This window comes from Melitaea cinxia, chromosome 7, assembly GCF_905220565.1.
Source record: "Melitaea cinxia chromosome 7, ilMelCinx1.1, whole genome shotgun sequence".
Lineage (NCBI taxonomy): Eukaryota > Metazoa > Arthropoda > Insecta > Lepidoptera > Nymphalidae > Melitaea > Melitaea cinxia.
In genome coordinates this window covers 1,962,097-2,106,275 of record NC_059400.1, presented here as the reverse complement: position 1 = coordinate 2,106,275, position 144,179 = coordinate 1,962,097, and the positions used below count along the sequence as shown (strand labels likewise).

The 144,179-nt window shown below is 33.6% G+C and overlaps 3 protein-coding genes and 1 long non-coding RNA gene across 4 annotated transcripts; 2 read left to right on the top strand and 2 right to left on the bottom strand.

Moving 5' to 3' along the window:
• The first annotated feature begins 50,170 nt into the window (after positions 1 to 50,170).
• On the top strand, positions 50,171 to 52,717 carry LOC123655201. The gene is made up of 3 exons (XR_006743327.1): positions 50,171 to 50,181; positions 52,171 to 52,173; positions 52,503 to 52,717. It is a non-coding gene; the product is annotated as an uncharacterized LOC123655201 (long non-coding RNA).
• Positions 52,718 to 54,412: 1,695 nt separating this feature from the next.
• Positions 54,413 to 136,408, top strand: LOC123655083 (angiotensin-converting enzyme-like). The gene is made up of 35 exons (XM_045590921.1): positions 54,413 to 54,445; positions 54,583 to 54,838; positions 55,165 to 55,308; positions 56,724 to 56,915; positions 57,250 to 57,517; positions 57,931 to 58,055; positions 58,804 to 58,931; positions 59,409 to 59,623; positions 60,310 to 60,450; positions 61,301 to 61,476; positions 62,027 to 62,078; positions 66,239 to 66,374; positions 70,401 to 70,622; positions 71,136 to 71,391; positions 71,473 to 71,616; positions 72,051 to 72,242; positions 72,437 to 72,534; positions 72,621 to 72,793; positions 72,869 to 72,993; positions 73,072 to 73,199; positions 73,282 to 73,496; positions 73,968 to 74,108; positions 74,527 to 74,702; positions 75,198 to 75,269; positions 85,546 to 85,680; positions 89,522 to 89,659; positions 90,527 to 91,185; positions 112,810 to 112,968; positions 113,268 to 113,508; positions 114,111 to 114,193; positions 115,217 to 115,423; positions 115,953 to 116,122; positions 116,530 to 116,654; positions 128,786 to 129,029; positions 136,306 to 136,408. Exons 1-35 carry the CDS (start codon positions 54,413 to 54,415, stop codon positions 136,406 to 136,408), a joined length of 6,072 nt encoding a protein of 2,023 aa, XP_045446877.1.
• On the bottom strand, positions 117,476 to 124,061 carry LOC123655200. The gene is made up of 3 exons (XM_045591036.1): positions 123,962 to 124,061; positions 119,259 to 119,420; positions 117,476 to 117,799 (listed from the first exon to the last, which is right to left on the bottom strand). Exons 1-3 carry the CDS (start codon positions 124,020 to 124,022, stop codon positions 117,588 to 117,590), a joined length of 435 nt encoding a protein of 144 aa, XP_045446992.1. The 5' UTR covers positions 124,023 to 124,061; the 3' UTR covers positions 117,476 to 117,587.
• A 959-nt stretch (positions 136,409 to 137,367) lies between the features above and the next one.
• LOC123655199 (skin secretory protein xP2-like) lies at positions 137,368 to 139,047 on the bottom strand. The gene is made up of 2 exons (XM_045591035.1): positions 138,994 to 139,047; positions 137,368 to 138,751 (listed from the first exon to the last, which is right to left on the bottom strand). Exons 1-2 carry the CDS (start codon positions 139,003 to 139,005, stop codon positions 137,510 to 137,512), a joined length of 1,254 nt encoding a protein of 417 aa, XP_045446991.1. The 5' UTR covers positions 139,006 to 139,047; the 3' UTR covers positions 137,368 to 137,509.
• Positions 139,048 to 144,179: the final 5,132 nt, after the last annotated feature.

Sequence of the window (144,179 nt, the reverse complement as noted above, 5' to 3'; positions counted from 1 at the left end):
TAAATACATTAAAATCGTACAATTCGATACAAAATCACTATGCTGTCTAGGTAATGCCTCTCAAACTGATATCGAAATAACAAACATCAAGTGTCTCTTTAACGACCAATTACATCTCCGTATGGCTTAATAAAGTAATGAAACTGCGTTTATTTCTTCATTCGGTACCAGAGATAAACGTTCATTCCTCTAGCCACGAAATTCGTTCCTATTAATCAATCTAAATGATCCAGCTTTCAAATGCAAAATGATACCGTGCTTGCTTCAGTTGTGTGTCGCTTGTCTTGCAGGGCGGACGCGGTGTGTTTCAAGTGTACAATTGACTGATGACGACTTGATACAATTTTAAATCGTCATGTCTAAGGTCAAGGTAATTGTTTTCGTTTTCTTTCGCTTTATTAATTAAATACTGTATATAATATAGTGTTTTATGTAAGGATGTAATGTTTGTTGTGTCAAGACCTTGGCTACGAAATATTTTGAGCAATTAGTTGAAATGAAACACTGATTTTTTTGTTTTAATAGTTTACTTTGTAGAGTATTATTTATTGTTTATATATTTTAGTAAAATAGTTTATTGACAATATGACGAATTTCTTAATATTTAATGGACGACGAAAATTAATTATTTATGTAGGCTTTAAAATCATTTTTATATTGTACTATGACAATTAATTAACAAAATAATGAGGTGCAAATAAGAGTAAGCGCGAATTTTCAGTATGATAACAATTCTTCTGTAATTCAAAATTAATTATACCTATTCTAATTTCTCTTAAAAAATGTACTTTAAAGATCTTTGTACTTTGATTTTCCCGGCATGTATCTTTTATAATATTTCGCGTATTATAAGTAATTTATCAATTATAATAGTTACAATATAATATTTAGCTAACTCTGCAAAAGTGCTCAGATGCTAATTGTTCCGTTTATGATAAGATGATAGTGTTCTTTATTCTTATCAATGATTACAGTTTAAACAATAGCTGTAACCTTTTAATTCAAAAATCAAATAGGTACTTTGGTTTATGTTATATGTTGTATGATAGAACTGGTTATTTATTTATAGATAAAGGAAAATAGAAAATAAATATATAGAACAGCGAACTAACACTATTATAACTTGTAAAGATAGGTATATAGAATTTAATTTGAATCTTAAATAAAATTTTCATTTCACTTTTAATTTAACGGTTCTGTAATTCGGTAAATTGACTAAAGTTAGCAGTCGGCGTTAGTTTTTACAAGTAATGAATATGTATATTATATAAAATGTAAAATATATAGGAATTACAATACTATTTTTGAAAGTTCTAGATTCAAATCCAAAGATTCATTAAATTTATTATAAATGTTATAATTATGGATGTTATAGATAGTTTTGTTTACGAATATTGTTTCAAGAGATTGTCGAGAAATAGAATTAATAAGTTAGATTGTATGTTGGAATGATCGAACAGTAATAAAAGCATGCCATTATTTCTTTTATTTCAATATTTTTACCTTTTATTACATTTTTTATATATTTATTAAAAAAAAAACAATAATATTAAAAAATATAAAAACAGTAGTCCTCCGGTGGCAGGTTGAGGCCAAATCCGCCGGGAGTTGAGGCTCCAGGCTGAGGAACCTCCTCACAATGCGGGCCGTCTCAAGCAACACTCCCTTTAGAATGTTTGTCATAATAATTACTATTTTTTTTTTTATAAATTCAATCCCTATTCAAACTATTTAAAACTTCTAAATCGGATTCGAAAACGGTTACGGATTTTTTCGGATACCTATCCGGTAGTTTTGGTTGAGGTTACAGTGCTCCGTCACATCCCAAGTCCTGTTAGCAAGTGCTTTCATCACGGTACATTTGAAAAAGCGAAGTTTTGTTTATATATTTTTTTTGTGAAAACATGAGAGATAGCTCGTGAGTTAATATTCTCTATAATTTATACGAAAAATTAATTATTAATTTATCAAAGACTAGCTGTACCCTGTGCGCGTTGCTACGCTTTTTTTATTTTTTTTTTATTTTTTGGTCGTATCAACTCAGAAAACTTTGTGGGCTCATGCACAACACTGCTGAAGATCATGACATGATCAAATGAATAGTTTACGATTCTATAAAGGACTACAGACAAATACCCTTTTTATATATAGATAGCAACAGCTTGTGTTATATAAGGGCAGACTTTTGGCTAATTAACTATTTTTTCAGATGAAAAGAAGGAAAATTTGCGTTTCTTATCAGATCAATCGTGTAGTTATAAATTTATAGACATAATTTTGTCTATATACTTATACATTTTCTAAATAAATACATTTTAAAGAAGTAGAAACTAAAAAGTACTTTAATAGCCTTGTATTCTAAACAAAAATTTAAAAAGCCGAATGAATATTTATGTTTGAATAGTTTCTAAAAGAAATTAAAAATATTTTAGCCACCGTTCTCTTCGTATGTGAATTTTTATGGTAATCAGAATTTTATACTAGATTTTAAATTTTTATATAAATAGCGCATTTGCTTAGTGATTATTGTGAATGCTTTGCAAATACACGTAGGAAATGAGGGAAAAACTTTAATTCGCGTTTCTAGGTCAAACGTTTAAACCACTTGAGTTGGTTTAGTTTAACAACAAATAAGCATAAGTATTTTTTTTTATAAATACCGATTATAAATACGGAATTATACTAAATATATGCCCTTGCGTTTAGATTTAATTAAAAAAAAAACAAATTACCAATTTAGTTTATCGTAAAGATTTTTAATATACCTGCATATTTAAATAACCGTGTTAAATGAAATGTATATACACATATACATACTCGTATACATATACATAGGTATATGGCTCCGTGGCACTGGCTGTTGTGCTGGCGGTCCATATTAATAAATAAATAATAAATTAATTAATATCTACACAGTTATTATTACAAATAAAGAACAGTGTACAAAGGCGGTCTTATCGCTATCGATCTCTTTCAGACAACCTTTAATGGCATTAAGGCTTTAAGGGCATTATATATGGTTAAAAAAAAAAATAAGATTTTTCTCCAGTAAGCTGCTCAAGACTTTAAACAATATATTTCCCGCTATCCACTATCCCCATAAATAGAGAGTCGTATATATGAGTTTTTCCCTTATGTTTTCAAACCCGCAACATAGGAATAAATCTTTACGGGGTCTACTGGTCTTTGAGTGTAAGGCATCTTCTATCGCTGTATCTAGAAATTGTCTCAGTAATCGAAAACTAATAAAGCATGATTTGCATAAAACCTTAAACTTCTTTCTTTTTCTTTCTTATTTTTGATACTTTTATTATTTGAAAATTCCAACGAATTGAAGAAGAATATGATTTAATACCATTTGCACAGATTTTTTTAAGCAAATATTACAAAATAAAAACATCTTCAGGTAGTTTTTACTAGTAAGTCATCTAGTCTATGTAAGTACCAAAAACTTCGACTGGAGGATAAAAGACTAAGAAATTCCGTTTCTTGAGAAAGTAAAAACTTACTTGAAGTAATTTCCATTTTCTACGGGAGAGGTTTTATAATAACTAATCGTTTCAATATTGTGGTAGACGTATGACAATTTTTTTTTTTTTAATTTATTGTAGGTTGGGTTAAATAATTGCATTCTACTCTGTCCGCACTCAAAAACTTCTGTAAACTTTTTAGGTACACCTAGCAGAAGAAGTACGAACTTTTTCGTAGGCTTTGTTTAGTTTTTTGTTCTGTTCGTATATTACTCGAATTTTTTTCTGAGATTTTTATAAGATTTTTTTTACGATAAAATGTAATAGCTATATTTATCATACAGCAATTGTAAATTGACGTATGCTTTTAAGTCTATCGATAAGTGTTGAGCGACACGAGGTATAGCTCTTATGCAGAACCTTTTTTTTCATATTTAGATATCTTTTGTTATTTACGTTTGTTTATAATTTTGCTTCTGACATTATTTCGTCTTTATATATAACACACGAAAATAAAGGACACCACATAAAAATTTACATAATAGAATGAACGATCAACACATTTAAAAAACCGAAACGCTATCTTCAACAAAATTCGATTTTCAAAATTATATTTAGATTTTTAAAAAATTCGACGTTCCCGTTCAAATTGACAGATGAGTTTCAAATTCAATTCGAACGGAATATCGTTCTGAAGTTTGACAATCTCAAGTAGCGGCAACGAGGTTAAATTGAGTAAATTGTTAACGACATCGAATTCGATGGAGCTCTCGATACTGATCGATGGACGTTCCGATTTTCGATATCCGATGTTTCGGAATTTCAATCTATTTTTTTTATTTCATTCCAGATTCAATTACAGTCTGCGTCAGACTGATAAGTGATTTAATTTATATTTGAATTTTGTTTTTCTAAACGAAGATATTATGTAGTTTAAGGGAGCAGTACAAAGTGCTTTTAGGAAAACTCACTTACTCCCTTTTGCAATTTCGGATGATATATGATAATGATATGATAAAACTCACTTACTCCCTTTTGCAATCACCTGTATCAAAAATTCTTGACAAATGTATAATTTTTGATTATTATTTTCTTTTTTTAATAAAAAATTTGTAACTAAAAAAGCTTAAAATATTTGTAGCTATTAAATTATTTGTAAATATTTTACCAGGTAGTTGTTATGTGTTACTCCATTATCATAGGCAGTAAAAGGAAATTTAATATCCTACACCTTTCACTTTCTAGACTTTCTAACAAAAAACTAATTAAAAAATAAAATTGTATCAACGCATTCTTCGCATTGAAGCAACCAAATTAATTGGCAGTTTGTAAAGCTTATTAATATTAAACAATTATAATAAATGATGCCTTCGCCATGTGAGTAGGCGATATATTCTTATATATAAAACTAGCTGTGCCCGCGGCTTCGCCCGCGTTGAAATCAGTTTGTCACAAAGTTTTCCCGGCAAACTTCCAGTGAAACTCTCATCAAAGTCGGCTTAACCGTTCCGTAAACCTTCCTCTTGAAGCCCCCTCTCCATTGGTGAAACCGCATGAAAATCCGTTCGGTAGATTTTGAGGGAATCGATCACATACGCTATTAGGAACTTTGTTTTATAATAAACTAACTGTTGCCCGCGACTACGTCCGCGTGGTTATGAAGATATGCATTACTATTAAGATGCTTAACGCAAATTATTTTTTTATTTCAGTCACTTGAAATGCTTATCACTCTGAGTAACTTTTTAAAAGGCACAATTTAGCATAATTTTTATTTTCAGGCTGCAGTATAAATACCCTATCAGGCGAACTTATAGCTACTGTATATGGTTCATACAAACTATCAATCCCAATTAAACCCTTAAGCGGTGAAATATCGCAAAATCCGTTTTTAGCGGACGTCTACTAACTATGTATAATCTACCTCCCTGCCAAATTTCATCTTTGTCCATCTAGGATGGATGGAGGACCATCCAGCGGTTTTTGAGTTCTCGTGATGAGTGAGTCGGTGACCTTTTTCTTTTATATATATAGATTACGATGTATTATTTGGACACTTCCTCACAATCTATAGAGCAAACATTTTAAATTTCAAGTCTCTTGCCTTAATAACATATGACTTTCATACAAACTTCCAACCCCGGTTTTATCCTCTTAAGGGTCGAGTTTCGTAAAATCCGTTCTCAGCGGATGTTTACGCCCTATAAGGAGCCTATCTGCAAAATTTCAAGTTTGTAACTGTTATAGTTTCGGAGATTTCGTGATGAGTGAGTGACCTTTCGCTTTTACATATATAGATTATCATGTCAAAATATTAGTTACCATACGAAGTCCATACTCTAAGTTACAAGGGGAGCGATTAAGGAATAATATATATGGCAAAACAACATTTGCTGGGTCATCTAGTCTAATATATAAAATTCTCGTGTCGCGGTGTTTGTTGCAAAACTCCTCCGAAACGGCTGGATCGATTTTTATAAAATTTTGTGTGCATATCGGGTACGTCTAAGAATCGGCCAACATCTATTTTTCATACCCCTAAAGTACAAAGGAGTGACGGAGTGGGAGGGATTTAGGGGGTTAATAAAATATGGCAAAAGAACGTTTGCGGGGTCAGCTAGTAGACTATAAAAAAAATCTCCTTAGTTTCTATACTAGTTAAAGTGAAAAACAATTACAAATACAATATTGGATCAATCTACCCCACTTTCTGTCACTAGTAATTACATAAATCATAAACACCTAGGTCTCAACTTCGGGGCCAAAATGTCGGATCGCTTGTCACTTTCTCTCAATTGTGGTAGCAATAATCTACTTAACCTCTGGGCGTCGACCTCTTGCAGGGTTTCCTCGTACTATATAAACAATGCATTCTAGTTAAATATTATTTTTATCTATCTACATAAGTAAAGATGACTATATACACTTAATGAACGTCAAAAAAAATACAAATACAAAAAAAAAATCAACAAAAAAAATTAAGGTGCAAAATATCGATCAAAAAATTTACAGTTAAACATTAGGTACATTACAAACTAAGGTAATATACGTAATTTAACTATCACAAAAATTAATTACCACAAAATCCTAATATGTAAACGACTACATCAATCTGGATAATTAAAAGAAAATAAAAAGAAATTGTGTGTACTTATGTACGCACGTAAGAAGCTATACCTCATTGGCTTGCTAACTTCACGTTGCTAACTTCTTAGCTAGCTAACTTCAGGGTGTCGGTTTTTAGTGACGGTGTGCGCGCGCATCGTAAAAATCTACTCTCATCATTTTTCAAAAAAATTCGATATGAAGTACTCTGGGTCCGTGGGTCAACTAGTTAGTTACAAAATATTTCGAAATAGACAGCTTATTTAAACGCGAGTATTGTGCATCTGACAGTGATCACTAATCGTGAAAGACTAAAAACTTAATTATATTAATTGGTTATAGACCTATTAAAATAATTGTGATATAAAATATTAACAGGCTTAAGTATTAATATTTTTGTATTATTTATGGAATTATAAAAAACTGACAGTGCGAATCGGATTTGTAAGCATGCCATACAGGCACATATGAATTGTATGATATTTTCATAAAATAAGGTCAATAACATATGAATCATATTTTTGATTTACTTGTGTTAGCTTGATTTTTTTTTTGTAATAGTTTTATAGAAGCTTTTTTTATTTTTTAACATGTTACAATTTATTAAAATTTGTAGCTTCAACCGCGATTACAATACATAGTCTAATTAACACATATACACATATTCTTGATAAATTCTGAAATGTAAGTAATTTTGTTTCTTTGTATACGCTTCATATCCCACTGTTGGATATAGGCCTCTGCCTATGTAGGAGAAGGATAAATTAACCAAATTAATCCACCACGTTGCTTCAATACAGGTAGGCGGATATATTTCCAATTATGAGTAATGATCGCTATCAGGTGTACATGATAATAACCGGACCGACAGCTTAACGTGCTCTTCGAAGCACGATGGGGAGACCCACAAGGGCTAACAACCAGACCATGTATGCATGCATGAGCAGAAATATCCACTCCGAGCGGGAATCGAATCCGCGATCGTCGATCTGTAGGCGCCGCCGATTCTACAAATGGCCGGATAATACATGCACCATTACACCAGAGCGGTCGTCAGAGTGATTCTTTACATGGACCCCTAAAAACATAATATTATGTAGTTATTGTGTTATGAAGTGTTGATAACCCTGTTTATACAGGGTCTGTCACAAGGGAATCGCAGCTATGCCGTGATTATTTAGGTCAAACACTCATTATTATGATTGAGTGTGCGAACTTGGATTATTTGAATTGCCTGTACTGATTTTGAAAAGGGTTTAAGAGGTTTTAATGTGTTAAATTTATGAAAATTTTATGCGTTGTTTGTTTTTTTTTAAATATATGTATATAAATACATAAGTACGAACGATAAAGTTTGTTTCATATTTTTGACGTATTAAAAGAATAGAAGAAACCTTGTGGGTAGTAGTTTGTTTTGAGTGATGAAGGATAAAGCAGAAAATATCCTGCTCAAAATCTGGAGCAGCCCGACTCTACTCAACCTTAAAGAAGATCACAGCTAAATAACCTGCTCTCAAGTACGTTGTGCGTCCATAAGCTACGGTTTGCGCGTAATATCATTCGGAACTTACGCTTGTTTGCCGCCTTTGTGATAAGAAAGCACCTGAAAGAGTTTCAAACCATAAATTGTGTATCTTTTTCAAGCTACCGTTGTCTTTAATCTATAAAGAGACCAAATTCACTATTAAAAATAACGTTAACATAGTTTGACAGTCCGTCATTACGCGCACATCGCACAAGTCCCCTACTAGGGGTTCAATGAAACTGCTCGTAAACTACAGGCCAACAATACTTAGATGTAATAATTTGTTATAGTTTTACTAAGGAATCATAGATCGCCTTGATAGCATATAGATATTAGGTATATAGTATACTACATATTATTGGGAATACTGAATACATAAAGGCTTTGAGGCAAATTAGTGCTATTATAAGATGCCTACCATTATCACCACTGTGTAATGACAATAATTGTTAGAAATTAATTATTAGAAAAGTGCATAAGTTTATGAGAATACATGTTTGTTACCATTCACGCAAATAATATTGAACTAATTGTAATAAATATTTGGTGCGTACATAGCTGGAGATATAACAACCCAAATGATAATTTTTTAACCGACTTCAAAAAAGGAGGAGATTACTCAATTCAACCGTATATATATGTTCGGGGATAACTTCCTCGTTTATGACCCGATTTTGATAATTCTTTTTTTTTTTTAAAAGGAGATATTCTAAGTGTAGTACCATGATAAGGACACCAGGATCTGATGAAGGGATCCCAGAGAAATCGAAGGAAACCCTCAAAACTCTGCATAACTTTTTACTGGGTGAACTGATTTTGGTGATTTTTAATTTAATAGAAAGCCGATGTTTATCATGTGGTCACATTTAAATTTCATTGAGATCTGATTACAACTTTTGGAGTAATCTTTTTTCTTTAATCTTTATTTGTATAATGTAAGAGGCTTTGGTCGCTTAGCGACTATATCAGCCCCATTGATCATAACAAAATCACTATACTCTTAAGCTAAACAATCTTAAAAACATCCAATACACCTTAATCGCCAGTGCCGACGTAGGACCAGAAAGGATAGCATTACAAATTCCCACACATCTAAAGTCAATACCAATTTCCTTTTCCAAGCCTCTGCGTTCGGCCCCGGCCCGAGCACACTCCACTAAAGCGTGGTATACATCTTCTCGCGTGTTACATACTGTACAGTCATCATTGCATTACAGCCTATACAGTCCACTGCTGGACATAGGTCTCCACAAGTTTACGCCAAAAATAACGTAAACTCATGTGTTTTGCCCATAGTCACCACGCTGGGCAGGCGGGTTGGTGACCGTAGTACTGGCTTTGTCGCACCAAAGACGCTGCTGCCCGTCTTCGGCCTGTGTATTTCAAAGCCAGCAGTTGGATGGTTATCCCGCCATCGGTCGGCTTCTTAAGTTCCAAGATGGTTGTGGAACCCCATTATCCCTTAGTCGCCTCTTGAGACACCCACGGGAAGAGAGGGGGTGGCTAAATTCTTTAGTGCCGTAGCCACACAGCAATATATACTGTACAGTAAGGAGACTGAACAATTTTCATCTTTTGGAGTAATCTTTGATAATGCGTATTTACTTGACAATTTTTTGTCTACCTACTTTGTATTACTTGTCGATATAATTGACGTCGGTTTTTCTTCGTTTGCCTGCAAACACAATTATATTCCAACATTTTCCCGGATAGAGAATTCGCGGTTGAAACCGAGGTATACAAATGTTTTTTTTTTTTATGTTAAAGAATAGATAAAAGATGAAGGTCTTCTGAGAAAAATTACCAATCAGTCCTTTGGAATGGATCGAATTAGGTTCAATCACGCTAGCACGCGATCTTAGTACACGTGACAGCGATAATATGCCGCTTTTATTGTATTTAATTTGAAGCATTTTTAGAAACAATTTTTGTTACAAAATAAAAAGTTCTTCTTCACATCTTACAGTTGCGAAAGTTTGGTTGACGACAGTTCGTTTGAATTCAACGCCTCTCGTTTAGTATTTTTTTACAGCTGAAAATATTGAGAAAAAAAAACTAGGTACCTAGCTATTGCTCTTATTTATTCATATCATAATATTTTGTGGCCTAAATTACATTTATTAGGCTATAAAACTTGTATAAAAATAGTATTTTGAAAGTAGTAGTAAGTATCTAGTCATCTCGTCTCAAGGCACCACTGCTTTAATTAAAAGATTAACATCATTTAAAAAAATAACAATCCATGCGTTATTTTATCGCTCATCTCTCTTAATCGTGGGAAATAATAAACGTCAACAAATCTTAAACGTGATCGTTCAATCATAATTACAATGAGAGTGATACGTATAACACTAATTATAGGTTATAAAATAGATATGTATTATTATTATAGTTGGCAGCATTGGAGCAGCGTGGTGGATTAAGCTCTGATCCTTCTCCTACATGGGGAAAGAGGCATAAGCTTATTTATTATAGTGGAATTTACTACAATAATTATTAAATACATTGTAGGCTCCTTATAATTATTTATATAGCTTAAGGTAACATTAGTGAAAGAGTGATTACGGTACAGCATCAGTTTTATAAAATTTACCGTACCAAAGTCACCGACTTTTATGAACAAAAGTGACAGGAAAATAAACATCATATTCAATATAAAAAGTTAAACAAGCGATTTACACTCTTAAACAGGTTATGGAAATAGGCAGTAATAAATGGGCATGTGAAAAAAATTAAAATCAAAACTATGTACCCATTTCATTTAGACTCAGACTCAGGGAAACTAAGACTCGATTACATTCTTCTGAGTTCAAAAGAATATAATCGAAATACTTACAATCGGATCACAGCATATTTGTAATTATAATGTTTTCAAAAATACATATTTTTATGACAAAAATATTAACAAATGGTAAATAAATACGAGAAGAAACGATAAAATGGTAACTGCCAGTTTCCGTCTTCGTAAAGTGAACGTTTCCTTTGTGGGTCAAGGTATAGGCATCATAATAAAATCCCAAACACCATTTTACAATTGCCTATAAACAAATTTGAAGTTTGTTTCAAAAGTCTTTAATAACTAAAGCATAATATGCGGCTAAAGATTTTATATAGTTATTTGAGTTTAGAGGCTTTATTTCACGTAAGACGTGGCTGAGATTTTTTTTTATACAACTAAGTTGGCAAATAAGCGTATGGCTCACCTGATGGTAAGCGATTACCCCAGCTTGAAGACATAAGCATTACAAACGCTGCCGATTCTACACCCAATCCTATCCAGGAGCTCTGATCACCTAACTCACTACAGGAACATAACATTGCTTGAAAGCAGTATTATATAGCTGTGATCTTCTGTAAGATCGAGGTACTTCCCCAGTCGGGCTGCTCCAGATTTTGAGCTGGATATTTCCTACTGTGTGTACAGTTATATAGCTCAGTTATTTAGGGTACACATAAAACATCGTATTAAAATCATTACATAGTATAAAACAAAGGCGTTTCCCGCTGTCTGTATGCTTAGATTTTTAAAACTCCGCAACGGATTTTGATGCGGTTTTCTTTAGTAAATATAGTGATTCCGGAGGAAGATATATATGTATAATAAATGCATAATATACTAGAGGAACACTGATGGTTTTTGCAACCGTGCGAAGCTGGGGCGGTATTTAGATATAATTTTTTTGTCTTTATTGCTTAAATTAAAAAAAAAAATGAAAGTATAGCCGTATTATAAAAACGTGTAAATAAGCACAAAACAGTGGTCCTTGAACAGCGGTCAAAGCATATCTTATTAAAGTTACCCAATAATACGAGTCAACGTAAACCTAATCATAACTTATTTGTTGTTTGTTATGAAACTCGTTTGCTTTTTCACTGTCGCTTTCATTCTATTATGTCGCTCGTGCAGTTAAAACTATATTTCAACACGTTTTTATTGACAATTTATGACTTTTCGAAATGTTTTGTAGGAATTATAACGTTTTGTGGGTTTTAAATGACTTAAAAATAAGGTGGAAGTTCTTAATTCGACTGTACATTTTTATGTGTGGTAATCTCATAACTTTTTACTGTTGAGTTGTTAATGCGTATTGAATTGTCATCGACTACGTTGGTGACGTATTTGACGTTGACGTGACGATGTCTGCTGAAAATCAGACATATCTTAAAATGGAGTCCACGTATTGGCATACGGATCGTACGACGTCCTTCGGCCCGTTGCGTTGAATCGACGATCTACGAAATATTGCTGGCGGTGGCCGGTTAAGGATTGCGGGAAGCCGGGTTGTTTGGCGCGAGCTTGAAGAGGCCTCCAGAAGTGTACTGCAGTGGACTGCCTGTGGGACACCTAAGCCCCTTATTTAAATGGACAGTAAAAAACACAAAAAACATATGTATTTGTAATCAAATCGATAGATGGTAGATTAAAAATCTAACACAAATCTTAATTGCTGAAATTATCCAAAAACGGGATAATTACCACGTTTTTTATTTTCGTTTTGCAGAAGCTCGATATTTCGACATTAGCTACGAATGTCGTGTTCACGAGACTTAAGTTTGCTAGTGGATCTTGACGGTATTAACAGTGTTTATACCGGACTACCTCCTTTCTGGTACGTTTGCTGCGCAAACACTGGTCGCCACTACCATTGTCACTTTTACCCCTACCATTGCTTTACGTGCATACCATGTTAATTTAAAATCTTATATACAAATCTTAATATCTTAAATTATTAAGAAAATGTGTTTGTTATTTTACACTAGTTTTTCGATATAAATGATCAAATTGCTATGTGTGTAAAAGAAAGTGGTTTGCGTGTTTGTGCACTCCTTGTGGAGCTTTCCACCGTGCCTCAGAGAGCACGTTAAGCCGTTGGTCCCGGTTGTTATCATGTACACCTGATAGCGATCGGTACTAATAGTAGGGAATATATCTGCCAACCCGCATTGGAGCAGCGTGGTGGATTAAGCTGTGATCCTTCTGTTACATGGAGAAAGAGCCTTATATCCAGCCGTGGAATATTACAGGCTGAAGTGTAGCGTAGCCAGTAATATTTCGTATAAAAAATTCACCGGCGCGTTAATAGGTGACATAAAAATTTGTCATATCTTTACAAAAAATGTAATGTTTATTTGAAAATCGTGACCACGCTTAAATGAATTGACGAACAATTGTTTTTTATACGCTCCGACGCTGGGTGTTCGGAGATTTTCATGAATTTACCGACGTGTATCTTTTATCGAGTGCACCCAGCTGGTATATGGAAATTAAATAGAAAATATTCATGAAATCCGGTCCCCATTTTTTATTTTCCTTTGCCCCTTTTAATATTTAAAGACGTACGTGATTACCGCTACTCTTTCTTCCTTTGTGCGCTTCGTGGACTAAACTTTTCTTTTATATTTTGTTTTACATCGCAATATGCATCTCATCGTGTTCCAACTCTATTCAGCCTTGTGTGATGAGGTTTTATATGTTAGACATTTTCTTTGTATTGTTAGTTTTTAGAAAGAACACTAGTAATTTTAATGTGAATTTATACATTTCTGTCTTATAATTCATGTTAAAGCAGTTTTTTTTTTGATAAATAATTTTGTCATTAGTAAGTTTATCCCGAGGTTTTAAATTATAAGCTTTTTATACAAATCAAATAGCTTGCAAAATTTATATATTTTTCAAATTTAATTTTGCGTTTTATTAGTTTTATAATTTATTTAATTTTTTTTTTATGTCACTAGGTCGGCTAACAAGCGTACGGCTCACCTGATGGTAAGCGATTACCGTAGCTTATAGACGCCTGCAACACCAGAAGCATTGCAAGCGCGTTGCCGACCCAATCAACAATCCCCCCAGGAGCTCTGGTCACCTTACTCACCAACAGGAACACAATACTGCTTGAAAACAGTATTATTTTGCTGTGATCTTCTGTAAGGTCGAGGTACTACCCCACTCGGGCTGCTCCATATTTTGAGCAGGAAATTCCTGCTGTGCCCTACCTCAGTTGACGTATATCGCCTTTATTTACCACGTTCTAACAAGTATACTTTTGGAGTTATGGTTAATTCCATACTGCTATTGCAGTTCGTTGTACCTTCGACAATTTGTAAGACTCTGATATTAGTATATGTGGATTGCCAGATTATTCCTGTTAAAATCGAAGCTGTCCCGTCCTGTATTAATTTTCACTACAATGGTGCTCCGTGCGACCTTACAGCGGCTTAATTGCTGCCTTATCGACACGACGCCATAAATCGATGGCTGCTTTTTGATAATGATTCAGGTCATTCGAGTAGAATAGAGTCTGCATAAGTAGAAATTATATGCTTTTCGTTCCATTATATCAAATTTTCATTGTGAGTCAAGCAATTTGCTAGTAGGTACTAGGTATATGAAGAAATAGTTAATAGAAAATTAGGGTGTGAGTGAAAAAGTTAATAGTAAATCTTAGCTTCAAACTTAATTATCAGCTTTGTTTAAAAGTCAAAATTAGTCATAAACGACAGGACTTGTATTTGTCTATTTCTATTAAATGGTCACCAACCCGCCTGCCCAGCGTGGTGACGATGAGCAACACACATGAATTGACCCCATTTTTGGCGCGAACTTGTGGAGGCCCTATGTCCAACAGTGGACTGCGATAGGCTGAAAGGATGATGATGATGATTAAATGTTTTTTGTAGTCGGTGTTAGGGTTTTTAGGAAAAGGTAAGTATGAAAAATTAAGTTAGGTAAGCTACAACCTTCTGATCTCTAGGAAACCTGTTCAATGTTCAAAATCTGTCATATAAACCATAGCTTTGTAAGTGATACTTATAATACGTTTCGATTTTACAAGGATTATCTAATTTCTTTACATATACTTTGTGTTTAGGCTTGTGACTTGCCCACATTAACATCTTTTAGAATGTCATACGCAAGAGTTTGGCATTACTGGTACGAAGGTAGAAGAAGATTGAGCAAGCACTAAGACCAATTTCATGGTTCCTGCCTCAGATCGCGGTTTCCCTTCTATTAATGACTGAATACATACCAAAAAAAAAATGAAAACAATTTTTTAATTTTATTTCTAATTAAATTATTATTAGTAAAAATTATTAGATTTTTGTTTTTTGTTTTATTAGAAAGTAATATTGTTATAAGATGCTCTTTTAAGGTCAATTTATTACTCCAGTCTGCTTCTATAACGGCGGTCACTTTATTAACTGCAATTGCTATCTGACCTATGCAGTTCTGTGTTTAATGATATTAACCCTTTGATTTTATTCTTAGCGACCAAATCTAATAAACAATAGCATATTGATAACAATGACTGAAACTTTTTATGTACTCCGAGGAACGACATATAAAACCAGGATCAAAAAATAATAAGGACCTACTATTTTCAGTTCCAGGGCGGTTGGGTCAATTCCTGCCTCAAGTCTGTGCTTAACATATATTTAGTTTTATATGTAGTATTTATTTATTTTATTTTGTGCTGTGTGGTTACGGGTGCTGTGTGGTTACGGCACTAAAGAATTTAGCCACCCCATCTCTTCCTGTGGGTGTCGTAAGAGGCGACTAAGGGATAGCACAGTTCCACTACCACCTTGGAACTTAAAAGGCCGACCGATGGCGGGATAGCCATCCAACTGCTGGCTTTTTAAATGCACAGACCGAGGACGGGCAGCAGCGTCTTCGGTGCGACAAAGTCAGCCCTGCGGTCACCAACCCGCCTGCCCAGCGTGGTGACTATGGGCAAAAACCCCCATGAGTTCGAACCTAAAAATAAGGCCCTCAGTTCCCGGCAGCCCCACTATTCCCGGCTACGGCAGCGGCCGTGGTAACGGTGGGGTAGAGGGTGCTAAGAATCACCGGGGTACGGGAGGCTGCCATAGAAAAATATTCCTGGCTACGTATAATGGACGCACGCTACGGTTGGACCATCACCTCACCGAACTTGAGGTAGAACTTAGTCACATTAAGTGGAGCATACTGGGGTTGTCTGAAGTCCGAAGAGAGGGAGAGGACACGATGATCCTGGACTCCGGGCACTTGTTCTACTTCCGTGAAGGTGATGGGCTTTCCCAAGGTGGCGTCGGTTTTCTGGTTCACAAGACTCTCACTAACAACGTTGTGGAAGTCAGTAGTGTGTCGACCCGGGTAGCGTACCTTGTACTTAAGCTCACCGACAGGTACTCCCTGAAAGTGATACAGGTATATGCGCCGACCTCGGCACACTCTGACGATGAAGTCGAAGCCTTGTATGAAGATATTACAAGGGCCATACATGGCACTACTTCGACCTTCTACAGCGTTGTTATGGGAGACTTCAACGCTAAAGTGGGAGTACAAAGCCGCGACGGATCGAGCATCGGACCACACGGATTGGGGCACAGGAATTACAGGGGGCAGACGCTTGTCAACTTCCTCGAATCGGAGGGGCTCTTCTTGATGAACTCATTTTTTGAGAAGAAGCCCCAAAGGAGGTGGACATGGCAAAGCCCCGATACTGTGACGAGGAACGAGATAGATTTCATCATAGCGGATAAAAGGCATATATTCAGAGATGTCTCAGTGGTTAACAGGTTTAACACCGGCAGCGACCACCGGCTAGTACGGGGCACTCTGAATATATGTCTCCGAAAGGAGCGGACCCGCTTGATGAAATCTACTCTCCGACCTACGCTGCCCCAAATACTATGTGGCTCCGAGCAGTTTCAGTTGGAACTCCAAAACCGATTCGATTCGCTGGAAACTACTAGCGACGTGGACGAGATAACCGACAACGTGGTGAAGACGGTGTGTACACTGGGTCGCAGGCACTTTCCACCAACAAAGCCAACGAAGCAGTCCAAACTTTCTCCCGAAGCCTTGGATCTGATGCGGCAGAGGCGCGAGTTGCCGGCTGCTTCGCCAGAACAGAGGGCTCTTTCCAAGAGGGTACGGAAAATTATTCGCCGAGACCTCCGCTGCTCAAATACGAGAGAGGTTGCTACTCTGATTGAGCAGAATAGGGGGTCCAAAGTTTTCCAAAGACCATTGGGGAGAAGCCTTCTTGCGAAGCTTAAAACAGCAGATGGCAGAACCGTCTGCTCTCGCCCTCAGGTCCGAGAAGAGGTTGAGAATTTTTATGGACAGCTGTACTCGTCGAGCGCACGCAAACCTGCGACTTGGGACACCGAAGATCCACGGGCACCATTGTTGCGCCATTATTCGGAGTGTATCCCGGACTTCGAAGAGGATGAGATTGGTGCAGCGCTCGGGCAGCTTAAAAACGGAAGGGCCCCGGGGGATGACGGAGTTACCACTGAACTCCTTAAAGCCGCAGGGCGACCTGTCCTGAAAGCCTTGGCAAGACTATTTAACGCCGTCATCCACCGAGGTACCACGCCGGAGGCGTGGTCCAGGAGTGTGGTGGTGCTGTTCTTTAAGAGAGGCGATAAGTCTCTGTTAAAGAATTACAGACCGATCTCACTTCTGAGCCACGTCTATAAGCTGTTTTCGAGGGTTGTTACGAATCGTCTCGCCAGAAGACTCGACGAATTCCAACCACCGGAGCAGGCTGGGTTTCGAAATGGCTACAGCACCGTGGACCACATCCATACTGTTCGGCAGATTATCCAAAAGACGGAAGAATATAATCAACCGCTGTGTATGGCATTTGTGGACTACGAGAAAGCCTTCGACTCCGTCGAGACCTGGGCTGTCCTGGACTCTCTGCAGAGATGTCATATTGACTGGCGATATATCGAAGTACTAAAATCTATGTACGACGCGGCGACGATGACCGTTCATGTCAATGACCAAAGAACAAGACCTATTTCCCTCCGGCGCGGGGTAAGACAGGGGGATGTAATATCACCGAAACTGTTTACCACTGCGCTAGAGGATGTTTTTAAGACCTTGGATTGGGGGGAACGGGGCATCAACGTCAACGGTGAATTCATCTCTCACCTTCGTTTCACCGACGATATTGTCATCTTTGCGGAGACGCTGGATGAGTTAGGCCAAATGCTGGCCGGCCTAAACGAGTCCTCCCGACGTGTCGGTCTCTGTATGAACTTGGATAAGACGAAAGTTATGTTTAACAACCAAGTCATACCGATACCGGTATCGGTCGATGGTACCCTTCTCGAAGTTGTTCAGGATTATATTTACCTAGGCCATACTATCCAACTAGGCCGCAACAACTTCGAGAAGGAGGCCGATAGGAGGATTCGGTTGGGCTGGGCGGCGTTTGGCAGACTCCGTCGAGTCTTCACTTCGAAGATTCCGCAATGCTTGAAGACAAAAGTTTTCGAGCAATGCGTCCTGCCCGTGTTAACATACGGAGCCGAGACGTGGACACTGACCAAGGGACTGGTCCACAAGTTTAAAGTCGCACAACGTGCAATGGAACGGGCTATGCTTGGGGTCTCTCTCAAAGACAGGATTAGAAATGAGACTATCCGCGAGAGAACGAAAGTAACCGACATAGCCCACAGAATTAGCAAGTTGAAGTGGCAGTGGGCTGGTCATCTGTGTCGCAGGACCGATGGCCGTTGGAGTAGACGGGTCCTAGAGTGGAGACCGCGTCTTGGCAAACGCAGTGTGGGACGTCCTCCGGCCCGTTGGACCGACGATCTACGTAAAATTGCCGGTGTAGGCTGGATGAGGATTGCGGAAGACCGGGATGTGTGGCGCGAACTTGGGGAGGCCTATGTCCAGCAGTGGACTGCGATAGGCTGAAGTGTGTAGTATTTATTTACACTTCGATCGATTCAGCCTGTAACATTTCACTGTTGGGCATAGCGTATTTTCTCCGCGTAGGAGGATCGCAGCTTAGTACACTACACTGCTTCACTGCAGGTTGGCGAATGTATTTCCTACTATGAGTAACGATCACTATCGGGTGACTATGACAACAACGTGACCGACAGCTCTTAGCTTATCGTGCTCTCCGAAGTTCGGTGGGGAGACACATAAAGACAGACATCCAAACTGGAAACGAAAATTTGCACAAATACAAATTATCCATCCCGAGTGGGAATCAAACCGCCGCCGGTGCTTAAGCGCCCACAGGACACACGCACCACTAAACCAGAACAAGGACTGCACAAACACCCAGACCACGGCAAACATCTGTATGGCCAGTATAAATGTTGGACATGTGCGGGGATCGAACCCTCAACCTCCAGCGCAACAGCCACAAACCATTGCTGTGACCGTAGCGCCAATGCGGCGTCTGGTTATGTGTGTAGTGTGTACGCTTATAAAAAAATTAGTATACCAATTAGCGGTTACCTAAAACACACTTTTTTGACTTTGGTAAATGCTTTACCTAAAATATACATTAAGATACCTTAGTAAGAGACTACAGTGCGTGTGTAATATTTTTAACTCATTTTATAATGACATCATATCTACGTACAGATGGAATGTATGTCTAATAGCTTTGTAAAACATTTTTCAAAATAGCTTCACCATGTAACGTTGAATGGTGCATTGTTTATATACATTATGGGATCGTTTCTAGAATTCAATGTGCATTTGATTACAGATTATTACGCTGGGGAGATAATGCGGTTAGTTGTATGCATTTTCATTTACGTTGTTTAAGTTTCAGTACTACTCAATATTGTATTGTGTACAATTTTATGGTAAAAAAAATCATCAAAATCAATATATCCTGTGAAATTAGGAGGTAACACATATTAAAAAAAAAACAATCAAATAGAGAACCTCCACTTTTTTGAAGTCTATTAAAATCGACAAACTTAATCACAACTGTCGACCATAAGGTCCATTAGGTATGGGAATAATGAGTGAAAACCGGACTAACTCTCGTTTGTAAGTCTAGTTAGATCTATTTGTGTTTGTATCTACATTTACTCATGTTATGACGAAAAAGTATTTATATAACATTTATGAAATATACATATGATTGAATATTTTCTTCGACAGAGCGACAAAAAAATTCTTACATCTGAACATAAAATCTCATTTTGATAACTTCGTTGATTATCATATCTATCCGATAACATCGTATATTCCTGCATCTGCGTACTACGTCCCCTAAAACTCCCCCCTACCTCTATATAAAGATTGTTACCGGTAATAGCTTTGTTATGTAGAGAAGATTTGATTCGAATTTTCTACGTTCTGTGTTTATTTTCCAAATTGCGTTTGAGAATATTGAAATGAAATGAAAACATTTATTTCACAACTTAAGGTTATCAAAAATATTAAGCAACAAAATCAAAAATTACATCTTAACATTAGGTATTTCTTACATTACAAACTTATGTAATTTACATAGTATAGTAGTTATAAGCAACCTTAACTTAGTCACAATATTTAAGTTACTCAAAATCCTAATACCATCCTGTGAAACAATATAAAAAGTAATTTTCAATTCATCAAAATTTGCCGTTGCTTTTACATTTTTACATCCACACAAATCTCATTTTTATTTAACTAAAATTGTAAAACGATTTAAGTACAGTTTGTTTTACGAATAATAACTACTCTCCTAGACGGTATATCTTGGGTTTTATTTGATGCCGAAACAAACACGTAGTTTCTCAATAATTCACCAGTTAGTAGTTAGTTGGATAACGCTATTTGACGGATGACAGTATCTGAGAGTAAAAAGTTTTTGATTAATTATTATTTGTCTCCCGCTGTCAAAGTCTATTTATGTCGTCATCCGTCAAATTGTATTATCCAAAATTGGTGAAACAAGCCATAAAAATAGCTTATTTTAGGCTCTCAAAAAGATCCATACACATAATTAATTTCCCTGAATATCTCTCATCAAACATCAACCATTTCCAAATTTATTATTGCCTAATAGATCGTCATAGCGTTACCAACTACATTAAAATCTCTACAATCTACACATCAAAGTGCCGTGCTTCCTTTACACGAACAAATACGTTTTGATCTCATCTCTACTATGTCTATACATATATATTTTATAATATATAACAGCTCCCTGTAGCGTGACGAAACGATTCCAGCACGTACTCGTAGATTCACATAATTACTGAATTAGTTATTTGTTACACATGTTTGAATTAGGAATCGTTAACATTTAATTAAAAATCATATAAAGAGAATGACCTTAGAAAATGTTTAATAGTATTGTTACATGATTGTCCAAAATGTACGTCTTATTACAATCTGTTTCTTGCATGTGTGTGTTTATGTATGTGTTTAGGTGTGTTAGTAAATTTTTTATACGACTTGACCGGCAAACAAGTGTAGGGTACATATGATAGTAAGCGATTAACTACAGTACCAGAAGCATTGCTATCGCGTTGCCAACCCTACCCTCGAACCTGAGACCACTAAGTATTACCCAGTTAGTCCAACACGCTGATACTTTGCGGGTTAACGAATATATCCCTGCTTCAAGTAACGATATGATATATTTCTTACGACGCGTTGAAGCAGCGGTCATAGCACTGGCTGTTGCGTTGGCGGTCGCCGGTTCGATTCCCGCTCACGACAGACACTTATATCGGCCATATAGATGTTTGTCGTGGCCTGGGCGTTGTGCTTGTGTATTGTGTGTGTTTCCGGACCCCCACACAGGAGAAGATTCTACTGGGGATCGTTGAGTGTGAAGCGTTAATTTATTATTTCTAATAACAACCGGGTCAACAAGGTCTGACATCCAAACCGGAAATATTTGCACAAATACACATATACACACCGGGGAATCTAACCCGCAAACCGTCGATGTTTAGGCTCCTTCACGCATCACTACACCAGAGCGGTTGTTATTGTAATTTCACACTAACGAGCTTAATAATTAATTTAAATGTACGTTTGCTTAGGAACGACAATTTCTAATTATCCAAGTAGCGTAATTGCTAACAATGAGACGAAAAAGTAACACAATATGATATTACATTAAATGTAACTCCTTTGCAAGTGATCTCCTGTATGACAAAAAAAAAAAATACGAAAAATATACTTAAGACCAATCTAGAAATTATTATTTTTAAAACAGCTTCTTACTATAATACTATAATACTTCTTATAAATATTTTACGTAAATGAACTCATCATTACTTCTAAACGGTTCATTTTAAAATGTTTTTGCCGCTATTATGTTGATATATTATATGTAACTACCTAATAATAACTCCCTATTTATCTTAAGTGTACCTATTTATAAAAATATAAATAATTTCGTGTACAATTTTTGTAACATATTCAACCGACGACGCAAAAAGTCAAAGTATTATTGAATTTGGAGTCAATCTGTGCGACGGATGGAAAAATGAACCGATTTTCCGACGATTATTCCTTGTTCTTAGCTATGTTTGGTAAAATAAGAAAAGGGATGAAATGAATGAATGATGTAGATTATTCAAATGAATGTAAAGTGATAATCGTAAAAATGATTGAATGATTGAATGATTTTTTTTTCTTTTTCTTGGCGATAAAGTAAATGCTGGACTAATAGTTTAGTTTAGCGGGAATTAATAATGCTCAACTAGCGCCTTCTATCTACAAAACGTCGCAATAATGTTCACGTATTATGTTACAATTTTTGATAGGTGGCGCTATGTGGATGTCTATTGTTTAATAAAATTATATACTTTGTAAATGAAAACGTTTAAATATATAAATAATATAAACAGTCAACAACTTGTGCCTTTAATTATTTTATAAGTAATTATAATAACTCATATTGTATAAAAAAACATCAACAGTTGTTAATGAGTTAAGAATTTTTGTGTTTAGTTTCACAAACTTATAACAGATGGCGCTACTTTTATACGTAATGAAGTTTATTTACCTGCGTGTTTGTATGATTATGTGTTGTACAAACCTATGAAACCTAATTTACTAAAAGCTAAACAATTATGAATTAAATTATCATTCATATATATCATATAATTATTAGTTATTAGGTTATGTGAATATTATCACTAACAACTCATTTATTATTATTGTTATTTATTAGGGATGGACATAGCACAGAAAAAGTTATAACAGCAACAAAAATTAAATTAACAAACGTGTAGAGAAGAAAAGGAAACACACCAAAACAAATTATACGATAAGTCCGTATTGTATCTTGATTATACAGCCACGTTTTTATGTTTTTAATATCACAATACATTGTAATATGTATTTATCATAGTTATTAATTGTTTAATTTTGCATTAACATCTCAATGTTGAACCAGTGATGTAGCGAGCTTAACTCCCGCCCGGGGCACAATACCCCCCCCCCCCATTCGAAAACATATAATATGTCCAGCAACTTCTGGTTTTGCGGACCATTTGGCGCCTTTGTGAGTAGCGCCCGGGGCACGACGCCCTCCCCTCTCTACGCCACTATGTTGAACGAGTACTGCTTCAAACATTGTATCGTGATATATACGTTGATTTTTAAATATTTATGAGTATTGCATGCAACATATCATTCCTGTTTTGTAATATATACTATACATCAGATATTTTGACTGGGTGAACCGATTTCGATGAATTTTGTTTTAATTGAAAGGTATTGCGTGTCATTTGGTACCCATTTAAATTTAATTGAGATCTGACAAGTAATTTTAGAGTTATATCTAATAATGCGTATTTACTTGAAGATTTTTTCGTCGACCATAAAAAACATTAAACCGCATAACTTTTTACTGGGTTTATCGATTTTGATGATTCTTACTTTAATCAAAAGCGAATGCTTGTCTTGTGGTCACATTCGATCGAGATCTGATGACTACTTCTCGAGTAATCTTTGATAGCGCGTATTTACTGGAGTATTTTTTCGTCTACATACGTTGTATTACTTGTCGATGTAATTGAAGTCGGTTTTTATTATATTATTATATTCACGATTGTGGTTAATGTTTTTCCCCTGAGATTCGTAGCGGGATGTTTTATAGCCTATTACCTTCTCAGTTCTTTCTTTATATGGGTTTTAAAGTCGGATTGAAAGTTCTACAGAAAAAATAGTTGTTCTAAACTAACTTTTTAACTTTAGAAGTGTAATAAATAAATAAATATCTACACAATACACACACGGTCGTCTGTTCCTAAATTATGCAAACTTAATGTTTGTGTTATAGGTAACAGCCGACTATTACCTATATAGCTAGATATTTTTTTTCCCGATAAACATACTTTTAAATAATACATATATAAATAAATATTTATATTACACCCAGACTCGGGGTGTAATAATATTATAAATATACAAGAAAATGTTCTACTAAATATAAAAGTTTATCAGATTTATAAATCTTGACTATAACACACAATATAATTATAGTTTACTGATCTAGGTATCATCATTAGCAGAGTGAAAAATATAAGAGAGCACGCGTGACTAATAAATTGTTAATAATATTAAACACCTATTTTTTTTAATATATAACTAGGTCGGCAAACAAGCGTACGGCTCACCGGATGGTAAGCGATTACCGTAGCTTATAGACGCCTGCAACACTAGAAGCATCGCAAACGCGTTGCCGACCCTATCTCCAATCCCTCCCCCCCAGGAGCTCTGGTCACCTTACTTATCAAAAGGAACACAATACTGGTTATTATTTCGCAAACTCGTATAAAAACTTATGTTTGGTAAATATTTACTATATTTTTTAATGAAATTGCAGATGTAATCGTAGTTAGAAATAATAATTGGTTTCCGCTGTAGTTACGTTACGTGGGAATATTGTCCTACTTATCTCCGATGGAAGAACGCTTAAATTATTCGAGTACTTTGTATATAAACACTTAGATCTATATGGATGAATTTATGTTTAAAAAAACATATATGTATCTATACCGTATATATAAGTGTAGTAGTTGGAGTTGTTGGGTATATATTAGTGAGGTAGGGCACACCAGGAAAGGTGGCGAATGCTAGCGCGACCCCATCTCGCCCCACTCAGGCGCAGGTCTGCTCACACGTGGTGGTTTTTGGTCAGTAAGAGTCTGATATCATGAGTATCCATGATGGATTTTCCCCAAGTAAAAAAAGGGCGCAGCAGGAAAGTGCAAGACCTTCCTCAAAATCTTTAGCAGCCCGTTTGGGAAGTACCTCAACCTTACTGAAGATCACAGCTAAATAATGCTGCTGTGATACTGTGGTGAATGAATAAGCTCCCGGGGCCCACCACCTGGGATAGAAACGGCAGGGCGCTTGCGATGCTTCTGGTGTTGCATGCGTCCATAGGCTACAACTATCAGCTAGGCCATGCGCTTGATTGCCGAGCTGATCGTAGAAAAAAAAGCTATCGGCTTTTGCGCTAAATATCGCTGATTTATTCTCTACATACGACAAGTTTCTTGAAATAAGTGCTTGTTCTGATTTGAACGTTTAAATTTTTTATGTGTTTTTTTAGATCTAACTAGGTGTTTCTCGCTGTTTTATACACGTAACTTCCAACTTCGTGGGAACATCAAGTTAAACAAGCCTTTTTTTAGTTTCTTGTCCAAACAGCTATGTTTATATCAGCTATGCTATGTGTGTCAAGATTAATTGTAATTAGTTACGTGTTTCGTTTAATTTTGACACGCGTTAGCGCAACGGCCACAGCACTAGTTTGTGGCTGTTGCGCTGGCGGTTGCGGGTTAGATCCCCACACATGACAAACATTTGTTTTGGCCATACAGATGTTTGCCGTGGTCTGGGCGTTTGTACAGTTTTTGTGGGTCTCCCCACCGTGCCTCGGAGAACACGTTAAGCAGTCGGTTCCGGTTGTTATCATGTACACCTGATAGCGATCTTTACTCATAGTAGGGAATATATCCGCCAACCCGCATTGGAGCAGCGTGGTGGATTAAGCTGCGATCTTTCTCCTACAAGGAGAAAGAGGCCTATCCTATACAGACGCCCAGCAGTGGGATATTACTATATATTTTATTTTGATATATTATGTTATTATTATATTTCAGAAAAAAATAAGGTGATACGAAGTTCGCCAGGTCAGCTAGTGAACGTATAAATAAAGATAATAATTGTCCGAGCAGAGAAATCTTTGTTAAGACTTTTGTTGTAAAGTATTCATTCAGTATTTATCAACAAAATATCCCAAGCATTAAAGTTTTCGTCTAATTAAAAAAAAAGGCGAGGAGTGTGCTGTTATACTATCTATATATTCTTTGATATATTTATCAATAATATATTTTTCCCGTATTTTTATGAAGTGCAACTTCTTTAAAGTTGTTGTGATATGAAACTCGATGAAACGAAAATGCGTCACGATAAAGAAAGAAACACATAAATGAATAGGAGAGAATGAGATATAATATATTATCTACTGCTCAAAACGCGTAAGCGACGTAATTATTTAATTATTTAAATGTAATTGTACTAACATTAGATTATAAGCATCAGTGTTACTTACACTATATGGGCTAGTCCCGAAATAAAGATTATTATTATTATTATTTGTATGGCACTCACGATCTTATCCACGAAACCGCGATCATTGTCGATAGAACAAATCGTAACAGGCTAACTTGCTACGAATTTTTAGAAGTTTCACTTCTGCCGTGTGTAAACTGCACACACACACTTATTTTTTGTTTAGAAGTCTAGATGTGCTACCAGGACAAGACATGACCTATATAAGTAGGTCATGTCTCGTCATTAAACAATAACAGCGGGATAATTTGTTTGTGCTGTTATTTTTATTAAAAAAAGTGGCTAAAAAGGGTACGGACCGCCTGATGGTAAGCGATTAACCTAGCTTACACATGTACCTAAAACGCGTTGCTGACCCTCTCCCCGATCATCCACGGGAGTTCTCACAATACAACACTATTTTATTGTAGTGCTATTTAGCTGTGATCTTCTGTAAGGCCGAGGTACTACCCTAGTCGGACTGCTCCAGATTGTGAGCAGGATATGTCCTGTTGTGCCCTACCTCAAATAATACATGTTTTTAAAAATAACAAGAATGTTGTAAAGTTGGGTTTTAAGTATACTACTATATCGCAATATGCCTTAAAAAATGTGAAGGAACTACCTACTAGTAGATGCACTTATGGTGTAGTTTATTGGTGCATCGTTGTAATGTATTGTCATCTGCTTACGAAAAAATCTGCATTTTTCAATAAATTATATATATATATATATATATATATATATATATATATATTCTGTTTTCACAGTATAGGTATTGTACACCTTTTTTGGCCCCTAGTCTTTCGTTGTCAATTTTGTATTGTATTAATATCTTAGTTAGGCAACGAATTAATTGTATTAACCTGACTGTGATGGTAAAATGAGTCGCTATTGTTATTATTCTGCAATGACATCCGTGATCGCCAGCGTCAAGGTTTGCACTAGGCACTACACCAGAACTTGCAAACTTGTCTGTACTAACTATACTAATATTAAAAGTATAAAAGTTTTTTTTTTGGAGTTTACTTTTAAGTGGTGCGGTGGGTGCCATTCGCAGGTTGTTGAATATTTGTGCATTGTATGCGCTGGAGCATGGACTGACATATAACTCTAAAAAAAGCAGAATACTTGTTTTCAAGGGTAAATCTAGTGTGTACGTGCCGGTCTGTGTCCCTCCGATTACATTATACGATGTAGAGCTGCAGCGGGTAAACAGTTTTAGGTATCTAGGGCACATTGTGACCGACGACGAGGATCTCGAACGTGAGCGTAGGACTCTGGCGGTCTGAGGGAATATGATAGCCCGTAGATTCGCTCGATGCTCCGTGCCAATAAAAATAACTTTGTTTAAGGCATATTGCCAATCTTTGTACGCGAGCAGTCTATGGGTGAGTTATACCCATCGGGCCGCCAGAGTCCTGCGTGTTCAATATAACAACATTGTAATATTGAACACGCAGGAATATATAAATAATAGGATGCTACTGCGGCTGCCTCCACATTGCTCCGCGTCGCTTATGTTTGCCGAAGCTCATACGGATGGATATGAAGCACTAATTCGTAAAAAGGTTGGGTCATTATTAAGACGGTTGAGAGACAGCAGCAATGGCATCCTCAAGATGATTGCTTCACGCACGGATTGTCCGATCCAACATAGGTTGATGTGCGTAGTAATAGGGAAAAGGTGACTTCTTGAAAATTATTATTATTATTATTATATATAAGAATCGATTTTCATATAAGGCCTCCGGTGTAAAAGAAATATGAGGAGTAAAATTTACTGAACGAATTACCGAGGTTACGTTTTTGTTAACGCCATCTATATATGATAGATGGCGTTACGACGTTTTCTAATAACGCCATTTATCGGAACCCTATAGGGTTGATTCGTTTATTTACCATTTGATATGGTATTAATCTTTTTCTTAGACTAGTAAGAGTTTTTGTTCCTATTAAGACAGTCGATCTGAAGGAGTAGCTATAATTTATTGGGAGTAAACGGCATCTTGTCTATAATAGAACTGAACAGGATTTTCAATAATTACGCCTTGATTTGGTCAGCAAACACGCCACATGGCAACATGCCAATACGCCAACACGCCAACACGCCAAAACGCCAACACGCCAACACGCCAACACGCCAACACGCCAACTCACCAACACGCCAATAGATCAGCCAACACGCCAACACGCCAACACGCCAACACGCCAACGCACCAACACACCAATACGCCAACACGCCAACAGGGCAGCCAACACGCCAACATGCCAATACGCCAACTCAACAACACGCCAACACGCCAACATACCAACACACTAATAAGCCAACGCGCCAACAGGTCAGCCAACACGCAAGTATGCCAATACGCCAACTACCAACATGCCAATACGCCAACTACCAACACGCCAACAACCAACACGCCAATAGGTCGGCCAACACGCCAACAGGTCGGCCAACACACCAACACGCCAACACGCCAACCTACCAACATGCCAACTCGCCAACACGCCAAAACGCCAACTCACCAACACGCCAATACGCCAACTCACCAACACGCCAACACGCCAAGAGATCAGTCAACACGCCAACACGCCAACACACCAACACGCCAACACACCAACACACCAGTACGCCAACACGCCAACACGCCAACACGCTAACACGCCAACATGCCAACACGCCAACATGTCAACAATCCAATACGCCAACACGCCAACACACCAATACGCCAACATGCCAACACACCAATACGCCAACACGCCAACACACCAATACGCCAACACGCCAACACGCCAATATGCCAACCCACCAACACGCTAACTCACCAACACGCCAACACGCCAACACGCCAATAGATCAGCCAACACGCCAACATGCCAATACGCCAACATGCCAACACGCCAACAGGTCAGCCAATACCCCAACACGCCAACACACCAATACGCCAACATGCCAATAGGTCAGCCAACACGCCAACATGCCAATGCACCAACTACCAACTACCAACACGCCAACACGCCAACACGCCAACACGCCAACACGTCAACACACCAACACGCCAACACGCCAACACGCCAACTTACCAACAGGCCAACACGTCAATACGCCAACTCAACAACACGCCAACACGCCAACTCACCAACATGCCAACACGCCAACACGCCAACACGCCAACACGCCAACACGCCAACACGCCAACTTACCAACAGGCCAACACGCCAATACGCCAACTCACCAACACGCCAACACGCCAACACGCCAACACGCCAACACGCCAACACGCCAACACGCCATATATGCATTATATTAGTATATATAATTCAATATATATTATTATAAGTATTTGAAAATTAGAGGATCCCTTCTTAGTAAGGTCGGGTCAACCTTCATCTGCTTACCGGATAAAAATTATAATTTATCAAATTAATAGTTTTTTTAAACATGTAACTTCCCACCAATAGAGTTTCACGAAGAATAAATCAAGTTTCCGTAAGAAATTTCAATAAAGTATTAGAAAGCTTTAAATATTGTAAACAAATAATGTTAATTGAATAATTGTTTGTTCGACTGTTCTGATGTAACGGTGCGAGTGCCGTGTCGGCGACGCCTAATCACCGACGGTCACGGGCTCGATTCTCGCTCGGAGTGGTTATTTTTGTTTATACAAATATTTATTTCCGGTCTGGTTGTTAGTCCTTGTGGGTCTCCCCACCGTGCCATGTACACCTGATAGCGATCGTTATATATCCGCCGCGTTGGAGCAGCACATCGTTGTAGATTAAGCTTTGATTCTTCTTCTACATGGTGAAAGAGGCAATATGCCCAGCAGTGGGATGTTACAGGCTGAAGCGTTTGCTCGCAAACGAAAACATTTTCAACTTCAATTACGTCGACCAGTAGTAGTACAACGTACACCTACAACGTAGGAAGACAAAAAAAAAATACTCAAGTAAATACTCATTATTAGAAATAACTCAAAAAGTACTCACCACATCTCGATCATATTTAAAAGTCATTTGACCAGCACCAGCTTCCGATTTTAAAAAATCTAAGAAATCGGTCCACCCAGGAAAAAGTTCATGCATAAAAAAAGAAAAGTACAGTCAAATTAAGAACCTCCTCCTTTTTTGGAGTCAGTTACAAACACTGTTCAGTCTGTATACTTTTCGGGTTTTTATATATTTCAAGTATGGTTTAAATGTAACATTGGTGGTCAAATAAACTTAAATACTACTATTTAATTGTCTTACAGCAAAATTTACTAATATATATGCATATATACATACATTGTATGTGTGTATATTGTATGTATGTGTCATGTCGTTGGCCGTGTCGTGGAGTACCGTTGCCTATCTCATACCTGCCGCTATGAGTCAGCGGCTACACCCACAGCAGTACATTCATACACAAAATAAAATCTGAATAATTTGTATTTTACGTATCGGTTTATGAATCGGTTATTGAGTTAGGTCAAAATTTAAAGCAGTCCCTTTGGAGAAGTATGTCAATTTTACATAATAAATAGTAAAGCCTTTTAGCCTTTTATTTTCGAGCATTACAGTATAGTCATCATCATCATTACAGCCTAAACAGTCCACTGCTGGACATAGGCCTCCACAAGTTTACGCCACAAATAACGTGAACTCATGTGTTTTGCCCATAGTCACCACGCTGGGCAGGCGGGTTGGTGACCGCAGGGCTGGCTTTGTCGCACCGAAGACGCTGCTGCCCGTCTTCGGCCTGTGTATTTCAAAGCTAGCAGTTGGATGGTTATCCAGCCATCGGTCGGCTTTTTAAGTTCCAAGGTGGTAGCGGAACTGTGTTATTTATGTATTAAGATGACAGCTAAATAGTGCTCTCAAATAGTATTGCATTATTCTGGAGCGAGTAAATTTGTCAGAGCTTCTGGGGAGAGTCGGGGGATAGGGTCGGCAATAAGCGATATTTATGATGTCTCAGGTATCCAAAGACTACGGTACCCAGTTATTAGGTATACCGTACTTGCCACTGTAGTGTTATAAAAACCCTAGGCGTATATACGTTTGTATCGACGTGTGTTAAACTGTTAACTGACTACGCTGGAGTTTCTTTTATTAGATCATATTTGTATCTTTGGAATGTGAGTATAATGCATTTAGTGAATTGTTTGGCTTAGGTCATTTGCTATAATAGTTTTGTATAGCTATTTTGAAATTAATGGTTATTACTGGTTATCAAAAATAAATGAAGTACAAATACACAGGAATTGTGAAGCTCCTCCTTTTTAGGAAGTCGGTTAAAAATACTAAAATATACTTTAGTACTGTAATTCGACGTTCCTAACTATTTATCATGTACATCCAGTGATTAATTTTTTTTTATGTTTAGTTTTTTTATTATAAACTGCAAACTGGTAACTGGTTTGGCTTGTTCTGTGCATCCGTAATTTAATTTAATCTTATCGTTTATTAAAAAGAATGTGTTCTAGTTTTTTTTTTATTGTTTGAAATTAAATACTAATTTATCAATTTTGAGACTAGTTTGTTAATCTAAATGTCTTTAATAAAGCTGATATGTTATTAGTTATATGTACTTGCCACTGTAGTGTTATAAAAACCCTAGGCGTATATAGGTACGTTTGTATCGACGTGTGTTAAACTGTTAACTGACTACGCTGGAGTTTCTTTTATTTGATCATATTTGTATCTTTGGCATGTAAGTATAATGCATTAGTGAATTGTTTGGCTTAGGTCATTTGCTATAATAGTTTTGTATAGCTATTTTGAAATTAATGGTTATTACTGTTTATCAAAAATAAACGAAGTAAAATACATAATTACATACACCATAATAATTATGTAAACATTTGAACCCTTTACAAAGTTTATTGCAATGTATGCGATTATAATACATAATAATAATAATAATAATAATAATAATAATAATATATATAATAAATAGTAAAAATAATAATAATAATAAAATAATAATAATAATAATAACCTATCGTAATATCTGCCAACGGTTTGATCCCGGTTAGCCTCGCTCACCATCTGAGGCAACTGGGGATCCGGGACGGTTCGCTAGCAGCCAGGATGCAGAAGGCGGTGTTACTTGACTCGGCTAGGATTGTCCGCCGGTTTCTCAGCCTACAGCCCTAACCCCCGGCCGTTTGATCTCCCTGCCGGGGCGTATTCCTCCACCCGCTTATATTTATATATGTAAGTATAAGTAAATTTACTATATTATTTATATAAGTAGTTATTATAATATATGTATCTATTATGTATTGGGCGGGCGGAGTGACATTCAGTACAATAATAATAATAATAACTTTATTTGCAAAACACACTGCTCCTAACATACACAATATATAATAATATAATATATAATATATAATAATTATAATTCTTACTATTGTATAAAATTTAAGATTATAAAGCGTCTCATACAATAACCTGATTGTCTTTGCCAACATTTTGAGATGAATTTTAAAGAAATTTTCGCTAATTTAAATTAATTAATAACTCAATAGAATAATTTTTATAATTAAGTAAGGCACTTTTTTATATAAAATTTATTTATGTATACTAAATATCATTATCTCAGAAACCAAGGTTCGGATAGAAAAATTCTTTTTGTGTTGGATAGCCCAAATTAACGTGGCCGAAACCGCGGGGTACAGCTAGTACAATATAGATGTGTATTTTGATATTGTAAGGCATTACAGAGTAGCAATACTCAATAAAGTCAGATTAACTATACACTTCGATGTCTTACTTCATACTTAAAACTTTTACAGATCGATTTCACGAGTTGTCGTTGATTGTACATACTCAATATGAACATTTTAAAATAACGAGCAAAATGTTTATTTGCGATAAAATTTATTTGCGAATTTTTTTTGCGATATTCCTTAATAATTGGATTTCTTTTAAATTATTTCTTATTTCACGCTTAATTAGTTTATATTTATAGTACACAATTAAGATATTATGTGCGTGAAATAAGAATTATGTAAAGTAAATAATTGACTTTCTTAATACATACATTTTTTTACTAGGCTGAATATTTTTGAACGAATAAAAAAATATATTCAAGATGTCAATTAAACTAAAATACGCCGACCCAAAGTTATTAAATGACTGAATAAATTTGAACAAAATAATTAATTTTAAGTTAAGTAATAACGTCGATTATTGCGTGTTTTTTGATAATTTTTTTTTTAGTTCTACTTGTGTGGGTAGGGTGACTATGTATACAGTAAATGCTAAAATTAAACCTAATGATTGGGTTTAAAAAACGCTATATTTTTATTTTTTAGTGTGAAATGGTGTATCTTAATTTTAAGTTCGTAGTGGAATAAAGTAGAAAATTTAATTTTTATTTCGAAATGCATACACGTTTTGAATTGTAATTATCGATTTGGTAAACTTGAAAAAAAAAATTCGAAAAAAAAACAACGTAAATATTAAAAATTGATTCCCAGGGAAAGAATCTACAAATTTAACCTCAACACCTACGATTTTCATTTTATTTGCCTTTATTACTTTTCATTTTACAAGGAACGCCATCAATTACCTTTCGAAGGTAGTTCTAAGACACAAAAATAGTACGTAGATTATTTTTTTTAACGCACATTCGCCTCTAAAATTTTTAACGCTGATTTATAGGATCATTTTTTTCCACTCTAATATACATTTAAGATTCACATCTTCCATACAGTTATTTGAAATATAATTTAATTTATTGACCTAAATTAAATTTTTTAAACTATAAAATATAATATTATTATGTACTCGTTTTAAAGTAAGTCTATGTATGTTCACAACACATGGCGACTCTGTGTGAGTAGAGACTGAGCGCGCTCAGTCATCGGCCGGCCGAACACGGCGGCGACCGGCCGTTCCATTTTCAAATCACGTACTTATTCCAATTTCAAACTACTTTTTTTAAAATATTATTACGTGCCAGTTACAAAACGGTAAGTATTTTTTGTTTTTTTTTTTTGTTTTGTTTTTGTGGTCATCCTATTTTAAAATTTGTTTGTGTTTGTTTGATGAACTTTCTCTTTTGTATATTTGTATTTAAGATAATATTTAATCTTAACAGTAATTGTTTTACTTCGTTTCTGTGAATCGTTGGTATCTGTGTCAATATGGACAATATGTTATTGAGTATAATGTTATTATCTGTCTTTTTATAGACTTTTCGCTATAAATAAATAAAAATGTCAGTATTGAGAAATATTAATAGTTTATAACTCATAAAAAGTAATATTTATATAATATTATAATAATATTTACATATTATTTAAAAATGGATAACGAAGTTGAACATCACCTTTAGGTATTTAACGAAGTTATCTTATTAATTATTAACTGACTTCAAAAAAGGAAGATGCTGTCAATTTGACTGTATTTTTTTAATGTGTGTAAAACTGGGTGGAGCGATTTCCATGATTCTTTTTTTAATCGAAAGGCAGTGTCTGTCATGTGGTCCCATTTAAATTTAATCGAGATCTGACGAGTAATTTTTAAGTTATCTCAAATATTGCGTGTTTACTTGACTATTTTTTCGTCAACCTACTACGTACTAATACGTATTACTACACTGGTCGACGTAATTGAAGTCGGTTTCCTTTCGTTTGCGAGCAAACACGATTATTAAAGTGGCGAGTAAAGTTTTTAATTGTAGGTAATATTTGTCTTGATCAAAGTAAGATATGTAAAATGATAATTCAGATAGTGTTTACCACACATGTGTATTTAATATACTTAAAATGAATGAAAAAATATAAAATAAAAACATGGTCTATAAATCTAAACGTTTGACATTTGTTCGTACTTTAAAGATTTCAAATCTACGAACCTTTATCAACAAACAGGTATAATTAAAATAAATATAAAAAAATATATTTAGTCTTTTAACCCGTATTTCAAAAAGCATGTACAAAATATGTCTCCAATGTAATTATAAAAATTCTAAAGGATTCATACAACATTTCGAGATTCTAATTTTTTTACAAAACGTACACACTTTTTTAGATATATCTACTATAGATTGTTTGAAATTAAAAAACAAATCAGCATATCGGATAAGTATATTTTGCATATTACCTTTATCACCTATTTTTTTTTTAAACGTTTTAGCGTTATTACTGGCTTGACTGTTTTTCTGACGACCCGAAGATATATAAGTAAGGATATTCGTGAATATTGATGTAGGGAATAACAGAATATATCCTGTTAAAAATTTGGAGCAGCTACTCTTTGGAAGTAATTCAACCTAACAGAAGATCAGAGCCAAATAACACTGCTCAGGAGCAGTGTATTTTTCCTGTGGTGAGTAAGGTGACCACAGCTTCTGGAATGGTTTGGGATAGGGTCAGCAACGCGCTGGCAATACTTATGGCCTTGCAGGCATCTATAAACTATGGTAACCGCTTACCATGAAGTGAGTCATATGGTTTTTACCCAACATCGAAAAAAAAATTAAATAAAAAAAAATCGTTTTAAGGACATATAATTGAGTTTATAATAGCTTAGTAATGACGTTATTAAACTGACGCTATTTAAAAGAGTAACTGATAAGTTCCTTGTTCATATTATTTTTAGCAAAACGTACGTTGTGAATTGGTGATAACCTCAAATAAATTATAACTAAAATAATTGTGTTTGCTTCGATCGACCAGTATTATAAGGTAGGTGGACGAAAAACAGTCAAGTAAATACACATTGTTAAGAAATAATTCAATAAGCACTTGTTAGAACTCAATTAAATTTATATTTCAAATAAATGGGATTACATGACAAGCATCAACTTTCAATAAAAAAATAAAAACCAATCGTCAAAATCGTTCTACCCATAAATAAATTATAGGGTTGATACCCTACAACTTATTTGTGGGTAGACACAAAAAAAATACAGTAGAATTGAAAATGTCCTCCTTTTTTTGAATTTTTTAAAACCTGCTTGACTAAATATTTAAATTAATAAAGAAATTTGACAAAAAACCGTTTAAATCTAAATATATAAAAACTAATAAAAAATATAAAAACTATTTGCATACTAAATAATGATATAAATTTTTAATGGCAAAATTTTGTCAGATATTTATTTGGTATGAAATCTTTTTTAACTTCTTTGCTTAAATCTTTTATAAAAAAAAATATCGATATATCAATTTTATATCAAAATGTAAAATAACACAATTTTATCTTCATATCGAAAAAAAGAAACTAGAACAAGAAACAGGCTTTCCTTAACCACATATCTGCCTAGTAGACCCAGTAAGAATGTCTAGGTCAAAGCACTTTATCTAGCTTTAAAGTCAAGGCTCTAGGATAGATCCTTAATAAAACCTTATATTAAAAATGATATCAATCATTATCAAAGCTACGACTACAAAACTGAATTCAATAATTATTTTTAGCCGCCTTCAAAAAAGGAGGAAGTTACTCAATTCGACCGAAAACGAAACAATACAAATATTTTTTTGTGTTCGGGGATGAATTTGTCATTTATGACCCGATTATGATAGTTTTTTTTTTGTTGGAAGGTAGATGTCCCAAGGGTGGTACCACGAAAAGGAAACCAGGATCTGATGATAGAATCCCAGAGAAATCGAGGGGAACCCTCGAAAGTAGTAGTGGTCACATTTAAATTTCATCGAAATCTGATTACAGCTTGTAAAGTAATCTTTGATAATGCGTATTTATTTGACAAGTTTTTCGTCTACCTACGTTGTACCTATTACTTGTCGATGTAATTGAAGTCGTCACGTCACAATGACATATAATAAAAGGATTGGATGGAATATAATAAATGGAATATAATTAATAATTAATACTGATCTGTAGCTTCGGTAATCTACTAATTAAGCTACATGAAAATGGAATTTTGATGGAATTTTCATTAAGTATAGAACATTAAAACTGTAAAAACTATCACGATAAAAATATTTTAAAGGTTTCATTACATGCTTCATATTATATATATTTAAATATAGTAATATGTATTGTATGATACTACTTGCAAATTTAACTTCATTTGAAATATACTAAACAATGAAATATTTAATATATGCTTCTCTAGAAATTAGCAATAATGGCAAAATAGCTTGGTCCAACTGCCAATATGTTGAAAATTAGTTTTACTAGAGAATCGGGCAAACTAATTTCATGCTTCACGTACCTCTTCTATTGTGTCTCTTGTTCAGAGGTCAGACCACTGTAACAAAACCGCTTGAGGTTACTTTTATTTATACATATCTTTACTAGATTGAGATAAAATATAAACATATGAAGAGCTTAGTAGATTAGATAAGATATAATTATGTTTGCTCGCAAACGAAAAAAAAAAATTGACTTCAATAACATAACGTATGTAGATGAAAAAATAGTTAACTTAATACGCGTTATCAAATATTACTCAAAAAGTAGTAATCTAATCTCGATCAAATTTAAATGATACTACAAAGCAAACATCAGCTTTCGATTAAAGTAAGAATCATCAAAATCGGTGCATCCAATGAAAGTTATGGTTGCTAGAATACAACGTAAGTCGACGAAAAAATAATCAAGTAAATACACATTATTAGATATAACTCAAAAATTGCTGATTTGATCGAAATTAAATTTGCCAGCCCAAACCGGCCCAGTCAAAAGTTCTGAGGTAGCATACATTTAAAAATACACACGAATTGAGAAGCTCCTTCTTTTTGGAAGTCGGTTAAATATACTAAAATATACTTTAGTACTGTAATTCGACGTTCCTAACTATTTATCATGTACATCCAGCGATAAATTTTTATTATATGTTTAGTTTTTTATTATAAACTGCAAACTGGAAACTGGTTGGTTTGTTCTGTGCATCCGTAATTTAATTTGATCTTATCGTTTATTTAAAAAAAATGTATACTAGTTTTTTTATTGTTTTAAATTAAATACTAATTTATCAATTTTGAGACTAGTATGTTAATCTAAATGTCTTAAATAAAGCTGATATGTTTTTTATATTTGATAAAACGTTTACGTGGAATGCAAATTAATTTATTAGAATTATTTTAATACTTTCGTTTCTCAGTAGTAGTGGTATGCACGCATCAAGGAAAAACTACTGGATCAATTTAACTTAAATCTTTTAAGTTTTATGTCTCATGATTTTTTTTAAATTGAAAATGAAACAGATAAAAAATAGGAATATAAATAATATTAAAGTCAATTTCTATTTAGGTTTGAATTCCTCTAACTAAAAACCAAAATAATCAAATTAATGATGTTAACTAATTATTATTTCAAATAACTCTAGTGACAAAGTGTTTATCCAATTAAAATATTAAAAAAATGTTTTTCAACTTAAATAAAAAAACACGACTCTTATTATCGAGTGAAAATTTGAATTATTGAAATGTGATATACATTTCTGTTTTTAAAGTCGAAGTCTTCATTAAAAATGAGGCAGATTTACATAGTTGTGCAAAGCGTGACTATTAAATTAATATTAAGCGTTAATTTTTTTTAAACTATCCAATTCCGGTAAAAACATTTTTTTTTAAATTGGTAAAGTAAAAATGATAATAAAGATAGAAAAGATAATTAATTAACTTTATTTTAATAGAATAAAAATTAATATACAATTGACGACGATGACGACGCGTTGGCGCAGCGGTGACAGTACTGTATGTTGCCCTAGCGGTCGCGGGTGCGATCCCCGCACATGACAGACATTTGTATTGGCCATACATAAATACATATCTGGGTGTTCGCGACATCGCGCACCGACACAGCGCACAGGGCGGTGGCTTGCTGCGTGTACGGCTGGTGTTGCGGCCCCCGCGCGCCCCTCCCCTTCTAGCGGTCACTTCTAGTCTTAGCCGCACCGGGCTCACATCAAATATTATCAGTCTTTATAAGCATATATATTTTCTACAATAAATACAGTCCACTTGCTTTACATCTTTTATTTACACAAACAAATGGTCCTTCGAATGAAGAAAGCGACCTATAATTATAAAAATTGAAGATAACACGCCACACGTGCCATATTGGATTTTTACTACATTGGACAAACGATCGCCGGCCACAACTCGTGCAGCCCATTATAAGACGTTTGGAGTTAAAGGAACAAGAAGGAAATAGTACAGAGTGAGTTCGTTCCAATTCCTTTCTTTATTTCATTATTTTCATATTCCTTCATTTAATCCATTTCCAATAATTAGGATTGCATCTAATCGATAATTAAGAAAATTTACTCATCTTTTCATCTAATCATTTAACAATTTATGAAGGCATATAATAATAAGCATTGCATATTTAAATCACATACATACATACGTAAACTTAACAGATTTTACTTGCAGTTTATCTACTTATATATATCTACCCTCAATTATTGATTTTTTTTAACGTTTTAAATACAATATTATACCTAAGTTTTTAAATAATATTCATATTATATAGGTACTGCTACATATTAAATAACATTTCATATTCATTTCTACAATCGGCAATTGATTACAATCGTCGATATTTCTACAATCGTCAATTGATTTATCGCTTAACCGCATCCTACCTACATAATTTACTTGTCTATTATACTCGTAAAGTTCCGCTAAGAACAATAATTATTATACTTACATAAACTATAGAATTGACATATGTGATTAAACAAATACCTACATATTTCAGTTCTAAAAACAAAAATTAAATAAATTTAAATAAAAAAATATATTAAATTTGATAATCATTAAACAAATACATATTATACTTGTATTTTTATATTATTCTCTGTTTTGTTTTAAAAATGAGTTCTATTAAAGATTTAATTAAAAAACGCGGAGGCCTAAAAGCTAAACTTACATCATTCGGAAATTTTTTAAATCTTGTTAAAGGTCACGAAATATTAGTAGATAGACAAAAATGTGAACTTGAATGTCGTCTTAGTAGAATTAACACTACATTTGACCAATTTGATGCATTACAGGCGGAGATTGAAACATTATCGGAACAAGTTGATGATGAATATAACGAGCGTATACAATACGAGGAGCAGTATTATAGTCTCGTGGGTGTGGCGCGCTGTATGTTAAATAGTGCAACGTCATCACCACCTTCTCGCGATGGATCGGTGTCGGGAGAACAAAATGTCAACTATACTCCTAAATTTAATTTACCGGTCATCAATGTACCACAGTTCGGAGGTGACTACCAGGATTGGTTGGAATTTCGAGATACGTATCTTTCAATTATTCATAACAATACTAATATTTCACAAGTACACAAATTTCATTATTTACGCGCTGCGTTAAAAGGTAGTGCATCTTTAATTATACAAAGTCTAGATATAACAGCAAACAATTACCCAATAGCATGGCAACTATTAACAGATAGGTACGACAACACACGTCTTTTAATTAATAACCACTTACAAGCTTTATTTAAAACTAATCACATTACTTCTGAATCGAGTTCGGAGATTCGGAATCTTATTGATGTTTTGAATAAAAATTTAAGAGCACTTGGAGCGCTTGGTGAACCAGTCGATCACTGGGACACAATTATTATCTACATGATGTCGAAAAAATTAGATTGTGTTACAAATCGAAGATGGGAGGAATACAAAAGCAGCTTAAATTGTAATTCACCAAGTCTTGAACAATTTATACATTTTTTAAATAATAGGTGTGATTTGTTAGACACATTATATACTGAACCACCACCACCACCTTTGAATTACATTAATAAAAATCAATCAAACTTATCGAATAATAACAAAAATTCATACTTTAAAAAAGAAACAGTAACAAGTAATGATAAATATAATAAGTATAATAAAAATATTTCATGCCCCATGTGTTCACAAAATCATTATTTATTTTCATGTCCATCATTCATTAAACTTGATATCGACGCACGAATAAAAAAGGCCACGGAAAGCAGAATATGCATCAACTGCTTACGTCCAGGTCATAATCGAAATCGGTGTAGATTATCAAATTGTAAATATTGTAATCTTAAACATAACACTCTTTTGCACAAAGATGGTTTCAAAAAAGAATTATCATCATCATCTTCTAATGTAGCCCTTACAACAAATGTATCATCATCTCCTTATAGCTCTTGTGTCATATTATCCACAGCTTTGGTGCGCGTGAAAGATAAAGACGGCTACTTTCATACAGCAAGAATGCTATTGGACAATGGGAGTACTTGCAACTTCATTACAGAGGAGCTGTGTCACAGGCTTGGTTTGGTAAGACGTAACACTAACTCCACTATTTCTACAATAAATAGTCATACAACAAGTGCCATAGAGATATGTGAACTAGCATTTGAGTCTTTTTGTGGTGATTACAGGGCAGATATCAATTGTTATATTTTGCCAAAAATCACTAATGCTCTTCCTAGTTCTTACATAAACATTACGCATCTACCTATTCCCCCAGAAATTAAATTAGCTGACCCTACATTCAACACACCTTCTTCAATTGACATTTTAGTAGGCGCAGAAATATTTTGGGCAGTATTAAATTCAGAAACCTGTAATATCGGTTCATCATATCCAAAGTTGCATTCTTCTAAGCTGGGATGGCTTCTGTCCGGTTGCATTTATAATAACTATAGGCAAAATAATAATGTCTGTTATCATACTTCTAATCACGAATTAGATCACACTTTAACAAAATTTTGGGAGTTAGATTCAATTTCTTCTCAATATTCATTTTCTCATGAAGAAAAAGCTTGTGAGGATATATTTCAAAATTCAACTTACCGCACTTCAACTGGTCAATTCGTAGTTACTATACCATTGAAGAGCTCACCAGACAGCTTAGGAGATTCATACGCTTTAGCTAAACGGCGATTTCTTGCACTTGAAAATAGATTTAAACGAAATAGTAAATTTAAACATGACTATGATGAATTCATTAGAGAATACATTAATCTCGGCCACATGTCGTTAAATTTACACAATTCACACATCGCTAATAAACATAATTATTACTTGCCACATCATGGAATAATTAGGGAGTCAAGTACAACATCGAAATTGCGCGTTGTTTTTGACGCATCTGCCGTTACGACATCTGGTGAGAGCTTTAATGATATACAAATGATAGGCCCTAAAACTCAAGATGACCTTTTTTCTATATTGTTGAGATTCCGTGACCATAAATACGCCGTAACTGGGGACGTCGAAAAGATGTATAGAGCTGTATTAGTCCATGAATCACAGCGCTCTTTACAACAAATTATATACAGATTTAATTCAAATGAACCATTTAAAACGTACACACTTAATACTGTTACATATGGAACCTCATCAGCTCCATATTTAGCCACAAATTGTCTGGTATCTCTTGCTAATGAAACATCAAATTTAAATGCCCAGCGTTCTATTAAACACGATTTTTACATCGATGATTTTTTGGGGGGTGCGAACTCAATAGAATCGGCTATTGAACTAGCTAAGGATATAAAATCTACTCTAGAATCCGCAAAGTTTAACTTACGAAAGTGGCAATCGAACAGTCAAGAAATTTTAGATAGTTTAAATTTTAGTAACGATTGTACAAATAAAAAACTAAATTTAGACTCTTCACCTTCTAAAACATTAGGTTTATACTGGGATACTTCAGTTGATACTTTTTATTTTTCAATAAACAATTCTTTTGAATATCAATACACAAAACGTAACATTCTTTCATTTATTAGTCAAGTCTTTGACCCTTTAGGCTTAGTGGGCCCTTGTATATTGCAGGCAAAAATTTTACTACAACACTTATGGTCGCAAAGGTGTGGATGGGATGATGAAGTACCACCTAAAATCAAACACGAATTCATTAACATAATCAGTTGTCTCAGTCATCTAAATTCAATACGCATACCACGTTGGACTTTACAAGATAATCCCCAAGAAGTGCAACTACACGTATTCACAGACGCCTCAGAACGTGGTTATGGTGCGTGTGTTTATGTAAGAACTATTTCTACCAGTGGCTTAATTCATGTTTGCCTTTTGACATCAAAAAATAAAGTGTCGCCTCTAAAACCTACAACTATACCTCGATTAGAGCTATGCGGCGCTTTATTAGGTACAAGACTCTATAAAAAAGTTGTAAAATCCTTAACGATAGAGTTTAATGATTGCTATTTTTGGTGCGACTCTACAATAGTTTTGGGCTGGCTCTCAACAGAGTCAAGTTCCCTTAAGCAATTTGTAAGAAACAGAGTAAATGAGATAAAAGAGACCACAAGTTGTATGAAATGGAGTTATGTGCAGTCTAAACTGAACCCTGCTGACTTAGCTTCTCGGGGGGTGAATGCTGACTTCCTCAGCGCTTCCGCACTTTGGTGGAAAGGCCCTGACTTTCTACACACACCAGAATTTCATATTCCTTCTACTCCAAATTTTAATAACATTTCACTTCCAGAGCTTACACATCACGTACATAATAATAATTCATTAATAAATAATAAAAATTTATTACATCAATTAGTTCATCAAACATCAAATTTTAAAAAATTAATAAGAGTATTAGCATACATTCATAGATTCATTTTTAATTGCCGAAATAAATTGAATAAACTTAATAATTTTTTATCTTCTTATGAATTACAAATGTCACAAAAACGTCTTCTCAGTTATTCACAGCAGGAAATGTTCCCTGAAGAATATGCATTACTCATGTCTTCCAAACCGATACCAAAGGGTAGTAGGTTACGAGCACTTACACCTTTTTTTAGACTCAGATAATTTAATACGAGTTGGTGGAAGATTAAAAAATTCATTTTACACATACGACATTAAGCATCCCATAGTATTGTGCTCAAAACATCATTTAACTAGAATAATTTTTGAATGTAAGCATAAGGAATTATTTCATGGTGGCGCTCAATTAATTTTATCCAATATAAGAAATAATTTTTGGCCATTGGGTGGCAGAAATTTAGCGAAATCAATTGTTCATGCTTGCATTCGATGTACAAGACATAACGCAAAATCACCACAACCCATTATGGGTAACTTACCAGCTGAAAGAACGTATCTTGAATTTCCTTTCCTGAATACAGGAGTCGATTATGCTGGTCCGATTTTAATAGCTGACCGAAAGGGACGCGGTTGTAAATTGCATAAGTCTTATATTTGTGTTTTCATCTGTTTTGCAGTCAAGGCCGTGCATTTAGAGCTTGTGACAGATCTTAGCAAGGACGCATTCTTGGCTGCGTTCAATCGTTTCATATCAAGGAGGGGTAAACCTCAAAACATGTATTCCGATAATGGTACAACCTTCGTAGCAGCATGTAATGATCTTAAACGTTTTTTAAAAGTTAATAATCCTTATATACAAAGTAATTTAGCTGACCTTAATATTAATTTTAATTTTATACCGCCATATTCGCCTCACTTTGGGGGTATTTGGGAGGCTGCAGTAAAATCTGTTGAAACTCTTTTGTATCGTATTTTAAATTTAACACATTTAGTTTATGAAGAACTTTCAACATGTTTATATCAAATAGAAGCAATCCTTAATTCAAGACCTCTTACGCCTTTGTCCACAGACCCTCTAGACCTTACCTTTTTAACACCAGCCCACTTCCTTATTGGACGACCGCTCATGTCTGTTCCTTATCCCCCACTTCAAGACGTGAACATTAATAGACTTCAACACTTTCAGAGAATAGAGAAGCTGAGACAGCATTTTTGGAGCCGCTATACACATGAATATATACATCAACTTCAACAGAAACAGAAATGGCACGCATCTTCTGGGAAACTGGAAATAGGAGACATAGTCCTGATCAGGGATGCCAGTGCACCACCATTACTTTGGTTTATGGGGAAAGTAATAAAGCTGATGAAGGGCAGTGACGGAGTTTGCAGAGTTGCTGAAGTACAAACAAAGAGAGGCCCTATAATTCGAAGTTTTAACAATCTCTGTCCTCTTCCAGTTAAACAAATTTGAAGATCATAATCTTCAAGGCCCGGGAGTATGTTCGCGACATCGCGCACCGACACAGCGCACAGGGCGGTGGCTTGCTGCGTGTACGGCTGGTGTTGCGGCCCCCGCGCGCCCCTCCCCTTCTAGCGGTCACTTCTACTCTTAGCCGCACCGGGCTCACATCAAATATTATCAGTCTTTATAAGCATATATATTTTCTACAATAAATACAGTCCACTTGCTTTACATCTTTTATTTACACAAACACTGGGCATTTGTGCTTATGTATTGTGTGTTTTCGGACACAAGAGAAAATGCTACTGGGGGCCGTTGAGTATAAAGCGTTTATTAAAATTTTTAAAAAAAATTTATTTGAATAATTTGACGAGTAACGTAAAGTTAAGAACACATACATAAAGTGACAGATACATATCTAACAGTTTAATGATAAGTATTTGTATATTTGATTGTATGTTTAATGAACTATTGCGAAGACACTCAGCATAATCTTACGTCTGATCTCGACTAGCGCAAAAACTGGTTTCACAGATAAAAGTGGCGCCTTGCAGCTAAAGATTATGTACACTGTTCTCTGAGATATTAGTATATATATATATATATATTTTTTTTTTTTTTTTGAGAAATAATCTATACTAGTGGCTGCCCAGTGGTTGAAATTCGACCATAATTAATTTAAATTATAAGTTTGAACGTTATTAAGGTTTTAATGTTTTTATTAATTGTTTGATATCCATTGTAGACAAACAATATCAATCTATAATCAATTTGACGTCAGACTTTAACTATAAACAAAAGAGTAATATATATGCGTGTGTGTGTCAAATATATATGTTAGTGTGTGTAATGTTTTTTTTTTTAAATTAATTTAATGTATATTTTATGTATAATTTAAAAAAGCGAAAGAAACGAAATTTCACACGCAAAATATTTGAGTAATAGATTATACTTATACATTACATTGTGCGTAATTCTAATAAAAAATTTAAGTTAAGTTTTCATTAATTACTAAACAATAATGACTAATAGCTTTTTATATTCATTCGTAATATTTTTTTAAAGTTTCGTTCATTAGTTCTGTTCATTTGACAAAATTGGTATCGCTAATGTCATGTGAGATTAAGAAGACACAGCGGAGATTTATCGATCTAAAATCCTATTACAATTAGTATTCTGAACACATTTAAAATAATGTTACGTCGCTACTAATGTTATAAATGTAAATGTAAGTTTGTTTATTACGCTTTTACGCGAAAACTACTTAACCAATCATCGTGAAACTTTGTACACATATTTTTGGAGGTATTAGACATACATAGGATACTTTTTATTTTAAAAAAAGCTATGCGAGCGAAGCCGCGGGTAAAAGCTAGTTATATATGCTATAATATGTGCTATTTAATAATATTTTGTAATTTAAGCGTAACATTACTTTTTACTAGTTCATTCAAATATTGGACATTCTTTTCATCAAAATTTGTAATCTCGTAATAAATCGGAACAAATCTCTCAACTTTATATATTATTTATTACATCAGTTTCCTTAGCTTGGCATACGGTTTAATGTTATTACTCAAATAGTAACACGAGTTACGTGTTAAGGATTTAAAAAAATTACAAAAAAAGAAAAAAAAGTGTGTGTGTGTCAGTTGCGACGCACGAATGGAGTTTACTCCTTCCGACCAACTGTCTAAATAGGCACAAAAAAGGCTTACTAGTCTAAGAAAAAGATTAATACCATATCAATTGGTAAACAAACGAATCAAATAACGTTACGAGAAACGTAATGAGGTCATACGTTCAGTAGAGTTTACTCCTCAATTATTTTCATACCGGGGGCCTTATATGAAAATTGATTCTTAAGGAGTCACATACGAAGTATAAGGTTGAAGAATAAGCATAAAAACACGAATTATTAGGATAAAGAATTAAAAAAAGGTACGGCATATAAAATTAAGTGTCACAGCTCCAGTGTAGCAACTCCTTTAAATACACTTTTGCATGTCAGCCGAACGTAGCAGTAAAAACAAAAACCGTTGAATCGAAGCTGTCTACAGTACAACGACACTATCCTGAACCGGTCTGCAATAGCCAATTATAAGTTTTTTTTTATTTTGCTTAGCTGCTTATAAATTCCTATGATAAAGTCTTTGAACTATCGTAAATTTTATATATTTAGAACGTGTTTTCTCTCTTTCTGTCACACAACAAATATACTAAGGTTGACTGAGAAAAAAAACGTAGTGTATATTGCTATATACAATGAATTTTTTATTTGAAGTAATTTTGTTTTATTTGGAATGTTTAGATTTTAAAATAAAATCATTAAAAACTAGTTGAACTACGTGGCATTTCCTTGATTTAAAGTTAGTGATAATACTGATAAAATGAATTAATAGTATAATATAAACTATATTCTATGTTTGTGTAGTTTTATGTATAACAAATAAAATATATGGAAGTGTGAGATTTATAATCAAATACAATTAACACAATAAATAATACGTATGATAATAATTCTTGGAATTGCCGTTAACCATTCTTGTCACAATTAGATTTTTTCTCATATAATATTTTTATTAATAAATGTAATCAATTATAATTATTCATTTACTTATCTAATTTAATAACTCTGAATAAATATATATTTTTAATAATTTGTACAATGGCTGAAATAAAAATTAATTAAACATTTGAGTCATTAAGGTGATTCTACAAAAAGAGAAAGTTTGTATAGATACTGGTATCGCTTGAATGTAAAAAGTAATTAACCAATTGCTATGAAACTTGGTATGCAGATAGCTAGATATTTAGAACAATGCTTCAGTTACTTTTTACTTTGTAAGCTTACTTTTAATTAGTTAAGACATTATTGGAGTTTAACTCGACTAAATTATTAATAAAATATTACAAATTTAAACATGACATGCACCGGCTTAAGAATAAAAAAAGGATCAACAAAATTAGTACCTCCAACAAAAAGTTATGAGGTAACACACATAAAAACATTGTTAATTAATTGCTCTCGTTCTACTGAAGTCGGCTAAAAATCATTTGCGCCAAATTGACATTGCCATAATCCGATTCTTTGTGTGTTTTTCATTCTACGTATCATGCTTGCTTGGTACACGGGCACGTCAAAAATCAATTATCTTATCAATAAATCAATCCAAGAAAAATTCAAATTCAATTTCAATTGAAGCAGAAATATCATTTCAATTCTTTGATACAATAACCAACGCGATTAACGACTTCGTCTAACAACTACTTATAATTTTTTAATGGCAATGTTTAGAAGTTATCCATTAGTTATAATTCATTTCATGCATATAAAATACTGTTAAAGTAAATTTTAATAACATTTTGTATTAACATTTTGATTGATCAGCTGTTAAAATGTCTGGTTGTAAAGTAATTATCAAGAACTTCGCGCTTTAAACGTTAATTAAGGTTGTAATTATTTTTTTTCAAGTTTTATTTTAATTGTTAATTTTATTGAAATTGTTAATTATTTATTTTAATAATGACGTTTATGTCTGGACGTTAAAATTGAAGATTAATGTAATTTTAATTTATCAAATGATGAATCAAAAGTATTGGAACTACTTGGTTGGAGAAATTTTTAATTATGATTTTTATAGAAAATAAATAAATTAGTAGATTTTACTTAATATTTAATTCTAACGATTAGAGTTAAAAAACAATCTTAAAATAAAACATATGAAAAAAAATAATTGATCTCGCTACCGGAAAAACGCTCGGTTTTGCGACTGTGTAGCAATCGTGAAGCAATATTGTTGCTTATGTTAGAGTCTTATGGTATATACTTGTATATAAATGTATTTATTACTAAAAAGATGACATAGACCTTGCGATGTTGTTTCGGCTCGTCGCGCATCGTCGACTTCGCATGGATTATATATAGAAAAATAACCGCGTCTCACAATTTTACCCACCATCGCAGGATCACCCAGTGGCTATTTTGAGATAAAAAGGAGCATATTAGGGATTTCTAGCTATTTATTAATTATTTTCATTTTAACCCGTTCAGTTGTACCAATTAGTAGTAAAGAGATAATATTGTGGTAGAATGAAGTAAATGTTCCATATTCTGGAATAAGTTCCACATTCGATACATAATTTTATCTGCATTCTATTTCTATACTCTTCATATTGGTTGACATTCACAAGTAATTATAACTTTAAATATATTGGTTGTAATGTCATATTTATCATGTAATGCATAATTGACAAAATGTTTTAATAACAAAGAAAAATTGTAAGTAGATTTAGTAACAATTGTAAGAAGCAAGGCAAACTTTATATGACAACTAGTGACCCACCCCGGCTTCGCACGGTTGCAAAAACTACCAATGTTCCTTTACTATATGCATGTATTATACATTTAAACCTTCCTCTGGAATCTCTCTATGTACTAAAGAAAACCACATCAAAGTCCGTTGCTTAGTTTTAAAGATCTAAGCATACAGACAGCGGGAAGTGACTTTGTTATATACTATGTAATGATATTAAAATGTCATAATTTTTTTTACCCAAGATAACTCAAGACGACATCAGAACGTAAATAATTACAGTTTATTATATTTTGCTAAATGAGTTTTTCTAAATTCAAACAGCAGAAGACAGTCTTTGTTCACAAATGACATTATGCATGGCTAATTGTAATGACACCGCGTGAAATAAATTCAAATTGAAGTATCGTCATAGTCTTTACAATACTACTTATGTCGTTAGAATTTACACTTTTGTATATTGTTTCATATTCAAAATATGCAACGGAGTGTTCAGACAATTATACACGGCCAGTTCTTATGACATCTTGAATCGAATTTGATTTGTATTGAAGTTGTCATATGACGTCACACTAGATTTGATTACTAGGTATCTGTAACAAATTGTTTCATTAATTACTTATTAAGGTAAAGCCGTATCAAGTTTTGTGTTAGGTCAATTTTATTCAAGTTTAAAATTTTGGAATTCGTTATGTATTTCTTGAAAAGACTAAAATTTTATAAAACGTTAAAGCATAAATAAATAGTTAATAAACAATAATAACGCAAACGTGCTTCGTCAAAAAAATTATTTATACATTTTTATTTGCAAACGTTAACACATATTTTTGCTTAAAAGTAAACAAATTTAAAAAGTGATGGAAAAAACTGCAAAGTAATTATTTTTAAAAACAAGTAATTACAAGAATAATCACGTCAAATAAAACATACAGTGTAGTATAAAACGCATATAAAACCTCTTATATTTGTGTTAATATAGTCTTTAGAACTTATTGACATCAAAGAGAAATTAGAATTAGTTGACATTAAAACTAATTATTACTTGTCAATCGGCTTATCTTTTCTTTAAAAGTGTTATTTCGATAAGTTTATTTATATCATTTTCAATTAACAGTATATGTAAGTACGGCCTAATTATTTTTATTATATTTAAACGAATAAATCATTCGAATTTTACGTGGATTTAGTGTTCACTTTGTTACGTTTTAAGCCGAGTATGGATTGCGTACAATTTTGCACGTAATGTCGTATTGATCCGGGAGCCAGGTACAAATTTGGTCAATTATTTTCTTCGAGGACTAGCAGGAAGTATTATAGACTAAACTTAGCAGAAATAATTTTCATGACCAATTGGTCATGAAAATCTGGCACTGGATCCCGGACTATATCTTAGAACGGCCGTACAACGTTGTAAAAGCATTGAAACGTCTAATGATTAAAAGTTAAAACGTCTATTGCCAAAGAAGGATTGTAACTAAATCCGCTACACAGTTCTGTCTGTCTGTCTTATCTTTACGGTATCTTCTTTCATTTTCCTCCAGTTATGAGGACGAAATCAAATTTTTAACCGACTTCAAAAAAAGATGAGGTTCTCAATTCGACTGAATTTTTTCATGTAGGTTTGTCACCTCAGAAGATTTTACTGGGTGGACCGATTTCGATGATTCCTTTTTTAATAAAAAGGTGGTGCGTGTTATATTGTTCCATTTAAGTTTAATTGAGATCTGATAGGTATATTTTGAGTCGTATCTAGTAATGGTTATTTACTTGACTATTTTTTCGTCGACCTACGTTGTATTATATCGCATAACTTATAACTGAGTGTACCGAATTTGAAGATTCTAGTTTTGATCGAAAGCCGGTACTTGTCTTGTGGTTTTATTTAAACTTGATCGAGTTTTGTTAACCGACTTCCAAAAAAGGAGGAGGTTCTCAATTCGACTGATTTTTTTTTTATGTATGTTACATCAGAACTTTTGACTGGGTAGAGCGATTTCGACAAATTTTCTTTTAATCGAAAGGTGGTGTGTGCCAATTGGTCCCATTTAAATTTATTTGAGACCTAACAACTACTTTTCGAGTTATATCTAATAATGCGTTTTTACTTGACGCTTTTTTCGTCGACCTACGAGTACGTTGTATTATACCGCATAACTTTCTACTGGATGTACCGATTTTGATAATTCTTTTTTTGTTAAAAGGAGATATCCCAAGTTTAGTACCTTGATAAGGAAACCAGGATCTGATGATGGGATCCCAGAGAAATCGAGGGAAACTCTTGAAAATCCGTAATAACTTTTTACTGGGTGTACCGATTTTAATAATTTTTAGTTTAATCGAAAGCTGGTGTTTGTCATGTGGTCACATATAAATTTTGTTGAGATCTGATAACTAATTTTTGAGTAATCTTTTATAATGCGTAGTTACTTGACTATTTTTTCGTCGATCTACGTTGTATTACTCGTCGATGTAATTGAAGTCGGTTTTTTTTCGTTTGCGAGCAAACACAGTTATTAAAAAGTTATTTGACTAAAATAAATATTTTATAACTAAAGATACCCACTACCATATTCACATCACCTTGACATATCTCATCCAGATTTTTTTTTCATTATAATACTGGCGTTAAAACACAAACAAAAAAAGGTACGTCTAGAATTTGTGAGAAACATTTGCGTTATGTTTTGCATTTGCGTGATGACATATTAAAGTTTAACAACAAATAAAAACTACTAACTTCAGTATAAAACTATTTTAGAACATTGGCTAGTAAAGCAACTGTTAATAACACCTCTAATTCCAAAATTTCAGACAATGTTAAAGATCGGCGGAGGCGCGGTGCTGCTCGCAGCAATCGTGGCCGTGTTCGTGGTCGCCACACAGGGCCGGGATCCGGACCTGGAGGCGTCAGAACAGGAGGGGAGAGAGTACATTATGCACTTGGACAAAATGGCCGGCGCCAGGAAGAACCGAGCCAGCCTCGCGGAATGGGCGTACACATCTAATATTACAGAAGAGAATGAGGAGAAAAGGGTATGTTATAAAATACAAATTATGACTAGTCTAAATCCTGTCCCAGCGTCTAGATGTAACCTATAAGTAGTGTGTAACGAAAAAATTACCTGAAACACAATTATTAATCTATAGGCAACTTAATGTTTAGAAATATACGACTGTGTAGAAAATAAAAAAAAATATATTATTACGTTTTATAGATTTATTCACGGTCATTTTGGGTACCTATCTTTTGAGATGACTTGAGGTACCGACAAAGTAGTGCTTTTGATCGTGACTGACTAACTTATGATAGTTTAATTATTTATTAATATTATAACTATGGTAATTTGAATATTTGGTCGAACTATGATGCCACTGCTGCTGTAGAACTTATTTTTTTATAACTTTAATCTTTAGAGGACTGATCATATCACCGAGGTGATGCGCTATGGTGACGTGGCCTAGGTATAAAACCTATGTGGCCTTAACATATAGTTTACATTCAGTTGTTTAGTAAAACCTAACAGAACACAATAAGAACTAGAAAATATTTAATTCGAAAGTTGATTTTATGAAATAAAAGTTGAGAATAGTATGACTCTATATAAAATAAAACTGAGGTAGGCCTCGGCAGGAAATTTCCTGCTCAAAATATGGAGCGGCTCGACTGGGGTAGTATCTCGACCGTACAGAAGATCACAACTAAATAATACTGCTTTCAGGCAGCGTTGTGTTTCTGTTGGTGAGTAAAGTGACCACAGCTCCTGGGGGATTGGAGATAGGGTCGGCAACGCGCTTGCGATGCTTCTAGTGTTGCAGACGTCTATAAGCTACGGTGATCGCTTACCATCAGGTGAGCCGTACGCTTGTTGCCATAGGTACATATAACATATAAAAAAAAAAATTTGACTGGACAAAAACAATAATACAACAATTTTTTTTATATAATCAATGGCAGTTTTTATAAACATACATATGCTATAGAGATAAATTCAATCAGACACATGGCCTTAACATGTACTTAACAACTTCAATTACGATTCATTAATTATAATTGGATTAAACACAATACGTGTAATCAGTGGAACTTGAGATTATGAGCAATTTGGTTATGATGGATGGGTTGTTATTTGATTATTAAAAAAGATCAGAATACTATTTCCCTATTTAATTTTACTCACTGTAGGAATTTTCAAAAATAAATGCGATTTCACCAATATCTACATATTTTCAAAAGATACAATACATTTTGAGACATATGCTAATCTTAAACTGCCAGTGATATAGTTTGCTATTAAATCTCTTAATTGCACAAAAGGTCTCTATATAACAAAGTTATACCCACTGCTCATGATATTTAAGGCAGTAAAATGTTCAAAAATTAACTTAAATATTTAGCACAAATAATAAATATCTTGCACTGAAAGGTATCAGTTAAAATTTGACTGAAAGGATTAAAACCTTTTTTTAACGTGGGGAAAATCCATCATACCCTCTGGCGCGGAGTGCCAGAGGGTTATGTCAGACTCCTAATGACTAAAAAAACCACTACGTATGAGCAGTCGTCCGCCTGGGTGGGGCGAGATGGGGTCGCGTTAGCATTCGCCATCTCAAAGGATTAAATCCTAAGTAAGGGGTCTTGAAACACTTGCAACACAAACCTGATTGCACAAATCGTCAGAAAGCAGTAATATATTTAAGCATATGCGACAAAGGCCATTGGGATGAAAAACAACTGTCCAAAAACTAATGCTAAGGTAATATTTTTCAAATTTCTGTAGGCATACTGACGTTTTTCACATGTAATCTTAAACCAGTGTACTAACGCAACGCCGGTTTCGTTTCAAATTAATAATTCAAAACGATAAATTAAAATCAAACAATTATTTTTCAGATACAAGTTCAGTTAGAACTCTCAAAGCAAGAGAAGCAAGCATGGGAAGAGACGAAGATGTACAGGTGGCAAGATTTCCAAGACTTTTCTCTTCGGAGAATGTTCAAGAAATACAGTCAGCTGGGCGTTTCAGCATTACCTGATGATAAATACAAACTCCTGATGCAGTGTGTATCAGGGATGGAGTCAAACTATGCCACTTCGAAGATTTGCGATTATAAGAATGCCACTAAATGTGACTTGGCGTTAGAACCAGGTACGATTTTAAGTATTTTTAAGGAGGCTATAAATTGTAAAATATAATCTTGTATATTAATTATTAATGGGTCCGATAAGTTTCGCGTTTTAGTTAATAATTTTTTTATTTTATTTTTTTAATGATCGCATTATATAATAGTTAAAAACGAAAGAATTAAAATTAAAATATGCTATTCGCTAGCTTCGTTGAAGATCTTATATCATCCAAAGTTCTCAATTTGAATTTTTCGTTTTCATGTTATGGGATATTTTTTCAACACGGGTGTTGAAATATTTCGCGATTCACCGATTAAAGGTTTTTTCATTAATTTTTTTTTCATACAGATATAACTGAGATCTTCGCAAAGAGTCAAGATCCCGAAGAATTGAAGCACACCTGGCTGCAGTGGCACGACGCGGCCGGAGCTCGGGCGCGGAACAACTTCACTCAGTACGTGCAACTGGATAACGAAGCTGCGAAGCTTAATGGTAACGATACAGCTACTGATAAAACTTAATTACTAATAGATAGTTTCATTAATCCTTCGAAATGAGAGTCTATTGATTTAACATCGGTAGGTAAGCCAACAACGTTCAGAATTGAAGCAAAAACATTAAATTTAATTTAATCGAATTGAAATAGTCTTGTAATTCTTACTCCTAGGAACTACTCTTCTTGATATAGGATAAGAGTCAAAGCTTAATGACCAACGATACTGTAAAGTAGATCAGCAGATATTTTCCACTAAAAGTAACGGCTATTACGGTATACTTGCATCAAATGTCCAATGTTTGTTTAAATATAAACATTTCAACTCGCGATTACCAGCTTTTGAACTTTCTTGCATAACAACGCTCATTGGTAAAATGCTCTGCCGCCATGTTACTCGGTTGTTATCTGTCACATAAAACGTCTGTTATTTTAAAATATATCTGTTCTAAATAGACTTTTTATCAGTCTCTCTTTATTGCTTTAGTAATGCTTTTTTTACACTTTTTGCCATTCATATTACGTTTTGATCCAGTACAATGTAATCAGATACTATTTATGTACATTCGTACTAACGACTGATTCATATATTTGAATGTATGTGATAATTATAGTTTTAAAATTACAAGTGATGACACTATATTATCGGAGGAATCGAAAACCTTTATTCTTAAACTATCTATACAAATAAATAAAATTAGAGTGTCTGTTATATTCTGCCGTGTGGTGTCGGCTCGTGGGGGTCGTAAAAGGCGACCGAGGGATAAACCTGGCTTAAAATCATCACGGTCCTGGAGAAGGAAAACTTGATTTGAAACCCGGAATGTGGTTTCCGTCAAGAATTCGTGGCATAGCTCTAAAATGCGAAAGACTCCATTTAGACAGTGTCTGTCTGACACTGTCTAAATCGTCTGCAATAGACGGACTAAGGCCAATGAGTTGTAATATTAAAATAACCGCTTTATACTAAATGCATATGGATGTATACACGGAATATTTACCAAAATAACATTTTTTACAATTTTTGTGTCTGGCTGTCTGTTTTTCTGTTTGTTCCGGCTAATCTCTGAAACGGCTGGACCGATTTTGACGGGACCTTCATTGGTAGATATAGCTGATGTAATAAGGAGTAACTTAAGCTACTTTTGTTTTAAAAATTTATTTATTTTGTAACTATGTGAACTGATCATTTTTTATTCTGAATAATAAAATGAACTCACTTTTTAAAATCGTGACTAATAAATTATTTGATGTAAAATAATAATAATAATAATAATAAGCTCTTTATAACATTATCGGCATATAGCGTTAATTAAGGTTAATGTTGAATTAGTTGGTAGTGTAACTGATGACCCTGATTCAACCTTATTGTTGACAAAACTTGTTTAGATCGAATCACAAATTTATTTCCCAGGTTACAAAGATGTAGCTGAAATGTGGCAGTCGGAGTATGAAGTGTCAGATTTCGAAGAACAATTAGCTAAATTATGGGAAGACGTCAAACCTCTGTACCAACAACTACATGCTTATGTGAGGAAACGGCTTCGAGATAAATATGGAGAGAATATTGTTTCGGCAAAAGGACCCATACCTGCGCATCTGTTAGGTAACTTTTGCTAATATAATTTTTAGACAAAACACACAACTGGACTTATTTATATAAGTATATAATTAAAATATAACTAAAATTTTGAGGTAAATACAATAAATAATGACAATGGGTATTGAATGTTCGATTTCTTAAAATTATATGTTTTATACATATATGCAAATAATAAAGCACGGAGAAGTTCTTCGATTCATAAGCTGTAGGACTAATAAGTCAGAATTAGTAATTTTTGACACAACTTTAAATAGCTGTAATTTAACATATATAAATCTGACTATTTTGGGGAAAATATATACATTATTACTGCATCTTATTAAAATTCGTTTTACAGGTAACATGTGGGCGCAAACTTGGAACAACATCGAATCTTTCACTCGTCCATATCCCGACAAAAAGGAGATCGACATTACAAAGGCTATGAAGGAGCAAAACTACACGCCACTAAAAATGTTTCAAATGTCAGACGAATTCTTCAGATCACTTAACTTAACCGCTATGCCTGAAAAGTTCTGGAAAAATTCGATCATTGAGAAACCGACCGATAGGGAGATTGTATGTCACGCGTCAGCGTGGGACTTTTATGACGGAGAAGACTTTAGGTAACTAAATATTTACTGTGTATATTAAGTTATATCTTATCGTTACAAATATTTTAGAGATATCGTTATCAATATGTATTGAATTGTTAAGAAAAAAATGTAAAAAATTAGAATTCTGTAATAAATGAACAATGATACTGACTACTATAGACTGCAAATTATAGGAATAAATTTTGTAGAAGACGCCGTAGACCGTCGATTATGTAATCTTCAGATATAGCTCGACTTCGCTTGTTCAAAACTTGCTCATAATAGTAGACTAGGCTTATTTTATAATTTCAATGTCACACTCAAAACTTATGATATAAATAATACTGCTATAGTTATAATGGCTTTGCAGCAATTGGGTAATATAAAGGTGGTGGTATAATTTTTTCCAAATTCTTTCTTAACATGTCTGGCTTAATTTGAAGGATCAAACAGTGCACAACAGTCGATTACGAATATTTCCAAACGACACACCACGAAATGGGTCACGTACAATACTTCCTACAGTACAAACATCAGCCGGTTGTGTTCAGAGACGGGGCTAATCCAGGTAATTATAGACAATTTGTTTTTGTTTTTATTCAGGATCAAAATGTGTACGTCAGTGAATATGGAGCATTTGAGGGTAGTTCACCATGAAATGGGTCACGTTCAATATTACTTGCAGTACAGAGATCAGCCCGTAGTATTCAGAGCTGGAGCGAATCCAGGTGACTTGGTTGTAACTAACACAAGTTCAGAGTGTCCACTAACAACAAATCATGTCATCTGTAAACTAAAGTTTTTTGTTTTAGCTGTCATTGGATATTTTTATAAAAGTATAAAGGGTCTTAGAATAATATAAAAGGTAATCTTTAAATTTTGAGATGTCCTTTGGCTATCAGTATTATTATTTTGTGGGTGAAAACTGTCTAATGTTGTTTTTTTTATCAAATTAAAACTACTTACAAAAACTGAAACTACTACTTACTAATTACTTAACTGTCCCAAATGTGCTTAACAATCTTCCGTCATTTATTTCATACATTTTGTGTTTTCGTAATAACAAAATCAACTATGAATTTAAAATTTAGTTGTGGTTCACTTTGAAATAGCAGTTACGGGTTTGTCTTATTACATTTTTATATAAGAACTTTCAAAAATCATTTTGCTATTAAGAATCTCGTCTTGTAAACATTTTTGTACCATAAAGTTGACAATATTTTACAAGGTCGAGATATGTCCAAAAACGAGCCGTTATCGCTATAATTACACAACTAATAGTTGTACAGTGTCATTAAGTTGTGTTTTGATTCCAGGTTTCCATGAAGCTGTTGGCGATACGATAGCTTTGTCCGTATCATCTCCGAAACATTTGAGACGAGTCGGTTTGATCAGCGGTGACGCTGAAGATGAACAAACTGAAATCAATCAACTATATAAAATGGTTGGCAAAATTTTCTATATATCGATTTTTTATCTTAATTGTTTTGTCTTGTTTAACGCTGTTATTTTGTTTAGATCTGTGGTCACAACTTTTGGGAGGAATTATTACAAAAATCAGTAACGCTGTATTTAGATCCATGCGAAGCAAAAACTAAATTATAAATATATATATTTTTTATATTGTTTTGTTCTTTTGACCAAACAAATTTAAGAATTCCAATGTGCAATTTAGTTTTTAGTAAAGTAATTGCGTTGTCGTCGTGTCATCTTCTAAATCATCTTCACCTTGTACTAACGCATTAATAACCTACGTATTTATCGTGTTCAAAAAATAGCTTAACCACATTTCAGTCATATAACATCTAACTGCATGTTTATAGCCACTTCAAGTAGTATATTATTATATTTCATAAGCTGACCATACTTTGAAGCATCCGCTAAGCCATGTCATTACCAAAGAACCCCGGTTCAACTACAGGGTATAGACAAGATAGTGTTCCTGCCGTTCGCGTACACGCTGGACCTGTTCCGCTACGGCGTGTTCCGCGGCGCCACGCGGCCGGAGGACTACAACTGCCACTACTGGCGGCTGCGCGACTCGCTGCAGGGCGTGGAGCCGCCCGCGCCGCGCTCCGAGCGCGACTTCGACGCCGCGGCCAAGTACCACGTCGCCGCTGACGTCGAGTACGCCAGGTCTGTCTTCCTTAACCATTATCATCATTGCAGCCTATAGAGTCCACTGCTGGACATAGGCCTCCACGAGGTTACGCCAAAAATAACGTGAACTCGTGTGTTTTTTTGTGTGTCTATCTTATGAACTTGAATTTATGCTACAGTGAAATATGATAGGACTTTGTTGAATACGCCAGGTAGGTGTATCGTTATTGTGGTCTGACTTTTGTATGGAATTAATTATAAACTAGCTGACCTTTTTTGTGACGGTGCTGCATGCTTCAGCCTGTAATATCCCACTACTGGGCATAGGCCTCTTTCCCAATGTAGGAGAAGGATCAGAGCTGAATCCACCACGCTGCTCCAATGCGGGTTGGCGGATATTTTCCCTACTATGAGTAACGATCGCTATCAGGCGTACATGATAACAACCGGGACCGACGGCTTAACGTGCTCTCCGAGGCACGGTGGGGAGACCCACAAGGACACACACAGGTGTTGCTTAGGACTAAATTCGATTAACTATCTAATACTTTGGTTGGTGGACCGAAGATTCTCATGCAATATAAACATAAAGAAAATATTCGAAAAAAGTCCGATTACTCCAACACGCGTTCAACAGTTCGCAAGACAGGACAACATCTGTTCTTGTCAGCTAGTTAGTAATACACTGATATAGACTAGAAACCTTCATGAATTGTTCCCAGATACTACGTGTCCTTCATAATCCAGTTCCAGTTTCACCGCGCGCTGTGCCAGCTGGCGGGCGAGTATGTGCCCGAAGACCCCAATAAGAAGCTCGTGGACTGCGACATCTACCAGAGCGTTAACGCTGGAAATGCTCTCGCGTAAGATATTATTATTATTTACAGAAAGCTTCTCTGGATCTGCTCTGATTCTGAATTATTTGTATGTATTAGATTTCTGGGATGAAGAAATAATAAGTTTTTTAGTTGCGTATGTATGTGATACGATATAAATAACTTCAGAGTAGTAGTTAAAGTATGCTGTGTGGTTACGGCATCAAAGAATATAGCCACCCCCTCTCTTCCCGTGGGTGTAGTAAGAGGCGATTAAGGGATAACACAGTTCCACTACTACCTTGGAACTTAAAAAGCCGACCGATGGTGGGATAACCATCCAACTGCTGGCTTTGAAATGCACAGGCCGAAGACGGGCAGCAGCGTTTTCGGTGCGACAAAGCCAGCCCTGCGGTCACCAACCCGCCTGCCCAGCGTAGTGACTATGGGCAAAAAACATGAGTTCACGCCATTTTTGGCGTGAACTTGTGGAGGCCTATGTACAGTAGTGGACTGCGTAAGGCTGCTGTGTGCTGTGTGTGTAATAGTTAAAGAATAATTAGGTACTTGAAGATATTTACTGAAGTTTGATATATTTTTTGTATTTTAAAGATTTCATGTTGTAAGAAAGAACGTACAACTGATTTCAAAAATCTCTAATTTACTACCTCTTCTATCTCTTTCTCTCTCCTTTTTTCCTTTTCTCCTTTAAATTTTACAAACTTATGTAATGTTGCTCCAAGAAATTTTAAAATAATGCTTTTTCATATAATTTCTATTTTGAATTAGTTTATTCAAATGTATTTTAAATGTTGACTTAAAAAAGAATAAGATTTTAAAATTAGATTCGTATAGTTTACTTATCAAAACTATTCTATGCACTTAATATAATTTTCAGAAATATGCTTAAAATGGGTTCCTCGAAACCTTGGCCTGATGCGATGGAGGCTCTGACTGGTCAACGTGAGATGAGGGCGGATGGCCTCTTGGAGTACTTCAGACCCTTGTACGATTGGCTGCAAGCAGAGAATCAAAGGACTGGAGAATATATAGGATGGGAACCTAGCAAAATACGTATGTATTTAACCTTAGTTACAATCTTGATATCATTATAAAAGCAGCTAATATAAACAAAAAGATGAGGAATTGAAAAACTGCTGCTTTATAAAAAGTGGTACTGTCATATTTTTTTCTTAGTATATTTTTTGTCTTTTCTCTGCATAATAATATGCCCGTAAGCGTACTCAAATGTATTTTATTACAATAAGAAAGATTTATCAACATTTTTTAACTGTACGTCTCTTTTGATTTCTGTATGTAACAGTTCATTTTTAGGTTTGCTGTAAGAAATATCTTTTAACGATAAGCCCATTTGTATCCTAAACTCAATGACAATTATTTTGAAGCAATTCTATACCGTATAATATCCATCACCCCGCAGTGGAGCAGCGTGGTGGATTAAGCTCTGATCCTTTTCCTACACGGGGAAAGAAGCCTATGCCCAACAGTGGGATATTCCAGGCTGAAGCGTACGGTATAATAGGGATAAGCACATCCTTGAATAAATAAAGTCAGTGATAAATTATTAAATTTTGGGTGCTTTACAAGTAAGTTGTGTCCACAGAGTACTGCACGGAGGAGCAGCGCGCGGCGCTCGCGGCGCCCGAGCGTGACTCGTGACAGGCGAACGTACTTATGTAGGATAATAGAGATATTCGTATTAAATGTTTTGTAATATATTTGCCTTGTTTTATTTTACTATATCTAACTGCAATTTCACGCTAAAATCTCATTAGAAAAAATACAAAATAAATTACGAATCTTTAACACTCACTACCGCTCTGTTCCTATGATAGGCAATTTAATACTTGTGATACAGGTAATAGACTACTAATATAGCTACATGTTTTTAGTACTAGTGGTCGCCTAGTGGTTGAAATTCGATCATACCACATACTTTAATATAATATAACCACAGGCTTTAATAAACAAAAGCGCATAAATGCGTGTATGTGTCAAATAAATGCTAGTATGTGTGTAATGTTTTTTTTTTAAATATTGATTTAAGGTATTTTTTATGCATAATTAAAAAAAATCGCATTCTGCATTCCTTCTCTTTATAAACTATAAGTGTGCGAAATTTCGCACTTCTCCGTCCGCGCAATTTTCTTAAATAGGGGTACAAAGTTCTTGCTTCACGTAAAATGTCAAATGCCTGCTTAGGCCATGCAAACGTTTAAAAATCCCAATAGGTACGTTATAAATGATAGATTAGAGACATGAAAGATTTAATAAAAACCCTATGAAATGATTATTTATATATTTAAGTTTTTTTTTTGCACATCAATACAAAATGTACCAACTAGTGCGGGTACTACGAAATATGTTTGTATTAAATTATTATATTTAATGAAGGTAAATCAGTTCCGCATTAAATGTTAACTAGCAAGTCTTTCCTTTGTTTCCTATATTTTAATATTATTAAATACTTAAATATTTATCATATGATAAAAATGGAATTAAGTAAACAAAAATGATCAAGTTGCATTAGTTGAAACAGGCGGCCTCATCGCTAACGCAGCGATTTCTTTCAGACAACATTTGGTTATTAATTTGTAAATTATTTCACTACATAAGATAATTTTAAGGTGCAGATACAAACGTTATAAAGAAGAATAGCCTACTTAGCTATCGACCTTAATAAACTTGTCTTTACTGGTTATGCAAGGAAATATCACTTTAATAATATGAAATGAAACAAAATACGTTTTAAATAAGTTCTCCGTTGTAAGTACCTACTTCTATATAAATAGTTATCATACGGTTTGAACTACAAGAAATATAGAAAAAATATTAACACAGCAATAAATATCCGTAATATTCTAATACAACTCAATTCAGTTCAGCCTATTGCAGTCCAATGCTGGACGTAGGCCTCCCCAAGTTCGCGCCAGACATCCCGGTTTTCCGCAATCCTCATCCAGCCTACACCGGTAATCTTACCTAGATCGTCGGTTCAACGGGCCGGAGGACGACCCACACCGCGTTTGCAAATACGCGGTCTCCACTCCAGGACCCGTCTACTCCAACGGCCATCGGTCCTGCGTCACAAATGACCAGCCCACTGCCACTTCGACTTGCTAATTCTTGCCAATACAACTATTCTGTAATTATATTATGAAAAATCTAAAGAAGACCGACTGAGAAAATAAATTGAAACATGTAAAAAATCACAGACTAATACACTGACAACTCTTTACAGTTAAATAAACTATTTTTGATTTTTTTTTTTGGTCTCAAACAGTTAGTTCCTGTGGTAAGGTATTCAGAGCTTCTGTAGGGTAGTGCTTGTGAAGCTCCTAGCGATGTATTCATAGGCTACCATAAACACCTACCATTAGGACGACCGCACCCTTTTTTGCTACTCTACTGGCACAAAAAATCTCGCAAATTTTTGTCTGCTAAATCTGAATTTAAACGAGCCTTACACGAGTTAAAAGAGTAAGTTTATTAATATGCAGGTATTCCATATTTCTTATCAAAAACTTGTTTTTAATTATTACAAGTTGCTTATATTTTAATACCAGCTTCAAGTAACATTTGAATACAAAAATAAACATCCTCGTATTTCTTCTTTCTTTATGATTTTGTATATTCCATATCTGTTAAATTACATTTAAAATATTCAATAAAACGCTACTGGGGTTTACCCTCTTAATACTTATTATATGTTTTTAAGTGATACTTAAAAAATAATTGATTCGACTGCAAAATTAATAAATAAGTAAAACGATAGGTAAACAGTTTTATATTCGATTATTACCTATTAACGTAGATTTTTTTCCGTAAAAAAGGATCAAATAAAATAATACTAAAAAAAAACCTTTAAAATATTGATAATGAAGAGTATAAAACTAAATACACTTCAGATTTATCTATAGGTATTAGTCTAGCCTGTACCTATATCTATAGATAAATATGAAGTTGTCACATTGTATCAAGCAGTTATCAAGTGCTTCAAGAGTATACATCTCATTTGAAATCGAGTAGTCCGTATCTCGACACAGACGGATCAACTCGGTAAGTGATTACGAAATCTATTCATAGCACACAGATCTGTATGACTGTCTTTGTAAATGCATGTACTTTTTTAATTTTAAACGGTAATGCAATGTATTAAAAAAATTACAGTTCCTGTCTGTTTGTTACCTGTTGTAAATTTGCAATAATATGGCCATTAAATGATCTGGACAAACACCAGTCAGCAAATCATTTGTGCCGAAATCATCACATGCCACTTACTCACAATAATTATAAATAATCAATAATGGTTCATAGACATGGTCTTGTCGTGTTTTATTCAATCCCATGCCATTTTATCACTACGGTACTCATTCATGTTTTAATTAGCTTTTTTTTATTTTTTTAAACATCAGTAAAGGCGGAGATTGAACCGCAGCCGGAATCTTATTATATATTAAAATAGACATTCCTATAATTCCAATTAGGAAATGTTATTTTGTGGCCATTCCTGAGTGTTATATCAGTTGGGGCATGTCCATCACTACTACTAACAAATAAATGCCTATTTTACTATATGTACATTATATTTTCATGAATATACGTGTATATAGCGTGCATGAGTAAAAGTTGCGTATTTGTTTTTTTTAAACTTCTCTCTCGGAAATTCTTTATATCCCATTTTTTATTAACGTCCAGTCATTTATACAGATAAAATTTAAAAAAATTACTTTAGTATCAGCCGCATTGCGCCATAGCAAAATGCCATAGGATATTATACTAATTAAAAACACGTTTTGCGATTATAGGCGATACAGAGTTAAGTTTATTTTCTAGACTTATTGACAACCGCTCTATACTATATTCAAATTAAATGACGATAATGTACAACGCTATCACTAATAATGGCCAATTAAAATGTTGTTTATTTTTAACGTTTTATACGTAAGATCATAATTATTTGCTATTTTTTGACGTACGAATAAAATCATTTTTCAATATGCGAAACGAAATGGTTCAGAAAAAAATGAGATTTTAATGTTTAAGTGTCGGTAGTAGATGATTAATCCCAACAAAGTAGGTATTTTCATTTTCTATTGATACATATGCTCAAACAAAACAACCAGAAGTACATCTCCACAGGAAAGTAAAATGCACAATTACGCAATACTAGCCCGTTGGCGCAGTTTGTAGTGGCCCTGCTTTAGGCTCCACGAGATACGGGTTCGATTCTCACCTGTCTGGGTGTAATATTTGTGTTTATATACCTGTATATGTATTATTTTCATGTATATTTATCAAAAAAAAAATAGCTATAAAAGTCAACTGTTATCTATAATACAATCAACCATAAGAACAGACGAACGTATGTATATGTTAAATAATATATTTATTTATCATATTTCTTCATCTGCATACAATTTTATTATTATATCTGTAAATACATATGTAGTATAAACTCCCTTAAACAGTTTTGTTAAAAAGTCCATCATCATTCGCTACGGCGTCATGCGTTGCGGCCAAAATTCTCAAAAAACAAAAGACCAAATCACAACCATGAAAGACAACCAAACATACTAATTCATTTGCATAAACGCAAACACATTCGTAAGTAGACAAATGTTGTTTAGTAAAAATTTGTAGTGCTTGTTAAAAGACGCCTCACTGAGATTTCACTAAAATGCCTTGTGGATATTGCTCTGATACTGCCAAGAAAGTTCTACTTGTGAGTTTATTTTATATTTTAGTCAGGTCGATGATTTGTTTTTATCGTTTTAGGCGTTAGGTGTTATAGTAAATCATTTTATATGAATAGACAGAGAGGCACTGTTCTCAGGCAGTGTTGTGTTCCTTTGTTAAGGCAGTCAGATCTCTTGGAGAAGGTCGGCAACACAATGGCAATACTTCTGGTGTTGCTGGCGTCCATAAGCTACGGTATTTGCTTATCATGCGTACTGTACACTTCTTTGCCGCCTTTGTAATAGTATTAAATAAAATAAAATAAAAAATAAATAAGAAGAAGACAGCTTAGATGATTATTATAGATTAACTAGCTGACTCGGCAAACTCTGTCTTGCCGCTAAACGCCATTTAAAAATAGTGGTTGATGGTAGAAGGGTGAAAATTTAGGATTGTATGTATTTTTTAACGCCAAATCATAATTAAATAAAAAATAAATAATTAATCTAAAAATTAAAAAAAAAAAATTTTTTGGGGTGGACTACCCTTAACATTTATGGGGATTAAAAATAGATGTTGTTTGATTCTCAGACCTACCCAACATGCACACAAAATTTCATGAGCATCGGTCAAGCCGTTTCGGAGGAGTTTAATTACAAATACCGCGACACGAGAATTTTATATATTAGATAGATTTCTTTAAAGATATTTTAAGGAATTATCTACATTTAAATTACAAAACACTTAAAACCGGTTGACGAAGTGTCATCACAGTAGTAAGAGGCTGTTATGACTATGATCACGGCGGAATCGGTCCCTACTAAGATGTTTCTTTGAGTTACAGTGTTCGTGTTTATATTAATGTTTTATCGGAATACTAATAGATGGTTTTTTTATCTGATTGACGTTTATTTTTTTAGACTGGTTGTTAATATAACATGATACTATACTCATAATGTACTATTATTATTCTTATATTAAAGATTTAGACCAAAATTGCTTATTAGTTATTTTTAAAAGCAAATGTCAGTAGGTTCTTTCAACAAATCTTGTATCGAAGGAAAATTTCTCCGATATGATAAAAACGAATGTAGTCTTGATATAATCGTTACTATCAGAAACTTTAACATGTCATTGTATAAAGTATTTTTAGGAATCCGTACCTCAAAAGGAAAAAACGGAACCCTTATAGGATCACTTTGTTGTCCGTCTGTCTGTCAATACCCCTTTTCTCAGCAACGCGTGAATGTATCAAACTGAAATTCATATCAAATACTCAGATCTACTGTCCCTTCGAGCTATAAAAAAAAAACAAACTTCTAAGCCAACGGAATCAAAAGATACAGCCGCTTATGCTGCAAATTTTCGACACTCGCAAGGGAATCAAAACCTACACCTACACTTCCCGTGAGCTCAGAATCTTGAAATTCGGTATGACGCAACGTCTTATAGCATAGGCACTTCAGCCTATCGCAGTCGACTGCTGGACATAGGCCTCCCTAAGTTCGCACATAAAATGGCGCGAACTCATGTGTTTTGCCCATAGTCACCACGCTGGGCAGGCGGTTTGGTGACCGCAGGGCTGGCTTTGTCCAAAGACGCTTCCAAAGACGCTACTACCCGTCTTTGGAATATGTATTTGAAAGCCAGCAGTTGAATGGTTATCCCGCCATCGGTCAGCTTTTTAAGTTCCAAGGTGGTAGTGGAACTGTGTTATCCCTTATTCGCCTCTTATGACACCCACGGGAAGAAAGGGGGTGCCTATATTATTTACTGCCGTAACCATACAGCAGTATATAGTATAGCATAAATAAAGGAAATAATTGCGATACAATAAAAATATTTTTAATAATTTCGTTTCTACGGAACCCTCGGTGCACGAGTCCGACTCGCACTTGGCCTGTTTTTTATTTATTACATGTCTCTAAAATATAAAATACGTATATAAAATTGAAAAAATAATAAAATAATTTTTAGGTTAATACGTCACATACGCGTACATCTGACAATTACTTGGCAGCCTTATTCGTCGACTATCAGATCTGTTAATCACAATGATAAACACAAATAAAAATTATTAATAAAAGTTTTTACGACCCTTGAATCAACTATAATAGTTTATGTTAGAATACTAGAAAAACGACAAGGTTTTACTTGCATTTACTGGTCTTTTTGCGTTTATAAATTGAGATGATTCTGTTTAAATAAACATGTCTTATTAATATAAGCATAAATTCTCGATAACTTTTGAAATCAAACTGAATATTGACCTTTATATCTATAAAGGTTACGGACAAAATTTAAATCCATTTACCACCTAATATTTTGGCACAAAATTAATTGACAATTAAACAAAAAAAAAAAAAAAAACTGTAATTGTAACTCTTTATTCGTGGATTTGTCACGGAAATTACTTTTGATTTTCTTTTAAATTTTCAATAATTTGTGTACAGAATCCTATAATTCTGTTAGAAACGTTCACATTTTTATGTAGGGCACATCAAGGAATATCCTGCTAAAATTTGTATAATCCCGACTGTATGTGTGTGTGAAAGTACCTCAATCTTACAGAAAATCACAGCTAAACAATACTGCTTTCAAGTAATCTAGTGTTTCTTTGGTGAGTAAGGTAGCAAGAGCTTCTGAGTAGGGTCAGGGGTACGGTTGGCAACGCACTTGTGATGCTTCTGGTGTTACAGACGTATATAGGCTATGGTATGGTAGCCACTTATTATAGTTAGGTTCGTACACTTGTTTGCCGACCTGGTCATTTAAAAAATCTACGTATTAGAAACTAACGCTAATAAAGTAACCTAAATACATCTGTAGATTCGATTCAATAAACTTATTGATCCGTAGTTGACACCCTTGTAATATTTTATACAACGCCTTGACCGGATGCTTTTTACTTAAAATGTATTTGTATTTATAATCAGGGATTAAAATTAATTTATACAGTATTAAATGTTTATTGTGTATTCTTGACTCAGTATACAATAAGTAAATTGAATAAGTACATATTAAATAAATAAATAATTATCTTATAACTCACACGGTCGTCTGTTCCTATGGTAAGTTACAGCCATTTTTTTTATTATAAATATATATAAATATAATACATAACTATATAAATACACATTTTACACCTAGACTCAAGCGGGAATCGAACCTGCAACCTGCGGAACTGAATGCAGGGCAACTACAAACTGTGCCAAAGGGCTAGTCTAGCAGATATTAAGTTCTTATCGCCACAAATTAATAAAATTTTGTTTTAGCAGCAGCACTCTATTCAATCTATCTGAAATTTTAGACTATACTGACCAGAAATCCATTTTAAATATTCATAATGCAGTAAACAGTCAATGTGGTATAATAAGCAGTTGATCTTTTGTGTGTTAAGACTGCGGTTATAATGGAAGGCAGAGAAAAAACATACATTATTACTCGTTCTAATATTTCTTACAGAAGCTAAAAATAATTTACCATACGACAAGTGTACATAAGTGCTAAATAAGATTAAATGTTTTTGTGTTGTGTATGTTTTAAGACTAAGGAACTGTTTAGTTTTCAAATACAAAATAAAGATAATAATTATAACACTTATGTCTTAAGTATGTGCTATTACATTAATTTCAATGTCAGTGTCAGTTGTTTTATTGTATTAGAAAAATAGTATTACTAACGTTATTTGGCTTGTGTTGTTTTTTTGTAATCCGCGTCTCACTGACCCAGTTGTTGTGCATTGTGGACCAGAACCTTGACATAGAGTTACGTGTGAAGAACTTTACTACAATTTACCTGTTAAGTTATTTGTCCTAGTTGAATTCTAGTTTTTAAAATATATACTCGTATTTATAACTAGCTGACTGTAGATGTTTTCTTCTCGTGCGAGCTGTAACTTTTTTTGGGATATTTATCTTATTTTCTGTAAAATTTTCTAAGTCCTTCATACCATGCGAATTTTCTACAAAGAATTTAAAAAAAATTCCGCGAAGCGAAAATAATAAACATGGTAAATATCCCGTTTTCGGATAATTTTCGTAAAAGAATTTAAATTTTTGAAAAAATCGGTCGAGGTGGTCCATCTTTTTTTGAGTCCAGCACTTTCCAAAGTTTATCAGTAATATACTTTGATTCTAGTCATCTTTATTCTGTTATTAAAGACATATCACTTTGACAATGTACCTCCCTGATTGAAATCGTAGAAAAAAATTTAAAAATGATTTTTTATTTAAAGATTACTAACTTTTAAGACATAGGCATAATGCGATCTTATGTGATAATTATTTGTTACGCAGATAATGTTGAAGGTCATCGTAGAGCTGGCCCTTGTTGGGGCGATAGCCTCGGTCTTCATTGTCGCTGCTCAAGGGCGAGCCCAAGAACGGGCAGCTGAGGAAGCTGCCGGAAGGGAGTACATGAGAAAGTTGGATGAACTATCTGCGAAATCGAGAAACAGAGCAACTTTAGCGTCGTGGGCTTACCAGTCCAACATCACGGATTACAATGAAGAGAGATTGGTAAATACTTCATGCGTTACTTACATTAATTACCTTTAATAAACTTATAATTGCCCTGTCTCTAATATCCTAAAGTGTTTAACAATCTTCCGTTACACTCGGAGAATCTTTATTCATACTTGTGTATATGGTCCGGGGGCCAGTGACAGATTTTCATGACCAATTCGCTCCTAATCGAAACTTATTAAAATCCATTAGGAAATATTCATAATATACATCCCTAATGCATTTTACGAAGTTTCGATTGGAAGGAAATAATGACCAAAATTGTGGCTCTGGCTCCCGCACCAATACTAGCATTTATCTTCACCTTTATCTCATAAAAAGCTTCCTCATAATATTTTCTAATATATATTAAACAAATGTTTTTGTTACGTTTCGACATTAAGAGTGTAGCTTAAGATCATTACTTAATAATTTCTATTTTTCATTCTTTCAAGTCAAGGGTTATCAATGGTCTTACATCAGAAGATAAAAGCAGATAATTATAATAAATGTCTTATCCATTTTTAGACGCAAATTTCTTTGGAAATCGCGGAAGAAGAAAAGGAATACTGGAAAGAAACTATGACTTACTTATGGCGTGAATTTGAGGATCCTGATCTCAAGCGAATGTTCGAGAAATATTCAGTTCTCGGCACTTCTGCTCTACCAGAGGACTTAAACCAAAGATTGATTCAAGCTATAAACAACATGCAGTCTACATACGCTAGGGCCACAATTTGCGATTACAATGATCGTTCAAAATGTGACTTGAACGTTGAACCAGGTACGAAAATTTCATATAGATTAAAATTTAATATTCCATTTGGAGATATAAAATAATAATAAAATATAATAATAATTTTAGAGGTAACTAACATTTTCGCTCAAAGTGATGACGCTGATGAATTGAAGTACACATGGTTGGAATGGCACAAGGCTGCAGGCGCTGCGTCTAAAGGTTTCTTCACTGAATACGTCAACATGGACAACGAAGCTGCTAAACTAAACGGTATTATTATTCTCTAACATTAATAATTAATACTTAAAAATAAAAAATTTCCATCCAATAATTTTATAATAAACGTTTAGTTAAAAAAAAATTATAAAATGATTTCTCGCAGTTTTAGTAATTTATGGTCATTTCATTATTATATACAATAATTGTGTTTGCTCGCAAACGAAAAAAAGCCGACTTCAATAAAATTACATCGACAAGTAATACGACGTAATTAGATGAAAAAATAATCAAGTAAATACGTCGAGACTAAGAACTTAACATGAGCACAGGCACACCATCCCTCACCATCATGTAAATACGTTTCGTCAAAGATTACTCAAGTTACTCATTATAACTCGATCATATTTAAATGAAACCACATGACTAGTATTAGCTTTTGATTTATTTTTAAAGACTTTTTATGGCTTAAATCAAAATATTTCCAGGATTTGACAGTGTAGCAGAATGGTGGTTGAGTACATACGATGAACCGGACAGTGAAGAACAGTTTGCAGCACTCTGGGAGCAAATAAAACCCCTCTACCAACAAATACACGCGTATGTCAGACGACATTTGAGGCTTAAATATGGAGAAGGCGTGGTTTCAGCCAGAGGACCAATACCTGCCCATTTACTAGGTATTTGTTGTATAATGCTTTATTCCTTAGTACTTAAACTTAGATGCATATCTGCCTACGTTTTAGTTATTTAATAATACATAAATTCTCATAACCAAAGAGTCATTTCCTATTTACAATTATTGTATATATTTTTTTCTTTAAAAATTTAATTAAATAAAATAATAACTAAAATTCGGTTTAAACGGTTAAAGGAAATATATGGGCGCAAACTTGGAATAACGTCGAGAAATTCACAAGACCGTACCCAGACAAACCAGACGTTGACGTTACAGAAGCTCTCATCAGGCAGGTAAATACCTTCATCAGTATTATTTTTAATTACGCTTCTTTAGAATGTTTATTTAACCAGTAAAACATTATTATAATATTTTTCAGAACTATACAGCTCTTAAAATGTTTAAAACCGCTGAAGAATTCTTCACCTCACTTAATTTGAGTGCTATGCCCGATTTGTTTTGGGAGAGGTCGATCATTGAGAAGCCAAATGACGGAAGGGATATGGTGTGCCACGCTTCAGCCTGGGACTTCTTTGATGGAGAAGATTTTAGGTGAATTTACTATAATGACAAAAAAACATGGCAAGTAAGTGTCAAAGTTGCGACTTAAATGTTGATCTTTTTCAGAATCAAGCAATGCACAACCATCACAAATGCTTTCTTCAAGACCACTCACCATGAAATGGGTCACATACAATACTACTTACAGTACAAAGATCAGCCTGTAATATACAGAGCTGGTGCCAATCCTGGTATGTTTGATATTAAAAGATACTCTTATTTTTGCTTCATTTTTTATGAATAATTTTCTAATCAACTAACTCTTTCAGGATTTCACGAAGCTGTTGGTGACGTCATCGCTTTGTCTGTGTCCACGCCAAAACATTTACGTGTCATGGGATTGCTCGAAGAAGGACCAGAAGATTTGGAATCGAATATTAACCAATTATATAAAATGGTAAACAAGTTTTGAATTTTTTCTTATTGCAGGTAATCGTTACAGTGAATATTGTTCTTCTAAAATGTTGTGATCTTTTCAGGGTTTAGACAAGATCGTCTTCTTACCATTCGCATACTTATTGGACTTGTTCCGTTACGGTGTCTTCCGTGGTACAACCACTGAAAATGACTACAATTGTCATTTCTGGCAGCTGAGGGAATCTCTTCAGGGTGTTGAACCACCAGCACCTAGGTCTGAGGAGGACTTTGACCCCGCTGCTAAATACCACGTTTCTGCTGATGTTGAGTATATGAGGTAATTAAGTTTCGTATGTCTAAATGAACATCACATAAGTAGAAATTATATCTACATACATATATATGCTTAGGACACAAAACCAGTAATAAAACATAAGTATACGTTTTTTTTTTAAATAACAGAACTTTTTACTGCAATCTTTTGTTATCTCTTATTCATTATCAAATTAATGAAAAAACACAATTTTTAAATTTGGTTAAGATATCCTCTATAATAAAAAATTAAAAAATATAATTTTTTTTTCAAATATTTTCATAAAAAGAAAAAATCTTTTAATCTATATTAATGGATATTATTGGTTTAAATATCCTCTACAATAAAAAATATATATATATATTTTTAAAAAATATTTTCATAAAAAAAAATAATCTTTTAATCTATATTAATGGACATTAAATGATTTTTAATATGCGGCAACTTTACCAATAGTACATTTATAGTCATGTATATTCATGAAAATCTTTACAGATACTACGTGTCATATATCATTCAGTTCCAATTCCATCGATCGCTTTGCCAGTTAGCCGGTGAGTATGTGCCCGGGGACCCGAACAAGCTGCTCTCCAACTGCGACATCTACAGGAGTACCGAAGCTGGTAACGCTTTAGGGTTAGTATTGTATGAGAAATTAATAGTTTTTAAACACGTGAGATGTACAACCACAATCTAATGCCTTCCTAGCAATATTTGGGCAATGAACACAGCATAATTATGACGTCATAAGAAGTATAGCAGTTGTCAAATAATTTTAAAAAGGGGTTATATTACATTAGTTTCTTAAATGATTGGTTGCATATACAAGTATACTAAAAATATATGAATTTACTTTGAAATATAGTACTCATATGTCTTGTGTCTGTTGCAGTTATAAATATGGTTTTAGTAATACTTTATTTCATATATTCCTTCCACAGCCGCTAGCTAATTAGCCAAAGCTATTACCTAATAAAATCTCACCAAATAAACTTATAATATGTTAATAAATATAATTTTTTTTTTTTACAATATAGGTTATTTTTATTTTCAGTAAAATGTTGCAACTCGGTTCGTCAAAGCCATGGCCAGATGCGATGGAGGCTCTCACTGGCCAGCGTAAGATGGATGCCAGTGGAGTTCTAGAATATTTTGAACCCCTTTACGAGTGGTTGAAACGGGAGAACGAACGCACCGGAGAATTCATTGGTTGGGAAGCAAGTAACGTCCGTAAGTAGAATAACATCGATTTTTTTGTTTGTTTTAAGGCGTAATTTGTATTAGGGCGAATTTTCATAGAGAATGATCTAATCTCATAAAACTCCATGATTGTATATAAGGTGTTCGACTCCTAATGCATTCTTGAGAATTGAAGAAACGTAGTTAGGAGTCGAACACCCGAAATATTGCTTATAAGATAGGATTTTTTATTATCGTATTTAGTTGATTCCCTTTCGCATATGAAATATTCTTACAAACTGACCTACAGTCTTTATCCTGTCTTGCAATCTGTTAAGCGTGTTTAGTCTAAATAATTATAAGGCTATCTAAAATTTTCTAATTTTTAGAACCTTTTATTAACTAGACATAAAACAAAATAAAGTTAGTGAACTGGAAAAAAAGAATTAGCCGTATAAAACCAATCGTTCTCAAGTTTAGCGCTTAGCAACACTTAAAGCGATTCCATTTTATTTATAAAGTACGTAAAGAATGCTTTTTTTTCAGAATACTGCACACCAGAACAAAGAAGTGCTATGAAGAATTCAGAATTCCAAAGGAGATTACACAAATACGCTGGTGTTTAATAATCTTAAAACGAATAATTTATTATTTTTTTCTTATTTAATAGTTTCGAAGCAATTATTACACGTTCTTTTAAAAGTTCATATGTTGTTATTAAGCATGTGATATTTGTCAATGTTATGTATCCTTACCCACATCCTTACACATCCGTACCAGGTAGAGCAGGATATATCTTGACCAAAATCTGGAGTAGCCTGACTCGGGATCTTCTTCTTGACTTGACTTGAGGATCTGAGGACCTCAGTCTTACAGAAGATCACAATTCAATCATCATCATCATCATTTCAGCCTATCGCTGTCCACTGTTGGACACAGGTCTCCACAAGTTCGCGACAAAAATGGCGTGAACTCATATGTGATGCCTATAGTCACCACGCTAGGCAGGCGGGTTGATGACCGCAGGCTTTGTCGCACCAAAAACAGCAGTTGGATGGCTATCCCGCCATCGGTCGGCTTTATAAGTTCCAAGGTAGTAGTGGAACTGTGTTACCCCTTAGTTGCCTCTTACGACACCCACGGGAAGAGATGGGATGGATATATTTTTAATGCCGTAGCCACACAGCTACACAACAACACTACTCAATTAAATAGCGCTCTCAATTAGTCTTGTGTTTCGGTGGTGAGTAACGGCCGAACCCAATATTCAATCTAAAGATAGAGATAGGTAGTTATCATCGACTGCTAATAACTAACTATCTATCCTTTGTAGTTGTCCCAATAATTCGCATAGGGGACTACTATCTCCAGTTAGCTGTAGACAGACCGGCTACCTGAGCTCTCCCTTACATTCTAGTATACGCAGCGTCACAGACGGCCTCAGTTATGTTACACAGATGTTTTGTACTATTTAAATTTGTCATACAAATTTTATTCATATTAAAGTAATCTTGTTTTATAATAATATGGACAAATTAATTTTTACACAGACTTTTTAATTTATAATAAATGATATTATTTTAATATGGAATGCATGGTAAATCTAGTAACGGAACGTTTTAACACGACACGAAAAGACGCTACGAGGCCATTACGCTTTATTGAATCGTCGTTTCGTTTGAATTTGTATAATTTTTTTACAAATCAAAATTCAAATTATACAAATCATTGCAAATTATACAATCATTCACCAAATTGTTTGTTTTATTCATAAGATGAGTAAAGTAAGTATTATTTCACAAGAAACTTATTATTTTTATTCAATTAATTGTTGCAAAAGAGCAATATCACTTGAACTGCTACTTGAACTTGAGTCTGCCATTATTTTTCACTCGAAATTATTTTATTTTAAACAAAGAAAATACTTTTGCAATTAATAAATCTTAGTTATCCCCCGATAACTATAGATCGGATATTGTTGTTACTAAAGATAACCAACGTTACTGACAGATAGAACTCTATTATTATTGGGACGCTTACACTGTTATTTTCATACGAACTGTTATCTCTGGTAAGCTATCCTCCCTCTCGTCGATAGACAGCTTTGAAGGATAAGATTGCCTATCGTCGACAAGTTTATTGGGTCAGTAAAATGAATGATAGATAGATATTTCTGTCTCTAGTAGGACATAACCAGAGATAGATTGAATATTGGGTTCGGCCGTAAGTTGACCAGAGCTCTTGGGGAGGGTCGGGTAGTAGTAGGACGGTGTAAGGTCACCAAAGCGATGCTTCTGGTGTTGCAGGCGTCCATAGGCTACGGAACCGCTTAACATCAGGTGTTTCCGACCTATTCGTATAAAAAATGGATTATTTCTGGATGTAGTATTGGTAATGTTTCATGCTTAAGCGATTATAATTTTAATTGTTATCCGTGTTTTAGGTTAAAGCTAACTGATATAAGTTTTTAAACGACTTCAAAAAAGGAGGACGTTACTCAATTCAACCGTATTCATATATATATATATATATATATATATATATATATATATATATATATATATATATATAGATATATATATAGATATATATATATATATATATATATATTGATAATTCTTTTTTTGTTGGAAAGGGGATGGTGGTACCTGGTTTGGTACCATGATAAGGAAACCAGGATCCGATGATGGGATCCTAGAGAAGTCGAGGAAAACTTTCTAAAATCCGCATAACTTTTTGCTGGGTGTACCGATTTTGATGATTTTTAAGTTAATCGAAAGCTGATGTTTAATCATGTGGCCACATTTAAGTTTCATCGAGATCTAGTTACAACTTATGGAGTAATCTTTGATAATACGTATTTACTTGACTAATTTTTCGTCTACCTACGTTGTATTACTTGTCGATATAATTGAAGTCGGTTTTTTTTCGTTTGCCTGCAAACACAATTATTATAAATAAAATTATATATGTATATTTATTACATTAAAATAACACAAATATAAATAAGTATTTCATCTACACTTGAGGCGAGAATTGAACAACGTCTTTAAGGCCGGAAGTAGGTTCATTGCCGCCAATTTTATATTAAAAAAATATTTTTTTTTTTTTATAAAGTCATTGTACTTTAAAACAATTGTTTTATATACGATGTATAAGGAAATAAAAAATATAGTAAAAAGATTAAAGTTGAATATACTTCAAATAATAAAATCCGTGCGAAAAATACGAATTTTATTATATTTTAGTGGTAGTTTTTATTTTTATTCTAACCTGACTTAAATAAAAAACAATCATCGGAAAACCTCTATTGTTTGATAAATAGCCTTTTCCCACTAAATGCTATTGTTTAAAAGTTATCGTAAAATTAATGTAAGATATACCGTCTCATTCTATTTATTTTATCTCAAATAATAATTATATAACATATACCATAGTATACACACACAAAACAAACACAAACGCCTAAATTGTTACACGTATGGCCGTATTATCTATGAATAGTGCCCCCAGCCAATCACGCAAAAAAGGCGCACCAAGACGTCGAGTTGCGGAGAAAAGCCCGTGCAAAACAACAACAACAACAACAACAACATGGCCGTGATACGGTCTAGAAAATAATGACAAGCATAGAGTACTGGTGCACAACCGATATAATACCAAAAGAGTAAGAGAACACAAATTAGTTGAAATATATGTAAATACTTGTAATGCCAAAAGGACGATTCAGTATTTGGTGCTAAAAATATTTAATAACGTAGTATGGCTTAGAGAATTAAAGTTTGATGAAAAGTTAATAAGTTGATTATAAAAAATAAATTGAAAACTGAATTTCTTAACGAGTTCGCCAAAAGTATTGATTTTTGAGTTTCAATAAGTTTGTTAAAAATTGTTCAAAAATTGTTTAAATATTAAAAAAAAAAATGAGGTAGTGGTGCTAGGTAAAATTTTATAGTATATCGACTCGCCCCGGTACGGTTGCAAAAATTATCTGTGTTCCTCTACTGTATTATGCATTTATTATACATATAAACCTTCTTCTGGAATCACTCTATTTACTAAAGTAAACCGTATCAAAATCCGTTGCATGGTTTAAAGATCTAACCATACAGACAGCGGGAAGTGACTTTGAATACTATGTAATGATGTTGACAAGCGATAAGTCTACCGATAAACTGTCGCGCAGTTTAGGGGGTTACGAAATTATAAACGTATTAGGTCCAAATAAAAAATTTAGTATTGTTTGTCATGAGCGGCAATGAAACCGGTAACTGAAGCCAGAAGCCAGAACTGTTACCGTTGCGCAAACACATCGTATAGTAATAGATTATTATTTTTTTTATGTCGCTAGGTCGGCAAACAAGCGTACGGCTCACCCGATGGTAAGCGATTACCGTAGCTTATAGACACCTGCAACACCTGAAGCATCGCAAGCGCGTTGCCGGCCCAATCCCCAATCCCCCCAGGAGCTCTGGTCACCTTACTCACTAACAGGAACACAATACTGCTTGAAAACAGTATTATTTTGCTGTGATCTTCTGTAAGGTCGAGGTACTACCCCAGTCGGGCTGCTCCATATTTTGAGCAGGAAATGCCCTACCTCAGTTAAATTTATTTTTGCGATCACATCTGCTATTTGTAAATAATCGTACAGCTAGATATCTAACTAAATTGCATCAAGTATCCCTTAATAACGTTATTACCCAAACGACCTCTTTATCTCGTTACAATAATGAAGCGATGTTTATTCAACTTGCGCACGAAGCGGCTTCACGTCGGCTAATGGTGTTACAAGGTTGGGCACTAATGTTATATCGTAAAAATACAACCTACCTTACTAGGGCCTACTTAGGTATTGTAGTAATTAAATCGAACATTTTGTTTGTTTGTTTCAACGCATTAGAATATTATAATGTTGGCTTTAGCTCTTGGCTCATTATATGGCTTCATTGAGGTAGGGTACAGGAAATATTCTGCATAAAATTTTAAGAGCCTGACTAGGGAAGTTCCTCAACTGTATAGATGATCTCGACGCTTCAGCCGATAATATCTCACTGCTGGGCATAGGTCTCTTTCCCCATGTAGGAGAAGGGTCAGAGCTTAATCCACCATACAGCTCCAAGGCGGGCTGGCAAATTAGAAGATATCAGTCTCAAAATACTTGCTCTTAAGTCTTAAGTAGTGTTGTGTCCTATTGTGACAGAGTTAGTCAGAGTTACCAGGCAAGGTCAACGATAGAGTCGACAATGGGCTTACGATGCTTCTGGTGTTACAGGTGTCTATAAATATCTATGGTAATCACTTACCATCAGATGGGCCGTACGCTTATTTGCCACTGTTACAGGTTAATGCTTTAGCGGTCGCGCGCTTGATCTCAGCACTTTTTGTCTTTGTTAGTGAATATCTTGATAACTTCTTACCGTTTTTATTGAATGAATCGTATGAATTAGGACTTACTATTCTGTGTAAGATAACAACTGTTTGAGGGAGTGCAGCTATATAATAATTTACCAAATCATGTTAGGGGTTCGGACAGCATGAATATTTTTAAATCGAAATTAAAAGAACATGTATATACAATGTTATTATAAATGTTTCGATTAAGCGTTCCAGAGGTAAAAAAATTTACATCATACTATAGTACATATATCGATTGTATCTCATTATAAGCGAATATTACGTTTTTATAAGAAAATAAATTCTTTAAACCTATAATAAGTTTGGCAAATTAAATTAGCTGTTTCAAAAATTATTCAAGGATCGTCTTAAATATCTTTTTTCCACTGACCGTCGTAGGTCAACTTTGCCTTGTAATTGATTCTTTTTTCATACAAAAAATAATTGTGTAATCATTTTTTTCTTTCGTAAATAAAAAATGAATATCAAAGAAATAATAATATTATTGTTTGTTTAAAACTTTTTGTCTCGATAAAGCCTTCTTAAAAAAGTTTACTCACCTGTATTACCAACTCCCGTGAAAGGTACACTATGATCATTGATCTATAAAAAACTATAATACATTGAAATTATTTTAAATAGTTATTTTTTTACTTCTTCTTCTTTTTGATTAATGGCTTTCAATTGTGCCAAATGAGCAAAGATGATTTCGCCAATGTCACGTAGAATGGAGAATACACGAAGTAGATTGATCGGTGCAGTAGAGTTATTTTTTTAAGAATGCTTTGAATGGAAAAAGATTATAAGTTGTCAGTTTGTTTATATGAGTTATGGGGTTGATATCTTATAGAAGAATTTTTCAGATTCAAACCCTTAATATTAAATTTGTTTATTATTACGACCGCTCCGGTTTAGCGGTGCGAGTTGTCACCTAAAACACCGAGGGTTTCCGGGTTCGGTTCCCGCACGGGATTAATATTTGTATTTGTATAAATCTCTCTTTCCAGTTTTGATGTCTGTCATGGTGGCACGTTAAGGCGTCGGTTCCGGTTGTTATTATAAATACCTGAATGCGATCGTTACTCATAATAGGGAACGTATCCACTAAACCGCAGTGGAGCAGCGTGGTGGATTAAGCTCCAACCCTTCTCCTAAATGGAGATAGAGGCCTGTGCCCAGCAGTGGGATATTAGAGGCTGAATGTGTTGTTTATTATTAATAATTGCAGTTTAATATTTAACGTATCGTACACTTCCTTATACGAAGTTTGTATGATATTGCATAAATAGGCGTGACCTTAAGTCGATAAACATAAAATAATAGTTACGTTAACAATTATCTTTACATTTGTTCCCACGATTCATTGGAAAAATACGTAGAGATTATTTATTATTAAGACTGCATAATCTTGGATAATTTGCTTGATTTTAATTGAAAATTAAAATTTTGATCTAAAGAAAAAAAGAGTACTTAATTTGGACTAGCTGTGTCACGCGGTTTTACCCGCGTAATTTCTGATCCCGTGGGAATGTCGAGATCAAAAGTAGCCTACGTGTTATTCTAGATCTCCAGCTACTTTCATACCAAGTTTCATTAAAATCGATCTAGTAGTTTTTGCGTGAAAGAGTAATAAACATACATACATTCATCCTCACAAACTTTCACATTTATAATATTACTATACTTTGGAATAACTATTGTACGAAGACATGTTTATATTATTTTAGTACAAAAAGAAACTCAGTACCAAAAATTATTTTAATATCTGCATGTAGAATGAAGAAATGAAAAATGAAAATTAGTAGTAGGTATAAGTATTGAATTTGCAAAATATAAAAGGTTTTGTGGAACAATTTTTTACACATTTTATTTTAACATATATATAGACACTTTTAACCGACCTCAAAAAGGAGGAGGTTACTCAATTCGACCGTATACATGTATATATTTGGGGATAACTACGTAATTCTTTTTTTGTTGGAAAGGAGATATCTCAGGTGTGGTACCGTGATAAGGAAACCAGGATCTGATGATAGAATCTTAGAGAAATTGAGGGGAACCGTCAAAACCGTAGTGACGACTAGTGCGTTTGTTAATTTTTTTCGTCATTTTACGTTATTTTACTTGTTTATGTGACACAATTATTTCAAATGTGTCTAATTAATTACTCTGTATATATTTTTTATCCTAGCAATTTTTTTCAGCTGCGTTAGCCGTGTATCATATCCATATCGTATCGTGTCCTATAAATAGTTTTTTTTAAATATATATATAGTTTTGGTCCATTCGACTTGTTTAATTATTTAGTCAAAAAATATTTCAAAAAGCGGTAAAAGCCTAAAAGCGGTACTTTATATACAACTAGCTGTGCTCGCGACTTTGTCCACGTGGAATTTAAAAAAAAAGTTGAGTGTGCAGAGGTACAAAATAAATAAATTTGTAAAATAAAAGTAGCCTAGGTTACTCCTTATTATTTCAGCTATCTGCCAGTGAAAGTTCCGTTTAAATCGGTCCAGTTGTTTCAAATATTAGCCGGAACAAACAGAAAGACAGACAAAATTTGTAAAAAATGTTATTTTTGTATATGTACCGTGTATAAATCTGTAGGACCCGTCGGCCCCGACTTTAGATTTAGGCAAGCACTGGCTCACTACTACCACACTGGAGCGCAGGCGCACGTCTATTCCGTACCGCGTTCGTCACTTGACTACTCGACGTTGACAGCTACCCCCTCCCGTGTGGTACGTGAGACAGTGTATTGCATCTATTATATAGATACAAACACTACATCCCTTCCTTTTTAACAAGTTTTAATTGATTGCTCTGTTCAACTCAAATGTATAAACATGTTATATTGTTATAAACATTAAATACACAAAATTGTAAATAAGCATCTTATATTTTTTATTTTAATTACAAATTAATGATTTCCAATCAGATTGTTTCATTCATTAATGTTTGTTGTATCTTCATTTAAATTATCGTCTTGAACAGATTTCCATTCTCCTTCTACTCGCTTTAAATGTATCACGTTCCTTCGTAGTATTTGTCCAGTTTCTTCATTTCTTACCGTAACATCTCCACATGTAGTTTTTTCGACTACATGAGGCGTAGGGTTAAATGTACTTGCAAGTTTGTTTGTCCTATCTAGTTCTTTAACATACACCTTATCCTTCTATCAATTCGGGATGTTCTGCTCTTCTTTTCCTATCTCCGTATTCTTTTCCTTTTTCTTTTTCCAACTTATCCCGATCTCTTACTTCCGAATCATCTTTTTTGTCAATGTCTTGTAGCATCGGAATCTTATCTCTATTCCTTCTTTTAAAGAAAAGTTCTGAAGGAGTCTTTCCTGTTACTGAGTGAGGAGTAGAGTTATACATCATAAGGTACTCATATAATGTTTCTCTCATATCTCTTTTTTCACTTACACTTATTCTGAGGCGCTTTAATATGTCTCTATTTTGGCGCTCAACTTCCCCATTCATTTGCGGCCAATATGGGACAGTACTAAAAAGTTTAATGTTGCAATCTTCACAAAAAGTTTTAAATTCCTCACTCACAAACTGCCGGCCATTATCTGCAGTGATTGATTGTGGATAGCCCAGTCGGCTAAAGAGTTCCTTCAGGATTTTAATAATTTGTGAACTTGTTATGGTCCTGGTGATTTTTACTTCTTTATATCGACTGTAGTAGTCAATGATCACTAAAATGTAATCGTTATTTGGCAATGGACCTAACAGGTCAATCGCGATGTCTATCCAGGGTTCATACGGAAGCTCCCTACGTTTCATAGGTGCTGGAAGATTCGGTAAGCTAACGAGGATACAACTTTTGCACGATTTCACCATCACCTCGACGTCTTTGTCTATTCTAGGCCACCAAACTTTAGACCTCAAGCGACCTTTCATGGCCACGATTCCTGGATGGCCTTCGTGAGCTGCATGCAAAACTTGTTTCCTAAGATTCTGTGGTATGACTATTTTGTTCCCTCTTAATAGAATATTTTCGTAAAAGCATAATTCTTCCGAAAATATTTTGTAGCATTTTACACTTTCATCCCACTGGTTATTAAAAATTCCATTTCTTACTCTTGAGATTTCGTTATCAGCTTCCGATTCTTTAATTATTTCTTGCATTGAAATTGCCTGAGGTCTTGATAGTTCAACTATTTGAAGAATGTAGTTTTCAGGTGATGTCCCGTTTGAATGATCCGAGTGCTGACATAGTCGCGATAATGGGTCCGCAATATTGGTCCTTCCCGGTTTGTATTTCACATTATATCGGTATGCTTGAAGGCGCAAAACCCATCTCTCAACACGAGCGCATGGTTTTGATCTCGGACTGAATATAAATTCAGGTGGCTTGTGATCCGTTATCAAATCAAATTCTTTGCCAAAGAGAAATGTATTAAAATGCTCTATAGCCCACACAAGAGCAAGAGCTTCTTTTTCCGTTTGGCTATATTTCCTTTCACATTGGCTAAGCGTTCGATTTCCGTATGCAATAATTCTAGGTCCATTGTTATTAATCTGAACCAGGACTGCTCCTAGTCCTACTGGGCTTGCGTCAGCTATTACTTGTGTCTTGTCATTAACATCATAATATCCCAAATTTTGTATTCCCGATAATGCGTCTTTCAGTTTTGTAAATGCTTCATTTTGTTTGTAAGTCCAGTATTCTTCAATATTTGCCTTTTTGCCTAATTTCTTTCTTAGTATTTCTTTTATTGGTTCCGTCATCATTGCCAAATTAGGGATCCATTTATTTATGTAGTTTACTAGTCCTAAAAAGCTTTGCAACTCTTCAATCGTTTTTGGTACTCTAAATTCAGATATACTTTTGATGTATTTTGGAAGTGGCTTCACTCCTTTCGATGTAAGTTCATGTCCCAAGAAATTTATTTTTTCAACTTTGTAAATACACTTGTCCTGGTTTAGCAAAACATTATTTTCTTTAAGTATGTCTTTCACTCTAGTTAGTCTCAAATCATGTTCTTCTTCTGTGCTTCCCCAAATCAAAATGTCATCTATAAAGTTTATAACTCCTTCACATTTTATTAGCATTTTCTCTAAAATTTTTTGGAATAATTCTGGAGCACATGTTACCCCGAACATAAGTCTTTTGTATCTATAAAGACCATTTGATGTTATAAATGTTGTTAAATGTCTCGAATCTGGATGCAGCTCCACTTGGTGGAACGCATTCTTGATATCCAGCTTTGAGAAATACTGAGCCTTTCTAATCTTTGGTAATAAATTCTCCATGCACGGCAATGGATGGTTCTCTCTTGAAATTGCTGAGTTTGCACGTCGCATGTCCACACACACCCGTACTTCGCCATTATCCTTAAGGATCGGGACTATTGGAGAAACCCACGGTGATGGTCTGTGTACCTCCTCTATAATGTCCGAATCAAGTAGTTCTTCTATTTTTTTATTTATCTTTTCCTCTAGTGGTATAGGAATTCTCCGGTAAGGTTGCATAACTGGTTTTACAGATGAATCTACAGGAATTTCTACTACGATGTCCTTAAATTTCGGAAATGGCTTATTTAGTTTTCCATTTAGTTGGACTTGGTTTATATCACCGCCCAATTTTAAGACGCCAAGCCGCATGGCTGTATCTTTGCCAAGTAAGTCACGTGGTCCATTGTTAATAACATAAATGGTGCTGCGTTCCATTTTACCGTTCACTTTTATTACGGCTTCAAATGATCCTTTCACATCTAAAGGTGTTTTACTTCCGTAGGCAAGAAATTTTTTGTTCGGTTCTTTTTCTTGATTAAAACAACAAACCCCATTTTTCTTAAGATATTCCCAGGTTTCAGTAGATATCAAATTCAGTCTGCAACCCGAATCAATTAGCATTTCCAAAGTAATTCCTCCAAGCTCACATTTTATTGTTGCATCGTCATTTAAATTAAATATATATTGAACATCTCCATTTTCAACTGAATTTACTGCAGCTTCTTTCCTTTGTCTTTTGTTATAGTTTTTATCTCCAGAGGTTTTTCCTTCAAATTTCCTTTTCAGTTGATTAGATTTCGTCCTGCAGCATCTTTGGAAATGACCTAATTTTCCACAGCCATTACACTTTTTATCTTTTGCAGGGCATGCAAATCTTTGGAAAAGGTGAGTAGTAGTTCCACATCTAGTGCATTTTGATGGTCTATTATCCTCGTTATCTTGTTTACCATTTGTTTCTGATCTTAATCCTTCTTTGTTTGTACCCTTTATTGCATTTACTTCATTTGTCTTTGTCCTATCTTTTTGTTCGTAGATTTCTAGTTGGTAATTGACAATTTCTAGAGTATTTGCTACTGTTGTTACTTTGTCTAACGTTATTTCGTCCCCCATTGTTAACATCTTTTTCCTTAATTCTGATGAAAGGCACTTCTCAATAATTTGATCTATGATGTGTTCATCTGGTTTATCAAATTTGCATTTTGCTGCCTGGTTTCTAAGTTTTATCAGAAACTTTTCAAAACTTTCACCGGCCTCTTGCTTGATTAAACGAAAAATATGTCGTTCATATATTTTATTTTGTTTTGGGAGGAAGTACTCATTTAATTTCTTAATGGCTATTTCGAAAACGTCCACATTTTCTCCTGGTTCAATGCTTGCCCCTGGTAAATTATAATATATTTCTTGCAGTGGCGTTCCGCCCAGTACTAATAATGTAGCTCTCTTTTTAGCAGGTGTCGTAATATCAGTTGCTTCAAAATATATAAGTAAAGATCGTTTCCATTTCTCCCATTTCAACCCGACCGATGTGCTGTCGCCTTCGAGATCCAATTTTTCGGGTGGTGGAAACTGATTTGCCATGATGGGTTGGATTGAGGCGACCTGAAAATGTCAAATCAAAAGGGAATCTAAAATACTTTCAATCTAATGAAAGTCTCTTTTTTTTCTTATACTTCTTATTTAAAAGAAGTCCGAGATACATTAAATTCAATGTAATGAATTTCATTTTGTTTCCTTCAATTTAATGAAGTAGCTTAGAATATCTCCAATTTAATGGAAATCCGAATTATAAATGTGTAACATTACAATACACCGAAAACATTATTCGGTATACCTATTTAGGCATTAATATCTCCAATTTAATGGAAATCCAAAAAAATTATCTCCAATTTAATGGAAATCCGGAGCACTATCTCTACTATCTACTATCTGTATTATTTTAGTTCAATGATAGCCGATTTTCAAAATACGACCTGGACCTGTCATTTTACGTCAAGTACTTAGGTATATTTATTAGATGTAGGTCTATATATTTTTTTTTTATGACATTGCCCTTGATCCTAGACGATTCGGTAAAAAGTGTTATCAAGTATTCAATAGTCGCTCAACGATTATGACGTAGTTAATATTAATTGTTATGATATAGCTTAGTAATTACATGTATTAATTTCCTAAATCAATAATTATTATTCTTATTTATAATTATATTCGTTTAACATTATAATTGTAAGTTAATCAATAATTGACTCTGATTTGACACATCGATGAAATTGCATAAAAAGGGTAGATACTCATTTTAAGCATACATTATTATTCTACTTATTAACAACGTTACGCTGTTCAAATATATAGAGAGATTGTGATAATCGCCTTGGCTATTTAATTTACAAACCCACTAGTGTTTTAACAAAAGATTCACAAATACCCACCAGAAAAATAATTCTTCATAAACAAAAGAAAGTAGGTAAATTGATACTTATGTATACTGTTATTGTAAGTACTTGAAGGTATAATAATTAATGGCATTTGAATAAATATTGCTGTTAGTTATCATAATAGCTTTTAAACATTATTTGACAATTATAAACATTTTTAATATCAATTATTGTACAATTATTGTTATATAATAAATAACACAATTATTATTGTATAAATAGTTATTGTGAAACTAAACTTTTATTATTTTCTTTCTTTTTTTTTTTTCACTGACCTTTGCCTCGTCGCCATATGTAGGACCCGTCGGCCCCGACTTTAGATTTAGGCAAGCACTGGCTCACTACTACCACACTGGAGCGCAGGCGCACGTCTATTCCGTACCGCGTTCGTCACTTGACTACTCGACGTTGACAGCTACCCCCTCCCGTGTGGTACGTGAGACAGTGTATTGCATCTATTATATAGATACAAACACTACAAAATCCATATATGCATTTAGTAAAAAGCGGTTATTTTAATATTACAGATAGACACTCCAATTTTATTTATTTGTATGTATTGATTTTTATACTAAAAGAGACTAGGGCGTAGTGACAAATTGTTACGTATTTGAGAAGCAGTGTCATCATAGGCGATACTCAAAGAAACCGATAACAAAGCGAAAGCTACTCGTAGATAACATAGATGAGTAAAGAAATAGGGCGTGCACGGTAAACGGAAGCCGTGAACTAAAACATAAACAATATGTTCACGTTAAAAAGTGTCATTTGTAAGGTTTGTTTACAAAATATTTGTACTTATTTAGTTTTCTTCGCCTAATTTTGTAGAAAATAAACAATATATAGGAGAAGGGTTAGATTTTATACCACAACTAGCGCGACCCGCCCTGGCTCCGCACGGCTGCAATGCTGATACTAAATATAAAATATAAAAAGAATATTTGCAATTTATTCGCAAAAAAAATTACGACATCACATTAGAAATCTCTTAAACTATCTGTGGTCCTCTATTATATTATGCACTTATTATACATTTAAACCTTGCTCTGGAATCACTCTATTTACTAAAGACAACCGCATCTAAATTCGTTGCGTTGTTTTAATGATCTAAGCATACAGACAGCGGTAAGTGATTTTGTCTTATACTATGTAATGATAAAGCTCCGTTGTGTATTTGAGAATGTGAAGAGATGTTTACATGGTTGTAAGGGCTATCAAATCTGTATGTCTCCTAGATTATTTTTCTTTATTTTATGGGTTTTCATTAATTGGTGTCATACACACGTGGTAATAACTAAGTCTAAAAAAGATTTTTTATGCCATCCAACTTTTGCTCTTCATTTTTTTCGGTGTTATGTCATGTCGTCCATGTTTTGTAAAGGGCTAACCTTATCTCACCGTATTACTTAAAGAGTTGTCTCTTAAACCACATAGTATTTTATCTACGATCAGCGATCTTCGATTTTATCCACTTCAAAGTCTCTAAATACTCTGCGGATTTGCAGATAGCGAATAGATAGTTATAATATTTTTTTTTTCACCGTTAAGTACAAATTATTTGCAAAGGAAATAATGACAGTTTGAATCCGCGATCATCTCATCTGAATCGCGTGCTCCAGGCACTGGGACGTTAATCAACTACGCACTATGGTTACCCTAAAGTATTGACTTTGCCAACTCGCTATTTTCATTTACAAAAACATATTTCTAACAAATATATAATATATATAAATATTCATATATTAACTTTGGATATAGAAATCATTTGGGATCGGATATCAAAAAAATATTGTAGAGCTACAATGTACGGTTCTAATGGTGGCGAGAGCTATATTAACACCGACAATAGCAGGTATCACTTCTAAGAAACTGCACACGATACTTCAGTTCAAATTAGATGATATAATATATAACCCTGACCAGATTTGTGACGGTTAGTCCATAAACCCAGACACTAATTGTAAAACGTTGTAACGACGTAAGCCGCGCCTGTTTTAAGTCTTTCATAATCATCATTAGTGCATATTAGGCTGGAAAATACGTCTTATGGAATCTGCTGAAATAATGTTTTTCGAAATTTTGAAACCCTAATTAAGGTTGTTAAATAAACACACTTTGGCTTAAACATCTATGTAAGTTAAAATTTCTGCCTGATCCTTTGTCGATGAATTACATCATTGTGATAACAATTTAACTATTCGAAAGTGACTGAAAAAAGTATATAAAGTTGAAATTATGCTTCCATAGCTTAATTTATCATCCTAGATTTGAAATCAACATTAGGTATAATATCTCGAGATTAATTATGTTGTAAATCTGTTCTACAGATTATTAAAATAATTTTCTTAATTTTTTTAATGATGTTTTTTTTACACGAAGGCTATTTAAACAACCGTTTATTTATTTTAATTAAACCATCTAAAATTTCGTCTCATCTGAAGGACTTTGTTAATTAAACAATTAATTAAGACGGAGTAAATGTATTTTGTGTGGTTCTTAAAGATTATCACTTAATTATAAAATTAAAATGATAAATAAATCGAGTTTGCTGTGTTTTAATATGATTTTTAAAGTGTTTTAGTTAACACTAAGTACTGAAAATAAATGTTTTAATTTTTGGTCTATACCCTACCCTGTGACGCACATCACAAGGTCTTCTTTACTTAGTACTTAGCGTACAAAACAAAGCTGATTCACACGGCCCCACTAGTACAAACGGCTAAGCAGTTGTCGACGCGAGCGCACTCAAGCACCACGCACCATTGGTCGCTGTAGAGATAACACCCTAGTAAATATTCAGGTCAGACAACCATGGCCTGTGCTCACAAGAGAAACCTAATAATATGGTTCTATTTTACGCTGGTTACGTTTGTTTGCGTTGCTGAACCACAGCTTGACTTACCCCCGTTGCCACAAGTATCCACTCAAACGAATCCGTATGGTATCGGATTATCTAGTACCTCACCTGGAAATCTGCAAGGGAATCAGTTCGATTTGAATCGAAACTTCCAATACAGTACGGCTAGACCTCAAGGTTCTGCTACTCCAGGGGTATACCCGGTTTCATCCACTCCGTTTAATCAGATAAATCCTGACATCAGTAACAATGGCTACCCAAGTTTAGACTACGGTAACGGACGGAATCCAAGTTCCACTCTACGTCCCTTTGACGACATAAATCGTGATGATCAGATTGATATAACAAATGATATCAATTTTCGGCGGAATGATCCTAACTTCGTTCGTAATGATCCCAGTTACGTTGGAACAAATCCTTACTCGTTCAATAGAGATTCTAATAATAATGCCATTGATGATAGACTGAATTACGCGAGTGTTCAGCAAGTGAGAGACTTCCTTCTACGTGCTGACGACCAGGCTTCTAAAGAGTGTACCAACAATGTGGCAGCTCAGTGGAATTTCGAAACTGATGTCAATGATGTAACGCAACACGCAGCTGTGAGTATTGATACATTTTCTATTGTTTTCTTACATTTCTGGAGGATAATTATAGCCTCCATAAGTATGAACTAGTTTTGTCAGTTATATAACTATGAAAAATATAAAAAAGTATGATTATTATATGTCGACGTATTATTACATTGTCGTTAATTAAATATAATTGCTTGTCTAGTTTTTAATATCTCTATTATCTATAATATAAAAATGAAACACTGAATGTATTGCTAAGCGCAAAACTCGAGAACGGTTGGACTGATTTCGCTAATTCTTTTTTTAAAATATTTCTTGAAGAACGAGGATGGTTCTTACGGAGAGAAAAATTCAAAAAAAAAAAAATAAATTTCCTGAAAAAGTCTAAAAACAACACTTTTCTATACTCTCATACAAAAGATTTGTGATAATACTTAAAAGTCAATTTGAACTTTAATACCATACGATAAAGTTTGTGTTAGGCGATACGAAGTTCGCCGGGTCAGCTAGTTTCTTATAAATTTAAATATACTGTGGACGGTTAGTGGTCTAAAATTCAACCATAGTTAATTTGAATTCTAAGTTTGAACATTATTAAGGTTATGTTGTCAAAGACTATACTTCTATAATAAACAAAAGAGTATATATGCGTCTGTGTGTAATGATTTATTTTTGATATAATGCATTTTTATGCATAATTTAAAAAAAAATTAGCATTCTGCCGTCCTTCTCTATCTCACCTATAAGTGTGTGAAATTTCATACAGCAAACAGAGTCGCGTAATTTTCGTAAAAAGGCGTACAAAGTTTATTCTTCGCGTATTAATATATCGATTCAAAAAATGTTTTTACTGTGAAGGACACTTAGAACTCGGTTTTAATAAAAATCATAACTCGTAAAAGCTATAGATGATGTCATGAAGTATTTGTTTCTTGACGTAAATTCCATTAAATCATATCAAAATGTTGTCTAAATTGTATATTTTTTAATTCAAAATTTTAATCGCAATTTTAAACACTTATTTTCATTGTTATGGCATTTTTAAACAGTTGTGATTAGATAATTGAATTGATACAAAATGTAATTAGAATTTAAAACTAAACTAACAACAACAACAACCAATTTTCCAAGCGTATTTGTCATATACTACTTAGTGAAATGCACATTTTAAGGAAAAAAGCCATGTAATATAAATTTTCATCAACGAGGCGTCAAGAAGCGTGGTACACTAAATCTGTACTTTTGTCTGAATAGGAAAACTATTCATTATTTTATTCAGGAAAAATTACGTGGCTAAATGAATGAAAAGAAAAACCACAGTCTTGAAATGCTGCAAATTCCAACTTTCAAGTAAAAAATTTTTTGAAATATGTCAATAGAACATTTTAATATAAAATACGATAGCCGATGGAAAAATTTGACTAATTTTCATCTTTGATCCTAGCATGATATTTACATTGCGCGCAGCATACAATAAAATGCAGTAACAGTGTAAAGTAAACGTATAATTAAGATTGTATCAAATAAACAATGCTGTTGGTCATTCCGTAGATAAATATGAATGTCATCATTCGTGAGAATTACATTTGCTTGTTCTTTTGATTTTATTTTTGTTGATAAGTGACGTGATGTCCGATTCGTGCAGAACGTACGTACAAGTATGCTACGTTTTTAAGTATGACCTAGTGGGTTGCCGTAACAGACAGTTTCAATATTCTATCTCTGAATTTGCTTACTAGATATAGAATTTTGATATAAGTATCATTCAAATTGAATCTAAAATCTGTTGCTAGTTGGCAAAAACAGAGATATAGATGATTGAATTTAGGAAAGGATATCGTATAAGATTTTTTTGCATAAATATAAATAAATAAATAAATAAATAAATATCTACACACATGGTCGACTGTTCCTAAAGTAACTTAATGCTTGTGTTATAGGTAACAGCCGACTGGTATAAATATATGTATTTTTTTTTCGATAAACATACTCACAAATTTTACACATTTAAATATATAATCAATTATATATATATTATACCCAGACTCAGGGTGGGAATCGAACCTACCCCCGGAGCAGAAAGCAGGGTCACTACAAACTGCGCCAACGGGCTAGTCAAATATATCATTTATTTTCTTTTACACAAACCTTTTCTTGATAACAACGAACTTAGAAAGTAAAGAATTATCCAATGTGGTAAAATCATTCGGAAGTCATGAGGGTACATACACTTCAGCGATCTATTTTTATTTATGTTTAATAAGACGCAACATCTAAGTTATTTACATAAAATTATATAATAACACGAGCTAATTTTGTATGTTTCTTCTCAAAATCATAAGTAAATTGAATTCTAGAATGTTTAATGACTTTTGTACGAGTACAGAGCCAAAAGATTTACGAATGCTAAGTGATATTAAACATCGTCAACGTCATATAGGATGGTAGCAAAACTTTTCTGTAAATGTTGTATAATTGTGAATTTTACGTCAAATATGAATGTGGTTAAAGTTGTACGACGGAGTTAACACTTGTTATATGAATAACACTATTAAAGTTTTTATGTCAAGGATTTTAATTCATTATGTTGGTAATCTTTCGCATGGAAGATTCAGGTCGTAGCGTACTGACAATGTATGAGATTTTATATTAAATTCAAAATTCAGTCAATCGAATTTAAAAGAATGTTTCCTTTATGTTCATGAAATAAAGGTACTATCATTTAAGGTGCATTATTAAAGGTAGACGTCAAGGTAGTATAAATCATTATGACAAAACTGGGGTTGATTTTTAATAATATTGTAATTAAAATAATTTCGTTATTTAAAAAAAAACTTCGGTGGTGCGGTCGTGTATCACGGATGTCGGAGGTGAGAGTGGCGAAGCGCATCTTTTACTCTGAGCTGAAGGAAGGCCAGCGAAACAATGGCGGACAACTCCTCAGATACAAAGATGTTCTGAAACGTCACATGAAAAGATGCAATATAGAGGGATCCCTCTCGATGGGAGAGTTTGGCAGCACAGCGACCGGAATGGCGCGAGATCGTGAGGGAGCGTACTCGTGAATTTGAGGAGCAGCGACTAGCTGATCTCGACGCCAAGCGCGATGAGCTCAGGGACCGTCCACTCGCCGCCATTCACTTTAACTATGAGAGTGGTAAGCTCACTTGCCCACTTTGTGCAAGGGAGTTTACTGCAAAAATCGGCTATATAAGCCATCTCCGTGCGCACCAGCGCCTAGCCCTGTAAGGGGTCGAAGTGGTCGCCATGGCCGAAATTCGGTCGGATACATACATAAATATTAAAAAAAAAAAAATATTTATTTATACTTTATTGCACACCACAACTACATTTTAAACATTAAACATATTTAAAAACATTAAACACATTTAAAAACATTTACAGACTGTGAAGTACAATGGGCGGACTTATGGCTATTTAGCCATTTCTTCCAGACAGAAGTTGAGTTAACTTAAAATTGAGTAAAAGTCAAGATTTTCCACTAGTTTATTTGCCAACATCTTTTGTTTTTTTAATTATCACACTTGACTATACAGATAATGTATTAATCTTTATCTTATTCCAACTTAGTTTCTAAAAAGACCATATTAGGACCTTAGTAAATTTTCCGCTTTGTGGGATTGTTAGTTTTCACTTAGGTATTCCAATGAGCTGAGTAAACTTTTCATAGATTTTTTTTGGTCAAAAAATATAAACATTTTTGAATATCATATCAAAAATTGACCGCTCCAGCGGGATTCGAACCCGCGTCTCCGACTGACCGTGTCGGCGCTCTAGCCAATTAAGCTATGGAACGATGTACCCGGTAGAGCGAAATTTTTGATATGATGATTTTTATTTTCGGTTTAAGCGAACCGTGGCGCCGTCTATAGTGAGCTCTTTACAGAGACCCGTAACTATTCAAAGTTTCATATTACAATGAAAATCTTTGACAGGAGACGACACCATGCTATTTTTAATATGTACGATTTTATTTTTGTGTTACCCACACATTAGAAATTCTAAACATTTTTGAATATCATATCAAAAATTGACCGCTCCAGCGGGATTCAAACCCGCGTCTCCGACTGACCGTGTCGGCGCTCTAGCCAATTAAGCTATGGAACGATGTACCCGCTAGAGCGAAATTTTTGATATGATGATTTTTATTTTCGGTTTAAGCGAACCGTGGCGCAAAAAATATAACTTACCGCATATTGATTCGGGACACAATGAGAAATGTATATAATTATCCTTGAAGATTTGGCACTAAATACTTTGTCTTGTACCACTGACGAAATAAAAAAATAATAATACGAAAGCCGATTTGTATTTTTTTTTTTATTATGGGAAAAAGGACTTTAGTTACTTTATTGAATAGTAGGAAATATTAACGCGGGTGACAATGCGAGCATCGTCTCAAAACATTAATTAAATGTTAGTTGAACTTCATAGAGTACAAGGGTCTGTGGAAAAGGCATATAAAAGACATTATCAAGAAAGTCTAAACATTGAATAATGTCATAATGATGATGATTTAATGCAAAAATGGAAGAGACATATATCATAGTAAATAGAAACTTATCAATAGAGATCTTAACCATTGTGTGATGAGAACTGGAGCCCGGAAACTTTCTTAACTGGTCATTATTATTATATAGCAATTCGCATGGTACCCGTGATTTTACTTGTAAAGATGTCACTGTATTGCTTTGAAAATTTTTAGTTTGTAATACTTACACGTATTGCAGGCTGAAAAAAATCTTGTTTTTACCGCATAATTAGTACGACGGAATTAGAACTCACAGTACATTTTTTCGATTTCTTCTGTTTTCGGTTAAAATATATTAAATGAATGAAATACTTTTTTAATTACCGTTTAATTTATTTGAGTCGTTGCACCAATTTTTTTTCGGTTAAGAAAAAATAAATATAATTTTTAGACTTTAAATTTTTTTGTTTTAAATCTATTCGTCAGTTTTTTTAATAATAATGTCAATGTATTATCTTAGAACATGCGTACTTAATACTTATTTGCAGTTTAATATTATAAAACATGCGTACCCAACGTTTCTGTCATTCTATGAAAGCATCATATCGCTCTAGTTTCTATTGAACATAGTCACATGACATATTGGTTTTAGTTTTTAAGGGTGTTATAATTATTATTTATAAAGTAGCACTCATTGTTGTAAATATGTATGAGTATGTGATAGACGCTCAATGTTCTTTCATTTCAAACCCATATTGTAGGCGTACATTAAAAATAACTCGTCCGCCATCTTGGGTGTGGACGCCATGTCTGATTTAGAATTACTTTAAATGTGTATACAAAATTTCAGCTCAATCAGTTGAAGATATATGCTTCGAAATTAAGTGTCAAGATTCCACCCTAACAAACATACATACATTGTAAGTTATATAGAAGCTTTAAAAAATATATAAAAAGGTTGTAATCCACGACCTTTTAAGATCGGTCTGTTTTTCCTATGTATATTTTTTTCATATATAATATCGAAGATTGTTGATATAATTTTTTATGACTTTAACATGAATACAATTACAATTATAGGAAGTGAATTGCATAAATCGATGAATCGATTCACACGGCCCTATATAATACGTAATTGTTATTTACAAGTACTGGTATTCATTATACGTATCGATTAACTATTATCAAAAGTGCCGTAGTTCTCTCAAAGCGTTTACAGCTAGGATACATTTAAGTAGGTTTAGATTCTAAGGCTATTTGCGTGTGCCTAGTTGTGTCATGCTATTAATTTTTTTCTATGTAAACGGGGGTTGTCTGTAAGAAAAACCTATCAGTGAATAAGACCGCTTTTGCACTTTGTAGAGTTTGAGTATTGTAATTTTCTACAATTACATTTGAAATTAAAGTCTAACTACTTATAATAATACCATTATTTTATGAATAAAAAACTGCAAGTGTATCTTCTATTGTCATATTTCTCACATTAAGATTTTCTTTTCCAGCTGACTTTCCAAGCACTATTGCAACGGCATTTTATTACTTACCAGCTATGCCCGAGGGAATAGTGACTTTGTACGGCATTTTTTGGATATATCTTTTTTGGTTTATTTTGGATTATAAACACGGTCGTTTGGGTATTTACATGTTCAACATGATTCTTTAAAGTGGCATAACTTTTTTATTTATAAACAGATTGACATGAAAGTAACATTAAATGTTAGGTGAAGTTTACCACAATGTATTAATGAGCCATATTTAAATCGGATAAGCCGTTTCTGAGATTAGCGTCACAAACGCACAGACAAACAGACATTAATTCTAACAATCATTGTTTTGGGTGCTATTTATGTTGATACGCTTCAGCCTGTAATATCCCACTACTGGGCATATGCCTCTTTCCACATACAGGAGAAGGATCAGAGCTTAATCCACCACGCTGCTCCACTGCGGGTTGGCGGATATATTCCCCTACTATGAGTAACGATCGCTATCAGGTGTACATGATAACAACCTGGACCGACGGCTTAATGTGGTCTCCGAGGCACGGTGGGGAGATCCACAAGGACTGCACAAACACCTAGACCACGGCAAACACCTGTATGGCCAATACAAATGTTTGTCATGTGTGGGGATCGAATCCGCAACCGCCAGCGCAACAGGTACAATCCATGGCTGTGAATTTGCGCCAACGCGGCGCCTTATGTTGATAAAGGTCCCAATAATATTTTTTCTCATATATCTTCTATGTACAGACACGCTACATTTTTATTATACTCATCCTAAGTCCAACACTCTTCACCCCCACTAAGTGCTTATTTCTGGTTCACAGCACTCTTCACGTGATTGGGTTCCTGAAACTCACAAATCTAAACAAAGACACCTATGATAAAACAAATATCCTTCATGTCGAACTTGTGACAAGTATAAGTATCCATTTTCTCGTTACTGTATAAACCTATCGTCACAAGTCAATCAATTATCAATATTAATTTGCACGACTGCCTAGATACGTCTTAAGTAATAAAACAAACTTTAAATTCTGTTTTATTGTTCGCGTCAGGCGCCTTGTATACTGTGTAAGATTATAGGCTATATGATATAAGGTTCTGGCACATCTTATTAGACCACTTAACAGAAACATTAAACATTATAAAATCATATGAAACCAGTAATTACATTAATTAAAATAATTGTGTTTGTTAGCAAACTAAAAAAACCAACTTCAATTACATCGACCAGTAATACAACGTAGGTACAAGATAAAATAGTCAAATAAACACGCATTATTAGCGCTAGCTGAAAATTACTCATGAAATCTCAATTAAATTTAAATGGTACCACATGACACGCACCATTTTTCGATAAAAAAAAAATTGAAATCGGACCGCCCAGTCAAAAGTTCTGAGGTAACAACATATAAAAAAAAAACCAATCTAGAACCTCCCAATTTTTTGAAGACGGATAAAAATTACAATACGTAATGAAAAGTAAAAATAAATATATTTTAGAGAAATCTATAAAAGAGGATATTGCAATTTCAACTGTTCAATATCGTGACAATACGCAGACGGGATGTTGTGTCATTTACGACGAAAAACAAGCGAGCGATGGAGCTTACAATAAGAATACAATCGGACCGTAAATAATTCTCTGTTTGTGTACGCTTTTTGAACGCAATGATGTTTACTTGTGCTAAGTTATGTACCTATTATTCTTTTTTAATTTATTTAGTAGGGGTATAATTTTTTGCATCAGCGAATGACAAAATAAGGGGGTTTATATCTAGGTTTTTTTTCTACTATGGGTCCATATCTAAGTTGACACTGTGATACTCTAAGTAATTAGTCTTTAAATTTCATATTTCTTTTTGTGATGAAGATAAACAGTATGAAATAGTATGGATTTAGAAATAAAATGCTGTAGCTTAGATATCAACTCAGTAAATATTGCAAGGTCTTTAGTTTATTACGTTAGAAATCACAAATACTCGAAATGTGAAGAAATTATCGCATGTAAAGAAACCGCTGAATATACAGCTTATCATCATTCTAAGCTGAAGTACGGACTACTTTACAGACTGAAGGACTGCCATCGCAAACGCAGTCAAAGATACAGATAGGCTTGGGTATTTCTTCAGATTTTGTGACAAGAACATTTATTATTTGTGGTATTAATATGGTATTCCTGAAATTGATAATTCGATCATAATATTTTTAGTAACCTTAGAACGAAAACAATATTATATTTAGCGACAGCAACACATAAAATGTCTGACTAATATGGCGGTGTAAATCAAAATGGCGGAACTAAGTATCTCAAAGTATTGTCGCCAATAAAGGTGTCGTCTGGCCTATAAGGTCTATGACAGCAAGACAATGAGACAATTCATTATGCCAAGGTTTCTTATTGTATTTTAGTTATTAAGTTTTCAGCGGAGACATTATTTATGTGGACGTGTTTTGACTAACGGTAATGTTTCATTATATAGCAGAGTTAATACCAAGTAATGATTGAACTAGATGTAATTATAGAGCATGATGACGATAATGTATATGTTTTGTTGTGTCCTTGTTTAAAAGTCTCAGCAGATATGAGATATTTAAACGTAACTGAAAATAATGATCATAAATTCGTATTATTTATTTTTGCGTTACCCACACATCAGGGAAATCTAAATATTTTTTTTTTAAATATCATATCAAAAATCGACCGTTGCAGATGATTGATATAGGATCTATCTGATGATTTTTAAAGGTTTCTAGGTCGTTTTCTTGGTCATATACATATGTATAAACGAAATGAACTTCTAAATTTGAGAAATCGCAGAAATCTTCAAGTAATTAGTCTGAGAAATCGCAGAAATGGATACATATAAAATACTTTTCATATAAAATGATTGCGAATTATCACAATAAATAAATTATCACAATACGCCTGAAACTAAGACATAATTATGTCCGTTAAAAAATGACCAAAAGCTGTAAAAAGTGTAGGTACCTACCTACATTTTTTACAGCTTGTGGTCATTTTTTACAAAAAGTGTTCTAGAACTGAACAAAAGCTAAGTGCAGCACGTAATGAGGTGAAGGACAACAATAATAATATTTTACTATAATAACAATGTTTAAAAAAAACAAGAGAAGCAACAATAAAAAATGAGCTATAACCTATTATTAATATCTAAGTTACTGAACTAGTCAATCATATCTATAACTTGTCCATTACCGATTAAAGAAACAATTTATAATGACGCGACATAACACGATTTACCAGCAAATTTTGATAAGTACCAATACCATAAAGGGGGCCATTGACGGTCAGTTTAACTGATCAGTTGGACTGATCAGTCCAACTGATCAGTCCAACTGATCAGTTTTTCGCGTCAGTTGAAATATTTGCCCATTGACTGGCGTCACTCCGGCCCTTCAGTTTTCGTCCGACCGGGCTGTTTAAAGGACGTGTAGGTACTACCTATTTTTGTCGAGAAAAAAAAAATGGATTCCGATTAAGAAGAAGAAACATTAATTCTTAAACGGCTACTGTTTGTTGCCATATACTGGTCTACAATGATCTATAATTTTATATGAAAATTTTTTATTATTAGTTGTACCTCATTTGTAATAAGTATGTCAATGGGCAATCGATCATGCACGGTGTCGTTAATGCCATTACTTATAAATGTATTTATTTTTTTCTAAGTGTTATTTATATGTATTTATAAAAAAAAGTATCTACATCAGCCGGCAGTTACCTATACCACAAGCATTACATTGATTACTGTAGGAAGAAACGACCGTGTGTATATGTTATAAATATGTATTAAATAAATAGTAGGTGTAAAATAAACCTTTTTTTTAAATGTTTCTTCATTCATTCTGAATTTTCATATTTTTCAATAAATTCTGTCGTTATGACTCGTCTAGGGGACACCGTCGCCGACGTTTTAAATACAAAAACTACACTAGTGCACTCTCAATCACCGCGGACGCTGCTAGCAAAATGACGCGATTGGTTGGAATGACGATTACACACACACACGGGCAGTTGGGCGTCGGGCTGTTGATATTTTTTAAAATATCGATATATCGATATTTTTTCGATTTGATTTAATCGCCTTTGTTTAAAAAAATAAATAAACATAAGTCGGCTCAAAAATAATTTACACAGTTTATAATACAGTATATTTGTAAAACAAATTAAATTATAAGTGTATTAAAATGTAAGCTTCTAAGTAATTATTGTTCAATTTTAATAAAACAATAATGTGTACCAATATTCAGTAAGAGTTTTTAAAAATACTCGTTGTTTTATATGCGCAGTTGTTTGACTATTACGATTATTAGGCACTAAAAGATTGATTAAAGAAGTAATTCGTTCAAATGCTATAGATGTAGCAAAAGAAATCGAATATTTAACAGCTTTATTTTTCGTTTTTTGATTAAATAATATTCAACAGCTATTTCCGATAGCACCAGAGTAAAATGTTTACTATCAATCCAAATTTTTAGTGCATTTAATGACTTTGAAATATTTGGTTGATCTAAATACTGCTTTAATTCAGCAGGTATGTAGGTAACAAAAATTGTGGCAAAAAGTCATTAGACAAATTTTTCAAGAGTAATATCATATTTTCATGTCTGTCCCATGAGGATGAAGTTGTTTCTTTTTCTCTGCGTGGAGAATCGCCTACGAAAATTACATTTCGTTTAAGGACAATTACTTCTAATATTATAAATGTGAATGTGTTTGTTTGTTACTCTTTCACGCAAAAACTACTTAACTGATCATCATGAAACTTTGTATATATATTCTTGGAGGTATCAGAGCAACATAGAATACTTTATATAAAAATATATATATTATACGAAAAATAAGATCTCCCTAACTTATTTAATGGCTTCAAAGCGAGCGAAACCGCAGGTAAAAGCTAGTATATAAATAACTAAACTAAAAAAAATAATAGTATTTGCTCGCAAACGAAAAAAAAACCGACTTCAACTACATCGACAAGTAATACCGCATAATAAACACCAGCTTTCGATTAAATTAAAAATCATCAAAATCGGTACACGCAGTAAAAAGTTATGCGGTATAATACAACGTAGGTCGACGAAAAAGTAGTCAAGTAAAAACGCATTATTAGATATAACTCCAAAAGCAGTTGTTAGATCTCAAATAAATTTTAGTGGGATCAAATGACACGCAACATCTTTCGATTAAAAAAAAAATTGTCGAAATCGGTCAACCCAGTCAAAAGTTCTAAAGTAACATACATATTAAAAAAAATACAGTCGAATGCGAACCTCCTCTTTTTTTGGAAGTCGGTTAAAAAAATAATGTAGTGTAAATAAAGTTCAGTATATTAGAAGAAGTTAGTGGATTAAATTAGAACATAATAAACTTATCATTATGTTCTAGTTTAAATAATTGACGAGAAAAAATAAAATAATAAAAATTTACTTTAACAAAACGAAGCGTTACGAAACATAAGTCTGTCTCTCTTTCTACTTTCACTAACTAATGTGTCCCTCTCAACTTCCGTTTGCCTCGCCTGATCACACTTTTCGTAACACTCTCAGTACATATTTATCAGCTTACTTCCCAAGTCAAGTGTGCGTAAAGAAGTTTTACTTCAAAATATCGAGTGTCGATATTAAAATTTCAATATCAAACTATCGATATATCGTCCAAAAAAGTATTAGTAATAAATATCGATATTTCGATATATCGATATTTTATCAACAATCCTAGTTCGGCGCGACGCGCCGGGATGGATTTACGTGGCGCGTCGTCAGTTAAAACTCTGGAGCGATGGTTCTACACTCACGATCAAATTTCGGAGAGCGCGTAAAACTTATCAGTTAAACTGATCAGTTGAACTGACCGTCAATGGCCCCCTTAAGGAAAAATATTTCATATCCATATGGTAACATAATATATCTTATATACAGGGGTATAATAAATCTTATGACTAAACAGGTACACAGACTGACAGGTGAGGATATTTTCCAGTTGAATCGTGTTATGCCCTATGCGCCATTTTATTGCTTACATAGAACAACGATACAGACATAATGTAATAAATTTTATCTTGAACATAAGTTACTGAAATTTTTTATCAGTAGGAGGTTAAATAAGTCTTTAGGGCTGGTTTTGCCTTAACCACTATAGTACAACTTAGAGATGGACAAGCTGTGAACAGAAATATTTGATGAATGATAGGAATAACTTTCGATCGTCATCTCTCTTGGTCACCTCATTTAACTGAGCTAAGCCGGAAATTGTTTGCAGCCGTCGGTTCACTCCGTCGACTCCAGTACTTTCTTCCCTAGCCTACCAAAATTGCGCTGGCACAATCACTACTTTTACCAATCCTTGACTATGCAGATACGTGTTTTCTGGATCTTAAAGAGGAGCGACTAAATAAGCTTGAGCGCCTTCAAAATCTCTGTATAAGGTTCATATTTGGTCTTCGCAAATATGACCACGTCTCCGATTTTCGCAGTAAACTCAAGTGGCTCCCAATTCGCCTTCGCAGGAATACCCATGTACTTACTCTACTCTACTGTGTTCTTTTTAATCCTAATGCCCCTCATTACCTTAAAGAACGGTTTACGTTTCTTTGCGATTCCCATGAGCGGTCCCTTAGATCTGGATCCAATTTGCTTCTGAAAATTCCTCCCCATTCTACCTCCTTCTACTCCAATTCATTTATTGGTAATGCTGCCCGTCTGTGGAACTCTCTTCCGCTTTCAATAATACAAGCTCCAACACAAGCTTGCTTCAAGCAACGCCTTAAAAAGCATTATATGTCGCTCATTAAGTCATAACTGTCGCGATTTGCAGTTTACTTTAAGTGTACATATATGTATATATTTATGTGTGTGTGTGTATATATGTATATATTTTTATATGTGTATGTATGTATGTGTGTATGTATGTTTATGTGTGTGTATATGTATATTATATAGTATACACTAAAATATTTACTTATTTATATGTTTTTTTTTCTTTAATAATTTTGTAAGTCTATCATATCGTAGTTTTTATCTATTTATTATTGATTTTTCCTCCTTAATTTGTGCACACTTCTAACCGCTGCTACTGTATCGTGTCCAGTTCCCAAAGGTTATCTGGAAGAAATCGCTATTTAGCGATAAGATCGCCTTTGTACATCTTGTATTGTATCTTTCTTTATATGTGTCTGTATTTTGGTGTACATTAAGAATAAATAAATAAATAAAATGAATAAAGTGTAGTTTGATGATGAACAAGAAAAACGTAACATTTTGTCTATTGGATACCGTTATACGTCAGATAGCCATTAATACCATACCGTCATTTGTCTCGAATAACCTCATCGGTTGGCAGGCGCTAAGCCTTGGGCAATTGTCAAATTCAGCTCGATTAAGATAATAGGTACCAGGAAACGTAGGGATACAAAAAACTGATATAGCAAAACGTGCCCACAGCTGATTAAAAAAATATGATCAATGATAATTTGTTTGATATAATATCATGTTTATTGGTGTACGAATCGTACCTTCGCCTTGAACAGTTTTCTCACGGTCGTGACACCGAGCGCTTTTTACATGCTCTACCATTGCAAAACTATATCTTGGTTAGAATTTGTTTCTATGGAGTTGCAAACACAGAAGTACTCAACCAAGTAATTAATGAACTGTTTATGAACTAAGTTCAGATTTGTATGTTTATGGAATTATTGATATTATTGAAATTGATAACTGACAAAGTTGGTTTTCATTTTGACCTCAAAAGTCGTTCGTTATGCTTAAAAATTTATTAGTAAACAAGAAAATTTAATAGATTTTTATAAACAGAAATGTTCATAATCAAAATAAATAAAAAGTTTTCATACGACATTGAAATCATCAATTGAGATAGCAGGCGTAGAATTTTGTACTACCTACGATGTTTAGCCACATGTAAATTGAATATCGCATACCTGACCTTAGTCGTACGAATACTACATAATTTGAATCTTAACGATATTGATTTAGAGTTGAATATTTCATCGCTAGATTTAAGTTACTTGCGAAAGCGCAAGCGTGCAATGTTTGAAAGGTTTTCATTAATAAATTGTTTTAGCACTTCAGCGGCCAGTTGTACATTTGTTTGTAAACTTGAACTAGATTCGTGTTATGAATGGAGCGTTCATTTCACTATTGTTAAATCATTGTGAGATGATTCTCGTATCTCGTATTAAATGTTTGGTAAAGTTTTAGAAAGAGGTTATTTTTTTACTTAACAAATAAATGTGTAGCATATTTTAAAATATTTTCTTCTAGATATAGAGACGTGACCTCTCATATAGCAAACCAATCAACCTTTTTTTATCTCCTATACTTTACGAGAAATTGTTGAAATTATCTGTGCTATTCTGGCACTATTATAAGCCATTAATCCAAGTGCGTTAACGAATGAAGTTGTAATAGTGTGTATTTTAACATTGATTCATGTGTCATCTATTAAGCGATATGTGCCAACTGTCTGCATGTTTGTTGTGTTATGACCCCATTATATGAGATCATCTTGATCTAATAGCGGTTAATCATTTACAAGAGCAATTGAGCTTACTACCAATCGCATTTACATGAGTAAGGACCATTTATGAAATACTATAATATACTATAACTATAAAAGTAAAACAAATGAATAACTATAAATGCAAAACAAAAAGTATGTTAAACTTAAACTTGAAGAAACTTTTCAATAACTAAGTGAATTAAGGAGGTCTTGAGAGGTCTGCACTATCCCTAGCACGTAACTCAAATTCGATGCCAAGATATATTTATGAGTTTATACCTCTATAACAAAATGAACCGAAAAACTAAATATGTTAACAAATACCAAAACAGAAGTAAAAAAAAAAAACGATTGTAGGAATCTCGGTGGGTAGGTACTGAATAAAAAAACAAAAACTAATAATAATAAAAAAAAGTTTCCAAGCAATAAACAAAATTATAATACATAAAATGTATTCAAAATATAAAATGTATGCAATGTATAATATAAAGTATAAACATAAATAATAACGAAAACGAATCGAAAAAAACAAAAAACTAAAACTATCTGTGTCTCTTCTTGTATATTGCGCTTTATAAAAATATTTTTATTCGCTGGCCGGTGCACTCGCTTACAAAGCGGGTAGTAATATTGTGGATTTGACTGTTATATATTTGTTGTTTTACTTTTAGTTTCGTAGATTTCATTGTTTTTGATTTAAAATATAATATGTTGCATACTTTAATTGCACTGGACAACTTACTATCATTATTATTCACCCTAAATTGGTGGTACTAAGAAGACACAAAGCACGAAGGGAATGGAAGTGATATCCTTAAGTTTTATAGTTAGAAGTCAGTCCCGCGATCGTTTGCAAACAGCTTAATTATAACCTTAGTAACGTTGTAAGTTAATTTACTACAATATTGTATTGTTTTGTGGTATGAGTTTCTGATTTAAACTGACTACGAATACTGTAATAAATAAATTTACTATATTATAAATAATCGTCTTGAATGAGTTGTAGATTAGATTTGAAAGTCTATTACTAAGTTCATAAAATTAAAATCCTATATTTTTCCTCCTCCTCCATCCTTCTCCTCTCCTTTCCCCTTCTCTCCAGTAACTTTGCCTGAAGGAAGTAAAAGACAACGCATAGGGATGAATCGACGGCGCTAGCGTCGACGTTCGTGAACAATTGAGTGCTTGTTGCAACGTAGATGTGATAAAGAGTCCGCGGGCGAATGGCATGCCTCCCGCTTAAATTTCGAAAATGAACCGTTACTAGAGTGAAGAAGCAGAACATCACGAGTAAGAACTCCTGGCGAGAACGTTTTTCGCTGGGTTGGAGAGGTCGCCTACTCCGAACAACAAAGGTACGACAGTAAGTCTCTAGACGTGCCTATATAACAACGCTAAGTGACGCGCCATTTTGTTTGATAGCATCTATCTGTCAGTTGTTAAACGTCAGTTAGTATCGTTTGTTGATCTTGCAGTCAAGATCGTTTTTACGTAGGTACTTCCTGTTCGAAAATAACGTGTGAAAGCTGCGGAACATGCATGAGTGCGCTTTCCGCAGCTTCGTCTAAGCTCAAAACTTTAACCATGGATAACTCTATAATATCTCCATAGCCATGGGGTTTCGCATAGTATGAGTGGTATCAGTGGGTAACCCACTCCTCCCCCCCTCCTCCGAAAGCCCATATATCGACGCTCGATTGTGTAGAGGCTAGCTGGAACGACTTATTTTAATCCTTTACCTTCCGCATCCAAACGCACACTTATTTTTGCTGGTCCACCGATCCGCATACCCATCATCATCACGTCGCTGGACGTAAGCCTCCACCGCAGGGTACGCAGTGGCGAGAGTGTCTAGTGAGACACGATCAGTTTTTTTTATACAACAATGAAAAAGTTCAACTGCTAAATTTATAAAACAAAGTCGCTATCTCTGTCCCTATGTATGCTTAAATCTTTAAAACTACGCAACGGATTTTGATGCGATTTTTTTATAATAGATAGAATTATTATAGAGGAAGGTTTATATTAATAATACATGCATAATGTAGTAGAGGAATACTGGTAGTTTTTGCAACCGTACGAAGCCGGAGCGGGTCGCTAGTTCGTTAATAACAGCATCTTCTTTTTCTATGGAAATCTACCATCGGCATAGATTTAATTTTTTTATATTTTACTATGCGGACAAAATTATATCAAGTATTTGCCATTAAAAATTTGAAACTCACGTATAAAGGTATGCTTATCCCTAGAAAAAATAATTTTAATACACGCAATGTTAAGTACTTTGTGCAGAAATAGTTATTGCTTTATTCTTATCATTATTGTTAAAAAGAAATTAAAGAAATCCAGTAGTTTTCCTCAATATTTTCAGCCATCGCAGAGTCGAGTCACGGTATGATTGCGCAACGTCCTGTGAACGTTCTCTGTGTCCGACAATGGGCGATGTGTGTGAACATGCCTACATTGTGCGACCCGGCATTGGTTGTTAGATAATGTTTGTCGTGTTCATATTTACGTTTTAGATGAAGAAAAAAAAATGTCCATAAGCTTAGATACCGTGACATAGCAGAATATTATGTCGCGTAAAACTGCAACTAAATATTCTTCGTTGAGTACTGAAATTGAGGTACGGACGGTGCAGGACATATATTGGCCAAAATCTCTTGACAGCGCGACTGGGTCTCGCAATCTCGAGGTACTTACAGATGATCACAGCTAAATAATGCTGATTTAAAGCAGTTTTGTGTTTCTGTGGTGAGTATGTGAGCTCCTGGGGAGAATCGGGGGTTGAGTCGGTAACACACTTGCAACGCTTCTGGTGTTGCAGGTGTCTATAAGCTACGGTAATCTCTTACCATTAGGTGAGCCGTACGCTTTTTTGCTGACCTAGTTTTATTAATAAATATCTATTTTTAATAAAACTAGGTTTTGTTTTACATAATCGCTGATGAAAAAACATTGAAATACTAGAACAGTGTCCAGTGTCGGTTAGTATATTGAATATACTCTGTTCAAAAGAATTGTATATTTTACAGGCTATAAAATATGACATAGTAACACGAAAGAGAACAATAACTACAAATGATCTGACATATCCTGAAGTCAACTAATTAATGTAAATTAGACCTTGCAAAAAAAAAAATGACGTATTAATCGTTTTTAAGAGAAATAATCAGTTTTAATTTAAAAAAATAACTTGGGTTTATTGTTCGAGAACTAAAGATTAGGAAGATATAATTTAAATTAACTTAAAATCTAAAAACAAATGTTTCAATCTTCTCCCAGTTCAAAGACACTGAGATATCAACTCTCGTCATTAACGTTCAAGCAGTTTCAAGTGCAAACTCATTTACAACCGTGAGAACATGTATTTCCCTGTGTATATGTCTCTGTTAAGATTTTTCGGTCATTACCTTGTGTTAGAATACAATTACGTTTGTGACGACAAAATTTACAGTGTCAATTTAATTGTTATTAATTTGTTTCTTATTCATTTGAGTATTTGACTGACGAATAGGTTTAGGTTGACCGTACCATGGGTAGCTGCATATAATTGGATATCGATTGATTAGATTTAGAATAACTTCAAATTCGTATAGGTATGTTCTGTTCTAGTTTGTATATATCTATATATATATTAACACGTGAAGCAAGAACTTTGTACCCTTTTTTAGTGAAATTGCGCGGACGGAGGAGTATGAATCTTCGTACACTTATAGTTTATAGGAGTATAGAATCCATATTTTTTTAAATTATGCATAAAAATTTAAAAAAATTACACACACTACCATATATTTGATACACACACGCATATACGCTTTAACAACAGAACCTTAATAATATTCAAACTTATAATTTAAATTACTTATGGTCGAATTTCGACCATTGTCGCCCGACCACTAGTAGAAATGAATCGCTAAATGTATTATTATTTATTTACTTAGTCATCACTTTAGTCATTTATTTTATTATTTTATGTTTTCTCTTTCCTTTTATTTAATTTTTTACCATATTGAAAATTAAGAAAATTGAGCTAAGATATTTGAAAATAACAGATAAAGTAACATCATCATTACAGCCTGAACAGTCCACTGCTGGACATAGGCCTCCACAAGTTTACGCCAAAAATAACGTGAACTCATGTGTTTTGCCCATAGTCACCACGCTGGGCAGGCGGGTTGGTGACCGCAGTACTGGCTTTGTCGCACCGAAGACGCTGCTGCCCATCTTCGGCCTGTGTATTTCAAAGCCAGCAGTTGGATGGTTATCCCGCCATCGGTCGGCTTTTTAAGTTCCAAGGTGGTTGTGGAACCTTGTTATCCCTTAGTCGCCTCTTACGATACCCACGGGAAGAGAGGGGGTGGCTAAATTCTTTAGTGCCGTAGCCACGCAGCACATAAATAAAAAAAAAATAAAGTAACAACGATTATTTAAATTTCGCTCGTTTGACAGTTCATAAGACAGGAAACGGTTTGTTTTGACGGTTTCGTCAGTTAGTATTTGTACAAATACATAAAATCTGTCGATACTATATACTGTTACCGTATTAAGCAAGATAATATAGAAAACAATAAGATAATATAAATATTTTTTTACTAAAAAGCTTCTGATGTCACACTTTTAATGTTATTATTCAACAAATGTGTAGTTTTAGACAATTAGATAGAAAATTTAGGATTCTAATGCTTTAAGAACTACAAACATTTATAACCGACTTCAAAAGAGGAAGAGGTTTCTCAATTCGACCGTATATATTTTTATTTGTGTGTTCGCGGATAATGTCGTCGTTTATGAACCGATTTTGCTGATTCTTTTTTTTTTTTTTTGTTGGAAAGGAGATATCCTATGGGCGGTACTATGATAAGGTAACCAGGAGCTGTTGATGGTATCCCAGACAAATCGAAGGGAACTTTCGAAAATCGTAGCGGTAACTAGTGCGTTTGTTAATTTCTTTCGTCTACTTACATTGTTTTACTTGTTGATGTAATTGAATTCGGTTTTTTCGTTTTCTAGCAAACTCAAATATCTTCATTACATAAATGATTAATCATTTCATCTATCGAAACCAGTCAAATGGAAAGTTAATTCTTTCATTTAAACGAAATAGGATCAATGTAGCTCTGAACTTGACCGTATTATATGAAAACAATTGTGATTTTACGCGATTATCTTAAAGGCTTCATTAAAGGTCGGCGTAATGAGATGGTGTCGTCACAAGGTTACGCGAGATATAATTATATAAATTAACGTTTGTTTATATAATATATTTATCACTAAAACCTTTTTTGATCTCCTGCAAAAAATCGAATGATTACAGAATTATAACAACTTAAAAATGTTAATAGTTTTTTTTTTTTGAATACTGATAAACAAATAGATTACATAACTGATGGTTAACGGTTTACAAAGCTACGGAGCCTGGAACAACAGGAGCATCACAAGTGTGTGGCCGACCCTTCCCTTTTTTTTAACATATTGCTTTTCCAGGAGCTTGGACATTTTTTTTAATCTTACGCACGAAATCTTAACTGAGCATTCTCGAGAAGTTTAATATTGAGTTGTTTTTTTTTGTTTTAAATTAAAAATAACTCTTTTACACGTTGACCACTAATGACAGTTATAATATCATAAAAACTCTAATCCCATAAGAAAAATACTACACGTATCATTGAATGAGTCACTTGACGTGACAAATCGCCATCATCAAGACCATTACGCTACTGACTCACTGGTAATTATAGACTGTAGTTATAAAAACAATATATAATTCAATTGTTTGTTTATTTGGACTAGTCATTTAATCGCAGAAAGATCTCATGGACTTTTAATAATCTAAATGATCACGAATCAAAGATAACAATACCTACATTAAATAGACGCAGATAATATTTCATGTGTATATTTGTAACTCATACACATAATGTTGTAGTATTTGTACTAATTGTGTTTTATTTGAATTAAGCTTCTGTTAGGTAGTAGTTTTTAATCGACTTCCAAAAAGGAGGAGGTTATCAATTCAACTGTATTTTTTTAATGTATGTTACTTCCGAATTTTTGACTGGGTGGACCGATTTCGACAATTTTTTTTTATAATCGAGAGGTGGTGTGTGTCATTTGGTCCCATTTAAGTTTATTTGAGATCTAACAACTACTTTTCGAGTTATATCTAATGATGCGTAAAAATTTGGCTATTTTTTCGTTGACCTTCGTTGTATTATACCGTATAACTTTTAACTAGATGTACCGATTTTGATGATTATTAATTTAATCGAAAGCTGATATTTATCATGTGGTTACATTTAAATTTCATCGAGATCAAATAACAACTTTTTGAGTAATCTTTGATAACGCGTATTTACTTGACTATTTTTTCGTCTACCTACGTTGTATTACTTGTCGATGTAATTGAAGGTTTTTTTCATTTGTGAGCAAATATAATTATAAATACCTACTGATATTAAAATTAAAAAAAAGTGTATTATTAATTGTTTTAAAATTTATTTATTTTATAACTCTGCGAAATGAACGATAACTTTATTGGTAAATTCACGCGGACGAAGTCGCGGGCACAGCTAGTAAGTGACAAAAATATAATAACTTTGACATTCATACTATGATCCTCGATTGTAACTATTATACGTGAAAAATTCTAAAGTTATTAAAATTGTAAGTTTCACGTCAATTTTATAACTACAAAAAAAGGTTTAACCTTCTTCACTTCAATTCTCCTCAAAGTTATGCAAAAACTTTGACCTCGTGCTACCATAAAAGTCACTCTTAAATGGTTCACTTGACACGTCTGTCTATTCGTCACACGTTTGTTACTATGGATGACCATGGTTTTATAACCCATTATGTCAAAAATGGAGCCCTTAATGTCATGGTGACCTTAGAAAAAAATTTAAATGCGTAAACGAATTTTATTTCTAGTTTAATGATTTTATTTCAATGCGACAAGAAAACATTTTGAACTTGACTGTTTGTAATATAGGTAGGTAGTAAATAAATAAATAAATAAAAGCCTCACTCTAAACGATCACACTAAGGTTTTCTCCTGTGTCAGGGTTCTATTGTATTTTCTGATTAGTGAAGACGATATTTTTGAATTTCAGCTCGACGCTCAGCAACGCTACACGTTATTCCAGCGTGGTCTTTGGGAAGCCGCTCAGCATGTGCCCCGAGGTGCTATAAGAGACTTCAGTACCTTCAGGCAGCTACGCATGCTTTCCACCATAGGGCCGGCAGCTCTGCCTCCAGACCAGCTGGATAGGGTGAGTTTAACGAGGAGTTGCAATAATGGGTCTCTAGGTCCGAAAACTGAGGGCAAAAAAGTAATATTTTTAGAAATAAAAAATACAGAAACTGTACACCAAGCAACATTTATTCCTATAGTTAATCTTTAACAAAAACTATAATAATATTTTTTATGTGCCTATGTGTTGTGTTTATGCCTTTGTTTACTTCATATTTGAGTTTAACTTAAGAAAAAAATAATACAGGTACAATATTTACTTACTTATTACTGGTTATTCAAAAATTGTGTTTTAACAATATCTTTAAATATTTTCAGTACAACCGTATCATCAACGACATGCTAGCAGTATACAACTCAGCCGAAATTTGCGCTTACAATGAACCATTCAAATGTGGCCTGCATCTACAGCCGGAGTTGCAATTCATCATGTCTCACTCCCGAGATTGGGACGAGCTGCAACATGTCTGGACTGAATGGAGGAGAAACACTGGCAGACGTATTAGGGACTTGTATGAACAGCTCGTAGATTTGACTAATCAAGCTGCCAGACTTAACAGTAAGTATTAATGTTTAGGTATTCATATCAGGTGTACAAATATATTGGTTTAAAACTCCTGTCCTAAAATAATAGCAATATACTTTATTGTGAATTGTTTTTAACTACTGTAAGGGGTTATTTGCCGTTGTGTCACATCGCGTAGTAGGTAAATAATTATGTAAATAATAAGGATATAATTTGGTAAAAAAGTAGATGGTCGATACGGTTTTCTTTAAGTTGAGTATTCGTATTATTAGTTGCATAGTCTATCATATTATGTGTTACGAACATTTTGTACTGTAAAAGTATTTTAAAATTTAGTCTGCTAAGTAGTTTTAGCGATAACGTTTTACTTTGAGGATATTTTCTTTTTGTAGGTTACTTTGCTAATAAATATAAGTATAAATATAAGTAAATACTAAGGTTACTTGTTCAAACTAAGATAATTTAGCTTTGTTTGAATTTAGCTTTGTTATTCTTAAAATATGAAAAGTAACAAAATTCGATCCACCATGGATCCATAACACATAAATATTTTTGTTTTTACTTTTTGTTTGTTTTGGTCATAACACCAGTAAAATTATTATGTGCATTGAGAATCTTTATTTTTTTTTTAACAGATTTCACAGACGCGTCAGCATTTTGGATGTTTCCCTATGAAATGCCAAATATGAGACAAGAAATCGACACGGTGTGGGAACAGGTGAGATGTTTAATTATTGTTATTAGAAATAATTGGTCAAACTATAATTCATGGCTGCTGTGTGGCTACGGCAGTAAGGAGTATAACCATCCCCCTCATCCCATGGGCAGGGCCGTCTCAAACTAGGCTGGGGCCCTTGGGCACACAAGAATTTGGGGCCCTTTTGGAAAGTAAAAAAAGCGAATTATAATAACATTGTTTTTATTGACCATTGATGTAATAGCGTAGTATACATATATGCCTTGTAAATATCTTCTGATAAGATTACTGATCTGTGAAAAAAGTGTAATGTGCCCGACAAAAATGTTTTGATAATAAATGTGTAAGAGAAATTGTCAGTCCTTCGGGGCCCCTTGAAGATTGGGGGCCCTGGGCACGGGCCCTGTGTGCCCTTATGGAGAAGACGGTATTGCCCATGGGTGTCGTAAGAGGCGACTAAGGGATAACACAGTTCCATGGAACCTTGGTTCCTTGGAACTTATAAAGCCGACCGATGGTGGGAATGTTTGTTTTGAAATACATAGGCCGAAGACGGGCAGCAGCGTCTTCAGTGCGAAAAAGCTAGCCCTGCGGCCATCAACCCGCCTGGCCAGCGTGGTGACTATGGGAAAAACACACGAGTTCGCGCTATTTTTGGCGCAAACTTGTGGAGGTCTATATTCAGCAGTAGACTGCGATAGGCTGAAGTGATGAGTGATGATCATCCATAGTTTAGAATCCATTTTTTATTTATAGTTAAATTTAATATTATTTTTATAGAAAATTCTAATGTTATCTCTATAACTACACAGCTCAAGTAACTTCAACAGCTTTGACATGCATAGTTTCTGTTCAATCTATGTATATAAATTAGATGACGCAAGAAATTTTATTGGCTAAGAGATTCCTTCATACGAAAAAAAACGGATAAGATATTTGAGAAAGAAATAAGTTAATTTATTCGGCTTTCGGATTTATTATAATAATTTATAATAAATAATTATAAAAAATGAAATTGATAAAAAAAAAATTTTCTTTGTTCAGGTAAAGCCACTTTACGACTTACTCCACGCATACGTACGCCGTCGTCTCCGTGAGTCCTATGGCCCTGAGCGAATTTCCCGCTCAGCTCCCATACCGGCGCACGTGCTTGGAGACATGTGGGCTCAAAGCTGGTCGGGCATCGTACCCTTCACCCTGCCGTACCCTGGGAAGAAACTTGTTGATGTCACGCAGGAAATGTTGCAACAGGTAAATGCAGAGTTTAAATAGCAATATGATTTACTATAGTAGAGTCCAGATGTTTGTGACTAAGTACAGCTCTTAGGCAATTGAATCCTAAAGGTTACTATAATCTCTAAATTAATGATGCTTGAACATTACTTCTACTGCCACTTTTCATACAGAGTGTAAGATACTTGAAATCAAATATTCTTTCTATCCTAACTTGTTTTGATAGTAATCAGTTAAAAATAGGTGAAATTTTAGGTAAATTACAATATTTTTCTTCATTTTCTAATAAACTTAATAAGGTATCCGATAAAAATAGGCGTAATTATATAAAAAATTATGTATGTGATTCAGTGTGATATATACATTAATTACAATCTTGTCTCATATAAATAAAAATTAAAACAAGACTTGATGTATTTTTCTAAAAAGACACAAGAACTTCACGTTAGAACTTGATCATGACTAATAACGTGAATAACATATAACACGAATGCTATTGAATTAAGTGGTCAGGCTGTCTACTAATAAAATTTCACAAATATAACAGGGTTACACGCCAGTAACTATATTCCAACTGGCCGAGGAGTTCTTCGTCTCTATGAACATGTCAGCAATGCCTGATGACTTCTGGTCTCTGAGCGTGTTCCAGCAGCCTCCAGACAGGAATATCCACTGCCAGCCTTCTGCTTGGGACTTTTGTAATGGTCATGATTTTCGGTAAGAATAATCACTTTCAAATGTATATACTAGATAGTTTTAGACATAAAATTATTAATATATAATCGCTTACATTGAGTTCAAAAAATAGTGTTATTTTTTTTTTAAATGAGATAATTCCTCGACTTATTGCCTCCATTGGCGACAAGAGGGCTGGTGCATTTTCTGCCCAGAGAATCGGCATAGCGATTCAACGGGGAAAGGCACAATTCCATGCGGACATAATTTGTACCAAAACTATCTGTAAATATTAATTTTTAAATATATAAACTTTATTGCACACACAAAAAAGAAGACACAGTTTAGAACTTAGAATTAGATACAAAAACAATAAAAATATTTAGTTCTTAAGTTGTGACTTGTAAATATGTATAATGTTTAATAAACTATCTTTACATCTGTTTTAGTATCAAGATGTGCACACACCCTGATATGAAAGATTTGATCACGGCTCACCACGAAATGGGACACATTGAATACTTCCTCGCGTACAGGAACCAGCCTAAGGTCTTCAGAGATGGTGCAAATCCCGGTTAGTCTAATTCCTAAATTACCAATTGCACTCTTATGTAGTTTAGGATTTCGGGCGTGAAAAATATCTAACAAAAGCTTAAACTATCTGCCCAATTCTTAATCGGATTTATAATATTTATTTTAACACTACCAATGAATGTACCATAGCTGGATAAAATCCTCTTCTGCTATGAAAAGAAAGTTAATTGATTTCTTGTTTTGAGATAGAGAGTATAGATGAACAAAAAGAAAGACTAATGTTCGAGAAGCGGCGTTTCTATTTTTATTTTATTTAATTGTTATTTTTTTTTACATAACGGTAAAGAGTTTAATGCTATTAGTAATTTATACAAGATTAGATGTGAAAGAAAAAAAAAGGCACAAGTCACTGGAATAAATTACTAGATTCAGATACCGCACACTTTATAACTTCATGCGTTTGAAATCAGTTTCATTACTACTTTCGATTTTGTTTGATTGATTTACTTTACTAACTCAAGTTAATTATATCAGATTAAAGTTATATTTTGGTAGTTGTGACATAGAGACACATTAATGGCTGGATTTTAGTTCTTAAGGATGTGATGATCTTAAATTGTGTGAAGGCCAAAATATCATAACTTACCCATCTCAAATAAGGCACATTTAAAAAAAAAAATCAAATCCTTTTTTAAAAACTTTAATTCGGAATGTACGTAATAGAGGATGAATATTTGTTAAGTATTTATTTTCGGCCTGATATGGTGAATGAAATAGCTAAAATACACTTACGCAGGTGAATAGAACAGGTATTTGCAGGATATAACTATGATACTATTTATTACAAACAAAATACATTCATAGCCTTAACGTCATTTATTTCAATGGCAAATACACACATTTCAAATATCTGGCAGTTATAAGTTAAACATTAATATATTATAAAAGTGATTTACAGAAACACTCTGAAGAATTATAGTATATTTTGTGAATAGTAAATTAGAGAAACGGCTAGAATTAACGCCATATTCTTATGTATTTTCGGAGCTCCGTTGCAGAGGTCCGTGTCACAAGTGCAGTATGTGACGAATACTTCACCGTTGCCTGTTTGTTTTCTACACGTGTGCTCCTCAGACTCTTCCTTGAGGTATCCACATTGCCTCACGATTCGCACATTGCCATAGACTGCAATAAGAAAATTTATTTTTGTACCAAGAGATCATCGTCATCATCATCATTTCAGCCTATTGCAGTCCACTGCTGGACATAGGCCTCCACAAGTTCGCGCCAAAAATGCGTGAACTCATATGTGTTGCCCATAGTCACCACGCTGGGCAGGCGGGTTGGTGACCGCAGGGCTGGCCCTGTCACACCTAAGACGCTGCTGCCTGTGTACCAAGAGATAAAAGTTGTTAAATTAAAATTTTTAATATTTTCTAAGTGAAGTGACACGCGTTGGAGCAACGGTCACAGTACTGGTACTGGCTGTTGCGCTGGCGATTGCGGCTTCGTTTCCCGCACACGACAAACATTTGTATTCGCCATACAGATGTTTGCCGTGGCCTGGGTGTTTATGTAGTCCTTGTGGGTCTCCCCACCGTGCCTCGCAGAACACGTTAAGCCATCGGTTTCGATTGTTATCATATAAATCTGATAGCGATCGTTACTCTTAGTAGGCAATATATCCGCCAACCCGCATTCGAGCAGCGTGGTGGATTAAGCTCTGATCCTTCTTCTTTATGGGGACAGAGGCTTATGCCCAGCAGTGGGATATTACAGGCTGAAGCGAAGAGAAGTGAATTTTTGCATTATTATATAAAATAGTTATGAACATCTTCTTCCTTCTAGTTACTTAAAAAAATACAAAAAAAATCTTCTTGTATTCTCTATGTTCTCTAGACTATGTGTTAAAGAAGGACATTTACTAAACATGGTCTCTCTCAGTTAATAACATAAACACCTTTTAATTACATACTCGCACACTAGCAGTATTGTCCTAAAAACTGATCATTCTCCTTCGTGTCTTTTCTATCTCAAGTGACACTGGCGAAATCGACAGTGCCCCCTGGCACAACTGAAAGTCATTAAGCCCAAGAATAATAATAGTCCTAAAATTCGCTATGTTAATTTTTGTAAAAAATTTATTCGCATCTGATAGCTCAAGATAACAATCAATCATTGTAAAATTAAGAACCTGGCAGTAACAGCCAAAAAAATGATTGGTTTTAATAAAAATTGGGTAAAATAGTGCGTGCGTAGAAAGTACACATGTCAGAAGTAAAACTTCTTTGGCAAACTAGTTTTTAAGTCTCGTTTATATTTATACAAATCTAAAGCTTTAGATTTCCGTTCCAGCGCCACCTAGTCAGTTTGCAATGTAATACTATCGATATTAATGTAATAACCTTTGTAGTTTCTTTAGGACACGCTAGGTGGCTTTGTTATTTGACAAAACGTTGCACATTTTCGTGACGCTAATATTATTATTATTCTTTTTCATACTTAAAAACTTTACCCTCATGCGCCTAAAGAAATTTCACTTCATAAAATATACAATCGAATATCAAACTTCGATGACCCATTGCTATTAATAGGTTTCTTGGTTACCTACTCGCAATTGTTACCGGTCCAACGTGACACTTACTTTCCATTTTAATAATCCGACAAAATGTAGGTTCGACGGGCTCTATGTGCTCTGGTGGGTCCTTTAAAGAGCAGTTGACGACACCGAGACTGAACGGGTCGAATCGTTCCCCACATCGCGGATCGAAGGCACTGTTACAATCGTAGCAGAAGATTGAGGATCCTGTGTGAACACAAAATAGTTGTTGGATCTTGTATAGAATAAATCTTATATAGGCCTATGTCCAGCAGTCGACTGCAGTAGGTCGAACTGGCTGACTGACGGACTGACTTATATAGCAATGTGGATGTTAAATGGGTACATATTTATGATTGAAGATTATGAATGGCGTCATGTTATAGTGTCAAAAATTAATTATTTTAGTTTGTAATTTTAAAAACATGGAGTAAAAACAGGCATTAAATAATAACCTAATAGTTTTTTTTAACACAACTTCTGCCAATTCTTTTTATTTTGACTCTGATTTCTCCTCAATCTTGAGAAATATTTGGAAAAATTTTCTTATCCAACTAGGCTGACTTGATACTCAGTATTTAAGCTATAAAATATTTGTTCTGTTTTATTCTATTTCACTTTTTATATATGCATACAAAACTTTAACCGAATTTTATATATATGTTAGTATAAAAAATAATACATAATAACGAAAAAAACCTGACTTCAATTACATCGATAAGTAATACAACGAAGGTAGACGAAAAAATAGTCAAGTAAATACGCATTATCCAAGATTACTCCAAAAGTTGTAATCAGATCTCGATGTAAATTAAATGTGACCACATAATAAACGTCGGCTCTCGATTAAATTAAAAATCATCAAAATCGGTACACCCAATAAAAAGCTACGCGGATTTTCGAGCGGTGACTATAATTAAACAGTTAAAAAAATAATCATGTCATTGAAATAAATAATACGTCAAATACTAAAAATACAATGCAGCGTTTACATTTTGAAGTTCCTTTCACTTAAACTTCCAGAATCTGAAGTGTTTGTCCTATATTTCGGTTATTTAGGTATTAGGTAACATAATATTGGTCACATGAAACCTTACAATTACTTTTGTATTGGATTATCTGTTGTGTCACGTTGAACTTGGCACGAATTCACCATAACATCTATTAATAAAATGACATTGACTTGAAGTTAATTTAATTTTAATATGCCTGTTCGTGTTACAGATTCTATCACAGTAGCTTAGCCATCAATTAAAAATTATACATTTACAAGTAATATATGAAGAATCATCAAAATACTGATATTTACTGAATTTACATTTGATAGAGAAATTATTATAAGTATTTAATATTTGATAGAAAATTTATTGTTCATATGTAGTGAACATTATTCCTCTGAACATTTATTTTTTAAATTTCTCTTGAGGCATTCGAATTCACCTACAATACTACGAAGTATTATTAACGTTATTTTTCAAACTTAGGCAAATGCTGACTACTTTAATAGTGATGTGGATGAAAGGCATGTGCTTTAACTAAAAAATAAACTATAATAATTCACTTTTATCTACGTATCTATATATATAACTGTATATTTAATATAAACTATATATATATATATATATATATATATATATATATATATATATATATAATAAATAAAATTGGAGTATCAGTTTGCAATATTAAAATAACCGCTTTTTACTAAATTCATTTGTATGTTTACACGGTAAATATAACAAAATAACAATTTTTATACTTTTTGCCTGTCTGTCTGTCTGTTTGTTCCGGCTAATCTCTGAAACGGCTGTACCGATTTTGACGGGACTTTCACTGGCAAATAGCTGATGTAATGAAACTTAGGCTACTTTTATTTTTGTTTAATAAAATAAAACGATCATTATATAAGTGACCATAGGGAAATGATTAGCCTTAAAACAATCATATTTCAGATTTATTTTTAACCGACTTCCAAAAAAGGAGGAGGTTCTCAGTTCGACTGTATTTTTTTTTTTTTTTTTATGTATGTTACATCAGAACTTTTGACCAGGTAGACCGATTTCGACAAATTTTGTTTTAATCGAAAGGTGGTGTGTGCCGATTGGTCCCATTTAAATTTATTTGAGATCTAACAACCACTTTTCGAATTATATCTAATAATGCGTTTTTACTTGACGCTTTTTTCGTCGACCTACGTTGTATTATACCACATAACTTTCTACTGGGTGTACCGATTTTGATATTTTTTTTTTTTTTAGAAAGAAAATATCCCTAGTTTGGTACCATGATAAGGAAACCAGGATCTGATGATGGGATCCCAGAGAAATCGAGGGAAACTCTTTAAAATCCGCAATAACTTTTTACTGGGTGTATCGATTTTGATAATTTTTACTTTAATCGAAAGCTGATGTTTATCATGTGGTCACATATAAATTTTATCGAGATCTGATAACTACTTTTTGATTAATCTTTGATAACGCGTATTTACTTGACATTATTTTCGTCACCTTGCGTTGTATTATACCTCATAACTTTTTACTGGGTGCACCGATTTTGACGTTTCTTATATAAATTAAAAGCTACTATTCGTCACGTGGTCCCATTCAAATTTAATTGAGATTTGATTCGTAATTTTTGAGTTATATCTAATATTGCGTATTTACTTGACGGTTTTTTCGTCACCCTACGTTGTATTAAACGTTATATCTTTTTACTGGGTGCACTGATTTTGATCTTTTTTGTATAAATCAAAAGCTAATACTTGTCATGTCGTCCGTTTTAAATATGATTGAGATATAATGAGCAATTTTTGAGTAATCTTTGATGACACGTATTTACATGACGATGTTAAGACGACTGTGGTCATGTTCAATACTTTGCCACAACGCCATCTATCAAAATGTAATGAAATTACTTCGTTCACTATCGATCAAATTACAATATTCCACTAGAGTAGAGAGTAGCAGTTTATTCGTTATAAATATATTTGAGCTTTTAATTTTTGAGTTATCGCTAATACTGGGTATTTACTTGGCTAACGTGGCTTAACGTTATATTAACCTCATTACTATTTTACTGGGTGGACCGATATCGATGATTCTTTTTTTAATCGATAGGTGGTGCTTGTCATGTAGTCCCATTTAAATATAATTGAGATTTGACTCGAACTTTTTGAGCTATATCTGATATGGCGTATTTACTTGACTGTTTTTGGAGTTTTCTCCTTAAGAATCGATTTTCATTTAAGGCCCCGGAATGAAAAAATTGAACAGTAAAATCTACTGAACGAATGACCTTGTTAGAGATGGCGTTCAGACGTTTTCTAATAACGCAATTAGGTTCCGATAGATGGCGTTATTGGATTCATTTATTTACAATTTGATATAGTAATAATATATTTCTTAGACTAGTAAGCCTTTTTGTGCCTATTTAGACAGTTGATCTGAAGGGGTAAACTCCAGTCGTGCATCGGAGCTGTGTGAAAACATGAACATTACATATTTTTAATAAAAAAGACATAAACCGTAATTCAATATAAATCCGCTTCAACTAAAAAACCCGCCGTAATAAGCGATGTCAGCGCTTCGCGCGAATCGACGACGGGCCTTTTATGAAATTTCTGCCTACAATCGCTAACAAAATGTTAGAAATAACAGTAGAACATTATATAATTCTACAATTTTATAATGTCGCGTTATATGGAATACGAACAAAGTATTACTATTTTTTTGTCGATCTACGTTGTATTACTCTGCGATGTAATTGAAGTCGGTTTTTTTTTTTCGTTTGCGAGCAAACACAATTATTTTTTTAATTATCAAGAAATGTTTCTAAGTCCATCAGTTTTTTTTTTAACTTCAATCGATATGAAAATCGATGTTGTTTCACATTTATGATGTTCTAGTTTTATAGTACGGTTTTTATTTTTACTTGATGTTATAAATTGTGCAATATTGAAGAACACAGTAAATTTAACGTAGGATATGTTTGACGTTTCTTGAAAATTATTGTGAGGTTATATTCGTGACATTACAAATATTTGTGACATTATAATTACACGATAATTTTACAATTGCAAAATCGCATGTTTTAAAATTAATCGAAAGTGATTTTGGCTTAATATGCATCAAGTAATCTCATAATGGTAATCCTATCCAGCCGCTTCCGAAGGCCATGTCACTTAACACGAATATTTCGTGACCAACCCTTCGAAAGAGCGGTTACTCTATTTTTATATGATTATTTATTTCTACTAATAATTCATAAGTAATTTAACTTCAGACTTTTTGATTAATTAAGAGTATTTTACCTTATTTGTATAAGTTAAAAGAAGTTATGGACATAAGATATTAGTTTTAATTAAAATAAAAAATACATACACATTTGAAGTTTTTACTTGTATATTACATGGTAAAACGTGGCAAGATCTCTATTATGGATTTATTATGATATAATAAATAAAGTTAGTAATTTTATATTTCATTTAAGAAAATAATAAGGAATGAATTAGTAATCCGTATAACTTGCTTTGATATCTATGATAAGACACAGTGAAAATGTCTTGTCATATATTGTTAATTGTATAATTTTTATCCCACTGCTGGGCATAGGCTTCTTGCTCCGTGTAGATATTATAGAATGAATCTTGATCGTGATAACTTTTATTATTTTCTTTCGGTTTTGATAAAATATACAATAAATATATACCATAAAACACATACGTACATTTAATAAATAAAAATTCTTACCGAATTTGAAAAATAGGAACAATGTTAGTAAGACTCCCGTTACACTTGTTTTCGTTAACATTTTACAAACTGTCAACACTTTGTGGGGAGTTTGTCAGACTGAATTATTTTTATTCCACACAGGGATAATTTAATTAACGAACGCTTGTAGTCCATTCAAATGCTATATCGTTATGCTATGTTTCTTGATATAATATTAGAAGAAGTTGTATTTGTAGCCTACGATAAAGTAAGACTTTGTATGTGGCATCTATATTAAAGTAAGGTTTCGCTGAATTGTATTCTAATAAATTTTTAATTTTTTTTAATAACTTGCTTACTCGACAATGTTTCTACTGCAATGTTTTATATATATATATATAAAACACATATATATATATATATATATATTTGATTTCTTATTAAAGCGATCAATTTGATGTAGTCGTTCGCATGTTGTGCGCGCGACATTTCTTCGATTAATTCTTATTTTTTATAAATTTCTCGCTTCATTAAAAAATGAATGAAACCAGGCAGTGTATTTTACAACCATGTCAAACTAAACAACAAGAGAATCCCGTTGCTATCCCGATAAATTACAGTAATATTTTAAAGTGACAGATTGAGTCAATTATTGACACTAATCGCGTATTAGTTTTTTTCTTCATGTTAATATTCTTACTAGGCGCTGATTTACATAATTATTTCTTCCCCATATTGCGACATTTAGTCCGAGTGTTGAGTGCGGTACCGCGTTTCATTGCAAGCCCGTTCGACGAATACGAGTGCGAGATTTCTAAGATGTAAAGTGTACCGATTTGGAGCGTATGAACATAACGAAAATTAGGACATTAAATTCCAAATTTTACTATCCATATATTCTTAATTCTTTGAGATGTTATTGTTTTTAGTTTATATTAGATCATCGTGATAACAGTTTTTGAATTATCCAGTATAATCAATAAGTACACATACATGATTATCAAAACATGTTTTACCTCAAAAGTTTAAGTCATGAACTCTAAAGTGAAGAACTCATGGCGGGCTAACCGTTGGGTCGTTACGATAGTACGCGAAAGCGATCCCGGGGCGCCCCGCTATGACGGTGAGGGCACCGCTGGGTTTTAGGGGGTATTCTGGCTCTTTCAGTCCACGCCATGAGCGCTACACTCCAGCCGGGCTCGTCAACCGGGTGTGTAAAAGATTTTCTTTTCCTAACGTTAAAAAAATGTTAAATAACAAATATTAAACAGTGTATTTTAATACTTTAAAAAAAAAGCTACCACTACTCAAATATATAGCTGTTTTTTTTCTAGTCACTTAACCCTTAGACGCACATAAATTCGTCGTATATATAACAGTCAATTCACGGAAATTAATACTAACAATTGCGGGTTTGTTATATAACTACGCGCATCTTGACTGGCTTAACTGCGGAGCGTTAGAGATCTACCGATCTCTAGATGTGATTGTTACGTAGACTGAGGAATCATTCGAAAAGATATCGAGACTAAGAAAACTATTATTTTAATACCAAACCTTATATAAAAGTTATTTTTATGTCGCAAGATTAATAGTTTAAGATTAATTTACTAAAAATTTACTACTGCATTTACTAGAAATTTAATTAATATAGCAATAATGATAAAATAATTTTAATATTAAAAGCCGAAAACCTAAAGCCTACTAAAGTATTAAAAGTTACTTTTCTGGAATTATTCTAACGTTCTTTAAGGTTATTTCTTATGTTGTTTTACAAGTAAATTAATTGTAGTATGTTAATTGTTTCGGTAATAAAGATAACCTTTTCTTCATCACTACTAAGGAATCTATGAACGAAAAGCTTCTTAAAATCTACGGCGGTATACGAAGACAACTGGGACAATTTCGTAAAATATACATGAAGTACAGATTCCTTGTCCAAAAACTTTTCTATCATACAGCTATGATTATCAAAGTTTATATGGCTTATCTAGAATCGTGAGATCTTTGTATTTTTTTTTTATAAGTTATCGTTAAAGGGGTCAAGTTTAGCGATGCTATTCGATTTTAGTTGAAATTGCCAGAGGATTACTAACGACCTAGCCGTGTTTGTTTTCTCTTTTACTGTTGGTCTACTGGCTCTGAATGACAGCTGTATGACGCAATGACGATTCAATAAAAACGTTCTAAGTTTAGTATTTATTTCTTAGATAAATTGTTTTATTGCGTTTCAATTTTTTTCCTTTTATAAATTTCCTTGTTAGTTTTTTTTCTATATTTTATTTTATGTTTGTTATTATAGTGAATTGCTTTGTCAGATTTTATTGTATTTCGTTCAGGTTATGTACTTATGTTTATTTCCTTAATACATTTTTATTTTTTATTTTTATTAACAAATTTTACACATAAATATAGGTATTTATGACTTTGACCTTGGGATATCTATTTGTTTATTGTATAAAACCTTTTAATCTGGGGATTTTAGTGTTCTAATTAAAAAGCTTACTAAGTGAGATAGCCTGCAGAAAATAAAAAAAGGTTAATAGAATATTATTAACATCACATTAACAGTAATATGAGCCACGCAGTAACAATGGCTATTTTCAATCATTTTGCATAAAAAACCCAAAGTGTTTTTATTTCATTACATTTATAGGGTTAATTTTGAATTCCGAAAAAAAAAAACATTTTTATGCTTTTGTAAAAGAAAAATAAAACTTAAAAGCACAAGTTATAACAATATCACTAACGAAGTTCATACAAATTGAAGCCTATATGAACAACTTGTAATGTAGATTTTTGTGTTTTTTATGCGAAAAATTTTATGTACTAATTCTTTCTTGAACATAGTGTTTGTATGATAAACATCCGCTTTCTATAGAATATCAAAGGTACAGTATCACATACCAGATTACCGGTTAGAACTAGTGTATTTTATCGATTAAATAAAACTGTGTGTCGTTTCCGTCACGCGCCCGAGCGGGCGGCACCTTCCGTGTTCGCTTTCTAGACACCTTTTAGACTTTTAGTATTTTGTAATAGATCTAGACTCATTATTTGTTCGGTATATACGTTATTTACTTTTTGATTGGTATATTTAAAAAAGAAATAATTCAAACAAAAAAATATCGGTCGTTAAATTGGTACGTTGGTACTATTGTTAAGAATAATTGTGTTTGCTCGCAAACGAAAAAAAAAACCGACTTCAATTACATCGACGAGTAATACAACGTAGATCGACGAAAAAATAGTCAAGTAACTACGCGTTATCAAAGATTACTAAAAAAGTAGTTATCAGATCTCGATGAAATTTAAATGTGACCACATGATAAACTTCGGCTTTCGATTAAATTAAAAATCATTAAAATCGGTAAACCTAATAAAAAGTTATTGCGGATTTTCATGAAGTTCCCTCGATTTCTCTGGGATCCCATCATCAGATCCTGGTTCCCCTATCATGGTACTAAACTAGGAATATCTTCTTTCCAACAAAAAAAGAATTATCAAAATCGGTACACCTAGTAAAAAGTTATTGCGGATTTTCAAGAGTTTCCCTCGATTTCTCTAGGATCCCATCATCATATCCTGGTTTCCTTATCATGGTACTAAACTTGGGATATCTCCTTTCCAACAAAAAAAGAATTATCAAAATCCGTACATCCAGTAGAAAGTTATGCGGTATAATACAACGTAGGTCGACGAAAAATTCGTCAAGTAAAAACGCATTATTAGATATAGCTCGAAAAGTAGTTGTTAGATCTCAAATAAATTTAAATGGGACCAATTGGCACACACCACCTTTCGATTAAAAGAAAATTTGTCGAAATCGCTTCACCGAGTCAAAAGTTCTGATGTAACATACATAAAAAAAAAAAATAAAAAAAAAAAATAAAATAATTGTGTTTGCTCACAAACGAAAAAAAAACCGACTTCAATTACATCGACAAGTAATACAACGTAGATCGACGAAAAAATAGTCAAGCAACTACGCGTTATCAAAGATTACTCAAAAAGTAGTTATCAGATCTCGATAAAATTTATATGTGACCACATGATAAACATCAGCTTTCGATTAAATTAAAAATTATTAAAATCGGTACACCCAGTAAAAAGTTATTACGGATTTTCGAGAGTTTCCCTCGATTTCTCTGGGATCCCATCATCAGATCCTGGGTTCCTTATCACGGTACCAAACTAGGGATATCCCCTTTCCAACAAAAAAAGAATTATCAAAATCGGTACATCCAGTAGAAAGTTATGCGGTATAATACAAAGTAGGTCGACGAAAAAAGCGTCAAGTAAAAACGCATTATTAGATATAACTCGAAAAGTAGTTGTTAGATCTCAAATAAATTTAAATGGGACCAATTGGCACACACAACCTTTCGATTAAAACAAAATTTGTCGAAATCGGTCTACCCAGTCAAAATTTCTGATGTAACATACATAAAAAAAAAAAAAAAAAAAAAAAAAAAATAAAGTCGAATTGAGAACCTCCTCCTTTTTTGGAAGTCGGTTAAAAAAATACAGTCGAATTGAGAACCTCCTCCTTTTTTGGAAGTCGGTTAAAAAGTTAGATTATTTTTTGAGTATTTAATACGTTTGCTTAAACTGTAGTACACGAAAATAGTTTTTAAGTTTTTATTACACTACTTTGGTATCTCGTAGGTTCTTATAGTAAGTAGACTTTTGTAAATATTTCTGCATCTAGTTTTAAATTATTACAAAAAAAATGTATTATACACATTACACTATAAAATAATTTAGAAAAAAATTATAAATAAACTATAAAATATATTTGAATTTAAATATTAAAATTAAAATTCAAAGTCTAAAGTATTTGACATATATATCTATCAACAGGTTTCCACGAAGCGATTGGTGAGACCATCGCTCTATCCGTTTCCTCACCTCGCCACCTCCAGACCCTGGGCCTGATCCAACGCTCAGTTGACGACACAGCTCACGACATCAACTACCTGTTTACCCAGGCGATGGACAAGCTGGCCTTCCTACCCTTCGCGCTAGTTATGGACAGGTGGCGTTGGGACGTCTTCACTGGTGATATCAGAAAGGAGCAGTATAACTGTCACTGGTGGAGCCTCAGGTTAGTAGCTGATGTGAATATTTCCGTCTCTTTTTTACTTTATACCCTCTAATTTTCTCGTGTTTTTACATTTTTCTGTTTGTAATCAAATCAATGAGGATTACTTAACTGCTAGTTTTAACTTAAAAAATCTCAAATTCTATGAAAAATAATTGGTATCTATGAAAAATTGGGGTATATGAAAACGCTTTATACTGACTCCGTTGGTGCTGACTCTGTTGCGATACGGTTTTACAAGTAATTAAAAATCTCTTAATTTCTGTCAAAAATTTTAGGTGTTCTCACAATGTTACCCTTTTTTTATTTATCACTTTTATTTATCACCTTTTTTTATTTATCACTTGAAATTTGACTGCACTACCATGTTTTACCAAGTAACGTCTATTACCAGCTGATTCAACTCAATTAAAAAATACTTATCAATTACGCAAGATGCTACCCTTCAACGTCTTTCTTTTTGTCATTGTTAATTTTGTAAATCCTTCTTGGCATACGCTAAGTTTGACATACCATGGCAATTGAGATTACTTAAACATGAACAGACAATTTAACTACATATTAATAATAAGACGAGATTGTATGTATTAGATAATAATAATTCCTTTGCTAATAACATTATAACGTAACGCAGTTACATGCGCTCTGCCGCGCGAGGAAATGATAGTGGACTGGGTCACGAGCGATCATGCGTTACTACATCAGAGAAGTATCTAGAATTTTTCGAATATATTTACAACAGTGAGTAAACAAAGAGTAATAGCATCGTCATCGTAAACAATTTTTTCTTGTAAATTGCGGGTAATTGTGAATACACGGCCGCCAAGACCGACAGCTTATCCGACTTTCTCTAACTGGAAGTTATGACAATATATTCGTTTTTTATTTCTATAAATTGTTATTTGTTTATTTTTTTATGTTTTTTTTTTATCTTTAATGTACTCTAAAAGAAGAAAAGTTTCTTAATTCGGCTGTACTGTTTTATATGCTTATAACATTATTAGCTGTGCCCGCGGCTTCGCCCGCGTTGAAATCAGTGTTTCTCAAAGTTTTACCGGCAAAATTCCAGTGAAAGTTTCATCAAAATCGGCTTAGTCATTCCGTAAACCTTCCTCTTGAAGCACTCTCTCCATTGGTAAAACCGCATGAAAATCCGTTCAGTAGATTTTGAGGGAATCGACCACATACGCTTTTGGGGACTTTGTTTTATAATACACTAACTGTTGCCCGCGACTGCGTTCGCGTGGTTATGAAGATATGCATTACTATTAAGATGTTTAACGCAAACTGTTTTTTTTTTATTTCAGTCACTTGAAATGCTTATCACACTAAGTAATTTTTAAAAGGCACAATTTAGTATAATTTAATAGTTATTTTTATAAAACCTCTCTATACACCACATTTTTAGCTTTATTTTCAGGCTGCAGTATAAATAACCTATCAGGCGAACTGATAGCTGCTGTTTATGTTTCGTACAAACTATAATTCCCAATTAAACCGTTCTTAGCGGACGTCTACTTACTATAATCTACCTACCTACCAAATTTCATCTTTGTCCATCCTGGATGGATTAAAAACCACTGGATGGTCCCAGCGGTTTTTGAGTTCTCGCGATGAGTGAGTCAGTGACCTTTCTCTTTTATATATATAGATTACGATACATTATTTGGACACCTCCTCACCATCTATAGAGCATACATTTTAAATTTCAAGTCTCTTACTCAAAAACATAGGACTTTCATATAAACTTCCAAACCCCATTTTATCCCCTTAAGGGTCAAGTTTCGTAAAAGCCGGTCTTAACAGATGTTTACACCCTATAAGGAACCTACCTGCCAAATTTCAAGTTTGTGGCTATTATAGTTTCGGAGATTTCGTGATGAGTGAGTCAACCTACCATCCCCCGTTTTAACCCCAAAAGGGAGTTGATTTCTAAAGATACGTTATTTGAACACCTCCTCACCATCTTTAGAGCACACATTTTAAATTTCAAGTCTCTGACTTCAAAAACATAGGACTTTCATATAAACTTCCAACCCCCGTTTTACCCCTTTAGGGGTCGAGTTTCGTAAAATCCGTTCTTAACGGATGTTTACGTCTTATAAGCAGCCTACCTGCCAAATTTCAAGTTTGTGGCCATTATAGTTTCGGAGATTTCGTGATGAGCGAGTCAAACTACCATCCCCCGTTTTAACCCCAAAAAGGGAGTTGATTTCTAAAATTACATTATTTAGATACCTTCTCACCATCTATAGAGCATACATTTTAAATTTCGTCTCTTACTTCAAAAACATAGGTCTTTCATACAAACTTCTAACCCCCGTTTTACCCCCTTAGGGGCCGAGTTTCGTAAAATCCGTTCTTAGCGGATGTCTACGCTCTATAAGGAACCTATCTGCCAAATTTCAAGTTTCTAGGTGTTATAGTTTCGGAGATTTCGTGATGAATGACCTTTCGCGTTTATATATATTATTATAGATATATAGATATATATAGATATAGGTTCACCGATTTTAAAGATTCCTTTTTCAAATCGTGAGCAGGCGCTTGTCATGTGATCTTATTTAAATTTGAGCGTAATCTGACGGGTATTTTTTTAAAGTATTTATTGTTTTTTTTTTAAACCTAATAAAGCGTATCTATTTAATTGAAAATATTTCGACAACCCTAATGTTTTTTTAAATTTGATTTTGGATTTTTGTGTGCAAACAAACTAAGTTATTTCTCAGTTACTTTTGATTTAAAGTTGCTGGTAATACAATACAATACACGAGTATTAGTTTCAATTTTTTTGGAAAACATTATAAATTGTGAACACTTTTACTAATACAGGACTGACCGCGATTGTGACTAGTGACACCTGTGATCATGGCGTCTGTAACATGACCCAAATACGGGAGGTTTCGAAATTTCAATACTTCCCGTATACGTAAAAGTATTGACAGTGACCAAGAAAGTTTAAAAACTTATATGAAATAATTGTTTGATAGGTGCTACATAAAATGGCCTTTAATTAAAAAATTTCATAGTAATCTGTCAAATTACGTAGTAAACACTGCGTGACGGTTACTTCGATATAAACACATTTCTTGAGATGTTTGTAACGCCACACACAAATTACATTTATATTTGTGTAATAGCCGGATAAATAAACTATTGAGATGCAAATAAAATTTTAGGATAGTATGCAGAAAAAAAATATACTAATCTCATCATCGAGTTGTTTGGAATTTATGAAAATTATTAAATTGAAGATTATGGTATTTAGGACATTATTTCTTTGGGCGATAATCCCACTATTTGCCTACATCGTGTCTTACGATATTTTCAATTAGAATAACGTTGTTTTCAATATGTATAATGTGTACGTGTATCTATAATGAAAAACATGAGGAAAATAAAACAATGCTATATTTACGATAATCTAATGCATTGAATTTATCTCTAAATCTAAAGGGAAAGTCAATCTCAGGTAGTTTAAATAGAGCCTACAACAACCGCTCTGGTGTATTGGTGCGTGTAATCGCCTAAAACTCGATAATATACATAACCACAGATTCCCGCTCGGGATATATATCTGTAATTGTTGCGTTTTGGATGTCTGTCCTTGTGGGTCTCCCACTGTGCTTCGGAGGGCACATTAAGCCCTCGGTCCCGACTGTTATCATAAATGATAGCGATCGTTACTCATACCTGTTTATACGGGAACGTAACCACCAATCTACAATGGAGCAGCGTGATGGATTAAGGTCCAATCCTTCTCCAACACAAAAAAATTAAAAAAAGTACTTTCAGAGCTAAAAAACTAACTCTATGTATATATAGAAAGCTGTTGTGTATATATAATCTAAAAATACATAAGCTAATTTTTCCAAAACTCCCAGAGAATCGAAAGTTACACAGTACTTTGTATGGCGGTACTAAATTTTTACTAATTATTTTTTCAACAATAAGTCTGACGCATTTATTGTATACAACTTCCGGCTAAGAATTTTTCACACAATCTTTGTCTTAGTATGGGAATTATTAAAAATATAAAAAAACGCATCTAATAGCAGTTATCTAATTCACGAGGTCATTTCATTCAATGTTGACGTTTTAACGTTCGAAAATTAGAAGCGTGGAATGAAATTATGTAAAACTTAAAAGTAGCGGTCATAATAAAACAGAAAAAAATAGATATGAGAGCACAGAAATATTTTAGTAACAATATTACACAAATAGTTGTAAATAAGAATGAATATATAAATAAATTACTTCAAAATGTTTCTAAAATTCTTATCATGATTTACATTATTCGAGTAAGTGTAAAGTAAAAGTACTTTTTAATCATCTGTTCTATCATAATATATTATCCAACGTAAAAATTAGGTAACAATTTTTTTGTAGTAGATTGTTTTTAATAACTCATTTTTGTTAGTTTGTAATAGGCTAATATATATATTTTATTTTGAGACAAAGTTTCTTATGGGGCGGTGCGCAGGGGTTACCCTAGCCGTAAAAAACGTTAGTAACGTTTTAAATAAAATCGTAACATTCTTATGTATATGTATGAAGGCTAGGCAGTGTCTAATATATATTCTACGCGATGACTGTTATTATTATCGCATATTGCTATTATTATTATATATTTTTATAAACCATTGTAAATAAAATATAAAATAAAAGTGTTAAGATAATTTTGTAACGTAGTTTTTTGATATTTATCGATTAAAAAAATCATAACAAAAAATGTATACACGAAATTTTTTTTTTATACCTCGAATAAAACTTGATATTAATATTTTATAATAAGGTACTTCGTTCCTATCTAGTGTCACACGAAACTAGACGGTTTTTTTACAACTAGGTCGGCAAACAAGCATACAACTCACCTGATGGTAAGCGATTGCCGTATTCTATAGACGCCTGCAACACTTCAAGCATCGCAACGTGTTGCCGACCTTACCCTCAATACCAAGAGCTCTTATCACCTTACTCACCACAGGAACACAACACTGCTTGAAAGCAGTATTATTTAGCTGTGATCTTTAAGGTCGAAGTCCTTCCCCAGTCGGACTGCTCTATATTTTGAGCAGAATATTTCCTACTGTGCCCCACCTCAGTTATAAATACATATAAAGTTAGTAAGTTTATTGAAATCGTTAATTTGTAACGTAATTTGATAACAAAACAAAGTCGATTTCAGTTTACATCGACAAGTCATAAAATGAGATTATCAATGCAGCTGGAGTTAATTAAATACGTGTTATTGGGGATAACTCAAATTTTACTCGTTAGGTCTCGATAAAATTTAAATTAGATCACATTTCAAATACCAGCTTTCAATTACAATCTGTACACCGAGTAAAAAGTTATGAAGTAACACACCAAAAATAAAATCGAAATGAAATGAAATGAAGTGTAAACATTTATTTCGACATAAGGTGCACACACACACACACATATACACATATAGACACATACACACTGAGCGAACACGTCACGTCAACGTCAAAATAATGTCAATTACAGAAATAATAAAACAAACAAATTAAAAAAAAAACTTAACAATAATAAAAGAAAGTTAAGGCAGCAAATCGTATTGAGAACCTCTCCCTTTTATAGAACTCGTTTAAAAATGTAATTATATTGGTTATTGAAACCAACTGTCAATTTATAACGATTATAAATTAGTTAGTTTTGAAATGTATGTGCAATGTTAACTACGTGTTATTAATTATAGATCGTGCAAACATTTGCTCCAGTTTGTATAAGAAGAGACAGCTGCGGTTGTCCGGCCTTGACTTTTGAAAACTTTATTGAAAGGCTTTGGCTACGGTACATAGTATGAGATGTAGCGATTAATGATATGAAATTCATACTTAAAATGTTTCATGATTATAAAGTTAGTCATATATATTAAACATATTTTGTAAAAAAAAAATAAGAAAATTTCATAAATGCTTACATTATTAAATAGTTAAGGTATGCCTATGCTTACGATTTTACGTTTTATTCGTATTAAAATTTATTCCACAATCAAATTTTTAACAGTCTTGACTGATTCGCTACTGATTCTTATTCATTTTAGTATACATGGGGTCAAAAAGAGGCTATTGTAGGTGAACTCAGTGGATTTCAAACATTGTATTGGGGTCCCTAATGTTCCTTACTCATTGAATACTAAGAAAGAACCGTAATTTTTCAAGCTATATTAGCAATATTTGTTCAAAGATTAGACTAGTTAAGTTAGTTAAATGTCGCTAGAATTTATTCAATTGTGCCCTCGTATCGTCTATATCGTAAGATTTGATTACATACAGATTGTTATATAAGTTAAACATATGATGGCTTAACTAACTGTTACGATCTCAGCAAATATTATAATTAATACTTTCGCAGATATTTGTCAAAAATTTGTTGGTTTTGTACAAAAACAATGATGTAAATAATATGTTTATTTTCTTTTTTTAATATTTTATACAGATAGAAGTCTTGATAGAGAGTGTGTGAGATGTACCTAACATAGTACATTGAAATTTTAAATGAAAGTGTGTGGGTACTTCTTCGGGCTGTCACCGCTGAATTTACGTTAACATTGGGATAAGTTCTAAAACTTATGTATTGTCAGTGCTAGTTTTATAATAGCATTTTGAATTCCGATCATTGTTTATTTTTCGACAGGATATTAAACTTGATGTAATCGCACCAGATATTAAGTTAGGGCATAGCAAGAATTGTAAGGCTCCAAATTTGAAGCAGCTTGATAGGGCAAGTGCACTATTTTGTTAGTCGTTGTAGTATTCCTATGGTGAGTAATATAGCTAAAGCTCTTGAGGAGGCTCTAGGGTCAACTACGCGCTTGCTTCTAGCACTATAGGCGCCATTGATTGTGGTATCTGCTTACCATCAGGTGGATCGTATGCTTGTTTGCCATTTTGGTAGTGTAAAAAAGATAATATAAATATGAGTATATGTTAAGGCCATTTTAAGCTCTTATTCTAGCATATTGCTCAGTACGTACATGTAAACGGGATGTCGTTTCAAATGACATCCCGTTTTGTTAACTACACCGTCATTAATGGTAACTTACTTGAACATGTTCGCTTCCATTTTGTGATGTTCGTGCATGGATTATATTATAACTATATTTATTATTTAATTGAAATTCTTGTTAAGGTTTTGATGTATTGTTGTGTTACATTTTAACCGTCTTGATAATAAATACACAAATAAAGGTTTCGAAGGTTTTACTGAATACACATTATTAAAAATCGTTTTTCTTTTTTTAATACAGGGAGCAGTACGAAGGAATTAAGCCCCCAGTCCTAAGATCAGAGCTTGATTTTGACCCCGGTTCAAAGTACCACATTCCAGCCAACATTCCATATATAAGGTAGGTCTAGAATAGACATGTATTTAGTTTTAAAAATAATTATTTAAAGGTTGCCTGGAAGAGATCGCTCATTAGCGATAAGGACGCCTTTTCTACTTATCTCCTGCTTTTATTTTTGTAATTTTGCTGACTCTTGGTGTACAATAAAGAGTTTTTTTATTATTATTATTTAAAATCAGATAGCAGCATCTATTATTATCAAAATTTAAATAAATTATTTAGATTACATTTTTAAATTATTTTTAAGTAATTAACTAAAATGTGGTAAGTTCGACATGGTTCTAGAGCACAATTTTCGTCACAGCGAATTTATTACACACGTTTGTTAGGAATGCGTAACGCGTCTGTTATACTATGTAGAGCACATTCACTCGAAACGTTGTTCCTCTTTTGTTTCCGAGTCGCACGTCAGAATTGCAATTTCGTAACAATTATTATGATCTGTTAAGTCACATAGTAATCAGAATATCCATAAAATGTAGTAGAATTTTCCATTCCATTTTAATTTGTAATATTATATCCATTATTGATTGCATAGAGCAATATTTGATCTAATTAGGTAACCGCACGATTCAATTATATTTTATGTTCTGACAAATTACAGTTATCGATTAAAATTCTCGTGCGGTATTCCTAACGATGGATTAGTTTCGACGTAAAACCAACGCATTACGTAAGATTTATGTAACACACTTAGAGCAAGCAGAAACGATGATTAAGTGGAACTTTGAAATGAATAAGCAACCATAATAATGCCTTCTAACTATTTTTAAATAAAGTTATCAATCTTGAATTTTTCGAATTAAATGAGACGAATAATTTTTGTGAATTTTTCACGGTTTTAGCCGAATAATTTATTTTGTAATCGACTTGCATTTTTGTTATTGACTCCGCTACGAATAATGTTGTAACATTCGTTTAATTATTAATAAAGGTTACTTAAATAATAATAAAATGTAAATAAAAGTTTCATAAATGTATATTATAATACTTTCGGTATTATATTAACATATCCAGTCCTGTTTTTTAAAATAAAAATACTTATTCGATGTCTAAACACAAATCAACATTTAAAGCTAACAAAAACAAAAGAGATCAGTACTATTTAGTGATGGTACTCGTGACCACCTTCGAAGTCACCGAAGTGGCTCCCAGACTCGGATCCTCCCTCTTGGCTACCGAAAGATCCCTGGAAATCATTATGAAGCTCCTGATGTTCATGATGTTCATGGTGTTCAATAGGTTCATGATGTTCATAATGTTCATTATGCCCATGATGTTCAAGATGTCCGTGATGTTCATGATGTCCATGATGTTTCTCCTCATGAATAATAGGGACGGGGACCTTGACGGTGTAGGGCACGTGTTTCTCGACGTGGTGAGCTACATGCTTTTCAATGTGAACGGGCACAGGGTTGTCAACTAGGACCTTCACGGGGATTGGCACTTTCTTCTCCACGGGATAGGGGATGACCTTCTCAACTGGGTAAGGCACTGGGACGTGTACCTTCACTGGCACTGGCACTGGTTTCTCGACATGTACTGGCACTGGGTTATCAACATGAACCTTCACGGGGTAAGGTACTGGTTTCTCGACTGGGTAAGGCACTTTCTTCTCTACATGTACGGGATAAGGCTTTTCTACATGAACTGGTACTGGGTTATCAACGTGCACTTTGACGGGGTAGTGGATGGTCTTCTCAACTGGGTATGGTACATTTACTTTCACTGGAACCTTAACGGGGAATGGCACCTCTTTCACGACTGGGTATGGGTGCGGTACATGAACTTCGACGGGTACTGGGACGTGCTTCTCCACTGGGTAGGGGACTTTTTCGTAGACCTTGACAGGAACAGGCCTATCAACATGAACTTTAACGGGGTACGGTACGTGTTTTGTTACTGGGTATGGCTTGGGAATATATTCAGGCACTTTAACGATCTCCTTGACGGGATAGTGTACAGTTTTCACAACTGGGTAGGGTTGAGGTACGTGTACCTTTACTGGCACGTGTACTTTTTTCTCCACTGGATATGGAATGTGTTTTTCTACTGGGTAAGGTACTGGCACTTTCTTCACTACTGTGATGGTTTTTTCGTGCGTTTCGTGATTATGATGCTCATGCCCAAACCCTCCTTCTGAGCCTCCAAAATCTCCGCCGAATCCTCCATGGTCTCCGAAACCGTGACTGTCCCCGAAACCATGGTCACCATAAAAATCGGAAAGACCTCTCTTATCTTGTTTTTTGTTTTCTTCAACCTGTTTTGGTTCAGCCTTTGAATCTTTTTCCGCCTTTTCCTCTGCCGTGGCCAGGCTTATAGCCACGGCCAGGATGAAGGAAGATCTCTGAAAAACAAAATAATAACAGCTTATTTGCATGCGAAATGTATAAATAACTCATTTTTAAAAAGTAATTTGTAGTAAGAGTAATTAAAAAACAAGTATATAATGTATGAGAAAGTTTAATTATGTTATGAAATAACTCAATTTAAATAATGTAGCATCGAAAATATTTTAAATGAAGTTAAATAATTAAAATAGATGCGTAACATTTATGAATATGTCCGAATGGATTAACTTTTACTAACCAAGAGCCTCATGATCGCTTTGTATGTTGTTCAGCGAAGGCTGCGCAGGAGTGTGCTGTGTAAGACGTAGCCCGAGGTTTTATACCGAGAGTAAGTTCTTTCGTTGATCAATGAGGCAAACACTTTCGCTCATACAACCGACGTCCATGTGTGTGTATATAATGCTATATATTTTTTATAGTTAATATATTGTAAGAAAATTTGGTTTGTTAATAAGATTACTCAATTTACTAAAATCACACATGTTTATTAATGAACTGTCAATTTTAAATCAATATTAATATCATAGGTACAGTTTTCCTAATTGTCCTTCAAACGTTTTCTGTTTAAATTGTAATTTTATAATTACTATTAATATTCATATTTTATTTAAATTTTTACTTGTGAACAATTTTATTGCAGAAATTAAATATTTCAAATAACGAGGTTTTGACGGTCATATTACAGTATAGAATTTCTATGTTACTCAATATGTGGAAATTTAAGGACGCTGGTTTCTATTAAATATGTATAAAATAAGTAATAATATTAAAAAAAAAATATAAATATAAATAATTAATAATATATTTATTATAAATAAGTAGTAATATTTTAAGTTAATTACATCCGTCACCATCAGCCTAATAAATCCACTGCTGAACGTAACCCTCACGGTACGCTACAAGACCTGATCTCCCGCTTTCGCCATCCAGACACTATCAGCTACCCTCTTCAAGTCATACACTAAATATAGCTTGCAAGTAACAAGGACATATACTTTTAATGAGTAACTTATTATATAAATTAGATTCATACGAGGATATAATCACATTTATCAAGTTATCAAAAATATCGCCATACATATGACATATTATTACATTTAGTCACACTTCATTTTAAATCAATCTTTTGTGCAAAAAAATAAATGAATAATGAGAAGTATTATTAACCGCACACTTTAACTTGACTTGAATTTTATATTTCATAAAATCCAAAAAAAACACAGTTTTTTTTTACCTCGTCAATCACTTAAATACGTTTTGAACCGAAAAAGGTTTCAATTCGAAATGCTAAAATAAATCTATTACAATTATTTAAAAAGTTTTGACTTTTTTAATATTTGCAATAGAATCAAAGGCAATTTTAACGAAACACTAGCTGCATTTATTACTTAAATTTAAAAGACATTGCAAAACGTAGATGAATTTTTATTCAAACTAATATAATACTAGAAAAAAAATAGTTCTAAAAAAACTAAAAAAACACGCTGTTATAAATAAATCAAACTAAAAAGGAATAACCTTATTAAATTAGTGTAGTCATCGGCCCTCGATAAGTCTACTAAGTTCGAAGGAAATCTGAAAAATTGAAGTGGGTCAAAATGAAGTCCAAAGGAGTCGGTTACAAATATACAAACATACATAACATAAATGAACGAGGCATAATTTAAGACCGTTTGATAAGTATATATAAATACAATCCAGATTATCACTTTTAATGAAATAAATACAAGAACCGTATAATATATAACAAATATATACTAAACTTAATTACCTATAAAAATTACGAGTAAATGGGTCCATCCATCATAGTAATAACTTCTACTGAACATTAATACGTAATAGCAATGTTTAATGAGCCAGGTCAGATCTTCCTGCGATGTGAAGCGTAATAGCGAATGTAAGGTAACATAATTTTAAATTTAACTGTACTAATAATATTACTATGTACTTCAAGGAGGAATCTACGAATGTTATACATTACTAGCTATGCCCCGAAATTTTATCAGCGTTAATTTGAGGACAACAAAAACGTAAAATATTATAAAGCCTATAGCCTACCTTGATAAATATATTATCTAACACAAAAGTAATATTTCAATTCAAAATCTAAGAAACAAACAAAGAAACTTTTCTCCTTTAAAATATTAGTATAGATTAGTTGGTAAATTTATTACGCATGGAATTCCGAATTAAGCATATTTAGTTATCTTGTCTCGTATGTATAAATATACGAACACAGAAAACTATTCGTGTTTTGTTCGTGTGTTCGTATTTGTGTTAAGCTAAAAAATAATAATTAAAGTTCTTAAGAGTTCAAGGCGATGTGTCAAAATAAAATATGTACCAGATTTAAAAATAGTTTCCACAAAATATAAATTTGAATGTCGTGTTAAATTTAGTAGAATCATTTTGTCGTAATGATAGACACAGGTAGATTTAATTTTAATTGTATTATAAAATTTAATTAATAGAATATTAATTTTTAATAGAATTTTAATTGTATATAACATTGGTATTTGAAATAGTATATTTTAAACAGAGTTTTTTTTTCAAGTAGATTCTTCCTGTAAATTATTTTTAATCAATATTATTTTAGTAATACAATATACATTGCTTATTATAAACATCGGTATGTTACTTTATATTATATTGTTGGAACAGTAAAATTCCTGAACAAGCTACAAGAGGGCGTGGAGGCGTATACTTTAGAATTTTCCAGATATTTTTTATAAATTTTGTCGTAGTAAATTAAAGTTTTCTTTTGTCATTTCATAGAGTATTTAATAACAATAATTGTCTAAAGATGACAAAAGAATGACAATTGCTGCCATTATGTTTAGAATTGTAGGTGTCGTTATTAGATGTTGTTATCACATGGTTATATACTTTGTAATTCGGAACACACCGTGCTTTGTTTACTGGGTAATTCGCGCGGTTTCGTAAGCGTCAAATTTCAGCGCACATTCTAATGTTCTATGGCTTTATAATTTACCCCAAATAGATTTTTTTGTAACATTTGTTTTTACTCCTAGACTAAATTTTAGAGTTCAATAAACTTTTACAGTTTTGAAGTTGTAATTTTGTGACTTATCAGATATCAGATTCTTATTAGTAACATTTTGAAAACCCTTTGAAAAGTGAAGATTAAAAATAAGCACGATAAGACTTTATAATTAAAACCACAATAGTTCTGCACATTATTTGACGAAAATACAATCTGTAGCATTTTATGTTGAAAGCTTTTTCTATGCAATTAATTTTTAAATTAAGGACAGCGTGCTGTGGTGATACGTTCAGCTCTAATGTTTTAAGCTTACCTGTATTAAACAATAATTATGTTAAATCGTAACTTTATGGATATTTATTCTCGTATTGTGGTGCCGAGAGTTCTGTCAACGCTGTTCTATTCAGGATATACACATGTACAAGTATTAATTCGTCAATGTTATGTAACTGATACATATAAACGTACACAAAACAATGAAGTAGATACCAGCTCAAGGAGTTTTTTTGAAGAGTATTGTAAAAATCTGTATTAAGATAGTAATAAAAGGAAACAGAGTATTTGCAATTTCTTTAAAAGTACAAATTTTAGAGAACTAGACACTTACGTACTGAAAGGACATAGCCCTGCGTATGGGTTGTTATATCCACAAGATGGGTTGACATTTCAAACTGTTATAATTTAATAAGTTGTCTTATCTTAGTTGCTTATTATGACATCTATACACATAAATGAAATTGGAGTGTCTGTTTGTAATAATAAAATAACCGTTTTTTACTAAATGCATAACAAAATAACATTTTTTTACAATTTTTTTTTGTTTGTCTGTCTGTTTGTTCCGGCTCGTCTCTAAAACGACTGCACCGATTTGTATGGGACTCACTGACTGATAGCTGATATAATAAGAAGTAATTTACGCCCCCCTTTTTTAGAAGTTTATTTATTTTATAACTCTGCGAACTGTTGAATAATATATTTTTTTAATTCCACGCGGACGTAGTAGGTAGCTAGTTTATTTATAATGTTGAAATATTAAAATCATTGATAGATCAATGATTAAAATTTTTAGAACATTATCTATACTAATATTATAAAGCTGAAGAGTGTTTGTTTGTTTGCTTGAATACGCTAATACTACTGATCCGATTTGAATTTTTTTTTTCAGCTTTTATATAGCCTATTTGCCGAGGAAGGCTATATAATATTTTAGTACCCCTTTTTTCCTAAATTCACGCAGATGAAACCGCGCACATCAAGTCGTTTATATATTTAAAAAAAATCAAAAAACATTTTTTGTGGTTCTAAATAGAGTGACACCAAAGAGATACCAATTTTTATGATAAACTACGTAATATTGATTTATTCAAGTAACATGTACCATTACAAATAATTTTCAAATCAGGTAACACCCCAGGTAAGGTATGGGATACATCTATAAACGACAGCCTATGAAATCCCATGTGTACCCGCTCGGGGCAATAAAAAATATACCAATAACTATATAAATAAGAATAAGTTGCCGAAATGTATGTACGTGCAAAACTTCCGAATGATTGAAACAAATTGGCTGTCTTCTTTGCATTCATTACTGTCAAGGTTTCTACAAAAAAAAAAATAATCTGTTTACAAGAAAAAAAAACCGAATGTGCTTCAGACCACACGACTGAAGTAAAACTTTTTTAGCAAGGGGCCTGCAATGTGTCTTAGATCTATAAAACGTAACTGGCTATGAGAGAATGAGAGAAAGAAATGTGTGCTCGCACCTCTCTCTTTTGCTCTGTTCGCCTCGCCCGATCACAACATTCGTAACGCTCTCGTCGCGCAATCGCCAGCTTACTTCCCAAGTCCAGCATGGTTAAATAAGTTTTACTTTAAAAAGTTCGCTACGTGGTACGACTAATAAGTTAGTGCACATAACTTGAGTCATATCGTGCATAATTATCGTATTTGTAACTCAAAAAGATAAGTCAAACTAACAGATTCTACAGTTCAGCGCAATCGAAAAACATACGAAAATATCCTCTTTGTTATTATTCATTAGTACAATGTTATAGGCGCAAAATATATTACGTACTTATTCAAATAATTAAATTAAGTTTTTAATTTAAATGAGACAATTAGCTTCCACATTAAATATCACCAAAACGCTTAGGTATTACTTACTTAACATTCAGTTTCATTCATAGCGGTTTAATAAGGTCAAGCAGTCGTAAACACATTGTGTTGGAATCTATACATTTATACTATGAGCTTTTTTTACCAGTCTTTATTGATATGTAAAATAATCATTAAAATTTATAGCGTACTAGCTGACCCGGCGAACTTCGTATCGCCTAACACAAACTTTATCGTATGGTATTAAAGTTCAAATTGACTTTTAAGTATTATCACAAATCTTTTGTATGGGAGTATAGAAAAGT

Coding starts and splice junctions, on each gene's coding strand:
- LOC123655083 (XM_045590921.1), top strand. CDS start 54,413: ATGAAAAACAACTGTCCAAAAACTAATGCTAAG. Junction 66,375..70,400: donor ACGGTATTTGCTTATCATGC/GTACTGTACACT, acceptor TTTGTTACGCAG/ATAATGTTGAAGGTCATCGT. Junction 115,424..115,952: donor CGCAGGAAATGTTGCAACAG/GTAAATGCAGAG, acceptor CAAATATAACAG/GGTTACACGCCAGTAACTAT.
- LOC123655200 (XM_045591036.1), bottom strand. CDS start 124,022: ATGTTAACGAAAACAAGTGTAACGGGAGTCTTACTAACATTGTTCCTA. Junction 119,421..123,961: donor GTTCCTATTTTTCAAATTCG/GTAAGAATTTTT, acceptor GTGTTCACACAG/GATCCTCAATCTTCTGCTAC. Junction 117,800..119,258: donor TCGGATTATTAAAATGGAAA/GTAAGTGTCACG, acceptor TTCTTATTGCAG/TCTATGGCAATGTGCGAATC.